This window comes from Coccinella septempunctata, chromosome 1 (assembly GCF_907165205.1).
Source record: "Coccinella septempunctata chromosome 1, icCocSept1.1, whole genome shotgun sequence".
In the NCBI taxonomy this organism is placed as follows: Eukaryota; Metazoa; Arthropoda; class Insecta; order Coleoptera; family Coccinellidae; genus Coccinella; species Coccinella septempunctata.
Window position 1 is genome coordinate 36,862,247 of NC_058189.1, and position 105,785 is coordinate 36,968,031.

The 105,785-nt window shown below is 36.4% G+C and overlaps 3 protein-coding genes across 3 annotated transcripts; 2 read left to right on the forward strand and 1 right to left on the reverse strand.

Annotated features, from left to right (window-relative positions):
• The first annotated feature begins 7,325 nt into the window (after positions 1-7,325).
• Positions 7,326-11,684, forward strand: LOC123322724 (uncharacterized protein K02A2.6-like). The gene is made up of 2 exons (XM_044910711.1): positions 7,326-8,164; positions 8,885-11,684. Exons 1-2 carry the CDS (start codon positions 7,456-7,458, stop codon positions 11,419-11,421), a joined length of 3,246 nt encoding a protein of 1,081 aa, XP_044766646.1. The 5' UTR covers positions 7,326-7,455; the 3' UTR covers positions 11,422-11,684.
• A 3,001-nt stretch (positions 11,685-14,685) lies between these two features.
• Positions 14,686-18,702, reverse strand: LOC123306423 (uncharacterized protein K02A2.6-like). The gene is made up of 2 exons (XM_044888413.1): positions 17,814-18,702; positions 14,686-17,093 (listed from the first exon to the last, which is right to left on the reverse strand). Exons 1-2 carry the CDS (start codon positions 18,520-18,522, stop codon positions 14,686-14,688), a joined length of 3,117 nt encoding a protein of 1,038 aa, XP_044744348.1. The 5' UTR covers positions 18,523-18,702.
• A 23,256-nt stretch (positions 18,703-41,958) lies between these two features.
• LOC123318759 (delta(14)-sterol reductase LBR-like) lies at positions 41,959-87,933 on the forward strand. The gene is made up of 5 exons (XM_044905494.1): positions 41,959-42,080; positions 56,929-57,603; positions 69,258-69,503; positions 73,292-73,454; positions 87,516-87,933. Exons 2-5 carry the CDS (start codon positions 56,938-56,940, stop codon positions 87,791-87,793), a joined length of 1,353 nt encoding a protein of 450 aa, XP_044761429.1. The 5' UTR covers positions 41,959-42,080; positions 56,929-56,937; the 3' UTR covers positions 87,794-87,933.
• The last annotated feature ends 17,852 nt before the right edge of the window (positions 87,934-105,785 follow it).

Here is a 105,785-nt window from a genome sequence, read left to right on the forward strand (position 1 = left end):
CAGAAATAATGATAAAAAAACAATGGAATATTCAAAGTTCCTCTGGAAGACGCATCCTTGATCTTGAAAATTTTTATAAATGCAGAGAAAGAAGTGACAGAGACTCGCGATTGAAAAGAGTTGAACAGCTTTATTTCAACGAGAAAGTGGAACCTAAATTTGGAAAAAATGTTGAAAGCAAAAGTCGAGAAGAGTTAGGAACTGACATGGAGACAAATGATGGAGAAAAGTGCGGATATTGGATGCCAAACTTGATGAAAAAAGTGCAAAATTATTTCTCTTACTTCAAAGGTGTTCTGGTAGAGAAAAAGGAGAGTATTTTCGAAAATCAAAAAGAAACGGACTGCAAAAAACGAATGAGCTCTATATCACGAATATTTTCTGAAAAAGATTCGAATGAAAAACTGAAGAGTGAATTCGTGACATTATTCTGCAAAGAAAATACTACAAAAAGTTCAACGAATTTCGTACCCCATATCCAGAATGTAACCTCAAATCACTCTGAATTCACGTTGCATAATCCCTATTGCAGAAACTACTTCGTATATTACAACGATAACAATTATACCCCTACTGTTTCCTTACCTATTAGTGACTTGAAATTGCCCAATAAATTCTCTGCTTGTACAATATCTTTTTATAAACAGAGAAAGATATTGAATCAACAGTACTCCTGTTTGAGGGATGTTGCTAAAGTCATATTGTTCTTAACGGCAATGCTGCGGAAAATTTATAAGGATGAACAATATTCGGTATACCCTTCGACGAAATGTTTCACCAGCATATTTAGAATTCGCGATATTTTCAGAAGGATAACTGCTGTTGATCGTTCCTCTCATCGTAAGCATGAAGAAAAACCGAAACAACATAGAAATAACCCAGAATTAAGGCATTTCCAGCCTCTGAAACAGCAAGGAATAAAACGAAGTGTTATAAAATTAAATCATTCCTTTCCCATCTGCTGTAAGAAAAATTCACTAAAGAGACACACAGTGAAGGATATCGATGTTGTCATGATCAGTTCAAACTCGGTTTTACTACAATGGAAAGTGCCCAAGATGTTGGAGATGATTACGAAACGCTATAAGATTTTTCTCAATAATGATCTTCAGTGCACTTTGATGTACTTTGAAACTTGTGCGGTACTGGAACATGTTGATTTAAAGAAACCTCTATTGATTACAATAATGACTTATACTACAGATGGTTACTGTTATTCTACTAAAATTAGAGCTTTGCTTTCCGCGCAATGAGGAGTTGTTTGTGTTATGTATTATGACTTTTTGTATCATCAATTATTTCCAGAAATACTTAAAATACATTCCTTTTTTTCGATATTATACAGGATGTAATTGAAGGTGAGGATTTTTTCTCAAAAAGGTAGAACTGGTCAAAATGAAGCGCTTCACCAAAAATCACTTTTATACAAAATTTTCAAAATGACAAAGTTGAAAAAAATTGAAAATGATTACTGGAATAGATTCCAATACAACCCTAGACAATTTGTTATCTGATTTATCGTAAAGCAATGGAAAAAACTGATCTCGTGATGACTGACTCAACTATATGGTTTCGTTAAAGATTTTGGTCCGTTCGATTTTTTTCGTGGAAACTTAGTATTGCCGAATTTTTCTCATTATTTCGTAACTTAAACAATGTTTTGAAATGGCTCATTTCGATACCAACTGACAAAAAAAGGCAAGTGTAAAAAAATATTATAGTTCGAAATCTCACTACTGAAATGCGTCTAAATGATTCACGAATTTTTCACAATGGTCATTACAATCTTCTTCTTGTTCGATCGTAGTTAAAATGGGGTGAAATTGGGTAATAATAATAGTATTCTTCAAAATAAGCACTGAACTGTCTCAATTTTCTACACTGATTTAACCCCAAATCGTACGATACGACAATTTTTTCAAGTGAACTGATGCAATTAATCAGATAGACTCGGATGTGCTGAACCATTTATTGTCGAATCAAATGTTTATACTTATTTTGTTTTCTTTTTCCGATGCCTTCCACAGTCCTGTAATTGAAATTTAATGAAATTTTGTCGTAATTCTAGAGTTTGTAGCTCGAGCATCTTGAATATTCTATATATAACATTTTTGGTGGAATGACTTATTTTGACTTCCATTTTGTGTGAAAAAGCCTCACGTTTGAAAACACCCTGTATATGTGAGGTGTGGAATACTAAAAACTAGACTGTTATCGCTACTAATATACATACAAGCAAACTTATATGGATAAACCAATATTTCACGAAAATATCTGTCGACTAGGATATTCATTGTTCGATTTGTGAAGAACAATACGCATCAGTCAACCAGAAATGTAACAGAAAGTTGCAGGAAGTACCAAAAACTATCGCATTGAAAAGCTTCTTGGAGAATTATCAATGATGTAGGTACTAAGGGTTTCGCATTGTGGACATCCACATATAGTTAAGTTTGCGAATTCCTCAACTTCACTTCCTTAGTGGTTGCATGTAACATTATATCGACATTTTCCGATGAAGTGAACATAGTAACTCTACTATACGACTTATCTCTGTTGATATTTTTCAAATACTGAAGCTGTGATTTTTTTATAACATGAAATAATGTATTTATGAATAAATTACCATGAACTCTACCAAAGTACTTCTCGAAGAAAAAGTTACTGTAACTCTCTGAAATATTCTATTTATCAACACGTGGTCCCTAGGTTCACTTATAACATAACTCCCGCGCTACGAAACGTGCAGCGTCTATCTGTGTTTCGTACTGTGACTGCCTTGTGTTCTGTGTTGAGTGAATTAACAAAAAAATCCTTTTGAATGAATTTCAAGAATTATTTATTCAACAGAGTTGTTCTATTACCAGAGACAACAACGAGACGCCCAACTCCCCACTATATTTCGTCCGATGTTTTGCATCCTTGTCTCACAGCATCGAACCTGTTTGTAGATGGCGCCAAAGGCACTGGTGTAGCGTTTAGCGCGGGAATTATGAATTATTCTTTTGTGTATTACTGTTTTCTTGTTTTGAAGTATGGGAGCGATTTCGCGCAACCATGAAATTGATGCTGAAATTTTTGCCATGTTGATTATTATAATAAATTGGGAAACAATTTCGCTATCAATATGGCTGCGTGAAAATTTTTGGACGGAAATACAACTTTTCGAATGGTGGTTTTACGATTTATTTGAATTTGAATGAAACTAATAACAAACATATAGGAGAACAATTGAAGTATTAAAAAAGAGAAATATAAAACAAAACAAGTAAAATATAAAGCAAGTGACGTATAAACAACAAAATAGGTCAAATGACCTTCACATATTCTTCATTTTCATCAATTTTTTCGATTTGATTATAGCATTTTTTTGGTTTTTAAATTTCTGGTTTTCCCTTTTAACCCACCAGACTATTCCAATATTTACAATACTTTGCACTGTTATAGTTTCTATCTGTTCGCAATGTTGTTCACATGTTAACCGTGAAAAATCAATGTGATTATGAACAAATTTAGAGGCATGATATGGAAGGTCAGAAATATTAGAGTTATCCACCATAAAATTCTCCAAAGAAGTTATACCTTGTGCAATGGATATTGTGAATACAACACTTGGATAATACAAACTCCTCTTATCATCTGACCATTCCTTGTTCTGTTCCAGATGAACATGTTGTGTGCCTCCAACACATCTGATGACAATAGAGAAGAACAACCCGTACACGTTATTTTCTTATAGATGCCTTTCAAAATGAAACCAGCAACATAAGCTACTGAAAAAGTTTCTGCACGGCCCCCATTCACATCTGCTTCAATTATGGATACCGTCTCCTCTGTTGATATTTCTGGCATACATGTGACTTCAACTTCATTAGGTTGATATTCTCCTTCTTTCTCATCTTTCTCCAGAAATGATTTTAAATTGCTGAGAAGATCATTATTGTCCTTCTCACAATTTGAATGAGTGGAACAATGAATTAGATTGTTTAAAATTTGGGCTTTCAAACTACCCACAAATTGAAAAGCAGAGGGATTATCATTACATCCTGATCCATATCTGATGCATCCAAATAGGTTCTCTAAAGGATCTTGATTAAGAGACCTTGGACGCAATACTGTAAATCCTTTAGAATGCACATATGCCCAGATTCCCCTGATAGCATTCAGAGATGTAATCCAACCTATTTGAGATGGTGGTGTACTTTGCTTGACCTGCCCGCTTTTTGAAAGCCTTTTAAATTTCCAACTCTTCACCATTTGCAAAGCTTTTGGCCAATATTCAATATGAGGAGAGTTTTCAGTAATATTACATTTCAACTCCTTTCTTGACTGGTTGGTGTTCCCATTAAAACTATCGAACAGCGTATCCACTTCCATCAGGAATGAGGCTGTAGCAATACACTCCTGTTGCGTTGCTCCTAAAAATTGATATTCGATGAAAAAATATAAAGGTAAATTTTAAATTAATTTTACCATTTCTTATCATCGAGTACAAATATGCTGACACAGTTCTACTCATTACTTGTGCAGCTATGTTAACCTTCATGGCATACTTCATGATTGGGTCAAAAAAATTATCTTTCAGCTTATGAAGGGACCTGAAGACATAAGGAGATGCCTTGTCATGCTCATAAGCCCAACGAACATGCGAGAATTTGGCCTCCATAGTTGTAACGCTTTCTTCTATTTGAACGTTCAGAAATACATTGTATTTCCTGAATAAAGCATAAGTACGCTTTAATAAATGAGGGACATCGTACATAATAAAAATTTTTTTGGCTCCATATATAAAATATGGTTTTTGAGTTGTCACACCCAATTCTTTCAGGCACTTGACATTGTTAACACCCATATCACAAATAGTTGCAACAATGTCTAATTTTGCTACGTTTGTAACAGCTTTGATGACATCAAATAGACAATTTCTAAGAATTTCTGAACTGCAACTCTTGTGGGTGAAGTAATACGCTATAGGTTGCTTCCATTTACGATTTAGTCCCACAAGCATAAAGGCTAGAACTTTTCTGGCAGCCTGTTTTCCACTTCTTTCTCCTCCAAAGTCCTCAAAGCCAATGATTTTCTTCTGGCCCTTATCGTAGTACAAGTTTTCTTTGATGTCCATTCCATCAAAGAGCAACACGCAACAGCGATCAAGGTCCTCTTTTATGTTTTCATTAATATGCTCAAAAATGTTTTTATTCATTCCAGCATTCAATGGCACCTTTTTGAGCAAGTTCAATACAGTGTTACGTGAAGGAAGCGCAACAAAGGAGCTCAGCAATTTGTAGCATCTGGGACTTTTCTTCAATAATAATAGAGACATAATTTTATCGTCCAAAGTCCATCTTCTGCCTCTTTTACCCTTCACTTTCGAACATCTCAATTGAGACATCATGAAGTTCCAGGATGTTTTAGGCATGCTTTCATATAAATTTCGAACCTCTGGGGCATCAGACAACTCTAAAACGCTCCTTAAAGTTTTAGACTTTTGTCTACACTGTTTTTTGAGTTTCCGTAAGTGGTCTTCTTTTTGTTGGATGATTTTCACCAATTTCTTTTTCCTAGGTGAAGAGTGTATTATGGAGAAATTTTCTATATCTCTGAAAATTTTTCCTCTTCGTTTGGGTGTTTGTGGCTGATCCAACTGCATACTATTAGAGGACCCCTCTGCATCTAAAAACAATGTGAACTTCAATTTTTATATACCTACAGTTTTTGAGAATTTTCAATTCCTCTCACATTGAAATATTCTTGATAACAGCATACAAACAAAGGAAAAAGGGCGCCAAAGTTTATTTTGAATCGTGGCGTTGTATACACTAGAGATTCGGTCCTGATTTAAAACATACCTGATTCAATAATATTTGGGATATCAGATTCGATTGGCATATCATTGCTACTTTCAGATACAATAAATCTGCTTTCTTCACATTTTTCTGGCGTTGCAGAAGTCGAAGCGAGTGATTTATTGAAGAACTGCATTGGAACTGCATCTCCCCAGCGAGCACAAACATCCCTGGGATGTTTTGGGATGTTTCGAAAATGTTGGCATGAGGGTGTTTCTTTGGAACGTAATATGCACTTCCCAAAGAGGTCTCCAAAGGCTATTGGAAATCTTTATTTGTTCTGATCTGTGCCATCTGTGGCATTTCTTCGTCTACCTACTGAGAGGTACTGTCGTGTTGAAAATAATGTAAACGTGTGGATATCTTCTCTTGGCGTCGAATAGTTTGCCTTGGGAGGTTTATTCCAAATAAACAATATACAATTCACCTATTTCATTTTGCCGCCATTTCCACTTTCTTCGTAGTTTGGACTGTGGACTGTTCGGAGTTGAAAGTTGATTGGTGATTTGTATAATATTAACTACTTCTGTGTTGGTTTTGATTGTGAATTTAGGATCGATCTCTTCATAGTAACCAAATACAATTAATAAGTAAGTAAGTATAATATTACATGAATTAAATGTGTAGTATAATGTCCAGAAACATACATATAACCTCAAAAGAATCCACGCTGCGTGGTTAATATTATTTGTGTATTTGGGACTAGGTATATAAGAGATCATTGTATTTTGGTTGGAATAATCGAATGGTATATGGAAGGTTATTATAATTATTCAAGAAATAACTTTATAAAGTTTAAAGCCATATCATCGAGAATTTCAACATATTTCGATAATCTATCTCTGCCGTTGATAATTCCCAGAATATTTTGTAAGATTACTCTTCCGACGATGATAATAATCATTCATCACTTGTGAATCACAAAATAATTCAAATTGTCCCAGAAAAGTTCTTGTTTTTGAAAACTTTAAATTGTTGTATTGTATCTTTAAATACCAGTACAAATAATTAAATAAATAAAATCGTTTCGCAAATCAACCTGGTCAGGAGCTATACAACTCAAATCTTTCAGATCCTTTCATGCAGCTATTTTCTCTGTTATTTTAATTGGAAAAAATCATCTTAACCTTCATATATTTTGTGAATTAATTGTTTGAATTGTTTTTATTTTGTAGATGTGATCCATAAAAAATTCCAAATCACTAGGAAAGTATTCGAACTCTATGCCAAAGATTGGTTTAGGCATATTAGGCAGAGGAGGAGAGACAATAAAATGAAGGGAAAATAAATTTTTTATAAATTTTTTTCCATTTTCCCTTTCGGTACATCTAAAATTATAATCAGTTTGTTTTCTATTATTTCTGTTTTTTTATGTTGAATGTGATATTTCTTTTTGGTTATTTATGTTTGTGTAATGTATTGAATTATGTGTAATGATTCTTAGATGTGCGCACTATGATTGCCCCACTACCGTTAAACAGTCTGAAAGGGGGTAACATGTGCAAATCTCATCAGTTGTAATTGTCGAGCGATTAAATAAAGATCTTGTTAATCGAATTATTCTATATTGAGTATATTACAATTTGGCGACGAGGAAAGCGAACCGAATATGCCTTCCACCAATGAGGGACAAGGTACGTCCAAAAATGCATCAAGTGTTGGGAATTTAAGAGAATTTCACTTGAATATCACAGACTGGAATATCTACAAGGCGAGATTGAATAACTATTTCTCAGCAAACGAAATTTCCGATACGAATAAACAACGGGCGATCCTATTGAACATGTTGGACGAGGAAGCCTATAAACTAATATTTAACATATGTAGCCCGGACCTTCCAGAAGATAAGTCTTACAATTCGTTACTGGAATTATTCGACAAACATTTCACGCCGAAGAAGTCAGTCTTGGCTGAACGCTATAAATTCTTCGCGGCGAAAAAGGATTCGTATGAAAATATCAAGGAGTGGGCTGCAAGAATAAGAAGTTTGGCTGTTTCCTGTGAATTCGGACAAGAACTGGATATCTGCCTCAGGGATCGTTTTGTCTGTGGGTTTGAGAAGGGAGCAATTTTGGATAGATTGCTAGAAGAAAAAAAGGAGATCACATTTGAACAAGCGATCAATGTGGCGGAAAACAAAATGGCGGCGTGTCAGAGCTACCAGATTTCAGGTCTTGAAATCAAGTCGGAGCCGTTACATCATATACGCAAACGCAATAACAAGAGTGACGAAGGAAAACGTCATCAAGCAGAAGGCCATCATCCGGTGCAGGACAGGGAGAGTTGCGCAGTTTGTGGTAAACAAGGACATCGCAAAGATAAGTGTTATTTTAGATCATATTCTTGTAATTTTTGCAAAGTTCAGGGTCATTTATCTAATGTTTGTCCCCAAAAACAAAATAGAAATAGATATAGTCATAATTATTTGCGAAGTGATAATAATGTTGAGAACAAAAGTAACCTTTTGAACAATGACTTGGATGATCTTCAATTATATAGTATAAATGAGAAAATGGAAAACACCCCTTTTACTATTGAAGTAAATATAGAATCTCATAAAATTGTTTGCCAAATCGATTCAGGGGCTAGTGTTTCCTGCATGTCTGAAAATGTATTTTCGAAACTTTACGCACATGATCATACGTTGAAGTCTTCTGACCAATGTTTGCATTTCTATAATGGTACCAAAGTAAAACCGTTGGGAATTTTTCGTGCAAACGTAGAATTCAGAAATATCAAAAATAACATAGATTTTTATGTTTTCAAAAATGGAGGTCCGCCAATAGTTGGAAGAGATTTTTTAATAACATACAATATGGGAATTGTAGACAATGTGAATTTCGTGAATGATAGAGCTGAAGGTATAGTCAATGAATTTTTTGAGGTATTCTCTGATGGGTTAGGAAAGTTTTCAAAAGGAGTTGTAACTATTAACCTGAAGGATAGTGATGTTAACCCTAAGTTTTATAGAGCTAGACCTGTACCTTACGTTTTAAAATCCAAAATAGAAGACGAAATCAATAGACTTGTTTCTTTAGGTGTTCTGTATCCAGTTGATTATAGCGAATGGGGAACTCCAGTCGTACCAGTATTGAAGAAAAATGGATCATTGCGTCTTTGTGGAGACTACAAAGTAACTATCAACCCGCATATTGAAGTTGACCAACATCCTCTGCCGAGAATTGATGATCTGTTCAATTGTCTACAGGGTGGAGTAAAATTTTCAAAACTGGACCTGTCTGATGCTTACCAACAGATAGGCTTAGATGAAAGTTCTAAAGAGCTCACCACAATTGTTACTCATAAGGGCTTATACAGGTACAATAGATTAACATACGGAATTGCGTCAGCACCTGCTAAGTTTCAAAAAATAATGGAATCGCTTTTCACTGGTTTAGAAGGTGTCGTAGTATTTTTGGATGATGTGTTGATAACTGGAAAAGATGATAATGAACATTTGGAAAGATTGAGAGTAGTTTTAACAATTCTAAAAAATTCAGGTTTGAAAGTAAGTCGTCCTAAATGCAAATTCTTTCAGGATAGTATTGAGTATCTAGGTTATATAATTGATAAGGAAGGTTTGCATACCAGTGAATCAAAGACAGTAGCTATTAAAAATGCGGAAGCACCAACCAATGTGAGTGAACTCAAATCGTTCTTGGGAATGGTGAACTACTATGGTAGATTCATCCCAAATTTGTCAACTATATTACATCCGTTATATGAGTTATTGAAAAAAGACAAAAAATGGGATTGGTCTGACAATTGTCGAAAAGCTTTCGAGCAGATTAAATCCTTCTTAGCTTCTCCTCGAGTTCTAGTACATTTTGACCCTCTTATGAAAATAAAACTGACAGTTGATGCTAGTCCATACGGAGTAGCAGCGGTGTTGAGCCATATTCTTCCTACAGGGATAGATAGGCCAATTGCCTTCGCTTCTAGAACACTTTCCAACAGTGAAAAAAATTATTCCCACATAGAAAAAGAAGGTTTGGCGATAATATTCGCGGTATTGAAATTTCATCAGTATTTATACGCAAATAAATTCAAATTAGTAACAGACAATAAAGCATTGATCTCAATTTTTGGTCAGCATAAACCCATTCCACAATTTTCGGCCAACAGACTTAGACGTTGGGCCGTGATACTATCTAACTATCAATATGAAATAGAATATGTCGAATCGAAAAAGAATAATGCAGATGCGTTATCCAGGCTATTAAAGAATCATTCAGAAAACGATACTCTAAGTATCGAGGATAAAGAGGTAAACTATTGCAATTTTTTATCAAATAGTGACGAATTACCTATGAACTATAATCAAATTGTACGCGAAACGAAACAGGATGAGTTAATTGCTAAAATAATTAGGTTAGTGAAAACAGGATGGCCTAGATATATCAATGATGTAGATATTAAACCGTTTTTTTCTAGACGCTTTGAGTTCTCGGTGGTTGATAATTGTCTTTATTGGAACCATAGAATTATTATCCCGAGCAAGCTACGATCGGTGTTCTTAAAATCTCTTCATCAAACACATTTTGGAATTGTTAAAATGAAAAATATAGCTAGATCGCACTTCTGGTGGCCGAATTTAGATAAGGAAATCGAAGATACGGTTAAAAAGTGTCATAGTTGTTCCAGAGTTGCGGGTAATCCCCCAAAGGTTCCGTTGGCCAATTGGTCTTGGCCAAAGGAAGTGTGGGAGAGATTGCATATTGACTATTTGGGACCAATCGCAGGAAAATATTATTTAATTATACTTGACGCCCATTCGAAATGGCCCGAAGTTTTTGAGACTTCTTCTACTAACACAGAAATAACAATAAAAATTTTGAAACAAATTTTTGCAAGGTTCGGTTTACCAGTAACCTTAGTTTCGGATAATGCCACATATTTCAAGTCCTCTGACTTCGAATTGTCCTTAACCAACAATAATATTTCACACAAAACGATACCCCCATTTCATCCACAATCTAATGGTGCTGCCGAAAATTCTGTAAAGTTGTTCAAAAATTCTTTGAAAAAGGCTTTTGTTGAAGGACACCCTGTGGACACGAATACAGTTCTTTGCAGATTCTTGTTGGACTATCGTACTACAAAGCACTGTACGACTGGAGAAACTCCAGCAAAAATTATGTTTGGTCGTAATATAAGGACAAGGTTTGATGCCATACTGTATAAACCGTCTAGTGTATTGCGAAATAGAGTTTTGGAAGCTCAAGATAGACAAAAGAAATATTTCAAAGGCAATAACCATGTCCAATTCTTAGTTGGTGATACTGTTTTAGTAAAAGATTATCGCGATCAAAATAAGCCAACCTGGATTAAAGGCATCATTCAGAAGAAAATTGGTAGAGTAACTTTTCTTGTGTATATCCCGGAGTTAGAAAAAAATTGGAAAAGACATGCAAATCAATTAAAAAAATCTCTACCAGATATAAGTTATCCGAATAAGAGTACAGTTGCTGAAACAGTGACTCCAAACAATGATAATACAACTGTTACTAATGAAATTGTACCAACTAGACCCAAGCGTGTGGCTAAGCCACCTGAACGCTATCAAGCTTCTTAATTTCTGTTGATCTCATATTATTTGTAGTTAACCTAGTATTTAGTTGATGATGATTGTAAAATAACAATAATAATATGGATATTCAATTATTGTATTAATTTGAATTAAGGGGTGGAAAAATGTAATGTATTGAATTATGTGTAATGATTCTTAGATGTGCGCACTATGATTGCCCCACTACCGTTAAACAGTCTGAAAGGGGGTAACATGTGCAAATCTCATCAGTTGTAATTGTCGAGCGATTAAATAAAGATCTTGTTAATCGAATTATTCTATATTGAGTATATTACAGTTTGTTTTATTGAATGTGATATATTTTTTTGTTTATTCTCCCTTTCTGTAGTATAATATTTATCAATTGTTTTTTGTTGTCCAATTTTTTATGTGAAATGTGATTTCTTTTCCTTTTGTACCTGTTGAAGTATCATTAAAATATTTTTATTCTTATATAGTATTCTGTATTTCATTTAAAAACTTTGTACTTCATTTAAAATTGAATGTGGTATCCTCAAACATTCAAATGAAAGAAAAAAGGCCTAAAAAAGAATTTCATATGAAGTCTTACAAACAGCGATTTCGTGTGCGCAAAGCGCTTTAGAAATGTTTTATTGTGTACATGAAAAGGCTATCAAAAAAACTTCTGAGTAGTTCTTTTTGTGACATCCCAGGGACATCCATATAATAGCCGCCTGCGGCGGACATTGGCTGTTCTATAAAAGTACTATTCATGTATAAACAGAACATCGCAGTGGATGTTCAATGTCTCGAAATCTCTTACTTTTAACATCTCTGAGATGTTTTTGTGCTCGCTGGGATACCAGTGATGAATGATATTTATACCAGTGATAACTGTGAATACAATATGTTGTTTTTTATATTTTCAGATCCAAAATCTGGCAAGAAAAATTAGGAATGAGATTCATGGGAGAGAATCTGCGAAATTACAGACCGTCTGTTCCGATATTCCTGAACAGTACTGTCAGTATTTCAGAGACGATGCCTATTGGCCCAGTCGTTCGAGTTCTATTGTTATTCGATTGCTGGCCAGTAAAACCAGCAATATCGGAACAGGCCCAGAATATGCTCTAAACATTTCACTCTAGAATCATACACAGATTCTATAAATCATAGACTGCTCAGACCCAGCGAGCACAAAAACATCTCAGAGATGTTAAAAGTAAGAGATTTCGAGACATTGAACATCCACTGCGATGTTCTGTTTATACATGAATAGTACTTTTATAGAACAGCCAATGTCCGCCGCAGGCGGCTATTATATGGATGTCCCTGGGATGTCACAAAAAGAACTACTCAGAAGTTTTTTTGATAGCCTTTTCATGTACACAATAAAACATTTCTAAAGCGCTTTGCGCACACGAAATCGCTGTTTGTAAGACTTCATATGAAATTCTTTTTTAGGCCTTTTTTCTTTCATTTGAATGTTTGAGGATACCACATTCAATTTTAAATGAAGTACAAAGTTTTTAAATGAAATACAGAATACTATATAAGAATAAAAATATTTTAATGATACTTCAACAGGTACAAAAGGAAAAGAAATCACATTTCACATAAAAAATTGGACAACAAAAAACAATTGATAAATATTATACTACAGAAAGGGAGAATAAACAAAAAAATATATCACATTCAATAAAACAAACTGTAATATACTCAATATAGAATAATTCGATTAACAAGATCTTTATTTAATCGCTCGACAATTACAACTGATGAGATTTGCACATGTTACCCCCTTTCAGACTGTTTAACGGTAGTGGGGCAATCATAGTGCGCACATCTAAGAATCATTACACATAATTCAATACATTACATTTTTCCACCCCTTAATTCAAATTAATACAATAATTGAATATCCATATTATTATTGTTATTTTACAATCATCATCAACTAAATACTAGGTTAACTACAAATAATATGAGATCAACAGAAATTAAGAAGCTTGATAGCGTTCAGGTGGCTTAGCCACACGCTTGGGTCTAGTTGGTACAATTTCATTAGTAACAGTTGTATTATCATTGTTTGGAGTCACTGTTTCAGCAACTGTACTCTTATTCGGATAACTTATATCTGGTAGAGATTTTTTTAATTGATTTGCATCTTTTGTTGTGGATAGAGTCATATTTATCGGATAGAAGTCAGTTTGTTGTTGTTGACGGTGTCCCGTCCACGGTCCAAAATGTAACATCGGGCGTGGTTCAGGGATCGCACATTGGTCCGGTTCTTTTCAATGTGTACATTGATGATGTAGTAAGTTGTTTTTTGAATGTAAGCTTTGAAATTTATGCGGACGATCTGAAAATGTATAGATCCATCAGAAGCTTGGATGACGTCGTTGGATTTCAGGAGGACCTTGATAGGTTCTCTGCCTTCTGCTCTGAACGATATTTATCTTTGAGCGTAGATAAGTGCAAGCACATTAGGTTCACTAAAAATTTTCAAATAATAGAATTTCCTCTATTCATCGAGGGGGTAATGATACAGGAGGTTCAGTGTGTTAAGGATCTTGGCGTGTTTCTTGATTCAAAACTATCTTTTGAAATTCAGGTCGAAAACGTAGTTTCCAAGAGTTTTAAGATGCTTGGTTTTATTCTGAGGATATCTAAACTATTCAAAAATAAGGAATCTGTCAAAACCTTATACTTCAGCTTTGTACGTTGTAACTTAGAATATGTAACACCGATCTGGAGTCCTTTTTATTACAAATACATAGATAAGTTAGAAAGAGTCCAAAGAAAGTTCACCAAGGTCTTGCAATATCGTTTTGACCGTGGACAGGTAGGCCGCCCCTATGATTCTAGGCTGAAATTATATAATATAATGAGCCTTGAGAATAGAAGGGTTTTTTACGACCAAATTTTTCTTTATAGAATTGTGAATAATTACTTTAGTTTTCCATTAATAGAATATGTTCATTTCAATACTCGTTTTTTTGGTGGTCGCAGAAGAGATTTATTTTTTGTACCTCAGGCAAGAACATCTCTATATTTTAACTCGACCTGTTTGAGGATAAGTCGTTTTTATAATTGGCATATAGGTAGTATTGACCTTTTCAATTTGTCAATATCCGAATTTAAAAAAAAATTACTGACGTATCTGTCTCAAAATTATAATAAATAGTTTAGTTTTTGGACTTTGAAAACTCATTTTGTTTGTTTTTTTTGGTCACGATGTAATGAGATATTGTTTTTTTTAATTGTAGTGAATCCCCATAATTGGGTTAATCCTGTCGGGGTTCCTGTTTATGTAAATAAATAAATAAATAAATAAATAAATAAATGTCTTTTCCGATTTTTTTCTAACTCCGGGATATACACAAGAAAAGTTACTCTACCAATTTTCTTCTGAATGATGCCTTTAATCCAGGTTGGCTTATTTTGATCGCGATAATCTTTTACTAAAACAGTATCACCAACTAAGAATTGGACATGGTTATTGCCTTTGAAATATTTCTTTTGTCTATCTTGAGCTTCCAAAACTCTATTTCGCAATACACTAGACGGTTTATACAGTATGGCATCAAACCTTGTCCTTATATTACGACCAAACATAATTTTTGCTGGAGTTTCTCCAGTCGTACAGTGCTTTGTAGTACGATAGTCCAACAAGAATCTGCAAAGAACTGTATTCGTGTCCACAGGGTGTCCTTCAACAAAAGCCTTTTTCAAAGAATTTTTGAACAACTTTACAGAATTTTCGGCAGCACCATTAGATTGTGGATGAAATGGGGGTATCGTTTTGTGTGAAATATTATTGTTGGTTAAGAACAATTCGAAGTCAGAGGACTTGAAATATGTGGCATTATCCGAAACTAAGGTTACTGGTAAACCGAACCTTGCAAAAATTTGTTTCAAAATTTTTATTGTTATTTCTGTGTTAGTAGAAGAAGTCTCAAAAACTTCGGGCCATTTCGAATGGGCGTCAAGTATAATTAAATAATATTTTCCTGCGATTGGTCCCAAATAGTCAATATGCAATCTCTCCCACACTTCCTTTGGCCAAGACCAATTGGCCAACGGAACCTTTGGGGGATTACCCGCAACTCTGGAACAACTATGACACTTTTTAACCGTATCTTCGATTTCCTTATCTAAATTCGGCCACCAGAAGTGCGATCTAGCTATATTTTTCATTTTAACAATTCCAAAATGTGTTTGATGAAGAGATTTTAAGAACACCGATCGTAGCTTGCTCGGGATAATAATTCTATGGTTCCAATAAAGACAATTATCAACCACCGAGAACTCAAAGCGTCTAGAAAAAAACGGTTTAATATCTACATCATTGATATATCTAGGCCATCCTGTTTTCACTAACCTAATTATTTTAGCAATTAACTCATCCTGTTTCGTTTCGCGTACAATTTGATTATAGTTCATAGGTAATTCGTCACTATTTGATAAAAAATTGCAATAGTTTACCTCTTTATCCTCGATACTTAGAGTATCGTTTTCTGAATGATTCTTTAATAGCCTGGATAACGCATCTGCATTATTCTTTTTCGATTCGACATATTCTATTTCATATTGATAGTTAGATAGTATCACGGCCCAACGTCTAAGTCTGTTGGCCGAAAATTGTGGAATGGGTTTATGCTGACCAAAAATTGAGATCAATGCTTTATTGTCTGTTACTAATTTGAATTTATTTGCGTATAAATACTGATGAAATTTCAATACCGCGAATATTATCGCCAAACCTTCTTTTTCTATGTGGGAATAATTTTTTTCACTGTTGGAAAGTGTTCTAGAAGCGAAGGCAATTGGCCTATCTATCCCTGTAGGAAGAATATGGCTCAACACCGCTGCTACTCCGTATGGACTAGCATCAACTGTCAGTTTTATTTTCATAAGAGGGTCAAAATGTACTAGAACTCGAGGAGAAGCTAAGAAGGATTTAATCTGCTCGAAAGCTTTTCGACAATTGTCAGACCAATCCCATTTTTTGTCTTTTTTCAATAACTCATATAACGGATGTAATATAGTTGACAAATTTGGGATGAATCTACCATAGTAGTTCACCATTCCCAAGAACGATTTGAGTTCACTCACATTGGTTGGTGCTTCCGCATTTTTAATAGCTACTGTCTTTGATTCACTGGTATGCAAACCTTCCTTATCAATTATATAACCTAGATACTCAATACTATCCTGAAAGAATTTGCATTTAGGACGACTTACTTTCAAACCTGAATTTTTTAGAATTGTTAAAACTACTCTCAATCTTTCCAAATGTTCATTATCATCTTTTCCAGTTATCAACACATCATCCAAAAATACTACGACACCTTCTAAACCAGTGAAAAGCGATTCCATTATTTTTTGAAACTTAGCAGGTGCTGACGCAATTCCGTATGTTAATCTATTGTACCTGTATAAGCCCTTATGAGTAACAATTGTGGTGAGCTCTTTAGAACTTTCATCTAAGCCTATCTGTTGGTAAGCATCAGACAGGTCCAGTTTTGAAAATTTTACTCCACCCTGTAGACAATTGAACAGATCATCAATTCTCGGCAGAGGATGTTGGTCAACTTCAATATGCGGGTTGATAGTTACTTTGTAGTCTCCACAAAGACGCAATGATCCATTTTTCTTCAATACTGGTACGACTGGAGTTCCCCATTCGCTATAATCAACTGGATACAGAACACCTAAAGAAACAAGTCTATTGATTTCGTCTTCTATTTTGGATTTTAAAACGTAAGGTACAGGTCTAGCTCTATAAAACTTAGGGTTAACATCACTATCCTTCAGGTTAATAGTTACAACTCCTTTTGAAAACTTTCCTAACCCATCAGAGAATACCTCAAAAAATTCATTGACTATACCTTCAGCTCTATCATTCACGAAATTCACATTGTCTACAATTCCCATATTGTATGTTATTAAAAAATCTCTTCCAACTATTGGCGGACCTCCATTTTTGAAAACATAAAAATCTATGTTATTTTTGATATTTCTGAATTCTACGTTTGCACGAAAAATTCCCAACGGTTTTACTTTGGTACCATTATAGAAATGCAAACATTGGTCAGAAGACTTCAACGTATGATCATGTGCGTAAAGTTTCGAAAATACATTTTCAGACATGCAGGAAACACTAGCCCCTGAATCGATTTGGCAAACAATTTTATGAGATTCTATATTTACTTCAATAGTAAAAGGGGTGTTTTCCATTTTCTCATTTATACTATATAATTGAAGATCATCCAAGTCATTGTTCAAAAGGTTACTTTTGTTCTCAACATTATTATCACTTCGCAAATAATTATGACTATATCTATTTCTATTTTGTTTTTGGGGACAAACATTAGATAAATGACCCTGAACTTTGCAAAAATTACAAGAATATGATCTAAAATAACACTTATCTTTGCGATGTCCTTGTTTACCACAAACTGCGCAACTCTCCCTGTCCTGCACCGGATGATGGCCTTCTGCTTGATGACGTTTTCCTTCGTCACTCTTGTTATTGCGTTTGCGTATATGATGTAACGGCTCCGACTTGATTTCAAGACCTGAAATCTGGTAGCTCTGACACGCCGCCATTTTGTTTTCCGCCACATTGATCGCTTGTTCAAATGTGATCTCCTTTTTTTCTTCTAGCAATCTATCCAAAATTGCTCCCTTCTCAAACCCACAGACAAAACGATCCCTGAGGCAGATATCCAGTTCTTGTCCGAATTCACAGGAAACAGCCAAACTTCTTATTCTTGCAGCCCACTCCTTGATATTTTCATACGAATCCTTTTTCGCCGCGAAGAATTTATAGCGTTCAGCCAAGACTGACTTCTTCGGCGTGAAATGTTTGTCGAATAATTCCAGTAACGAATTGTAAGACTTATCTTCTGGAAGGTCCGGGCTACATATGTTAAATATTAGTTTATAGGCTTCCTCGTCCAACATGTTCAATAGGATCGCCCGTTGTTTATTCGTATCGGAAATTTCGTTTGCTGAGAAATAGTTATTCAATCTCGCCTTGTAGATATTCCAGTCTGTGATATTCAAGTGAAATTCTCTTAAATTCCCAACACTTGATGCATTTTTGGACGTACCTTGTCCCTCATTGGTGGAAGGCATATTCGGTTCGCTTTCCTCGTCGCCAAATTGTAATATACTCAATATAGAATAATTCGATTAACAAGATCTTTATTTAATCGCTCGACAATTACAACTGATGAGATTTGCACATGTTACCCCCTTTCAGACTGTTTAACGGTAGTGGGGCAATCATAGTGCGCACATCTAAGAATCATTACACATAATTCAATACATTACACAAACATAAATAACCAAAAAGAAATATCACATTCAACATAAAAAAACAGAAATAATAGAAAACAAACTGATTATAATTTTAGATGTACCGAAAGGGAAAATGGAAAAAAATTTATAAAAAATTTATTTTCCCTTCATTTTATTGTCTCTCCTCCTCTGCCTAATATGCCTAAACCAATCTTTGGCATAGAGTTCGAATACTTTCCTAGTGATTTGGAATTTTTTATGGATCACATCTACAAAATAAAAACAATTCAAACAATTAATTCACAAAATATATGAAGGTTAAGATGATTTTTTCCAATTAAAATAACAGAGAAAATAGCTGCATGAAAGGATCTGAAAGATTTGAGTTGTATAGCTCCTGACCAGGTTGATTTGCGAAACGATTTTATTTATTTAATTATTTGTACTGGTATTTAAAGATACAATACAACAATTTAAAGTTTTCAAAAACAAGAACTTTTCTGGGACAATTTGAATTATTTTGTGATTCACAAGTGATGAATGATTATTATCATCGTCGGAAGAGTAATCTTACAAAATATTCTGGGAATTATCAACGGCAGAGATAGATTATCGAAATATGTTGAAATTCTCGATGATATGGCTTTAAACTTTATAAAGTTATTTCTTGAATAATTATAATAACCTTCCATATACCATTCGATTATTCCAACCAAAATACAATGATCTCTTATATACCTAGTCCCAAATACACAAATAATATTAACCACGCAGCGTGGATTCTTTTGAGGTTATATGTATGTTTCTGGACATTATACTACACATTTAATTCATGTAATATTATACTTACTTACTTATTAATTGTATTTGGTTACTATGAAGAGATCGATCCTAAATTCACAATCAAAACCAACACAGAAGTAGTTAATATTATACAAATCACCAATCAACTTTCAACTCCGAACAGTCCACAGTCCAAACTACGAAGAAAGTGGAAATGGCGGCAAAATGAAATAGGTGAATTGTATATTGTTTATTTGGAATAAACCTCCCAAGGCAAACTATTCGACGCCAAGAGAAGATATCCACACGTTTACATTATTTTCAACACGACAGTACCTCTCAGTAGGTAGACGAAGAAATGCCACAGATGGCACAGATCAGAACAAATAAAGATTTCCAATAGCCTTTGGAGACCTCTTTGGGAAGTGCATATTACGTTCCAAAGAAACACCCTCATGCCAACATTTTCGAAACATCCCAAAACATCCCAGGGATGTTTGTGCTCGCTGGGATTCGTGTCCTGACCAGAAATAAAGGTCGAAACGTCGGCATCTCATTAAGGATTTTTATTTCCCCTGTCCTCTTTGCCACTACATAGTTGATTATTATTTATCCCAACAAACACAATATACAGCAACTGTACAAATACTGCACAACAAGTGCCACCAGAATGCAGCACAGAGATTGCTGTACTGAAGCTGCACAGTTTCTGTAATGATAATTCTGCATTTTCAAAACGCAGTTTTTGATGTACAGTGACTGCACAGTTTCTGTATTGATAATTCTGCATTTCAAAACGCAGTTTTTGATGTATAATGACTGCATAGTTTCTGTATTGATAATTCTGCATTTTCAAAACGCAGTTCTTGATGTAAAAGTGACTGCACAGTTTCTGTATTGATAATTCTGCATGTTCAAAACGCAGTATTTGATATACAGTGAATGCACAGTTTCTGTATTTGCAATTCTTCATTTCAAAAATGGAGTATTTGATATAGAGTTAATAATAGAATCTATAATAATTCATAGAAATTCCTAAAACTTAAGCATATACCTTCTTCAAGAAGTTGAAAATTCGATTATGAAGGTTAAAGAGACATTTCATTTCATTAACGGATTTAATTCAATAATTGAATACTCCTTTCATTACCAAAATATGGTAGAAGAATACTTCATCTCACCATGGTGGTACCAGAATTAGCCAAATGATGGCATCACTGCTCTTGACGGTTGCTATCACAGGGTAGCATACACGTCTATTGCGGTGCAGCATACGCCAAACGATGGCGCCACCGGCGACGCACTACTCTATGTCCTCTACGTAACCGGCGTTTATAGCAGGCGGCGTTTATAGCAGGCATGAACTACGCCTCTTTGACGATTGCCGTAAGTAACTCCCACAGAATACAGAATACAGAGTACAGAGTACAGAGTACAGAGTACAGAGTACAGAGTACAGAGTACAGAGTACAGAGTACAGAGTACAGAGTACAGAGTACAGAGTACAGAGTACAGAGTACAGAGTACAGAGTACAGAGTACAGAGTACAGAGTACAGAGTACAGAGTACAGAGTACAGAGTACAGAGTACAGAGTACAGAGTACAGAGTACAGAGTACAGAGTACAGAGTACAGAGTACAGAGTACAGAGTACAGAGTACAGAGTACAGAGTACAGAGTACAGAGTACAGAGTACAGAGTACAGAGTACAGAGTACAGAGTACAGAGTACAGAGTACAGAGTACAGAGTACAGAGTACAGAGTACAGAGTAAACTCCTAGGGTTCATTAACCTCTAGAGCAAGCCATTCCTCAAATAGCGTGAACTCACCCCTGCACCTACTGCCAAATATCAAGTGAAATTGAAAATTTCCGATTTGCAGAACTGCAGAATAGATATTCTGTTTATAACTAGGAAATTTCTCTATTATATTATAGGAAATTGTTACGTAATTGCAAGTTTCGATATAGTTTCTACACAGTGACTGCTACATTTAAAGTGCAGTTGTACAGTTTGAGCTGCTGCATTTGAAGTGCAGCTATCTGTGCAGTTTTTGCAAAGTGAATACTGCATTTAAAGTACAGCTTGCTGTACAGTTTTAGCACGTCACTTGCTGCATTTGAAGTGCAGCTTGCTGTACAGTGATTGCAATACCATCGCTGTTTTTGAAGTGCAGCTGTGGCTGTATGTCGAATGCAGTTTGTACTGTACAATAACTGCACAGTCCACCGGGACATATATGGTCCTTTTTTGTGCAGTTATTGTACGAAGTACAGTTTTTGTACAGTGACTGGATTTCAGTGTTTGCTGGGATGGTATAAATATCTTCAACTTACTTGTTAATATTAGTTGGAAATCGATGCATTTTTGGTACTTCATCTTCTCCAGCTCCACAAATAAAACATTTAACCATTTTAAAAGAATAATTTGTTAGGTTATCTATGTAATTTGTCACAAACAAAGTCTCACAAAATTTAAATTTCAAACCACTGTCACTCAGTTGACGCATGTGTAGCTGTATTCCGTGTTGCCACAAGTATTTGCACGTGGACTGATGAACATAGAATAGCGCTTTCGCCATTGGAAATGGAACATTGATTTTGTTAATTATCTCGCAATGGCAGTTTATATTTATACATTTGGCAACGCCAGCAAAACCGTATGCAGCGCCTCTACATTCAGGGCCGTTGATGTTAGACAAAGATAGATTTATGTTAGGTATTTTCATTGAAATAGACAAAGATGATTGACATAGCCTGAATCGGACAAATTTAGTGAAGGAGTTGACCGTCTCGTTGTTGTCTCTGCTATTACTAAATTTCATTTCACCTTTCAGTTAAGTGTACTACCTTAACGTTAATCAATTTACGTGAAGTGAAAGTTGAAAACCTATATAAATAATGACTATATCATTATCATTTCCTGCTACTCATTCTTGCCCATTTTGGCACGTTGGTAACGTTCAATTTTCAACAAACTCCGCATGAAGTTAGGCTTCAAAATCCAACTTGAAATTGATTTGAATGTTCGGGAGAACTTGAAATTATTATTTTAGATACTTTGCTAGAAAAAAAATCACCATTCACTGAAATGGAGAGAAGACAAATCGTAGGAAGATGTTTCTGACAGATATAACGATATTCAATGAATATCAAAAAAATTCAAGGAGTATTCAAAAATTAGAACTGAAAAAAATTAAAAATTGTTCTTCAGGTGCCATTGAGAGGCTATATCTGAGCAGGGGCTAGGTACTCAAAAAAAAAATTAGTGATTAATTTTTACATTGAATTTCCAGATTTTTCAGGACACCCAAGTTATTATGCTATCAATTATTAAAGCTCTGATTTTTCTTCTTTAGTTGGACCATGCCGTTCTCGAATTGAAATAATAATAATAATTATGATAACTGGTCTTAACAGCAAGAATCTCATAAAAGCGATAATACCTACGCTTGCACGGCGCTGAGCTACTCATAAGTATCATCTCTTGGACCATAACCGATTTAGCAACCTTACAGAGGAAAATAAGGACGATGCTGACTAAACACAATAAACATCACCCCAAAAGCAAAATAGAACGGACAGAGCTGCCACGACATCTTGGGGGTAGAGGAATTGTTGATTTATCCAACCGTATGTCCCAGAAAATTGAAGGATAATAAAAAATATTTCCTGAGCAAGGCTGCTTCGTCAGAACTCCATCGAGTAGTTTGTGTTGCTGATTGTTCTACACCGTCAAAGCTACAACAGGACCACTTGGAAACCGTCGAACACTCTGCAGAAAGTAAAAATGCAGAAACTGATTGGCAAATCTTTGCATGGAAGGCACCAGAACGAGATCAACCATGACTACGTCGACATATCTGCGTCGAACTACTGGTTGACTTTCCGAAGGTTGTTTCCTGAGACCGAGGGATTTATGCTCGCCATCCAGGATTCAGGTTATTCCAACAAGAAACTACATTGAATATATTGCCAAGGATGCCTCAGTGCCAGACGATAGCTGTCGTTATGGCTGTGCCACACCTGAAACTATCCAGCCCATCACCGGGGGATGTCAGAAGTTCGCGGGCACGGAGTACAAAAAGAGACATGATGCTGTGGCCAAGATTCTTCACCAAAAATTGGCACTAAAACACCAACTTCTAAGTTCGAAAAAGGTTTCTTATTACAATTACCATCCGGATGTTGTATTGGAAAATGAACATCACAAGCTCTACTGGGATCGCACGGTTCTCACAGACCGGAAAATAACTCACAATAGATCAGACGTCATATTGCTCAATAAGGATGAGGACAGAGCACTATTCATCGACGTGGCGATTCTAAATAATAACAATGTTCTGGATAGGCATACTGAAAAAATTTCAAAATAGAGGGATCTCGAGGAACAAACCAGAAGACAGTGGAAGCTGAAAGATATCAAGACCATCCCTATTGTCATTTCATCTACAGGCCTGATACCGAAGAAACTACTAGAGAACTTGAGGAAACTTCAGTTGGACGAAAATATCTATAGAGTCATGCAGAAGGCATTAATCTATGGAAGGCAGTACTGCTGGGAACGGCGAGAACTGTACGCAAGTACATGGGGAATGCAGAGGAACACCGTCTGCTCCGACAGGAAGTTCGGGTGGAGCAGGAATCCAATCGACGGCAGGAAGCCGAGGAGCGACCCGGACCCGACCACCACCACGAGCCCGAAAACCTGGAAAGGGCTCCAACAGAGCTTAATCCTTTTGATATCTGAGATATCGGGGATAAGTGAATTTTCCTCTGGAGAGGAGTGTGAAAGCCGTAAGGCTAAAGTAATAATAATAATAATTTAGATATGTATACGAAGAGATAGTGATTTTGTTTTGTTCCTATTTGGATTTGTATGAAACACATTAATCTTGAATAAAAATATATCAGAAATTCGTATAGTAGTTCAATATTCCTTTCGACAATAAGAGCAGAAACGCAATATAAGATTAAATAAATATTGTTCTATTAGTTCTTCAAACAGTATATGTGAAATTGTTTGTTGTACCTACAATATTTATTTCCACTACCTAATTTGGTGAAAGATACTTATACAAACGAGGCGTTTAGAGCAAAAGTGCCCAAGCCGCATTTTTTCTGTAATTGAGTTCAATTCAAATTTTGATTCATTTGTTGGCCGGTTTTACTGTTAACTCAATTTCAGAAAAATTGTACCTTGGGCTACTTTTGCTCTAAATGCCTCAAATATAGAGTGCAAATTGATTGCTACAAAGTTAATTATCAAATTGTACATGGATATAATTTCAATAGAGGATACACGTTGGTATAGTTTATTCTGTCAAATCATCGTTCCAAAAATTTCCAACATGGAAAGTCGCAGTATTGCTGTCTATGGTGCTTTTTTACACCTACTATGTGATGTGATGTACTGAGAAGGTAATGACCCGCGATATGCTATGTTGCGGACATTGAGCACTCGCCAATAAATACTTACTGGGAGCCTTTTTTTAAATCAACATTGTGAAGTCGCATTTCCACAGTGGTAATTCCGAACAACTTCCCTGTCGCTTTGACAACTAGGTCATTAGAGCGGTTTCAGTTCGATGTGTTACAGTATGTTTAGCATTATACATAACATCTAATATATATGTTGTGGTATTGCATCATTTACATAATCATATTTTGATATTAATATTTTTAATGGTATGGTATTGGTATGGTAATGTTATGGTAATGGTATTGGTGCAGGATGGTGAACTGATGTGGGCTTATTTTCCATTGTGTTGCTGACGTGTAGTTTTCTCCTTTCATGGAGGGGATTCTTTCTTTAGTAGATATTGATGTGTTTCTATCATTGAACTCTATGAGAGTTCCCATAGAGTTGGTTTCTTCTGTTTCTCTTGTATGGCCAATTCTGAGTCTCTTGAGGATAACAAGGTTTTGACGTATTCGTGTGATTGGAGGATTTGTATTGATTGTGGAATCTATCAGTGCAAGTTTCGAACTTCTTTTTTGCCAGGTGAATTTCCACTTGTTTTTAATTTTATTTTTGCAGAGGTTATATACTTAGGTCGTAATTTGTCAATACTTCTATATAAAGACCATCAATAACATCTTTTTTTGCTGTATCTACCATCTCGTTACCCTCAATGCCGCAGTGGGAGGGAATCCACATCAATGTTAGGGATTTATTGGTGTTTTGGATGGAACGGATGGAATCTGTGATGTACTAACAATGGTATTATCACTGTAAGTGGCTTGAATTGAGCTTAGAGAGTCAGTACATATAATGGGCTGAGATGTTTCTTGTTCAGCTATAAACTCTAGAGCTTTCTGAATTACAACTAATTCAGGTGTAAATATGCTACAATCTAAAGAGAGTTTAAACTTTCTAACTGAATTGGTTTAAAAAAAAGCACATCCTGTTACTTCGGAAGACCTTGAGGTATCTGTGAAAACAAAATCTTCATTCTGGTAGTGGGATACACGATCCTCGAAATGGTTCTTTAAAATATCAGGATGAGTTTCATTTTTATGAAAAGCTTGATTGTCCATGGTGGGGATCCTGTGTTCCTGTATGGAAGGCTCTTGGGGAAATGGATTACCAGTAGATCATGGTTTACTAGGTGGTAAAGTGGTTGCCTCAGGTTAGGTTGGTTTGTATAAGCTTCACTGTACCTTGAGCTGTAGAGTTGAAGTTGGGTAGGATTATTGGAATAGGCAGATATGTTCTAAATTTAAGGGGTAATTCACAAGCTTCTCAACACAAGCCCCGAAGGGCTTGTATGCACCTGTGGTCAATCTAAAAGCAGTATTTTGTAAGGTGGGGGCAGGTTCGGACTTATTTTTTCAGACGTCAATATCTCAAACATGAAAGAGAATTTTGACCCGAAAATTGCTGCTAAGTGCTCTATATTCTTTATTGGCTCCCCAAGGACGAAACAACTGTTTCAAGTCAATGACTATATATAATAGATAAAGTAACAGCTACATTTTTTTTGAAAATATGCATTTGTCTGAGACTGCCCTATAGTGGGGCACATCCGGTCAAGTGTTGGGGTATATTCGGACAAGTGTTGGGGTACATTCCAACATACTTTTCACAATTCATATTCGAATATATTTAATGATGGAATTGCAAAAAGTTCATAATGTTGTATACCTTCATCAAACTTGACATGGAATTTGAAAAGTGAATCGATTCTGGAAGTTCCAAGATTGGGAATTTTAGAAACAATGTCTTCCCTGTTTACAGTTGATATATCTTGTATGTCTGGATATCGAAAGCCGCTATTGTACTTTCCCAAAAAATTGATGACAGAAGAACCATCTTTATTGCAAGATCCGACCCTGCCAACATAATGCAGAGTCCATTTCTTTGTGGGCAATTTGACGAGCAAAAAATCATTATCTCCGATTTCGTCGTCATCCAGAAATATGGTTATTTCGTCTTCTTCTGGATCTAAATGAAGATCTTCTAAATCCGAATCAGAAAGATCCCCAATTTTTTTTTCTAAAATAATTGGTCAATCCATATCAGTATCTGCAGAATCACTCTCAATTTTTTTTCGATAGACATTCGAATTCCTGGATCTACCCGATGTGTTGCGAATGACCCAAGAAAATCATCATCACTCTAGATCACTATTTCGTTAACCCTCACAGTTAACATTGAAAAAAAATGAAACCCACTTCTACATTAGTTAGAAATTTAAGTCAGGGGAACCTTGATAAGTTTGTTGATCCAATAGCAACTAGTAATTTCGAAAGTATTTATCTTCACACCAATGTTGATGATTGTTTTGAATCTTTCATGTTTACTATATTAGGTACATTTGAAGCATGTTGCCCACTGATGAAACGTTCTGAAAATATACAGAATAGTAAAAAATGGTTCACTCCTGAAATCAGGAGCCGCAGGAGCGCAAAACAAGAACTAATGGATGCTCACTGGTTATGTAACCAACTTCTGACATTAGTATGTACTAATGTCAGAAGTTCATCAACCTTAGCATTATATGAAAAGTTGAAAGCTTCCTATAATCTTTTATTGAAAAATTCAAAATTCAACTATTATTGTAAGCTTATCGAAAGATCAGACAATAAGAATAAAACGGTTTGGAGATTAGTTAATTCTATAACAGGTCGTAAGGATCGACAGGAGAAGGAGGAGGAGATTGACTGTATTTTGCATGAAGACTCAAGAGTTTTGTCAGAGATATTTGCCCTCCATTTCACCTCTATTGCTGAAATCACCCTTCAACGGTATTACAACTCATCAATATCTTCTGAGTGCACACTTCTTCTGGCATTGTCGCTGCAAGTTTTTTCTTCCATCCGGTTGATGAGCTTGAAGTTCTTGATATCTTGAAAAGTCTTAAAAATAAAAAAAGTTCCGGTATCGACATTATTTCTGCGCGGGTATTGAAAATGATAGGAATGAAAATAGTGTCACATTTCACCCATATAGTCAACCTGTCTATCACTTCAGGTGTTTTTCCTTGTTTCATGAAGCAAGCTATCATTGTTCCGATTCATAAAAGTTTTTGGATAAATTCAAAATTCTTGATGATGCTCAGCATGGTTTCAGACCTGCTCGCTCTACCCAAACTGGAGCTTTACAGTTTGTGGAGTTTGTCTACAAGAGCCTCGACATTGGTAATTATGTTGCGGGCGTCTTCTTTGATTTGACTCAAGCATTTGATAGTCTCTGTCACAAATTTATATTGGAAAAGTGTTATGATTTCGGCTTTAGGGGGCTGATTTTGGAGTGGATTCGTGGTTATCTGAGTGACAGAATGGCTTCCGTCAGAATAGGTGAATTTTCATCCTGTTCATATGATGTTAGGATGGGTGTCCCTCAGGGTTCTGTCCTTGGACCGCTCCTGTTATTAACGACCTTCCTACTCATTTAAAATGGAAAATTTACGAATCGTCTAGCCTTAATCAACGACTTTTGATTGAGGCCATCAAAATAATTTTGTTTGCTGATGACGCTTCCATTGCTATTACTTCGTTGGATGAACTACAGCAAATGTGTGAGCTTTTAGTACGGAGTTTCGTTGAATGTTGCCAGTTAAATGCAATTATGATCAACGTTAAAAAAACGGAATGCATTCACTTCACGCTTTCGAATGTGTATCCCAAAACATTCTCGATTTATGTTGATAATGAAATAATTCCATTGAGTGATTCCATCAGATTCTTGGGAGTTTATATTGACAAGAATTTAAGGTGGACCCAACATGTTGATGCGGTGTGCAAAAAGCTTTGCAACTCCTATTATGCGATAGCAAGAATAAAGAGCTCATTTTCAATCAGGTACCTGATAAATATTTACTTCAGTTTAGCTCACTGCCATTTGTCATATAACGTCCTGCTTTGGGGAGACTCTATTGATTGTCATAGGGCCTTCATACTCCAAAAGAGAATACTTCGCATGATATTCAACTTGGCCCCACGGTCTTCATGCAAACCAGTGTTCATTAAAAATAGTATTCTCACATTGGCTTCCATATACATCTCGAAATGCCTGATATATATAAAGGAGAATGAAAACGACAGTTTTCACACCCATAACACTAGGAGCAAGGGATCCCGTGCACAAAACATCTAGGTTTGAAATGTCCCCGATGTATCAGGGTATAAAACTTTTCAACCATTTGCCTGTTAGTTTGAGGTCTTCAGATCTCACTAGTTTTAAAAAATTAATTAAGTCCTTACTATTAAGAAAATGTTATTATACCGTCGATGAATATTTAAGTGATGATTTAGGGACAAATTTATAAATTGTTTTTGTTAATGACTTGTGCTACACATAAAGTTGTTTTGTATGAAAGGATCAATAAATTATATTATTATTATGAATAGGCCAGGGACCAGTACAGGAATAACTGCTTATGATATTTTTGGGTGTTAAAATTTGTAGATAAGGGTTATGAGGAGTGCAAGTGCAAGACGTTTATTTATTCACACAGAAAGCTTGCATCACAACTGAACAGACGGATTTTCTTACTTAGTTGTAGGAGAAAGAAAATCTTCCCTAATCACATAATCAACAACATTCGACAGATACACTCGTCACAGTTAGAAGAACATCCTTTCAAAAATCTTGTTCAGAAAACACTAACAAAGTTTAGAAGCTCAATTCTGAATGTCGAGATTAAAATTTGCATATGGAAGATTGATAGCATCAGAGAACATATCAGACAGTTGAAAATCTCTCTCAGAACAAAAGTTGACAATGCACATCGAAAGCATATCAGTTTTGGATTTTAATAGACGATTCCATACTGTAAAATCAACTAATTTGAGGAAACTACAAAATTTAATCGAGTTACAAAGTCCGTAGGTGACATCTTTAGCAGGAGAAAATTGTTTAGTAAACTACAATACATACACAAACATACCAAGGGATGTTAAATCAATTTTGAGTTTGGGTCCCAACCATGGCCTAATACCAAAGCAGCTACCAATAATCAACATAATTAAGGACATAGAATACTGTATTGCTTCTCAACAGATCAGCGAAGAAGGGAGAAATACACTCAGACAAAGATTCGTTGGAGCAGTTAAAAAATACAAGGATAAAACCAGAAATATAGATAAGAAAAACTTTCCCCAAAAAAGAGACCTAAAGAGTACATATGATTTTGTTCGTGAAAATCATGATTTGATAATCCGCAGATCTGATAAGGGGAATGTCACTGTGATTATGTACAGGGATAAATACATTAGAGAGGTGATTAACATGTTAGAAGATACTTCCATGTATTCAATATTAAAATCAGACCCAACTAATAAAATAGAGAAAAATAATAATAGGATAATTAAGAAATTAAAAGATAGTAACTACATATCAGATAGTGAAGAATGTGAATATAAAAAGATGATCAAACATAATAGTCTTCCCCCTAAATTATTATATTGTTTGAAATAGAAAATACGTATAGGTAAAACAAAGAAATATTTTGATAATGTTCGACATTGCCGCCGCTACTACCTTAACTGCCATTTGGTCAATGTTCCGCTTATTAAATAGCAAGTGTTATACCTTTTTGAACAGCTAAAGAGACGTAGAAGTTATAAAATTATATGCCGAATAAGTTTCCCGAACTTTTTTTCAAGAAAAGCGCTTCAAATTCAAAAACACTTATTGAAAATTCTCTAATTCTTACCTTTGTCGAGCATTTTTCTTTGAGCTGTTATTGGTAGGTTCAGTTTCTGTTGATCATTTTTATTAATTGACATGTCCTCTAACTGGATACATATAAAAACGGCCCCTAGGAGCTCCAATCCAAAAAAAATCTATAGAAAAGCCAAAAATAAAGTATCTTTAGAAAAAATCAGGAAAACTCAATATCTCCATAACGGTTAAGTTTCGGACCCTATATATAACCAAATATATCAGAAATGACCTGAATAATAACGTTCTTTAATATTCAGTACGACTTTCCCTGTACCCTGTATATCACAAATTGAGATAGGTGGAATTTTAACCGCCCCTGCCAATTGAAGAATAACATAGGTACTTATTTGTATAAAATTTAGATAATATATGACAGAAACCTAACTGAGAAATATTCTCACAGACATACAATTTTGTTGACTCAACCTCACTTCTGTTAATTTCCGCAGGTTTTCTGTAGAAAACATATTTTCACTTTTGTTATGAGACTTTATGTTATGAATCCGAGCGCCTAGTGTTGATGAAGTTTCATGAATTTTGACTTCTAATAATTAGAAATCAACGACAAAATACGAGGTACTACGTAATGTGAACCTGATTTAAACCAATATCATCTATTGTTTGGTTAAGGTCGAAAATATTCAATTTATTGTGAAGAAAAATAATTTCTTTCCTGTCAGTTCATAAAACTATGTATCAGAATGAGACAGAGGTAGTCAGGCATTTTTATTCGTAATATTTCTGCACAATATGCTCAAAAGTCGATTCCTGCCACATGCTGGCTTCAGTTTTCCAAGCCTATATTTTCGATATAGAATATCTAGTAAACCCATAGATTCGCCTTTTGGGGCTGATACGCCCGTGGCTCGGATGTATCTCAGGCCTGCGGCCCTCGCGGTTCGTCCGTTTATTACGATAAACGGTCACGCGTCGAAATAATCCGCCATCACTCCGATATTAAAAAATGAATGCACCTTCATGATTCCCATCGATGTAAAACGTAAAGCTCCTTCATAGAGATATGGACTGAGTAATACCTGCTGGAATTGCTCAGTCCATGTCTCTATACTTCATTCAATTTCATTTTAGCAGTCGGTTGGCCATGGAAATTTGACACATTTCACTCTGTATAGTACGAAAATGTGCGGTTATGAAGCTTGTCAAAACATTTTTGGGTTATAAATCAACGCTATGTTGCCCGTTCTACGTAAAAGTTTCTGTTATTACGTATTTTATCACAATGTCGAATCTCTTCGGAAAATATGTGACGAACATAATTGAAGTTTATACAAACTGATTGAAGGCATACCAAATCCAGTTATTTGCATGGAAAATACAAGAGATCAGTATAATATCATAATATGCACTAGCTTGAGGAGAGTTAATGTTCGTTATCTTCTTTGGCTTACATCATTTGTAGATTTCAAAAATATTAACCCGAAGATGAAATGCATATGATGCAGTGGTTGGGAATGGGTATTTCCTGGAAGAATTAACAGATAATTACAAGAATGTTAAATTCTTCAACAAAAATCATCTTGCATCAATATAAGTAAAAGGAATTGAAGGAAGTTTCAAGTTAAGATGAACTTCACCTTTGAACAAAAATTTCACATGAATAAACAAGTAACAGGGCAACTTGCGCGTATTTGTGGCTATTCATTACATCAATACATTGATGTAATAATAATAGTTAGGTATTTATTAGTACCTCAAAATATTTACATTGTATAGGACAAGTCAAATGAAAAATAGAAAAATCCATTTTAGGGAACTTATTCTCCGATGACATTTATCGAAAATCCTGAAGTAAACTTTTCGCATTAATTCACTCAAACATAAAATTCTCAAATGCCACCACTTTTTTGGGTCTCCCAATAGAAGGAAATTCTTTGTCATCCTCTTCATTCACAATCTTTCTGATTGTGGAAATATCCAGCTGAAATTTAAGTCGTTTAGATTCAGATGAAACATTATATAAATTCTCTTACATTGAATATGTTCACTATACCGTCTGACGTATTGTGGATTTTAGAATATCAGAACTATTTGAATGAGCGGACCTGAATTCTAAATAGCACTTCCTTGAACCCTGTCTCTTTTTTCAATCACTTTCGGCATTTTCGTTATCTATGATTTTCGTAATAAAAATTGATATTAGTTGTGGCAACGACGTTATGACATTAATGACATTTCATGAGTGCCAACCTAACTTCGTTCTAGTTACAAAAACTTGAGAAAATTATTTCATGGCCAACCGACTGCTAAAATAAATTTGAATGAAGTATATGTCTATGGTTTTTTCTGATCATCGATCGCCCCATAAGTGACACTTATGCTTCGCACACAGATGACACTTGTGATTCAACTTTAGATGGTTTTTCATCCACAGCGAATGGAAAAAATGAAATTGAGAAATGTCAAATTTACACCTTTTTCTTACGCTATTGTTTTGTATATTTGAGGCTAGCCCTTCCCCGGTCCAATAAGTAGCTTCGTGCCTATTTCAGTTTTGCACCTTCCGTCAAGACGGCAAAAATAGCCGAAATTTAACTTTTTCGGAAATTATTTTAGGGCTTTGCCCTCGTTCCTTCGGAGCCCTGTGGGCTCATCTAGAGCGTTTTACCACCTCCTTTTTTGCTTTTTTATTTTTTAACCAATTCTACTATCCTTATTCTTTTAGTATTATGTAGTTTATGTACAGAAGAATAATAATAGATATATAAGGAAAATGAATTACCATAAAAATTGCTGGTGCATTTCCAGAAACTGATGAGATAAATATGAGCCTACTAGTGGCAATAAACTAATCGTCTCGACTGTACAGACGTTTTGATCAACAAATGGAATTGAAAACCTTCCACAGAAACCTCCGAGCATGAAAAACGCACCAGAGAAATGAAGCTTCGATTTTAAAATCGGTGGTAAAAACTTTCTCAATTATTCAGTGTCAAAATTTTAAGAATGTCATAATCCAAATTATTTTTATTTTATATTCGAAATGAACAAGTCCAAATTACAGTGTCCGATCAAATCATGTAAAGTAAACATTATGCAAACCAGACTCGTTACGAAATATCCGCCAGTATCGATAGCCAATCGATATCTCATCGATTTCAAAGAGAAAAATAGACGTACTGTCCCCAAACCTGGGTTGAAAAAGACTAATCCTAAGAAGCTGCTGGTACCCAAGGAGAACCACAGTAACAGGATGACGCAATTTGTTGCTGTGAACCCGATGGAGGCGCAAACAAATGGGTTATGTAGGGTTAGTCCTGCGAGTAGAAACATGTCATTCTCGTTGGATGATTGCGTGAGGAATGATAACAATGAGAAGAAACACCTAGTTCCATCATCGAAATTCGGTAGTACCCAAAATTTTACTGGGGCTATTAGGAAGATTGTAATCAGTAAAAAACCAAAAAGACATAACAAGGGATTGTTGATAGATAAATCTAAAACTAAGAAAGAATTTTCTGATTTCGCACCTCAGCCAAGTGCATTCGTTCATATCTTATCGGCCTTCATTTCTAGCAGCTTAGAATCTAATTTCAACTGCAGTTGTGGAAGTTTGGGGTCTCTCAGAACTCTTTCTAGGATGTTAGAAGATGTGCCAGAAGAGAATGACTTGATCTATGAGAGTAGTTTCGCAAGGCCAGCAATTCCATCATCACCAAAGTCGATTTCTACTTACATTTCGCCAGTTGAATTTTCTACTGATAAATCTTCCTTAACTATAGCTCACGAGATCATTGTCAGTGAAATAATAACGAAGTCGTCAACAAAATCATTTGAAAAATCCAAGGGGGAAACAGATCTTCAGTCGTCACAATATCCAGTTTCAAAGCAAGAAGTATTGAAGCTTAAGGAAAGCGAACACATAACATGTATGGAGAATACATCAAGACATGAAGATAAGAAAGCAACACCGAGTGATGTTGAAATCATTGTAACAAAGAATTCTGAAAGTAATAATTATAACGAGAAGAATTTTCAATTTCCAAGTAAAACTTTGAACGAGCCGATAAAAGATAACAACCTCATTGGCCATAATGGAGCAGATGAAAAAGAATGCATAGAAAAGGGGCCTAAAAATGATAGTCTGTGTCAAGAACTGGAGAGTATTTTCAGAGCGAAATGCATAGAAGAAGAAAGTAGGGAGAAATGTAGTATAAGTTGTCCATGTTTTAGAGATATTGAGAAATATTGTCATAACTTTAGGAACTTCTACTGCTGTATTCCTCTGAATTGTGATATCGATGATGATGTAGACGAAATCAATTCAAGAAGCGAGACATCCCAAAATGATGGTTTGGTAAGTGCAACCAAAGATGGAATTTGTGAAGCTGTAAACTGTAGCAATACTGATCAAGAACCAGAAAAACTTGCTGAGAAGGTCCTAGAGCAATCTGAAAATATTCAGAAAATGCCTGATCATAATATACCATCAAAATTATCTGCATCTTTACCAGATCTGAAAAAAAGACAGGAACATGTTGACACAAACAAAGAATACAATGGAAAGAAAAATATAATAACCCTTTTCTTGAGTGAAAATGCAAAAAAAATGTCGAAAACTGTAAAAAACAGAATAATGAAAAAACTTGGTGGGCGTAAAAAAAAAGATTCTTCAGAAGAAATGGAAAATTTCAGAAACGGAGTTTTGGAATTTTTCGAAGCCACTGAAAAAGATGACTGCTGCAAAGAAACATTAGAAAAACTCATTCCACCGTCAGACAAATTGGATATTCCAAAATTTTCACAGGTGTTTCCGGATATTGAAAGAAGGACTAAGGAGAAAATCAACCAAATTTTAGCAAACTCGCATCTCCAGCATCGCCCGAACTGTTTCACTGATTATAATGTTAAAGAATTGATTCTGTTGTACATGAAATGACAGGATGCGTTGAATGAAGAAATTCCCACAAAATAACAAAAAAAAATTATGAGCATTATGTACATGTGCAGCTGTAATTTGCTTAAGTTATTCAGGTTCACGCATTTGCATAAGTGTTCAGAAAATTGTGAAACGTACAGAATATCTGTGTGCTATTTTCGAGAGCTAGGCTTAAGTTGTTTTTGGATCTCTAAAGTACTGTCAATTATAATTATTGTCTCATGTGAATTAAACTAGTCTGGTGCCTGATTATACTTTTCTTCTTCACACAGTATATTTGAGGCTTGAACGAGCAACCCCGTAAGAAGGGGCGTTTCAACCCCACAACATTGAATAGGGGAGAGAGGTTGAGTGATACTTCAATTGGAAGGTTTTGGAAACCTCTTCACAACGGTGTATGAAAAACGTAATTTTGATTTTCGACAAATCAATTTTCAGCTCAAATGAGCCACCTTGAATATTTTGGTTATTATCAAAATGTACAAGTCTATTTTTACTAAGCCTTTTTCACAAATCTTTAAAAAATCACTTTCCTAAAAAATTAAATTGTTTTATCATTCTTACAATCAGAAAAATCAACTCTGAGTTTTCAAATAAAATGTTCAAATCGTCCTCCATTAGCTTCCATACAATAATACAATCTTGACTGAAAACCGTCTATAACATTAGCATAATTGGAGTTATGAGAAGACACTCATTTACAATTCGTTGGCGCAGTTCGTCCAAATTTTCGGGCTGAGTTACAAGAATCTTGGACTTAAGATGTCGCCACAAGAAGAAGTCCAGAGGTTTCAGGACAGGAGATGATGCAGGCCACTCACTACACAGGACCTGTTCTTCCAATCCAACGACCAGGATATTGACGAACTGGTGCGGCGTAGTGGGGAGGAGCTCCGTCTTGTTGGAAATGCAATTGTTGTTCAAGTTGTAGCGGATCGTTCTCAAATTGAAAGATCTAAGAACAAGCAGATGGAACAAAAGGGTTCAAGAACCGAATACAATCGATCATTCTGCATGGAGAATGCAAAAAAGCCTACGAGGAGAAAAGACTAAAATTCCACCCCTACACGGAGAAAGGGGAATGGCGTATACTAATACTGATAAGGCAGATGCATTGGCGGACTCGATCGAAAGAGAATCGAGAATAAATTACAGGATAGACGACGATAATGAAGATTTGGAAGAACTGGTTGAAGAAAATGATGAAGAAATGGATGAATTACCAGCGGCTGCTGAAATAGACAAGCCAACATCGACAAATGAAATCAGGGAAATAATTAGAAGTTTGAAGAAGAGGAAAGCTCCCGGAAGCGATAAAATAACGAATGTTATGTTAAAGAAATTACCTAGAAAAGGTATAGCCGCTCTAACAAATATCGCGAATGGAATCATGAGGACAGAACACTACCCAGAAAAATGGAAAACAGCGGAAGTCATAGTATTCTATAAACCATTTAAAGAGAAGAAGTTCCCACAAAACTACAGACCGATAAGTCTACTGTCGGCGTTAGGAAAAGTAGTAGAAAGGATTATCGCCACGAGGCTAAATGAGGAAACCGAAAATCTGAAACTGATACCGCCAGAACAGTTCGGATTCAGAAGAGAGCATTCAACAGAGCAACAATTATTAAGGCTCACAGAGTACATTACAGAGGGATTCCAAAATAAACAAGCCACAGGTCTTGTTTTACTAGACGTCGCCAGAGCTTTCGACAGAGTATGGCATGAAGGATTAATATATAAGATGAGAAGTGCTGGATATTCGATCAAAATATGCAAGTTGATCCGGAATTATCTCAAAAATAGAAGATTTTACGTGAAAGTGGAAGGAGAATGCTCCACAACAAGAGATTTAGAGGCTGGAGTACCCCAAAGGTCAGTGCTTGGGCCACTTCTGTACAACATATACATTCACGATATTCCGAAGAATCCAAGAACTATGCTAACGTTATATGCTGACGACACAGGCATAGCAACTCGACACCGAAACCCAGAAGTAATAGAACGAGTTCTACAAGAAACGATTGACGAAACAAATGACTGGTGCATAAAGTGGAAAATCAAGATCAATGGACAAAAGAGCCAAGCAATATTACTACAGAAGAGAAGACTGCGACCCACAACGAAACTGGAAGTTGACGGCGAAGAAATCGACTAGAAAATGAAGCCAAATATTTAGGAATAACGCTTGACAAAGGGCTTACTTGGAAAAGTCATATCAAACAAGCAATCGACAAAACGGAAGCAGTGATGAATAGACTCTACCCTTTAATAGGAAGAAGAAGCCACATGTCGAAAGAGACAAAATTGAAGATAATCAAAGCCGTTGCTAGGCCTCAACTGACTTATGGATTAGTTGCCTGGGGCTTCGCGGCAAAGAGCCACATCAAAAGAATTCAGGCCACTGAAAACAAGCTGCTACGATGTGCAATAGATGCACCTTGGTTTGTCAGGAATAGACAGATTTATAGGGGCCTTAAATGGGAAACCATAACGGAATTAATGAACAGAAAAGCAGATCAATTATTCGAAACAGCGAAAAACCATCCGAATCAAGAACTCAGCAGACTAGTGGACTACGACCCAGAGGAAGACAAGAGGAGAATGCGAATTTACCGAAGGAGACCAAGAGATCAATTAAAAAGAGATTAAAATAACAACAGAAACTTATTGAAAAATTCAATAAAGTGTTAATACACTAAAGGATAAACACATAAATCGCAGCACGATAATGTGCGAGAAGAAAACCGACTAAGAGACAAACGGTTTATAGGCAAATGCCCGGAACCAAAATTCAAGAAGCAGTTAAGGGTTTTTAGTGGATCTCGAGCTCAGGAGAGTGAGAATCCCCACACTTGTTCCCCCTCAGGAGAGGGTGGTTCATCTGATTTGCAGATTTTCCCCCTGCTACACCAAAAAAAAAAAAAAAAAATCAAATTTTTCTGTGATTAACGGGTCAATCGCATTTCAAGATAAATTTCGCCATTTAAATTACTAGGAATAAACAGAAGTACAATTAGGTGGTCTCCCAAAATTCCTACCCAAACGTTTTAGTTGGGGAGCCGACCATGCTAAATCGGGATTTACTCGAGCGTCGTGGAGACCTAGTGGATTTTGAAGATTAGATGGTAGAAAGAAAAATTTATGCACTTTCAGCGGTGGGGAAAGCGTCTGCAGGGTCTCAGAGGTGTACATACTCGAGCGTGTCAGATTAAGATACTGTATATGCCCTACATGTTTTTGATAATGAATTCATGCTTATCTGACAGTTTGCGCGGTGTGACTGGCCGTACGGAAGAGTTGAAAGTGGTAAAAAAAAATAATAATTTCCGGTTTGTCAGATTTTTGGAGGATATGTTAACTGGAGCCCAAGGGAGCTTCTCTTCAAGGGACTGACAATTTGGACGTGTCGCAAGGTCACAGCGGTCCTTTGAAAATGTGAAAAAAAATTGTTACTTGTACATACTCGAGCGTGTCAGATTTTCATACAGATGCTTAATCTCGGTGTTGTAGACGTGTTAACCCATTAATCTGACACTAATCAGGGGGGTTTTCTTAATCTGATACTTTGAAGATGATAAAAATGCCATTTTTCGAATATTCCCCCGCCTGTACCTCTAATCATTTTTCATTAGGAAAGTTGTAGATAATAAAATTCTACACAACTTTTGTCTGAAGCAATTTTACATACCGTTCTCGAGTCAGAGGGCGATAGGGGCGAGGAGCTTAGCCACACATGCGAAAGGGCAAGGTCAATGTAGAATACCAGTTTAATCTACATTCATCCAATTATCAAAATGACAAGATATTTCTATAATGACAATTTCGAAATTAGTCTCTGACTGAACCTCAGAATGTACTATTTTCCAACGAGTGAATTTTCGCTTCACAATGCTAAATCGCTAAACACCTCGCATTAATCGCCATATATCTCAGAAACGTTTGAACGTAGAAAAAATTGCTTAGGACAAAATTTGTAGGAAATGTTATGCCCTACAACTTTTATGATGAATGCGAAAAAGATTTGAAGTCCAGGGAGGAGATAATTCAAAAAAACTGATATTTGTGAGATTTATAGCAAATTTTTATTGTTTCGCCTTGCTAAAACAGTCAGATTATATTTTTCCGTTATTCTCGAATCATAAGCTTCAAAATAATTAAAAAAAAGCACCCTGCTCGAGAATGTACACGTGACGTTTTTTTTTGCAACTCTGTCGCCCTCCCACACATTTTCGACACGCTTAAATTGTCAGATTGACAGCGGGTTTCATAAAACTGTTAGTGCCCGATCAACGATTTGACAGTCACTGGATTCCGAAAACGAAATCACTAAAACTTTTTCATTCCTACATATATTGAACAAGAAGCAATTTAGAATCATTGAATAGATGTATATAGATCATAATTTGATTCGAGAATTGAATTCCGAATTCTTATGGCTGAATTATTGATTGAAAACAAATTGACGTTCATCTGTCAATCAAGCGTTGATTCCCCGATCGAGCTTTATGAAACCGGGGGTAAGAGAATAAATACTTTTCAACATGTAATTAACCACTTATGTATATCTTAATCTGAGACGCTCGAGTATGTGCAATGATCGTTTTTTTCACTATCCTGACAGGCTGTCCTAGACAATTCCCCCTATATACAGGTCTAATTTTTGGTAGAGGTACTCTACAGGGTCCAAGGTTTGTCCCATTATATTAATCTGACACGCTCGAGTAAATCCCGAATTTCCCTCTTCGGCTCCCCAACTATTTAGCTTTTCCGGATGTTAAGTGTGAGCTTCTTGAAATGCATGAGGATTTGTATCGCTTCAAAATGTACGGTGCATTCGTCAGAAAAGCAAACGTTGTGAAAGAAATTTGGGTTATTATCGAAACACTCGGCCATAACTTCGCAAAACTTTTGCCTTCGACCCAAATCATCATCATTTAATTCATGAATTAATTTCATTTTGTAAGGATGGAACTTGTGTCTATGTGAAATTCTGAAAACGTTAGATTGACTAATACCGGAAGCCGCAGAAAGTTGTCGTACAGATTGCATGTTTGGCATAAGTTGGACATGTTCCAATACCGCCACAGCTGCTCCTTGATCATTCACAATTCCAATGGGTACCCTTTTTTTATCCATTACAGCAGCCGTCTCAACAAATTTTGAAATCAATTCCATTAAGTACTTATGGCGAACCATAAGTTCAGGATGGTTCTGGTTAAATATCCTTACAGAAGCTCGGGAAAATTTTGATTTTGGTAATATAGGCTTTCCTGCTCAACATATTTTTGAAATGTGTACACCATAATAATTTTTAATATTTTAAACAAATTAGCAAAGGGTTAACTCAACAGATTGACTTATAATACATCAAATGATCGAAGAAACATATTATAACCAGAAAAACACCTTCTAAGAACAAAAAATAAAGGCAACATAAGGAAAGATTTTTTTTTATCAGTAGTTTGAGAGAATTTTTCTCATTATTTGAGAAAATTGCAATTCAATTTTTTTATGTTTGTAGAAGAGGGCTTGTACATTCTAAAAATAACCGAAATATTCTCATTTGAGATAAAAAATTGATTTTTGCGAAAAATTACGTTTCTCATATATGTACACCCCTGCAAAGAGGCTTCCAAGCTTTAAAATGAAGTACCACTGCACCCCTTTCCCCTATTCAATTTTGAGGGGGTGTATAGTATATACAGAAAATGCAGTTAACAAAGTTGACTTTGGGCCCTGGGATTGTGAATGCATTATGATGAATTACTAATTATGGTATGTATTTGAGATAATTTTTGCATCACTTTGAACTTTTGAAGAGATAACTGATGCGGATCATTAACAGTGGCGTACAGTTTTGAATTTTTCTATATTTCATTACATATTCAGATGACAAGAAACATTCATCATGAACGTCACTACATCCACAATTATATATGTTTTAGGTCAATTGAAGAACCTATATGGAATGTAGGTATTGTGAAAGAAAGCTGAACAGTGTAGAAAATTTTGAACACGGTATTGAAGGTGGTTCTTAAATTGTTCGTGGTCAGATAACTACCTTATGATGTTTATTCCATTTTCACTTCGGCCGGGACAGTGCGGACCACAAATTCAAAGAGGCAATTTTGAACAATTCTTGTGTATCATTCAGACTTATTTCACACTGGTGTTCACACTGATTTTTTGTCAGGGAAAGTTGGTATCGGAATATACCATTTTATAGAAAGCAGCCCAAGTTGCAAGGAAGTTGCCATTTATTTTATTCATCAGTCAAAACCAAATTGGACAATCTAAACCAAAAACATATTCATGGATCAAAATACCAAATTTTTCATCTCGAGAATATTCTTAATTCACATTTTTCAGTACGCTCATGTGGAAAAAGTTGAAATATCCTCTGGTATTTCAACGATAAGATCTATATTTTTCATTGATTTTGTTTGTCAACTTGTCACTAGACACTTGAATTATCAAGTTTACTGTGTTGTGTGTTAACTGTTCTCGTAGTTTTGTCCACTTGTGATTAACGAGACTAGGTGATGCTCACTTTTATAGATTTATCCACGACTTCGCAAAGCTTTATCGGCGAATAGACGTCAATTTGTTTTCAATCGATAATGCAGTCATGAGCATTCAGAATATAATTTTTGCATCAAATTATGATCTATATAGGCTGAGTTCAAAAACAACCCACATAAGTGCATCACGTTACTTTACACAGAGGGTATTCTGGAAATTTGTCAAATTTTCTTTTGGCCATAACTCCTGAAATTCTCGAGATTCGACTGAAATTTTACATTTAGCTTGAAGTTAATTCCAATGAAATCGAACATAAAAATTCGGGAAAACTCAGTGAGTCTTCATTCAACTACAAACACATGAAAAACACTTCGTATGCAGCTTTTCATCATTATTTCAACATTTTCGTTATCTGCATGTATGATTGTCTAAAAATAAATAAATCATTGGTAGAGTCATTCGGGGCAACTGTGCTCACTTTTGCCTTTCAAGCCATACCCTGTTTCAAATGTTGAATCTAGGAAAATTAAAACATATTCATAAGATAGAGAATTTTCTAATCTATAAAAAAACATCAAAAAGCAAACAAACAAAAACGTTTTCTTTCCGCAAAAAAGAATTTAGTAGAGAAAGTCGGAGTGCGTTCACATGCCCCGTATTGCGGGTAAGTGTGCGCACCCTCACGGGGTAAGTGAACGCAGTGCTTTGAGAACCACACAATCAAAAAAAATTACAAAATAATGTCATCAAAATGTTACAATTTTAGAGAAATGCTGTTTATTGTCAATACAGAAGCGCCTTGTTACAAGCAGTGCATTATTGTTCGTGCCACAATTCTTGGTGAACACAACACTTGATACATTCCCCTGTTAGTGGCTCTTCATATTTTTCTGAACAAATAGGACAATATTCTTTGTGATACTTTTTAGGAATTAAGGATTTCTTCCCTGCTCTTTTTTTCTGATAGATGAATATGTTCGTTCTATGCAATTTCCTGACTTGTCCTATACATTGTTAAATATCTCACAGGATAAATAAAGATTTATTATTATTATTGACTTTAGCCTTGCGGCTTTCACACTCCTCTCCAGAGGAAAATTCACTTATCCCAGATATCTCAGATATCAAAAGGATTAAGCTCTGTTGGAGCCCTTTCCAGGTTTTCGGGCTCGTGGTGGTGGTCGGGTCCGGGTCGCTCCTCGCCTCCCTGCTGTAGGTTGGATTCCTGCTCCACCCGCACTTCCTGTCGGAGCAGACGGTGTTCCTCTGCATTCCCCATGTACTTGCGTACAGTTCTCGCCGTTCCAAGCAGTACCGCCTTCTGCATGACTCTATAGATATTTTCGTCCAACTGAAGTTTCCTCAAGTTCTCTAGTAGTTTCTTCGGTATCAGGCCTGTAGATGAAATGACAATAGGGATGGTCTTGATATCTTTCAGCTTCCACTGTCTTCTGGTTTGTTCCTCGAGATCTCTGTATTTTGAAATTTTTTCAGTGTGTCTATCTAGAAGATTGTTATTATTTGGAATTGCCACGTCGATGAATAGTGCTGTGTCCTCATCCTTATTGAGCAATATTATTATTATCATTATTATTATTATTGATCGAGTCTTAACCAAGAAAATCATCAATGTCATAATTAATTCCTCACTGAACTAATGCCCATATAATGAATCTATGCGCACACTTACCCGCGCACACTTTCCCCAGTAAGCCGAAATTTGAATTGACGTTCTTATAGAGTTAAGCAGCTAAGAGAACCTAAAATTTTTCATTATATATTTAAGTTAATATACCCATGATCGAATAAAATATTGTTTGACACTGAAGGACTAGGAACTTGGACCTGGCAGAATTTGCAGAGATGCTAAAAATTAACAAGAAAACTAGTGAATTTGATTGATTGCAAATAAAAAGTTAAAGAAACGTGGCACGGCGCACTCCTATGAAAAACTAATATGGCGATTTTGCGCTTTTGCTTCACCCAAATAAACCCCTCTTTCATACATTGCATAGTCGAGATATACGAACTGCGCACACTTACCCACTGCGCTCATTTACCCCGAATGACTCTATGCCTTCCCTGTGAACCATATTTTTTAAATGATTGTTTTAGGATCAGATGTCTATAAGGAATGTTAAATTTCAACAATAATACCATATCTGGTCATTGAAGATTGTCATTAATTTCATGATAGCGTAGTTTTTTATTTTTATCTTTGTTCATCATCTGTAATAGAGCTTATCAACAATGCATAAATGACCTTCTGAATATCCAGATATTCTATAAATATCAAAAACAAAAACAAGCCATATTTTGAGAACGAGAAGAGTCAGTCGAACATTTCCCAATCTATTTTTATGCAGAGGCGTTTGACCACAAAACAATTATCCATTAAAGATAATCCACGGATGTGTCATACCAACGATTCATTGAATTTGAGACAATCGTACATGCAAATAACTAAAATATCAAAATTATGATGAAAAACTATATACAGGGTGTTTTTCATGTGCTTGAATTTGAATATAGTCTCAACGAGTCCGGTCATGAGTTTTGTTAAATGTTCTGTTTAATTGAAACTATCAACTTTAACCTGTTAATGAATTTTAATACAAATCGATCGAAATATCAGGAGAGATAGCGGAACGAAAAATAGAGAAATTTGAGAAAACCTCCTGTATTCTGTATATCGGAAACGGAGTACCTAAGACAAACATATGAAGTGTCTTTGAAATCAGCTCAATGCCCTCTATTCACGGTTTTCGTTTGTCCGTTTACTCGTGAAACACTCTGTAATTCTATATTCAATGATTCTTCTCAATTTATTCTGGCAGGAACTCATCTTTCAGCCATTCATATCGTTTTTTTTTAAGTATAAAAATTATTGAGTACTTATTTTATCAGTTTCACTGAAAATATCTGTCGATGAATAGATCCTCATTGCTGGTTCATTATTCCCATTGTTTTTAGACATGTGGAATTGAAATGCATTGAGAAATTTTTTTTTTAATCCTTCCACTGACTTTCACGCTCTTTCTCAAAAGAATTGGGATAACTCGATGAAATATATTTTCATTTGTATGATGTCGGGTGTCCCAAGGTGAGTGGCCTATTAGATTATTATAGAAACTATTGATGGTAAAGATTTCAAATTTTGTGGATAGATATTTGGCCATGTGAGGTACATTTTTTAAATATTTCACATTTCCAGTGTTGCCGGATGTACGACAATTTGGCAACAACTTTGTTATTTTAAATGGGACATCCGGTATTTCTATTTTTTTATGATACCCCATAAAATATCAAATCTATTCACTCATACTTTTTCATACCTATCCATAACGGTTTTTGAGTTATTAATTATTTATCGAAATTTTAGATCAAATTGGCATTAGTCATTACATATTGATCTGATCTATGTCACTGCTTTTGAATTATAGTTGTCAGTTATACAGGATGGACCAAAAAAAATCATCATTTGCCAAGTTACAAAATCGTAAAAAAGTCTGTTTTTTCCAATTAGACACATTGTATATTTTTCAATTTTTGGAATCAGTACAACACACTCTATTGAAAAATATACTAGGTGTCTAATTTAGAAAAACAGACTTTTTCACGAATTTGTAACTTGGAAAATGATGATTTTTTTTTCTCAATCCTGTATAACTGACAACTATAATTCAAAAGCAGTGACATAGATCAGATCAATATCTGATGACTTGCTAAATTTCTGACTTAAATCTCAAATATTGAGCGAACTATAGTCATTTTCGTAACACGCCAATTTGATCTAAAATTTCGAAAAATAATTAACTCAAAAACCGTTAAAGATAGGTAGGAAAAAGTAAAAGTGAATAGATTTAATATTTTATGGAGTATCATAAAAAAATAGAAATACCGGATGTCCCATTTAAAATAACAAAGTTGTGGCCGAATTATCGTACATCCGGCTATACTGGAAATGTGAAATTATTCTAAAAATGTACCTTACATGGCCAAATATCGATCCACAAAATTTGAAATCTTTACCATCAATAGTTTACATTATAATCTAATAGGCCACTCACCTTGGGACACCCGATATGATTCTCGCTTCTGTCTCATCTTTCATCTGTATTCAATAATAAATAATGATAAAATGGAGTATCGTCCAACATATTTTAATTGGAAAATTGAGGGGTGAAATATTGCGAGTTCACGTATCTTGAAGTTGGTTCCTTGAAATTTAAAGTATATACAGGGTGTATTAATATTGAAAAAAATACTTCGAAAATCGGCAGTTTTAGGTATTTTCATAAAACTCTAATTATTTTGTAAACGGTACATTTTCACTGAACTAATGTTGGAGTCATTCGATAATATTTGGTCTACTCTATCGTGATGTGACGTTTGATTCACTACTTTTGGGACAACCTGTGCAACAAAATGATATTGTTTAAATACTTCAAATCGATTGAACATTTTTCGGGAAACGAGCAGCCCTAAGTAGGTTCAGTATGTGAATGGTTGAATGAATATGAATTTGCGAAAATGGTTCTGTTTTTGCCATTTACACATCATATCTGATCAACATGGCTGTATATATGGGTGAATAAACTTTTGATTTTATACATGAAGAAATTGAGGAATTTTTCTTATGGTCCGCATTCAAATACTTTATTCAAAAGATACTTTTCTATTGCTTACGATTCTGTATAGAGCATAGCTGTTTCTTCAAGAAATTAGTGAAGTTGACGAAAAACCTCACCATTCCAAATCTGGTCTGTTTCTTCGACCACTAAGTATTCAAAGATATTCTTAAACCGACTATATATCAATTAATGTTGAAACAATTATATTACTCATATTCTCCAAACAATAGGTACAGTTCCATTTTTATCTTTATATAGGTATGCCATATATCTCAGGAAAATTAACAAAATTTTCCATAATCAGATCCCACGGACAACTCTAATTTTACAGAATAGAAACTTGTTAATTGGATTGCGAAATAGTTATAGTATTGGAAGAAAATTCCTCCTGCTACATTGTTTCATATTGTGTAATTGAATTTTTGAAAAATTAGGAACTCTTCTTCAATTTGAAGGGCAAAAACTGATTATATGTGTTTTTAATTTAGACATATATAATAGACATATCTGGTTCTGGTATCAATGGAAATATTACAACCAACAATTTTAAAGAAGGTACTAAATGAACCAAATTCAATAAACTATCAGTAGCAGAAGTTTTAATGATATGGCACACCGGACAATAAAAACGTTATCAACGTTTAAATAATCAACAACCTTACAAAATATAATAATTTCACGGTCTTTAGTCTTGAGACAGATGATGTCAACTGTTGGAATTAGGGTGTCAAGCATTAGAATGTTCATTTCCCAAGTAAAAATCTTATCATATCCTTTTTATTGAAGGGGCAACAAAAATTTCCTACGGATAACCATTTCCAGTGGCGGATTTACATATTTGCCGCCAGTAGGCTATTCAAATTTTGCCGCCCTTACCATAATTATTTAGTTCAAAATATTAATGACAATTTTTGTGTCAGTGAAAATATAACTTTGAGATTTGTACACTGTGGTCCTAATAACTACTCATAATTATTATGAACAAAGGGGATCGATGTGTCAGTTTTCGAGTTCCCAGATCATTTTTACAACGCAAAGATGCGAAGATGTGATTTCACAAGAAATAGAACGTTTATTTCTGAATGAAATAAAATTTAGTCATAGACTTCTAATGAGGCGAAGTAATGGATATATTAAGTGATATTAGTCACACAGTGATATACATTCAGTAAACGTAATCAAATCATTTTTATAAGGCACACAGTTTAAAATAGAATAGATATATTCTATATCAAACAAAAAGAAAAAATTTATTATCATTGAGTATGGCACACCATATATCTATACATGGTAGCATGGTCCATAGGAACAGTTGCAAAAAATTAAGGGGGTGATTTTTAGTCAGAAATTAGGGTGGACCTATAATGTAAATTTTTTTTTCTGAGCCCCCTGCTTAGTTGAAGCCCTAAAAGCAGTTTTTAATTTGTTTCTTGAGAATCGAAAAACTGACAACAATGAAATCAAGCAGATATTTTATGCGGGGTAGAAATTTTCGATGCTGTTCCTCTATGATTGAAAGTGCTAGAAAAAGCCACCCCCACCATTGTTCTGCAAGAAACTTTTTTCCATATCCATATTTCACAATGAAAGATTGATTTTGGATAGCTTGATCCATTCTTAACAAATAAGTTCTCTAGCAGTTTCTTGGGAAAATTCAGGGTTTTTCAGGAAAAAAAGAGCTTAAACAAAGTGCATATAGAATATTTCTGCGTTTGTGCACACAATCATCTTAATGAGTGTATGTGACAAAAATTTCAAGATGATTTTTTGAGAATGGGTTATCCAAAATTAATTTTTTATTATGAGATATGAATATCGAAAAAGTTTCTTGCAAAGCAAGAATCAGGGATGGATTAAACTACCCCTTTCTATTATAGACGAACAGAACCAAAATTTTTTTAATGCCTTCCCGCCCATATAAAATATCTGCTTGATTGAATACATGAAAGTTCATTGATTTTCATAAAAAAAATCAAAAACTGCTTTTCGGGCGCCATCTTTAGGAGGCTGTAACTAAGCAGGGGCACAAAGAAGAAAGACCTTCCCTACTTTTTAGTCGCCCCTGAATTTTTGCGACTATTTATATTATTATATGTATTATATGGTCACAATCTAACTGACGGTGACAATGAAATACTCTTAATTTATTAATTTATACGTTATTAAAATATCTTTCTGCAATGTCGGCATACGAAATTTTCTTCATCAGTTCTGACTCTATACACAAAAGAGCCAAAGCGTTCAGCTTTTCTTGGCTTGATGTGTTTCTTAGTTAAATAACTTTTTCAAGCAAAAAAAGGTTCTCTCACCCGAACAATTCTTCGCTGGTGTATACAGGGTGGGCAAAATTCGTTGTCTACTGAGGAAAACTCGAGAACTATATCAGCTGGAAAAAAACAGATGACACATTCTCGAGCTCTTTTTCAGAGAAACAAAGAATGGTGAAAACCATTTTTGAGTAATTAGCAACAAATGAAATTTTGACGATTTCGAAAAGTTCTCATAACTTTTTTGTCATTGAAGTTACTGATCTGAACCTTGACCCTTTTTTACGTAGAATCCACTGACGAGCACCAAATATTTTTTCATTTCGAAACATTAGGCGAACTTTCGTTATTTTAAATGCAAACTTTCATTGAATTTTTTATTTTTGAATTGGAAAAAAGATTCTGTCAGTAGAATCTACGTATAAAAGTGACTAAGAAGTTTCAGATCTGTAACTTCAAACACAAAAAAGTTATGAGAACTTCATAATCCCAATTTTTGTTTATAACTCAAAATCTAGAAACGATAGGCCGGTTCTGTTTTCAGATTTGGATTAGTCATGAAAAAAGAGCTAAATAATGTGTCATCCGGTTTCTTCTAGCTGCTATAGTTCTCGAGATCCCCTCAGTAGACAACGAATTTTGCCCACCCTGTACCTATGTACAGGCTGGCAAATATCTATGGCTCTATAGCCATAGATACGGACTCTTCTGGACAAACATTTCTTGAATTGTGTTTTCGTAGGAACCGAAGAAACACATCCCAACGATTCAGAATCTACGAAGGCGTAGAAGGGCCACATAATATTTTAAAAATATTTTTCCTTAAATTCCGACTTTGTGGTCGGAATTTAGTTAAATTCCGAGTTCAAAGTCGGAATTTAACTAAATTCCGAGTTCAAAGTCGGAATTTAACAAAATTCCGAGTTCAAAGTCGGAATTTAGTAAAATTCCGACTTTAACAAAATTCCGAGTTCAAAGTCGGAATTTAGTAAAATTCCGACTTTAACAAAATTCCGAGTTCAAAGTCGGAATTTAGTAAAATTCCGACTTTGAAGTCGGAATTTTATTTACTTCGAAACCGATACAGGCTAGATGCACAGGGTGTTGTTCTACGACGACATAGATTATTTCAACACATATACAGAGGGGGGGCCAGGGAGCTCAATGTTATTTTATGGTTACTATTTCAGTACTGGTCTGGGGGGAGGCTTGGCCCAACCTTACCTCTACCTGTCTACGACCATAATTTCATAATTATTCAAAAACATGTACCTAATGACAATTTTCTCCAATAAAATACATCAAGTTCAATATTTATTAAAGAACAATGTGTTTATTTTGTGAAACCTGAATCCTCCCTTGAATATCTCAGCATATTTGGAAATGAACCAATTCGTCATAGAGAAACCTATATGAGGTTTTCTCACCGTTGTAATGACCTCTTCATATAAGAAACATCAAAGCACACCAGGTGTACCTCGGGGTGTAGGTACTGATTTCTTGTCCATTGAGATAGCCCCATGAATACATAAGAGAAGGACATTTTTCCATAAAATATCCGTAATATACCTTAAAAACAGTTATGTCAAAAAAATATTCATGTCATGTCATGTCATGTCTGTGAAAGGTTGTCTTATCATTATTATGACCTCTCATAGAAGAAAACTCAAATAATAATGTACACCCTGTGTACATAATTATTCATTCATCATAAATGTGGGAACACCTAGTATTATATGAATTTAAATATTTGTAGAAAAGCGAACTGTAATTCAGGAACATATCTACGTCGTCGTAGAACACCCTGTAGAAGTTCGGAACTGAATAAAATTCCGTGTTTGAAGTCGGAATTTAGTTAAATTCCGACTTTGAACTCGGAATTTTGTTAAATTCCGACTTCGAACTCGGAATTTAATTAAATTCCGACTTCAAAGTCGGAATTTAAGGAAAAATATTTTTAAAATATTATGTGGCCCTTCTACGCCTTCGTAAGAATCTGATGGTTTCACCGAAATTTTTCACCCTCAGGAAGTTTCAGTATAGAATCCAATGCGGCCGAAATAAGACTAATAAGAGGGAAACAGGAAAATAGTAGTGATGCACTACTTGTTCAGTTTTTTTTTTATATTTAGGGAACATCAGATTCAGATAGATATTAAAATATAACTGAAATACAAGTATTTCAGTTTTTATAATTAGTACAAACATAATTGTCCCCAAATTTGCCGCCCCCTGAAAACTGCCGCCTTAAGGTAAGCGCACATACATCGGCATCGGACGGACGGCATGGAAGGAACGGCACGGCAGCGGCGGAATTTTTATGAAGGTATCGCACATATAACATCGGAATCGCCGGACTCCGGAGGAATAGATTAGTTGCGAATATGTCTTCAAGCGGTGAGGAACTAGCGTTTGTTCTGGAGGAAGAAGAGTTTCAAAAGCGAAGGAATCGTAGACGAATGTGGATACATGACATATGTAAAAAAGGAAGGATTTTGGAGAATATGTTCATTTATTTCCGCACTTGATGAAGGACGAAAAAAAAAATGGTTGCTATAATTTCTGTCACTTAATTGTACAGGGTGGGCAAATTTCGATGTTTTAGCACTACAGCTTTTAAACCGGTGGAGATAGACAAAATCTGATACCTCATTCTCGGTCTCTTTTTCTGAGAAACTAATAAGTGTTATAGTGCTTTTTGGCCACCTTCTTTTGTTTTCGAGTTATAAGCGAAAATTGAAAAAATGGCGATTTCGAAATAAATTTATATCTCCGCTAATACTGATGATAGAGCTCTGAAATTGAAACATTATACAGGCACTTCTTTAAGTGGAATCCAGTGGCGTGCTTGCTCTTTCAGCAGGATGTTTAATTACGGAGCTATGACCCAAAGTTATGTTTTTTTAAATGGAAACACTAGATTTCTGTGCAATTTTTTGAATGCTCAATTTTTACTGATTTCAAAAATATATAACGTCATATGGTTTGTATCAATAAAAATAATAAAAAATGGCCAAAAACCTTCTTTCTCAATATTTCTATGGTTTCAACTTTCGATGAGAATAGAAAAATGTAGCATCTTATCATTACCACAGTCTCCTTCTATTAGTCCTTTCAATTCGATGCTTCTTACTCAATTTCTCCAAGATTCAAATTTTGTGAAAATTGGTAAAAAGCATAGAAAGAATGACATTGCCGGAAGGAGACTGATCTTGTTTTAGGAAGATCTATTTTTCTGTTCTCGTCAAAAGTTGAAACCATAGAAATATTGGGAAAACAAAGGTTTTTGACCATTTTCTATTTTTTATATTGATACAAATTATATGATGTTATATATTTTTGAAATCAGTAAGAATTAAGCTTTCAGAAAATTGCACAGAAATCTGATGTTCCCATTTAAAAAAACAAAACTTTGGGTAATAGCTTCGTAATTAAAAATCCTGCTAAAAAGGCAAGCACGCCACTGGATTCTACTTGAAAAAGTGCCTGTATAATGTTTCAATTCCAGAGCTTTATCATCAGTATTAGCGGAGATATAAATTAATTTCGAAATCGCCATTTTTCCAATTTTCGCTTATAACTCGAAAACAAAAGAAGGTGGAAAAAAATTACTACTACTCTTGTTAGTTTCTCAGAAAAAGAGACCGAGAATGGGGTATCAGATTTTGTCTATCTCCACTGGTTTAAAAGCTGTAGTGCTAAAACATCGAAATTTGCCCACCCTGTACAATTCATTATAATTTTGTACGCGCAGTATTAAGTTCTCCTGAAAACTCATGCTTCTTCCGTGAATTCGTATTTCTTATGACTACCCGTACAAGCCGCTGCATGTAGTGACTTGTAAAATGACGCAGATGCCGCGGCAATCTCCGATTGGTATCGCACATATGTCGGGATCGGCCGGCACATCACGCATCGGTCGGAATTTAATTCTCGTTCCTCAATTCCGTCGGATGCGATGCGATGCGATGCCTGCCGTCCGCACATATGTGCGTTGCTCCATTCAGTTCCATTGAAAGTAATTTATTCCGATCCATACCGTCCGTCCGATGCCGTTGTATGTGCGCTTACCTTTAGGCTGCAGCCTACTCGCCCTGAGGGCGCGTTCCACTAGGCGCTCACAACGCCACAGATTACAGAGCACAACGCTCACGACGACCTAAGGCCGTTCCACTAGAAGATCACGATCGCCCGCTTCGAATCGATGGCGTCATCGTTTTCGATCGACGACCCATCTCTGCCCGTTGGTCGAAGTGGTCGTTTGTGAACGCGTGGCGCTAAATTTAAAATGGATGAGTTATCGTCGATTTCGTGACGTCGATTTCATTTGATCTTTGTACGAAGATTCCTTGAAATAAAGTTATTATTTATTTATTTTATTTATTTTATCATCAAATTCCGCTACAACTTGTAAATTTTGTAAAATATCGGAGTCCATCTTCAACACTACCAAAGATCTTTGAACACTATTGCTTTCTCACGAACAAGAACACAAGATTTGTAAATGAATTCTGATTCCCACTGTACCAATATTGTGCAAGCTAAACCGCTTAAATCAAAGAAGAACTTGGCGAGAGTTTGGTTCTTCATCTTTCTCAAGAGAATCAAATTATACAAAACTGATTTCTGCATTCATTTCGCGTTTTGAATTTTCAAAAACGAGTTCACCGTCGCTCACGTACCGTTCCACTAGCCTATACACTTTTGAAGCCGGGCACTAGTGGAACGGTAATTCGGGCGGTCGTGGTCGTGATCGTTGTGAACGGCGTGAGCGCCTAGTGGATCGCACCCTCAGCCTCTATGGTAAATCCGCCACTGACCATTTCAATTGTCCAAGTGACTGGTTGTCCGAGGGACTTATCTAAAAACCGTAAAATAAATATTGAAGATTTTTTGGGTTTTATTTGACGGCAAAAAAATAAGTCCCGTGTACATTCTCGAGCAAGGTGACCTTTTTTTCATTATTTTGAAGCCTATGATTCCAGAATATCGGAAAAAATATAATCTGACAGTTTCAGCAAGCCGAAACATTAAAAATTTGCTATAAATCTCACAAAAATCTGTTTTTTTGAATTATCTCCTCTCCTGGGTTTCAAATTGTTTTCGCATTCATTATAAAAGTTGTAGAGCATAACATTTTTTACAAATTTTGCCCGAAGCAATTTTTTATACGTTTGAATGTTTTTGAGGTATATGGCGATGAATGTACATTAGACTGGGTTTCTCGTTGACCTTTGCCTTTTGCATGTGTGGCTAAGTTCTTCGCCCTTATCGCCCTCTAACTCGGAAACGGTATGTAGAATTGCTTCAGACAAAAGTTGTTTAGAATTTTCTTATTTACAGCTCTCATAATGAATACAGAAACGTAGAAACGATTGGAGGTACCTACAGGAAGGGAGATATTTAAAAAAAATTCCTTTTTTGTCTTCAAACTGTAAGATTGAGAAAACCTCTCCTGATTATAGTGTCAGATTAGTAGGTCAACACGTCTGCAACACCGAGATTATCAATCTGTTAAAATGTGTATTGAAATGATACATTTATCTTAATGTATCGTATTCTGTGGTTTAGACATGTGCGGTCAGATATTGGTTGAATAAAGTTTTAGTTCGTTGAAAGCCACCGGTAGTTTCATTACCATCTGTATCAAAATCTGATACGCTCGAGTATGTACAAGTAACGATTGTTTTTTGCATTTTCAAAAGACCGCTGCGACCATGTGTCACATCCGAATTGTCAGTCTCTTGAAAAGTAGCTTCCTTTGGGTCCAATTAACATATCCTCTAAAAATCTAACACGCTCGAAATTTTTTTTTACCATTTTCAACTCTTCCGTACGGCCAGCACCACCTCGCTAATTGTCAGATCAACTTGAATTTATTATCAGAGACACATAGGGCATATACAGTATCTTAATCTGACACGCTCGAGTATGTACACCTGACGATTTTTTTTACATGTTTGAGAACCAGCAGACGCTTTCCCCACCGCTGAAACTGCATACATCATAGAACCTTTTTTTCTTTCTACCATCTGATCTTCAAAATCCACTAGGTCTCCACGACGCTCGAGTAAATCTCGATTTAGCATCGTCGGCTGCCCAACTATGAGCTATATCCTGAATTACGAACTGAGTCAGATGAAAAGAAGAAATTACCACGCGAGAGGAAATATTAGGAATATTCAATAATTTTCAGTTAGGGGAGACTGGGGAGGGTTGATACGTTTTTGGAATATTTACTTTTGTAAAATGAATTATTTGAAGAAACAGGACTTTTATAGCATTATATAATTCTTCGATTAATCGTTCAACGAAATAAATATAGAATTCTCAAAACATAAACATCTTATTCTGTACAAAACGTTGAACACAAAAACATGCAAACTGTCTCAAGCCTTCCCCACATATGGGAGGATTGATACGGTGTACTGGGAGGCATGAGACACATAAACTGAAAATATAAGCCCCATTGTTATCACTTGCAGATTTAACATATAAACATTTTTGTGCCATTTCTAACACGGTCACATTCTTCGTGGCACCATTGCGAGCGCACCTGACGCCTGATCCAGAATTACTAGATCAGTAGGTAGGTCAGCAATGATACTGGTTTGCTTTGGTCCCGTAGGTGCAGAAACATGTTCAGAAGGTAGGTTGGATGGTAAAAACGCCTTTATGTAGGCCTGTCCAACCAGCTCCGGAATATTTTTTAAAGATGATACATGTATCAGGCCTCCCCACCCTAAATGTCTCAAACCTCCCTGAAAGCAAGTTTTAAAGTAATTTATGTTTTCATTTTATACCCATACATTTTGGCAACCTAATAAAACAGTAAATTAAGTAGTTTTATGCATGTTTCCCAGTCAAATGTTTGTTTATGCCGAAAGATTAATGCATGATCATAAAACCCTTAGGTAACGTGAGTAAATACTTACAATTTCTCACCTCGAAACACTCTTTGTTGAATATTTCACGAACAAACTACTGTTAGCCTTACAGATTAAGGTCACGTAGTGCCTTCTGCCAGAGAATAGTGTTCACCAGTATATTTCTTTTCAAAACGGCTACAGACCGCGGATATAAGCCTGTATCAAGCCTCCCCATGTATCAATGCTCCCTAGTCTCCCCTATTCCTGATTTTCAGCATAATTTTTGCATATAACACTATAAATAACATATTTTCAATAAAGAATTGGATTGCCGATGTCAACCCGTCGCTATTTTTATCGAAATATGTTGAAAAAGCGCCAAAATATGATTTTAAAGATAAGCTTTATAAACACTTCAACTTTTTTTTCTCGTAAAAAACCGACTAAATTGGAAAAAAAGAGGTGGGGTAACATCAAGTGGTGCTTTAACTTCAATAAAAAAAATTAAGGCTATACGTAAAATATTGAAATCGCAAATTAAGAACTAGTGAACTTTTTTAGAGTTCAATGCAATAAAACCACCAAAAGTCTCCAACAGTACTCTACCGATTTTCGCCGCGAGTTTTGTATAATCAAAATGGCGACTAGGTCTATCTGATTGTCGAAAATTTCAGTTTGTTTTCAAGTATCTCACTATACCATCGATATTTAGATTTCATGACTAATTTACAGTTGTTCGGTGGACCTACTCGACGTGGAAAATTGAAGGGACACAATTAATACGCAAGAAATTCATAAACCGTTCAATGCAAATATAAGAACTCATCGATTATACTTATCCATTCAAATTATTCAGTCAATACTATATCAATTCCGTAAGTATTTTTGTCGTGATACAAAATTTTATGCTGCACCTTTGCACCTATCTATCTATCTATCTATTATATCTATTATCGATCAGGGACTCTGACCGCCTGTTGTTGATAACATAAAAGTTGATTCTTCCATATACAGGGTGAGGAAGAATTATGGTTTGATTCTTCTTTTCTTATTTTCTGCAGACTTATCATTTCACTATCTTTTTACATTTTTCAGGACAGAATAATGGTCGAACCACGTAAAAGGAACCTCGAAAATGGAAAGAACACACAAGGACAGAAAAAAAACAGCATGTCGAAAAGACAGGAACAAGCACCAAGAATCGTTACAACTTGGGAGCTTTCGAATATGATTTTCGAAATTTTAATTGTGCCAATACTGACAATCGGTTTTCATTTAGTTTGCAACGAGAAGCAATGCTCCTTCACTTCCTTACCAGATTTGAGTCAATATAAGTCTTTGTCGGACCTTTTCCAACTAGAATCCTTCTTATATTTTCTAGCATATGTCGTCGTTCTCGTTATATTCGGTTGCCTGCCTTTAGGTGGTGAAAAAATTCGGGTGAAAGACTATACCTACAATTTGAACGGATTCAATTCAACTCTATGCATTATACTCACGATGTTAGTCTGCGAGAGTTCTGGAGTCCCTGTTTCGAATTATATTTGTGAGCATTTGTTAGACATGGTAGTTAGTGTGTTAATCTTTCAAGTTTCGCTGGCGGTTTTCCTGTATATTTTCAGTTTTAACGCACGAGAGGATGAGTTGAATCCTGCTGAGATTGGGACACCCTTCATCAGCGCTTTTTACAACGGTCGTCAGATAAACCCCCGTTTGTTTAATACAGTGGACATCAAATTCACCTTTGTGAAAATATACACTAGTACCATGGTGAGTGTTCGTACTAATAAACTTTTTTAATATATGGACCAATTGCTTCCTTTGCTATGAAGAAAAAATTTATAAAAGTTGCACGTGAAATGAAAAAAAATTGATCATAATTCAAAAGATATCTTCATACCGGAATATACGTAAATTAATTAAGTTTTTTAAAATAATCCAAAGGAAGGTGATGATTCTCGATGCCATGGAAGAATATAAACTAACTGACAAAGAAACTGCAACACCCAGAAGGAGCTGTTTAAATTTAACATTTTTTTCGGTAAAACATAGATAGTATAGCAAGGAGTAAATGATTAAAATTTGGAGAAGAAAAAACGAAGGGTTTACAATTTTTTTATTAAATTTGTTTATAATGTGTTTGTCCAACGCGGATATACACCCCTCAACACGTCTTGGCATTGATGCAAGAAGATGGTCTATTTCTTCTTGAGGGATACTATCCCAAGCTACTTGTACTTCATGCCTCAGAGCCGCCAAAGTCCATGCGGGCTGGGGTAAATTTCCAAGCCTTCTACCCATGATGTCCCAAACATGCTCTATGGGCGAAAGATAGGGGGATCTGGGCCGCCACAGCAAAAGATTCACATGGGTCGCTTCAAAAAAGTTCAAACTAACTCTGGCAACATGAGGTCGAGCATTATCTTGCTGAAATATTGGATTCTTGATCCGGTTAAGGTGAGGGAGAACATATGGCTCCACTATTTCTTGCAGGTAACGCAGCGCTGTCATGTTACCTCGAATAAAACTAAAGGTGACCTGCATAACACCTACTGTCCGGTGTACATGACGCTCAACATCAAAATGAGGTTCACGTCTTGCTCCTCGACGTTGTTTTACCCTTCTTCGGCCATCATGCCAAGGAGAATTGACATGAGAGACCTGATGCCATTCCATATTCCAATGTTGTCGTTCTCTGCACCACTGTAATCGTTGCCGCCAGTCCATAAAACCTTATACGGCGGTAAACCGTTCGGACAATTACAGACAGGATGGCCTTGTTCTCCTAACCACTTCTCCTCTATCAGCCAAAGATCGAGTTGTCGCAAATCGGTCTCTAATGGCCATAAGTCTTAGACGCCAATCTCGACCTTCATTTGTGCCCCTTCGACGTCTGGTGCATACTCCTCTTCGATTTTGGGCATTATCAAACCATGCTTGACAACATCTCATAACAACCCCGCCTCCCGTAGACCAATAATTCGACTTCTTTCAAATTCACTTTTGTAGCGATAAATTCTGCGTACACGTGCTCTAGGCATTTTAACAACAACTAAATACCGACTTTGGATCTCCTCGAACAGCTGGTTTGTTGTAAAATTTAAAAAATTTGCAAAAAACGACTACAATATTAAAGTTACAAAAAATGTTTTTATGAAAAAACTTTCACGATTTATTTCAAATTTCATTCATTTACTCCTTGATATACTATCTATGTTTTACCAAAAAAAAAAAATCAAAATTTAAACAGCTCCTTCTGGGTGTTGCAGTTTCTTTGTCAGTTAGTATAATATGTTTTATTATACAGGGTGACCCTGATAATATGGGAAACATTTCAATTTGAGATAGAGAACACCTAGAGGATCACGAAAAATCCCCATATTTATTATCTAGGAGTTCTAGATTCTGAGTTTCAGGGTATTTTTCAAATTTGAATGGAAATTAAAACCACTTTATTTCCTGAACGGAATCATAGATTCATCCGAAATTTGGAATAAAGATAGCTTCCTTCTATGAGGTTCCGGAAAACTGAAAACTTTATAGGTCATTCTTGCTAATCAATGGACTTAAAGATCAATAATTGTTAAAGACCCATCCTTGAGTTACGCTTCAAAAAACCAATACATTCGATCAAATGAAAACTCAAATTAACATTCAATAAAATGTATATTCACTTGATAAAATCCATAAAGATTCAAAATTCTCTTCGTTATGAGATGAATAGTGCTACACTTTAAGAATGTCACAGTATTTGAGTGGATGAGGTTCGAAAGTGATTTATTTCTCAAGTTTTGAAGCACCTCTTAGATACGGAGCAGTTTTGTATGGAAATGTCAAGGCTTCAAATGAAATAAAAGGTCCTTTCCTCTGCTTATTGGTGTAGTGTAATCTACACTGTACTTTTAATCAGCTGATTTTCAGTGTAGTTGCGCAAACGAATGGAAAAAATCAGTTGGTTTATTACGCTCATAGACTGATAATTTTGATTTAATCTAAGGTAAGGTAAGGTTTCTCAGAAGATTTGTTACTTTTTCATCCTCTTGTAATTTTAAATGTAATTGTATCCATTTTGAAGTAGATTACTGTGACGTTCGTGACATCGAGATCAAATTTTGCATTTCACACCACGGAACTCTATTATCACACCTCCTTTTGACTAGGTGTACTCGTAGATGAACTACATCTGCTCTACACTGGTGTAAATCCAATCAGCAAACGAATACTAGAATAGAGTGTAAATTACACCGAGTGTAGAAAGTGCCACACTTACTATGCAAACGAAAGGACCTATTCAGAACTCAAAAGAGGGGCATAAGACATATCAACAAACTCAGTTATAGAGCATCTTGCAGTGGTTTGTTAACTTTTGCTGCAGTACCTATGGAAGAGTATTTGATGTGTATTTTCGAGAACCGAGAGTATTTCAGGGAAAACTTACCATCCCATTCTTACAATAAGTTAGGTACAGAGAAAGAGGCCAAGTATGTTTGTATGAAGCTTTTTAATAAATTACCTCTACGTTTCAAGCAAATGGACAAAAAATATGTTTTCAAAAAGGAATAACATAAACTGTTATTAAGCTGGAGCATTATACTGTGCTAGAGTACCCAAATGCCCCTTTGTAATAACTGAGTGCAATTTTGTGTTTTTGTTTTATTGCCTGTATTTCATTCTGATGATACATGTGTAACGTTTCATACTCGTCATCGAGTTACAGCAATATGTATATGTATGTATATGTGTATAATGTGTATGTATACATATATTGGCTTTTTCTGAAATAAAAATTACTATTAAGACTTTAGCCTTGCGGCTTTCACACTCCTCTCCAGAGGAAAATTCACTTTCACAGATATCTCAGATATCAAAAGGATTAAGCTCTGTTGGAGCCCTTTCCAGGTTTTCGGGCTCGTGGTGGTGGTCGGGTTCGGGCCGCTCCTCGACTTCTTGCCGTCTGTTGGATTCCTGATCCATCCGCACTTCCTGTCGATGCAGACGGTGCTCCTCTGCACTCCCCTTGTACTTGCGTACAGTTCTCGCCGTTCCCAGCCGTACCGCTTTCTTTTCTATCAAGAAATAAAAGTCAGTCTTCGGCAGCCTGGATAGTGCCATGCAATATTATTTGGCGAATTGAATGAATGAATCTTTCAGTTTACGCAGATATCGCAGAAATCATTAAATTCATTGTACAGGGTTATTTCGCGAAGTTTTAAGAACTGTCCAAATTTAGGTGATACAAATCGAATGATATATAAGATTGCAGTTTTCTGTTATCTCATTGAAGGTAACTTCATTCCAAATTTCGGATAAATCGATGATTCTGCTCAGGAGATGTAGGGGTTTTAATTTCCATTCAAATTCGAAAAACACCCTCTAAATCAGAATCTAGGACTCCTAGATACCTACTATACATATTTTTTCGTGATCCTCAAGCAGAGCTGTGCCAAAGCATTGTGCTTAGTTCTTGTGAAAGCACTTGAAGCCTTTTTGTGCTTCCGAACATTGTGCTCCCGATCACTTTTTAGAACCAGAGCTTAGTGCTTAGAAATTGGAGCACTTTCAAGAAAGACTTAGTGCTTAGTAATCACTAAAGAACTCGCGATTACTTCTAGGGATTACTAAGCACTAAGCCCTCTGAAAGTCTTGGTCGAAACAAGAATAAGCGATCGACGCGTTGTCACTTTATGAGGCATGTATGTAGTATACCACAGGGTTAGACTATTTGATGAAGAATAATAATAATAATAAAAATAAAATAACTACATGAAATATATCGCCAAGGATCCCTCAGTGAAGTATGATAGCTGTCGTTATGGTCGAGCGACACATGAAACTATCCATAGCACATCACCAGGGGATGTCAGAAGTTCGCGGGCACGGAGTACAAGAGTCGACATGATGCTGTTGCCAAGATTCTTCACCAAGAATTGGCATTTAAACACCAACTTCTAAGTTCGAAAAGGGTTCCTTATTACAATTACCATCCAGATGCTGTACTGGAAAATGAACATCACAAGCTCTACTGGGATCGGACGATTCTCACAGACCGGAAATAACTCACATTAGACCAGACCTCATATTGCTCAATAAGGATGAGGACACAGCACTATTCATCGACGTGGCGATTCCAAATAATAACAATCTTCTAGATAGACACAACGAAAAAATTTTAAAATACAGAGATCTAGAAGAACAAACGAGGAGACAGTGAATGCTGAAAGATATAAAAACCATCCCTATTGTCATTTCATCTACAGATATGTGTTTTAATTTGAAAATGTTGAGTTCTGATTAATTCGCTGGTCTTCTTGATCTTCGACGATTTTTTGAAAGGGCCCTTCCCAGCAGAAATATTCAAAATTGTGACCTTCCGCGTTCTTAACATTTTTATCATAAGAATCCCAATAACACACAAATCTTAGAGTTTTTATTCATGGTATGGCGCACTGTTGGAATTGCCACCAAATCGGCTATTTAACGGTGCAAAGATAAACTGGGTGTGACATTTGAAATGAGGAACCTGAAATCTAATTCCGGCATATACCTAACCGTAAGCTGGAAGTTGCAACGGTCTGAAAATATTCAAAGGAGAAAGCTCATTGTCGAGAACACCAACATGAGAATTTTCAGCATAGAATTTTGATTACTTCTCTGAAAAAATTCAATTAACTATCGGGGTGAAACACCCTGCATAATATAAACCCAAGAATATGAATAATTCGATCTGACTCAACCTGTTTATGAAAATAATATTCATTTATGTATTTGTATTTCACGTGAAATGTAATTGTAATATTATTCAATTCTGCTTTTTATATGATTGCTTACTGGTATATGAAATATGAAATAGCATGAAACAAATCCGCATTTTGTGAAAACCGAGTTCCTCATTTTGTGAAAGAATAAAGAAGGGAATTTCTTTCTTCTTTCAATAATTCAACATCCAAATAAGGAGAATGGATAAGAAAAATAGCGCATTTGAATATCTTCAGATGACCAACTGCGAACTTATAAAAACACTTGTTGGCTTCCTCTCCATTGAATGAAAACTGCCACAAACGTGATACATCTGATTTACGACCTAATTGCACTTGCTTTGAGCACAGCCCTCTATAGAGACGTCCTTAATAATGGGTGTGCTTTGAGGAAGCCGCTTCAAACGATGTCCAAGTGAGCTTGTTTAATCCACAGCCGTTTATAGAAGGCTGTTCCTTTAGAAGGCTGTGTTTAATCTATGCTGGAGTACTCAATGGTTTTCATAGATGGCGAGATTTATGAAATAAAGAAAATCGTGAATAACTCAAAAATTACTAATGATATGAAACTTACTCAAAAGAACGAATTGGGTCCTAATCAATGGCCTAAAAGAAATTGAAAATTAGTCTTCGCTAACTTTCTTCTCTATCAAAAACCAAATCTTCGAAGGCGTAGAAGCGCCACATATAATATTTTAAAGATACATAATCATCAATTTATCCAGTTTTATATGAATATGAATATTCGTTGAAAAAGCAACCTATATTTCATGAAATAGTTCATGCCGTCACAGAACACCTTGTAAAATTTCGGAACGTAATAAAATTCGTACTTTGAAGTCGTAATTAGGTAAAAATAATTTGGTGGCCCTCTTCTACGCCTTCGTAGAATTCATATTTCCATTCGGGAAACAATTATTTTCTTTTACTTATGAAATCGTGAAACTGCTGTAGAGTAAAATAAGAAACTTATCGTTCCGAAGAAATAGAAGCAGATTTCATAACAAATAATCTTATTTTCAACAGTTTTTCAGAAAAGTACTTAGTACTTAGTGCTCGCAAAATCGAATTATGTACTTCTATTAGTATTCGCGAGCCTTTTGTGAAAAATCGGTGCTTACTGCTCTAGACTCGGGAGCACTTTTTGTCAGTGCTCAGAGCTTATAGTGCTCGAAGCACTGTTTTCAGTGCTCGGCACAGCTCTGTCCTCAAGGTGTTCTCTATCTCACATTAAAATGTTTTCCATCTTATCCAAGACACCTTATATTGTTTATGCATAATTATATTTTGGCGCGGACCTTCCGATTTGTACCTGCTCTATATTTGCTTTGAATGTTCTGGGAACTCTTACAGAGTTGAGTTAGTTTCTTATTCATTTATATTTATATCAACCTATGTTCGTACCAAATTATTCGGTTTAAAATAATAAGAATGAATTCAGACACATTTCACCCGCTGACATGGACATCACCAAGTGTCGGACAGGAAGAACTCGAAGAAGAGTAGATAATGCTGAACATGGTTTCGGTCTCATTTGACCTCGTCAGAGCAATACAACTCCGACTCCGATGCATCTGGGTCTGCGTATTTGCAGACTAGAACTCGATTCTCTTGCTGGTGTCTTCTTCTTCGTTTTCCTGTAGTTATTTATTTTTCATTTTAGATTACTCTGGGTCAATTTTTCTCTCTCTGTTCTTCCTACAGGTTTTCTCTAAGCCTGGTCCTTGGTCTCTTGGTTCTTCGATTTCGTCGTAGTTTACACTTTACCTCATACCACTGTCGGTCTAATTATTGCTTTCTTGTGTTTGACTTTAAGTACATGATCCAGTTTGCTCTTCCGATTTATGAAGGGATAGAGATATCCTCTGATTCTTCGCGCTGTTTTTACTGTTCCTTTTTCTGTGTATTCATATGGTTAGGTTTTCATCCATTGTTATTCCTAGATATTTCACTTTGCATTTCGCCATTCTATTTCTTTGTCATTTATTAAATACACCAAGAAAATAGAATTGATTAATGAAAAACGTATATTGCACACAAATGACACACGTTCAACTATTCTGATTCAAAGCTAACTCAATTAACAGAATTATGTGGTTACTATGAAACATGATGACTACAGAATATTATATATTAGGTTGTGTTTAATATTTTTCCAACATCCTCCCTTAAACATAACCCCATCTTCGAAGAACAATAAACCAATTTAGGGTGTGAGGTGACTTTAGTGAGTGCATCAGCAACCATCGCATCCGTCTGTATATAGCGAACATCAATGGCCCCTCCAAGTACTCTGTCACGAACAAAATGGTGCCTCACATCTATGTGTTTGGTCCTGGCGTGGTAGTTGTCACAACCTGAAAGTTTTATAGAACTTTGATTATCACTGTAAATAATCATGGCCTCATCCTTGAGTTGTGGCCAAAAACTTTCTTGAAATTGCTTTAACCACAAAGCTTCTTGTACACAAGACGACAAAGACATGTATTCAGCCTCTGTTGTAGATAGAGCCACAGTAGGCTGACGCCTTGAATTCCAGCTAATTGCTCCTCCCTGAAACAGAAATGTGTAACCTGTACAGGAACGCCGGTCATCTTCTGAGCTGGCCCAGTCTGCATCACAGTATCCATGGGTCATAGTCTCCTCCAAGTTTTGCTTATAACTCAGTCTACAATCCTGAGTGCCTTTCAAGTAACGCATAATTCTCTTAAGTGCAATCCAATGCTTCATTTCAGGCTTGTTATTATATTTGCTCAACATATTAATAACAAAACTTATGTCAGGCCTTGTAATTTGAGAAATGTATAACAAGCATCCGATTATCTCCTGATATGGAATATCATGTAAAATTTTTGTTTCCTCTGATTTTTGTAACTTGGAATTCAAATCCATTGGAGTTTTCACAGATTTACAATCTGACATTCCATATTTTTCTAATACTTGTTGTATATATTTTTTCTGATCTAAATAAATTATGCCTTTCTCTCTATCTCGTTCAACATGTATTCCTATACAGTAACGTATCTCTCCAAGATCCTTCATTTTGAATTTTTTATGCAATTCTCCTTTTATGTAACATTTCGACTCCTCATTATTAGTGAATAAAATCAAATCATCAACATATATGGCTAGAAAAACCATGTTGTCTTTGTCTTTGATTTTATAATAAATGCAAAGATCCTGCTTCGACTGTTCTAGTCCCATTTCTTTCAATGTGAAATCAAGCTTCTTATTCCATTGCCTGCTAGCCTGTTTCAAACCATAAAGTGATTTCTTTAAGCGACATACTTGTTCACCCATGCAGTACATAGGAGGCTGCAACATATAAATCTCCTCTTCTATGTCACCTTGAAGAAAAGCAGACACAGCATCCATTTGCCATATATCCAAATTATATTTAACAGATAAGGCAAATAAATATCTCAATGATGCAAGTCTGACAACAGGTGAAAAAACCTCCTTGTAGTCAATTCCAAATTTTTGTGAACATCCTTTTATCACAAGCCTTGCTTTGTACTTTACTATCTGACCATTTTCATCTGTTTTAGTTTTAAAAACCCATTTGCATGGTATTGGATGTTTATTTGATGGGAGATTAGTCAACTCCCACGTATCATTTTCTAATAAACACTTATACTCTTCATCCATTGCTTCTTTCCATTCTTTAGCATTAGTGCTTGATAAAGCTTCTTTCTCAGTCAATGGATCTGAAAACTGTGTAACACACATAAAATTATTGCCCTCCATATTATTCCTTTGTTGTGATATCAAATTATAATCTCTCTGGAAATCATCAACATCGCTATCATGATCACTTGTAGTTGGATAATATGTAGGATCGTCAGTTCCAATACTGCTGGCAAAAGATTCATCACTAGTGGTTGCCATAGTGCTATTTTGTGAAACATCTTCGCGTTCCAATGTACTATTGTTGGAACTAAGAGTGATTGAAGCAAGGGGTGGTTCTGATATAGGTTCCTGTGATATATTTTTCGCTATCTCCGTTTTCTCGATGAAAATTACATCCCTGCTGATTATAATCTTTTTACCAACTGGGTCAAATAATCTGTATCCCTTTGTATTTTCGCAGTAACCCAAAAAAATTAATCCACGTGATTTACGGTCCCATTTTGAACGATTATGCTTAGGAACATGTACCATAGCCTTACAGCCAAAAATCTTCAAATGTGAAAGGTTCGATTTCTTACCAGTCCATTTTTCATATGGTGTTACCTCATTCAAAACACGTGATGGTGATCGGTTAATGATATAAGCTGCTGTAGCAACCGCCTCAGCCCAATACGTTTTCTTCAGATCAGCTTCAAACAGCATACATTTAGCACGCTCGACCAACGTTCTGTTCATCCGTTCCGCTAGCCCATTTTGCTCAGGCGTGTATGGAGTGCTGGTTTGATGCTTGATTCCAGAGGCTGCTAGAAAATCAGAAAATTCTTTATTACAAAATTCTTTCCCGTTATCGCTCCTTAAAATCTTAATTTTCTTTTCTAGTTCATTTTCTACCTCTTCTTTGAACTTTATAAACACAGATTTAATATCCATCTTATTTTTTAGAAAATAAACATACACTTTTCTAGAAAAATCATCTACAAAGGTTATGAAGTACTTCCCACCTCCAGCGGAAGATGTCTCCATCGGACCACAAAGATCAGTGTGAATTATCTCTAGCAATGCATTTGCTCTTGAATTTGATGGTGGAAATGGAAATCTGGTTTGTTTCGCTTCGCAACATGGTATACATACTGAATCAATTGCCTTGCTACTTATTTTTACACCTTCAGCACATGACTCTAACCTCTTGACATCAGCAATATTTAAGTGACCCATTCTTTTATGCCATGTAATCAAGTCTGTCTTACTTTCAACAGTAGTAACATATGCGTTACCAGTTGCTATATTGAGTTTGTACATGTTATCAGACAGTTTTGCAGTTGCAATAAGTACTCTATTGGCATTATAAATGTTACAACCCTCATCAGTGAATTCCAGATTACATCCATTCTTTGTCAACTGACTGACCGATAACAGGTTTGCACTTAGCTCAGGAATAAACAAAACATTCCTCACCTGGATTTGATGTGCATCCTTACATACATTGGTCTGAATGTTTACTTTACCCATGTTCTGCACGGAGACTGCACTGTTATTCGCCACCATTATCTTCTGAATCGGAGGTGACTCTAAATCGTACATCCAGTCTGAGCGTTTTGTCATATGCATTGTCTATATACCAATCATCTGAATTCAATGAGCTGTAAGCTGAAAAAATAGCTGCAAAATTATTTTGATTATTATTCTTTCGGCATTGACTTTTATAATGTCCATATTTATTGCAACCATAGCAACGTGGGCCTTTTCCTTTCGATTTGCTGTTTTGTGAGTTTGTGTCGTTTTTTCTGTGTTTTGTGAGAAATGCTGTGGATTCTGACACTTTAACCTCTTGTAACAATTTTGTCTTGACAAAATCTGACGAAATTTTAATGCTTGAACTTTCTAAGCCCATTATCATTGGCTTATAATTATCCGGTAAGCCTGCCAACATGAGAGTTCCAAGCCACTCGTCTCCGACTTCAAAACCAATATTACGTAACTTATAAGCTGTGCTCATAATTTTGTTCACGTATTCCTCGACACTGGTACAATTATCTAACGTTGTGTTGATTAGGTCCTTCAGCAAGCCGACTTTTCTTGACAGCCCTGAGTCCTCGAAAGCATTTTGCAAGTTCAACCAAACTTCTCGAGATGTCGATGCATTTTCAATATGAACGAAGTTGATTGGTTCTACCAGCAAAATTATCTTGGTCTTGGCTTTTAAGTCTTTCTTCACATCTTGACCTCCAGGATCAACACAATCCCACAATTCTTCGTGCTCCAAGTATGATCTGACTGCAAACTTCCAGGTCGTATAGTTTTCTCTACCGGCGAGCTTTGAAATTTGTAGATTAGACATACTCATGGTGAAAAATTTTTACGGTTCACTTTTTATTTCGTCTGCAATATTATATCAATCACGGTTCTAAGCTTGGTGTATGGTACGGCCCATAACCTGAGGAAATTAAATACACCAAGAAAATAGAATTGATTAATGAAAAACGTATATTGCACACAAATGACACACGTTCAACTATTCTGATTCAAAGCTAACTCAATTAACAGAATTATGTGGTTACTATGAAACATGATGACTACAGAATATTATATATTAGGTTGTGTTTAATATTTTTCCAACAGATTATGTTTCTTGTTTTTGTATTGAGACATTATGCTTTGACTTTTGCTTTCTTTGATTTGTGTGCCTAGTGCCATTTGGTAAGTTTGTCAATGTGTCATTAGTTTTTCCGTCACGCTGTCTTCGATTTTACTGCGTCAAGGAATGCTGTATCTTCTGTTTTTATAGATCTAGTGTAACCTCTTGATTTTTTGGTATGTCACTTATGAAAACCTTATAGAGTAAGATATATCCATTAATACTGCTGTCTCCAATTACCTGATGCCATTCTTCTGTTAGCGATCGATTGCTTGTATATGATGATGATTTCATCATGAATATCTTGCGATAATTCCATTGTGTTATTTTAACACTTTTCGAAAAAAATCATCATCGGTTTGTTGATGTGAGTACCTAGTATTAATCCATTAAATGTATTTTAGATCATAACGGATATTTCAATGGTGCTGAAAACTTTGAATTTAACCACCAACACCGGACTGAACTTGAATAATATCAACTGGAATTCTTTATCGTCAAATTCAACAATAGTGGTTTTGGCTATAGCTCATTGTTCTTATTTTCTGAGTCATTTGTACTACGAGAGTCGGACTTTGAGCAATTATTTTGCCCATAGTGAAGGAATGGGATACAACCTACTCATGGCAAACTCGTTCAGGTGGAGTGGTGTAAGTATTCGTCAAATTTCATTCAAATCATGTTCTTTTTGCTGTTCTTCCCCGAACTGATCCAGCCCATCTCATCATTCGGTCGAAAATTTTGAAAAACCCTCCTTTGGAGGCAAATTTGAGCACTGACTTTGAAACTTTTTTAAGATAGTCTTCTTATCGCGTCACTCAAATAATAAAGAAATAAATAATTTATTGATCCTTTGAGAAAAATCAATGTATATATGAAAATAAAGAAAAAATACATCAGCTTATGACTATGACATCATTGAGGTAATCGTTTACACTATAATAACATCCATTTAACATTTTAACTTCTTAACAGCTTTTTTGAATTTGCTGGAAACAAGAGATTTCGAATATTGTGGGGCAAATTTATAAAGTTTAATGCATTGATAGGAAGGAGACATCTCAAACCTAGTTGTTCTATCTTAGGCACAAATAATGTTCTCTAACTTCTTGTGCCATAGTTTGAAAAATAGACAACTGTAAAATACTTTCCTCATTTTCTTTCACATGTAAGAGACACTTGGAAATGAAAATGGATGATAAAGTTAGTATATTGTTTCTTATGAATATGGGTGTACAGGACGAACGTGAAGGTATATTGAATTTCATACGTAAAATATGTTTCTGAAGGTATTATGAAGCTCTTCCAACGTTCAAACAGTTTCCCCATAGAAGAATATTGTACGATAAGTGGCTATAAATCAAACTCTAATACTTAGATATTTATGAGTGATTCAAGAAGGGGAAGTGAGTTTCTCACCCTATTCATAGCGTAGTAATTATTGTCAAGGTGAATGCCTAGAAATGTAGTACCATTTTTAAATAGGATAGCACTAATCAGATAGTGAAGCACCAACACACGATCACAAGGCCTAATGGTGAAATAAATGAATACATTCGGTTTTATTTATGTTTATCAATTTGTATGACAGCAGGTCACTAAGCTTTCTAATAACAGCTGACGTAGGGACTGAAGTTCATCGAATGTTGTGGCCGAAACCACTACAGAAACATCATCAGCAAAGAGACGACTCATTATAAATTTCCTTATGGGCGAAGGAAAGCCTCTACACGTGAGCAGATTTTTGAAACATCAGTCTAAAATTAACTGGGAGATCATTGATAAAAAGCAGAAATAGAAAAAACCCAAGGACTGATCCTTGTTCATGTTCGCCAGATAGACAGCTTCCAACTTTCACAAAACTAGATCTAACCTCGAGATAGCTCTGGAGCCAATCCAAACATACACCTCGAAAACCCAAGTTGTAATACTTGTCTATAGTCTATCCAAATCCGAGAGGCCAGCGTAAACAAACTGACGAACGCGTGATCTTATTTGAGGTACTCCTCTTATTGGTCAAAGCTTTAGGAACGCCATGTGTGCAGGCGAAAGTAAGAACCACTCTCCGCAGAACCGCATTACGTTTGATTCATTTTGTATGCGAATTGTTGTGCAGAACTGCAGAGGTCATTCATTGTTTTGTCTTTCGTAAATTGGTTTACAGTTGTAGCAAGTTATTCAAGTTACAAGCATTTAAGATAATGTCAAGTACTGATACTGCTGAGGAATCGCGTGTTGACTTAAGTCCTCCAAAAAAGAGACGTCTGAAACGACACTTCAGTGCCGAGATAAAAGAAATTATTTTGAATACTTATAAAATTGAGATGATTCAAAATGCAGGAATGTGTTTAAAGGACGTAGAACTCCGAGTTGCTGAGAGACTTGGCATTGGAGCTCGAAGTGTAAGGAGAATTATTTCTGAATACATAAATTCCGGTGTTCTATCACAGCCGGCAACAAATCAAAATCGGACCACCAAATGGGAGTCCTTATCAGATTTCGATAAAAATGTAATACGGCGAAAAGTTCACGAGTTTTTCTTCAGAAATGAACACCCGACAATAGAGAAAGTATTAAAAATAGTTAATGAAGACTCGAATTTGCCAAATTTTAAGAAGAGTACCTTCTCTATTATATTGAAAAAACTTAATTTCAAATATGGACGTCGCCAACGCAACAGTTTTTTAATGGATCGTGACGACATTAAATGTTGGAGAAGAAAGTATCTCACGAAAATTAGGGCCTTCCGTGATGAAAACAGGAAGATTTACTACTTGGATGAAACTTGGGTAAATGCCGGTCATACTAAATCCAAAGTGTGGACCGATGAAACGGTTACATCTTCTCGGCAAGCGTTACTTGCTGGACTATCTACTGGATTGAAAAATCCGTCTGGTAAGGTCTTGAATTTTGAGTTTAACCCTCGTTTGAACCTCGGTTTCATAAAGCTTGATCAGAGAATCAACGATGGATTGACGGATGAACGTCAATTAGTTTTCAGTCGATAAGTTGGTCATAAGCATTCGGAATATCATTCTTGCACCAAATAATTATCTATTCACGCCCATTTAATGATTCTCAACTGCTACTCCTCCAATATATTCGGAAATATGAAAGTTTCAATGATTTCCTTCGGGAAATCGAATGCCAAATTGTTGATCGAGCAATCAAAGTTTTGTGAAACTTGATGTAAGTACCTTTTTGGTGAAGAACAATTTCAACATTCTTTTTCAAATGTAGTGAATATATTTTTCCAGGCAAAGGGCAGAGAATTATAGTATGTCATATTGGCAGTGACACTGGTTTTTTAACTGGAGGACTCTGGACTTTCCAATCCAAAAAAACTGGTGACTACCATGAAGAAATGGATGGTCAGTCCTTCGAAAAGTGGTTTGAGGGTATACTTCCTAAATTGGAGGAAAATTCTGTAGTAGTTTTAGATAATGCTCCTTACCATTCAAGGAAAATGGAAAAAATTCCTAACTCACTATTCAGAAAGAGTGATATCCAACAATGGTTGAGGGAAAAAAATATTGATTTCACCCCTGACCTCATAAAAGCGCAATTGTTGAAGATAGTCAGGCAGAACAAAGAAAAGTTTGAAAAATACATCGTGGATGAAACTGCAAAGGCCCAAAATATTACCGTTCTTAGATTACCGCCCTACCACTGCGAACTGAACCCTATTGAATTGATTTGGGCCGATGTCAAGAATTTTGTGGCAGATAAAAACACCACATTTAAAATGACTGACGTCCAAAATCTTTTTCAAGAGGCTCTCTCACGGGTTACTTCCGAAAGATGGAGAAAGTGTGTGGAACATGTCAAACAAAAAGTTGAGGTGAACATGTGGAAATTGGATAATATTATGGATGATATAACACCAGTCATCGTCAACTTAGAAGAAAGTTCTGCATCTTCTGACGACACTACGGACTAGTCACTTTTACAAAAAATATTGTAACACATTTATATACATAGTATGTATTAAAGTGGGAACTTTAGATTAATTGTTCATTACTGAGACTCGTAGATAAGCATAGGTACATATTTTTCACCGGAACTGGAACACATAAAAAGTTTTAAAATATAACGCTCTCGGAATAAAATTTATTAGTACACCTCTGCGTTATCACATTCTTGACGCGTGATCATTGCATGGTGCAATGTTTACCGCTGGCCTCTTGGATTTGGATATACTATAGTATAAATCGAAAAGAAAGACTACCGAATGCTCACGAGAGGTCGAAAAATAAAGCTGCTACATGTAAGCCAATGTCGAGGCATTCACAATAAAACCTTTGATATTTATCCTAATATGACTGAACTGAACATGTTATCTCAACAAAGTGGCCCAAACAATCGTCAGTTTCACATAATATTTTCATTTCCAGAAGTAGAATTTCATTGAGGAATATTATTTGTTAATTTTTTCTAGCTGATAGCGCAAACAAGATACATTATAGAGCACAAGATCCACTATCCAAATTGGCAACTGGCGTGCTTGCTCGCTGTATATTTATTCGGACAATATGTCTACAACGTGACCAATGGTCAGAAGGACCACTTGAGGAGATACCCAGATAGTCCTGAGTCGAAAAGTAAGTCTATGTTTCTCTATATTTTCGACCTATCATTTCAAAACACAAAATGAATATTCCACTTGTCACTGGGATACTTCTTCTTCTTTTTGCTCAGCCATTAATCATCTGGACGTAGGCCCATTCCCATTTCAGATCTGCCAAGAGCGGTATTATGTCTACGATTTTTGTTCTTTGTCGTATTTCTCACCTTATCCCTCAAGCTCAAACCAAGCATCACTCGTTCCATAGCTCTGCATTAGCCTCAGTTTACTCTTAGACTTTTTTGTTAGTGCCGTTGTGTCAAGACAATATGTCGCCGCTGGCAATATACGGGCATAAAAAACTTTTTTTTTAAGTAAATGGGGATGTTGTTGTTCCTAAATACATTGTGTTTCTTAAGGTGAGGCTTTTTTTTTTGGACAAGTCGTAGAACTCATTAAAAGAGATCATTTCGCAGGCAGTTGCTCATAAAAAATATTCAATATAAAAAACATTCAAAAGCTTTGGGCATCAATATCTCAATACGACTCTGGATCGTAGTACCTATTTGTTAGGATATATCACCTGTGGTGAATCACGATGTCATATGGATTCAGTTACAATGTTTTCACCAAATGTATAAAGTGCTCGGCTTCCATTGCGATCTCTTATCGGAATTTATAGCAAATTTGTATATTCTTTTTCAAAATTGATTAGGTGATTTTCTCATAATTATGATGATTATGATATTTCATTCGTAATTTTACGTTTTTCATTTATATAATTGTCACTCTGCTGGTTTCTTGTAATTATTTATTGTATTGTCCGAATATTCAGATTTATATACTGTTCATACCAATGTTGTAATTTCAGCCTGAAGAAACGTCGCTGTGTGAATAGTTGTAAATATATAGTTCCTAAAGACTGATAACGTTTGTTCTATAATTATGAAAGTTTACACTAAGCATAGAAAAAATACCTTAATGGAAAAGCCGTTTCAGAAAAAAAATGGCAGTTCATAAACTCCGAAGAGCGTGCAGGCCGAGGAATGGATCCACCACCTATCCACAGTGGCGGATTAACCTAACTGGGGGCCCTAAGCGCAAGACAAACCTGGGGCCCCTTTGAAGAATAAAATGTAGGACACAGACATATCTTATGTGAATACATACCGAGGGCTTTTTTTCAATTGTCTATGAAGTGAGTTAGGCTACGTTTTACTTATATCTTTATTTCAATACGAACAAAAATAAAGAGTCGGGATAAAATTAAAAAGAAAAATAAATAAACATAGGTTTCTCGTGATCACTTACACTCAATTGCAATAGGACCTCCCTAATATTTTTGTAGCTTTCAGCCAAGGCACAAACTGCATCAGCTCTTGATGACCATCTAGTATCGCAGATTCTCTTGATATGTTTAGCTTTGTCAATCAAGCTGTTTTGCAGAATATATTCCATCGTTTTGTTGAGGCAGAGAAATAAACATATAAATTCTGAACGAAACAGAAATAATATATGGCACCTCGACATGATTCGGCTAGTTTAGTTCCTCACTAAATTGAGAGAGTGGCTGGCACAAGGTATGTAATAGGCTGTTGGACCGAATTCAGATAAGTATTCAATGCAGGACAAAAAATTCCCTTCCGATTAGATTGTTCTCCTTCCCTGTGGCCTCTAAAAGCGATTCCCTAAGAAGACAATGGTTTCATAGTAGCGACAATCCTTTTTAGAATTTCACGCCAATAATTTTTCTCTGCATCTTACTGTTTCATTAATTCTGTGTCAATGCGTCCAACAGTCATGCATCGTCTTCTGAATGAACACATTGCAGATATGTGTTCATTTGAACATATTTCTCAAGTCCCTGAAGCCAGTTGCCAGTTTTGTGGTTTTTGAAACTAGTTTGCAAACATAACAGTAAACAGCATTCGTTGTCTCTGAAAATATCAGCCATTCTCGTCTTTCTTTCGAACCATTGATTTTCCCTGTGGTAAAATTTGCTTCTTGTAACAGCCTTCGATAAATCCTAATTCTCTCAGTATATTCACTTTTTATTTTCAAAATATCCCCAATATTACAGGGTTTATTGATTATATGATATTCAATCATTTTATCACTGTTTTCTACCGGCCAAGCTAAGTCATGAGAAAAGGTTGTATTATTTGGTTCATTTATTGGTAGTATAGGCTGAAGGGCTTCGGTCGATGGCCATTAAAAAACAGTTATTATTATTATTATTATTAATAGGTAGTACACTCACTTTATAGAGAACAATAATCGTGCTGGGGTTGTCGAAATTTTCATTTTCTCCTTCAACTGCGTTTTGGTACTCCCTGGGTACAAATTTTCATTTCCCTGTTTTGAAACAGAGTTAGATTCAGCAGCCACTAAAAATGAAGATAAGAAATTCTTCTGTTTTGCACATTGCTCCTCTCGTTGTCTCCGTTTTCTTCGCTTTTCAGCCCCTGATTCATACTTTCTATTCATATTCACTCTCACTCACTCACTCAAAAATGTAAAAAAATATGAGAAAAAGGGATTTTTCGGAGTGCCGGGGGGGGGGGGGGGTGGGGGGTGGCTATAGTTGGAGGCCCCCATACGGATAAGAAAGTATGGTCAGGTGGAGTGCAATTCTTATGATCTGTAATGAAATTCTGACAACATTGTTTTCGGTCCGACGGAAACGGATATTTTTCGGATAGCCGAGGGGCCCCTCTTTAGTTGGGGGCTCTAAGCGCGCGCTTGGTGCGCTTTTGGGATAATCCGCCACTGCCTATCCACCTATTCGAGAACACATTATTTAAATAATTTCGAAAGTTTCTTCGAAAGTGGGGTGGTCCTCCATCCAGTAACAACCATATTCTCTGCCGAATATTGGCAAGAGATCTTCTAGTAATCCTGGCAAATTGTTCTGGAGAAAATGGAGAAATTGCCCAATAAGCATTCCACACAGGAGCTCGATCCAGACATTCCAAAAAAAACTTTTGCTGAAAATCTGTTCTTCTGATAGCGTGAGGATTTTCTTTAGGCATGCATGGGTATTGTGGAAATTGTTCAATACATTTCTTGAGAAAGTGCCTTCGTCTGTGAGCAGAATGAATGTTGTGAGATATTGGTTATTTGAAAACCACAGGCAGAATTCTTTTCTTCGAGGATGGTTTTCTGGTGGAGTGCTTCAACTTTCTGGAAATAGTAGGGGTACAATTGCTCTTGTCTTAGTGTTCTACTGTGGTTCGCTCCGACGACCCTAGCTGTGGATCTAGTACTTGTTGTCGGTTATTCCTCAACTTTGTCCAGAATATGCTCCTTGATTTCTGCCATTTGCGTTACAGGCCTGCCAACATTTGCTCCCCAAGATTCATGCAAACGTCCAGTACCCCCACATCTCTGCACCAAGTTCATAAACATCCGAGGAGTTGGGTGATTTCTTAACGGAAATCGTCTTCTGTACAACCTGCACGCCGCATTGGCACTCTGTTTGGAGTAACCATTAATTAAAATCATGTCAACAAGTTCATTGTTTGAGTAAACGTGAGGCATTTGTCAACTACTTTGCGACACTCCAAAAATCATACGCTGACTGACGATTTCCAGTATACTGACCTTTCGACGGCACAAGCCTACGCCTAAAGGTATTGTTTCGGTAGTGCGACGGATGCATGCATTAGCTGCAGAATGTGGGTAACCATAAGCAATTACCAAGCTGCAATCACATTCTGTACCACTGTAGCATTGCATTCGAAGCACTACCGGAACCATACCTTGGGTAGGCATGCAGATCCGGAGCGGGAATTTCTCAGATTTTCGAGTAACTTTGGTTTCGAAATACTCAGCCCTGGTGAATATTTCATATGAACGATTTTGGTACCGTGACTTATTTTAAGGAGTTTTATTACCTGTCAAGAAAAAAAGGCTCACCTTTGAGAAAACCCTGAATATGTTTCAATTTTCCAAAAGTCAACCATGTTAGTCTTATTCGCTTGCTCAACTTCGGTGTCTGAATCCCTCTACCCCTCTCCCCGCATGACCAAGATAGATATATTCTGTTAAGTTTTCCAACTTTGTAAAGTGTAGATGTCTTCCCCGATGTTTCTCATTGCGCGTTGATTCCGGAGTTGTCACGAGTAGATGTGTTTTACCAACGCTCCGGTAATATTTCAGTGAAGTACTTCGAGAATCGTTCGAGAAATTCTAATTTTTGACTAGAGATTCGAGTGTGGTGATTGGAACCATTTCTTCATCCCCACTATCGCTGGTATAAGTGGGATATTTGAATTATTAACGATGGCTATCTGTAAAACTTGTCAACAATTCATATCAAGAAGGGTGCCGGGTGTTGTTTGTGCTGGTTTTTGTGGCGGTTCTTATCATGCCAACGGAACATGTTGTGATATCAAGAAAAGCCAGTTATCTGTTATCAATGGATTGCCCGGCGCTGGATGGAGATGCCCATCATGTAGAAATGAGTCATCGTGTTCGCGGGATTCTCGTCCGTGTCAACAGTCTCTCGGGAATCCTTCACGTGAGGATGGCGAGGCAGGCTGCGGCGATGAGGTGGAGATCGGATCCCGCCCGGGTCCGGTACAGTCTCCCGTCACTTCGATATGTGCGAGCGACATGAATGATCGAGCGGATGCTGATCGTTCTGCCCAGGAAAACTTTGCCTTCCTGATTGGCCAACTGACTAAGGAGGTAAAGGGATTAAAAAGATCCGTAAATTTTTGCTCTGACAAAATTAGCGACTTCGAAGAAAAGCTGCTTCATTTCAATGAAGCGATTGCCACAATTTCTAAATTAGAAAAAGAAAATGAAGTTTTGAGGAAGCAGGTTACCACCCTCAGTTCTAGGCTGGACGGTATGGAGCGATTCAACCGTCTGAACAATCTCGAAATACAGAACGTCCCTATTCGACACAATGAGAATCTGGTTGAGACGGTGTCAACCATTGGATCTTCCATAAATGTTCAGGTTGACCCTGATTCTATTGATTTTGTCGCTAGAGTTCCCACTAGCTTGAAGAACAAGCCAAAAAATATTGTAGTGCGGTTTATTTCCAGGTCTAAGCGCGATGATTTTCTCGCTGCATATAAGAGAAAGCGTCTTTCCGAAAATGCAACTGCTGCTGGATTATCGGTTGATGGTATAGCAGACAGACTATATATTAATGAGCATTTAACACTGTCCGATAAAATGATTTTCAAGGAAGCCCGTTCAACTGCCAAAATCAAAGGGTATAAGTACGTTTGGACCCAGAACGTAAATGTGCTTGTTTGCAAGGATGACTCATCCAAAATAATACATATTTCTTCCGAGTCTGCCTTAACGCGATTGTAATTCGACTTCTCTATTCTTGGACTTTAATGTGTTATTTTTTTTTTGAGAGATAGTTAGTTGTACTGATGGTGCTTACTTCATATTATCAAAACGTCCGTGGATTAAGAACTAAACTGAATGAGTTTAAGTTGAATGCAGTTGCTAGTGATCATGACATAATTTTCATTACGGAAACGTGGCTGAATGATAACATTTATGACAGTGAGGTTGTTGATACTGGACAATATTCAATCTTCCGAAGAGATCGGTCTTCAGCACTTAGTGTAAAGAAGGACGGAGGTGGAGTTTTCGTCGCGATAAAGAGTTATCTCAAGCCGTCGTTGGTGTGTGAATTTCAGAGTGAGGCTGAGGATGTGTGGGTGAAACTCTCTCTAAATAATATGAAAATTTTACTTTGTTGCGTTTACATTCCTCCAGGGAATGTGGATGCTGCTCTTTATTTTTCAACTAAACTGTTTCACATCAAACAAAAATTATCCAATCACCTTGTAATTATTATGGGTGATTTCAATCTGTCAGATATATCTTGGGTGAAGAGTCACTCATGTGGTGGACTTGAAGCGGTCAATGTCACTCCCAGAAGTGAGGATCTTATTGATAGTTTTTCATTTCTTGAACTTATTCAGTTCAATGCGGTACCAAATTGTAATGGAAGAGTTCTTGACTTAATTCTATGTAATAATTACCCAATTAGTAATGTTCAAAAATGTGACGTTCCCCTGATTCCTGAAGATAGATTTCATCCATCAATTGAATTTTCATTCGACATTAAGAATTTTACATGCGTAAAGAATGTTGGGGTTTTCTATGTTCATAACTACAGACGCGCAGACTATGACCTCATAAGGCACTCTCTTGGTGATATTCCGTGGGAACATTTGTTGTGTAATGAAGATGTAAATATTGATGTTGATATTCTTTACGAAATTCTTTTTTTTTTTACCAGGCCGCAGTTAGAATTGAATGAAGAAGAGGGAGGGATAAATTTAATAAACGTTGAATTGAAAACAATGGCGTTATTCATAAAAACACAGTTTATTTCCTGGACCTTGACTTCAGAAAAAATTGACTATTGCACACTACTCCAGGAACTTTTTGAAGAGACAAAATTGATATACTCAAGTGGTAGGATTTTCGGAAAAATTAGGGAGGCAATTAAAAGTAACAATAAACATCTAAAAAAGCAGGGAGAAGTCAATACGAAAAAAATTTATCAATTATTCTTGAAAACACATAAAGTCAAAAATAAAATAGAACAAAAATATCCCAATTTAAACTGGAATAAAATTTGGGCCAATCTAAATAAATCAGAAATCAATACGGAATGGAAATCATCCTTATATAAGTGCTTGAACGAAACGTGGCCCGTAAGTGAGAAACTTTTTTCGCACGGTGTGATATCAGAACCGTACTGCACCATCTGTCAAGGCCCCGTGGATACAATTATCCACAGATTGAAATTCTGTAACACCGGGAGGGAGGCCTGGAACTGGCTTAATAAGAAACTCAAACATAGGTTCTTTATTGACATTGAGAATAAAAATCATTTGGAACTAGTATTATGTGCACCATCAAAGAAACGTAGATTGAATACATGGATGTGGTACATAGCAGCGTTAGTACATTATAACGTAGGAAGGAAAAAATTGGCATCATTAGAATTTGTAGAGATGATTAGGGAAGAAAGGAACCGTATTGTAGAGGAGGGAAAAATTAAATTATTTTCAAAGGAAATTTTTTGCTATTGAGCAAAAATCTTAGTTGTTAAAAATGTTATGGAAATTTTTTGCTATTGAGCAAAAATCTTAATTGTTAAAAATGTTATGTAATCTCGTGACTTTGTAAACTTGGTTTTAAATAAAATGTAAAAAAAAAAAAAAATTCTTTATGATGTTATTCAGCTTTGTGTGCCGAAGGTCAGAAAGAATAGAAGATTTCCATCATACTTCTCCTATGAGACTATTGAATTGATAAAACGTAAGAGGAAATTCCATAAAAAGTGGAAAATATATCATAATATATCCGATCAGCTTGAATTTAGGACCCTACGCTCTAGATGCAAATATTCAGTCAAACAAGATTTCGAAAACTATAAAGATTCAATTGAGTCTGATTTGTTGAATAATCCAAAAAAATTCTTTGATTTTGTCTCTTCTAAGAATAAGTTTTCCACCTATCCTAACTCTATGTCGTTGAATGATGAAACCGCAACTGGAGCTCATGAAATAAGTAATCTCTTTGCTAAATTTTTCGAAAGTGTTTATGTACAATCGAACAGCAATATTGATGATGATAGCGACCGGTACAGTCAATTCAGTACATGTAATCTAAGTCATATAACTTTAGCAAGAGATGATGTGGAGGCTGCGCTCAGAGGATTGAATGTTCGGAAAGGTTCAGGGCCGGATTTAATTCCTGGTTGCTTTGTTCAAGCTTGCAGTGTACAATTATCGTATCCTTTGGCAATCATTTTTAACAAATCGCTGAAAAGTGGAGTTTTCCCGAACCGATGGAAGGTAGCCTCCATTACCCCCATATTCAAATCCGGCAGTAGAGATCAGATTGAGAACTACAGACCAATTAGCAAGCTGTGTATCTTCGAGAGGATATTCGAAACATTGATTTATCCACATTTGTTTCATTTGGTAAAAACTCAGATCATTCCTGAACAGCACGGTTTTGTCAAGGGTCGCTCAATAGAAACAAATTTGGTATCTTTCGTTGAGTATTTGCAGGAGAACCTTGATTGTGGAATTCAGGTGGACTGCATATATACTGATTTCAGCAAAGCCTTTGATAGGATAAGTACTCAAAAATTGTTTTCCAGACTGCTGGCGGTTGGGGTTTGCGGCTCGCTTCTTCGATGGTTTGAATCATATTTACTTAATCGGTCACAGTACGTTTCTATAGAAGGTTTTAAATCCAGGTATTTCATGTCAACTTCTGGTGTTCCTCAGGGTTTCCAATTAGGTCCCCTACTCTTCGTTATTTACATTAATAACATAATAAACTGTTTTAAAACCTGTCAAATCTTACTTTTTGCTGACGATCTAAAAATATTCTTCCGAATCAGAGCTGAGCACGACTGCCAGTTTCTGCAGGATGATTTAAATGCTTTCATGCGTTTTTGTGAGACAGGGGGTCTCTACTTGAACCTAGCAAAATGTCAGGTAATTTCCTATACTAGGAATTTAAATATCTTTTCATATCAGTACATGTTGCATGATGTCATCTTGAAGCGGTCATCACACGTGAGGGATCTGGGAGTAACATTTGACTCAAAGTTGAAATTTGATATACATGTTGATTGTGTTGTCACTTCATGCAATAGAATGCTAGGATTTATACTGAGGCAGAGTAGATGCTTCTCTAACTGCAGAGCAATCATCTGTCTTTATTTTGCTTATGTTTTCAATAAATTGAACTTCGCATCTATTGTATGGAATCCATGTTATTTGGTGTATATTAATCGTCTTGAAAAGGTTCAACGTAGATTCTTGAGAGTTTTAGGATTTAAGTGTAATATGAATTTGAGTCGGGGGGATCCTGAAAATTACAATAGAAGATTGCGATATTTCAATATGATCAGACTTGAGGATCGCAGATGTATTGGTGACATCATATTCCTTCGGAAATTGATGAATGGGGACCTGGAAAGTATCTTCATCACCTCCAGACTGAATATTTACGCTCCAATAAGGAGGATTAGGCAATTTGACATCTTTCACATACCGAAGAGACAAACCAATAGCGCTATGAACTCTCTTGTTCATAGAATGCTCAGTCAATGTAACAGCTTTAAAGAAGTAATTGACCCATTTTTTCTCAGCACAATTTCTGTCAAGTCAAGACTAAAGAATTATTTCATCACATCTTACCATTGATCGCGGTATTCTGACTTTCGGCCCACATAGATGATCTATACTGTTGTTGTGGTTTTTTCTTTTTATATTGAATACGTAATTTTAATTCTCCAGCATTTTTTTTGCTTTTTTTTTTAAGGTACTTCTATTTTTTTTTTTTTAATCTAAATTGTGACCATTTTTTGAGTATTTAATTACCTGTATGTGTCCTGATTAACAACAATAAACAATAAACAATAATCTTGGTCTTCGAGATGTTCGGTTTTAAGCCAACCTTTTCCGCAGCGTCCGCCAATACTTTTAGCATTTCGGCCAGTTCTCGGGCATCACTGCTAATCAGGCAATATCATCCGCAAATCGAAGATGGTTAAGAAACGATCCATCGATGTTAAACCTTTCGTTTCCCATATTGTAGCTATTTGTTCTCCAGGAGCGTAATTTTGGAGATATGGTATCGCCGTGACATACACCCCTATTCAATTTGAATTTTTCCGTTTTCGAATTATCTTTTACCTAGACGTGAAAGATGGCATTCTCGTATATAAATTTCAACAGATTAAGTATCGAGAATCTATCCTAGCGTCTTCCAATGCTTTCAGAAATGCCCATGTTCCGATAGTGTCGAAAGCCTTGTGGAAGTCTATGAATAACAAGTGTAGAGGAAAGTTGCAGGATAACTTCTGCATTCTTCCAAGATTCTGGGAAGAATCCCAGAAGGCAGAAGCCTTCTTTCAAGCATTTGTTCGAAAGGATCTGCAGAGTTGTTTCTACTCCCTCCCTCAGGCGTTTTTGTCTTCTCCAATGCATTTCCCATTTTTCATCTGTTTGAGAACAGCTCTTATCTCTTCTCTTGTTATTTTAGGGATGTCTTCTGAACCCGCGTTGCACACAACGCTCTTGGATTGGGCCTGAAGTATGAAGGCGGGTGTAAAAATCTCTTATGTGTGCCGCAATAATGTTGTTGTTTGACATGATATTTTCACTTTGATCTACGATTATTCTAGTGTTGTAGTTGAGAATGTCTTTTCTGACTGCTTTTTGGACCTTCTTCAGTTCAATAATGGGTAATCTCATAATAACCATCAGCCTTCTTACTTCGAACTTTCCCAATGTATGGAAGAGAGTTCGAGTTATCCCCATTTTTAAAAAAGGTGATTCATCTCTAGTAGAAAACTACCGACCTATTTCTATTCTGCCAAATTTTGCCAAAGTGTATGAAGAGGTATTGTATTCCAGTATTTACTATCATGTTAAGCCACATTTGTCTTCAAGGCAGCATGGTTTCATACGAGGGAGGTCAACGATAACTAACTTGGCCACTGTGGTACAGTACATTGCTGAGTCTCTGGATGATAGTGGTCAGGTGGACGTGATATATACTGACTTTTCACGTGCTTTCGATACCATAGATCATGAATTACTACTGAGAAAACTTGCATCATTTGGTTTCACTCCTTCTTTTCTGGGACTTATCAGTTCTTATTTGAGGGGAAGAATGAACTACGTATTCTATAATGGCTTCAAATCTTTCGAGTATGAGCTCAAGTCTGGCGTACCTCAGGGATCTAATTTAGGTCCATTGTTGTTCATTATTTTCATAAACGATCTCCTGTGCTCTCTTGGTTGCAATGCTTTGGCGTATGCAGATGATTTGAAGCTTTACCTAAGGATATGTCGGGCTTCTGATCTCTTACTTCTACAGTCGAGTCTGGAACATGTCAATGACTGGTGTTTGCGGAATGGTCTTATATTGAATTTGAAGAAATGCTTTAAGGTAACATATACAAGAAAAACGCAGTCGCTCACCTTCGATTATCATGTTGGCAACCAACTAATTTCTGCTGCAGACCGCTTCCGTGACCTGGGTGTCTTATTTGACAGTGAGTTGAGCTTTGCTCCACATGTTAAGGAGACTTGTGCCGCTTCTTGTAGGTCACTGGGTTTTCTGTTTAGAAGCTTCAGGGAGTTTGAAGATCTGTCTGCTCTCAGGAGCGTTTACTTCTCGCTTGTTGTGAGTAAATTGGAGTACGCGAATTTGATATGGTTTCCAATATATGCTGTACATCTTGCACCTATTGAACGAGTTCAGAGAAAATTTCTGAAATACATCTTGTTCAGAAAAACAGGCAGATACCCAGAGCGTGGTGCTGATCTATCAGCCATAATGGGCGAGATGAGGATGTCAACTCTACTTTCGCGTTTCAACCTACAGTGCGCAAGGTTTGCGCAGGGGCTCCTCAGTGGTAGAATAGACTGCCCTTTCCTGCTCTCCCGAGTCAACATCCTTGTACCGAGAATGGTGACCAGGCATCCGCTAGCGTTCAGCCTGCCGACTCCACGGACCAACATACTCCAGCGGGCTCCGGTGTATCGGGTTTGTGAGAGTGCTAATAAACTGAAAGTTAATGTATTTCAATAGTGCTGAGAATTGTTTTGGTTCCAAATTGTTTCTTTGCTCAATATTTGCCATTTTTTTAGTTATTGGTTTAGGTATATTTTTATTGTTACCCTGTTATTGGGAATTATCCTGTTGGGTAAATAAAGTATTATCATTATTATATTATTATTATTATTGAGGACTGGTGAAACATCAACAATCAACAGGAAACAGAAAACCCTTGTAGAAATTGCCAACGTTTCAAATCTTTATTGATTCATCATCAGGGCTACAAAAATACACAAAAATATAATAACAATTGATACCTCATTGGAGGAACAGACCAAAACGACAAAATCAGGTTCAGCAAATAATCAGCATATAAAGTTTTTCGAAAAAAAAAACGACACAATATAAGGAATAATAACCTCACTAAGCCAGATGAATACCGCCCAAGAAGTCAAAACAATAACAGACTAACGTATATTTAACTTAACATTAATTAAAAACAGTCTTTGATCTTCGATCTTATAGATAAGTATTAGACTCACCTATTTATTGGGTTTTGTAAATTCCCTCATTGAATTTCATGCTAGACCCACCCAGATCTCGATTAGGTCCATGCAGGCATTCAAAAGGCACTTAACGAGCATTGCATAACCCAGAAAGAAAACTCACATTCGCCAGTTCACTCTTGTAACAAAACTGCTAAGTCGATTTGTTTTCGGATTAATATGAATTAAAATAAATTCTAGATTTTTCACAGGATATAGGAAACGTGGATGGTCCAAAAACTAAAACCACCTAATGCCTAATGGCATTAGTTGGGTCTATCAACCCCACACTGGGTTACTACCAAATATTATAGAGTAGAAAGATAGGAAACGCCCTCATATCTCTAGTAGTGAAAACCGACTACATTTTGGCCAATGAAAACGCATTTGACAATGAGATGGCGCTGAAAACGTAATGTCAATACAGAAAGTTTCCTGTTATAAAATCGAAGGGCGCGAAATTCGAATTCTATTCCTTGTATTCAATTTCATACAAAAGTATGGTTTGTTTTGTGAGCAGGATGTTAGTTTTCATCTGAACATTGTTTGAAATCAAGTTATATCAATGAAATACGCTGTTGGATGTGGTATATTTTTATTCCTTATTTATAAAAAATTTACAAAAATTTCAAATTGTGGACAACGAATGGAGCTTCGACTAAGACGGAAGAGTATATGGTGATCTGCTATACGTCCAAGGTGTTATTTCTGGGCAATACATTGTTTTGAATTAACAAGCTTAGTTGAATTTGTACAATTTATATCAGAAATTAATATGAACCAATATTCCATATACCATCCTAGCATACATATTTCAGTTACTCACATATTATTTACAGAATTTTCTGAACCACAATTTTCTGAACCACAATTAAAAAACCTTACAACCTTACAGGTATACAAGACCTGTATATGTTAGCCCTTCAGTATAGTTTATTTATAGTTTTTTATTATTCTTTATGATATGGTCTTTTAATGACACAATATAAAAATTGATTAATGAACAAACCAGTCACAACAGGTTTCATAAAACTTTGACTTTGCAAACAATTTGACAGTTAATCGATTCCCAAATCGAAATCGATAAAACCTTTGCATTTCTGAATATATCGAAGGAGAAGCAATTGAGAATCTTTGAATGAACGTATAAAAGTCATAAATTGCCCAAAATGGGCTCTTCCTGCAAGGGATGCTTTGACATGCAACAATTCACATGGATGAATAGTTCTCAACTTCCCAATTAACTTGCAGTAAAATGTTCACTGCACATGGTCACTAGTGTTTTTCAGGCCATTGCGCCCTGAAAATTTTTTCCACTTTGGAGCACTGAAAATGAAAATCCATGAATCAACGAGTCACAAGTTACCAGTACTTACCTAATATTTACATTTCCATTTTCCTTAGTGAAGTAGAAAACTTAATTTCGGAAAATCCATTTTATTTGATCCACAGTTCTTCACCATGCAATAATTTTCGAACGATATTTTGAGGTTTTCATCAAGAAATTAGACAAAAGAATTCAATAATCAGCAACTACAACGAGCTAGATGAACAAAAGGCACTATGAGAACCAAAACATTCAAAACCTCTTTGATCGAAATTGGCATCTGATATCACATAAATTTTCATATGTTTGTGCCGATGGACCTGGAATTAATATTTCAACTAGTTTTAGGGTCCTAAAATCACATTTGAAACACAGATGGCGCTCACATCATTTCGGTCGCTTCGTTTTCCATCTTTCTACTCTATAATCTCCATCAAATCTTCTAACAACACTCTCTTTGAGAATTAGTACTCTTTCATTAGCTATGTTGTTACTTCTTCACAACTTTCTGGAAGGTATTGCAACAATCGTTATCTAGCCCAAAAATCTTCGATGCTCACTTGATTTGTGTCTCATTGTGTGTTGCAAGAATAAACGGTATATGCACGTGAAATGAACGCCTAAAATCATTGAATTTTTTCAGGGATGAAGAGAATTCCGACATCTCAAGGCAAAGATATCTTGTGTGACGGGTGGTGGGGAGTTGTGAGACAACCTAACATAACTGCCGATATCCTCGTCCACCTTACCTGGCTTCGATTTGGTATCACAGCCCCTCCTGTATTATCGATCATGAGTTTCTTCTACTATTTCATCGCTAGAGCCGTTGTTTCTCAAAGAGATTGTAAGATGAAGTACGGTCTTGCCTGGCAGAAATATTGCAGGAAGGTGAAGTACGTGCTGGTGCCATTTGTTTATTGACCAAGTTGGAAGATGACTATATCTGTTGGGTAGTCGTCAATTCATTTTGGAATTTCAAGATGAAATTTCCCGAAATTCAGTAGTTGAATCACTGTATGATCGATTCAATTTATTCGCAATAAAGTCGCGAAAAAAACAAAGCATCACACTACGTTCTAAAGCTTTTTATCCCAATTTGTTTGAGCTGTTTGAAGAGATTAGATGGCGAAATGTAGATAGGTACAGTTAAATTACAATGAAATGATTATTTTATCTGAAACCTTGAATCAAGAACCATTCCAAGAAAGATTGAGATATTGGTAAGAAAATATTTATAAGTAGTATTATAGTAGTAACAAACTTTATTGAAACAATGTTTCGATAAATATAATAAAATATAATAAGATAAAGGGATAACGACCTAGGTCTTCCGGCCAATATTTATAAGGCAACGGTTGGAATGGGCAATAAACACCTTCCAACATTATAAATCACCTGGAGTATATGAACTATGTCAGTTCACATGCAGAGAAAAATGGAGGAGATTCTTCCTCCTCTTCTGAAGATCACATGAAGCAGTTTAGCACCGGGGTATATATCTAGATTATTGAGAAGAGCTCAAATAATACTCTTGTTACGAAAAAAAGAGAAAAAATGGGACGGATCACTGATCTTTCAGACCCATCTGCTTACCGATCAAGAAAGTAATGGACAACTACATAAGAGACTATGGAGAGAAGATCACTCAACAAATATCAGCATCCCTACACAGCAAGCCGATTAACAGAGACTGCTCTATATCAGCTCAACATCCAGCTTACTGAATAATCCTAATCTTTATTTCCGATGTTACAAACTTTCCTTGTTCAGTGTTCATGATTAATTTTGTCCTCCATGATTTTATCATATGCTCTAGTTCTAGTAGATTAACTATAGGTTCCAATACGCCATGAGTGTGTTACCGAATCGAAGGCTTTTTGTAGTCAATCCAAGCTATTGGAATGTTCCTTCGTTTCTTTTCGCCTTTTTTGTAAAGCAGTTCTTTACACTCCCCACTCGTCTCTTCTGCAGCCGTTCTGTTCACGTGCCAAGATCTTAAGTATATTTATTGACGTGTTCCCAGATATGACGAGTCACTCATCATCAGTGATTACTTCAGTTAGGTAAACAGTTGGTAAACATGTGATGGGTCTATAATTTTTGGGATCTGATGATACGATCCCCTTTGGTATCATGTGCATGTTTTCATTTTTTTTGTGTAGCAGGGGGAAAATCTGCAAATCAGACGAACCACCCTCTCCTGAGGGGGAACAAGTGAGGGGATTCTCACTCTCCTGAGCTCGAGACCCACTAAAAAACCTTAACTGCTTCTTGAATATGGGTTCCGGGCATTTGCCTATAAACCGTTCATCTCTTAGTCGGTTTTCTTCTCGCACATTATCGTGCTGGGATTTATGTGTTTATCCTCTAATGGATAACACTTTATTGGATTTTTCAATAAGTTTATGTTCTTATTTTAATCTCTTCTTAATTGATCTCTTGGTCTTCTTCGGTAAATTCGCATTCTCCTTTTGTCTTCCTCTTGGTCGTAGTCCACTAGTCTCCTGAGTTCTTGATTCGGATGGTTTTTCGCTGTTTCGAATAATTTCTCTGCTTTTCTGTTCATGAATTCCGTTATGGTTTCCCATTTTAGGTGCCTATAAATCTGTCTATTCCTGACAAACCAAGGTGTATCTATTGCACATCGTAGCTTGTTTTCAGTGGCCTGAATTCTTTTGATATGGCTCTCTGCCCCGTAACCCCAGGCAACTGATCCATAAGTCAGTTGAGGCCTAGCAACGGCTTTGATTATCTTCAATTTTGTCTCTTTCGAAATGTGGCTTCTTCTTCCTATCAGATGGTAGTGTCTAATCTATTTATCGCTGCTTTCGTTTTGTCGATTGCTTGTTTGATATGACTTTTCCAAGTAATAGCGGCTACACACGGCCCAACTCGGTCGGGCAGACAGCCCGGCTTGGTCGGGTTGGATGTGAAATCGGTCCGTGTGTAGCTATGACCGCCGACAGAGGATTTGTCGGGTCTTGTCGTACGGCCTAGCCTTCCAACCGCACGAACGACCGACCAAGTTGGATTGTGTGGAGCGTTGTCGGGTGGAAACACTGGAAACGAGCTCATTCTGTATTCAGATGTCGACTGTAGGTATTCGCTGCTGCAAAAATGGCCGTCACCATTGATCCGAGCGATGTATACTCCAGCGATCGTGAAATTCAACTGACCAAGTTGGACGGCGGTCGTGCCGTCTGTACACAACGCCCAATCAGGTCGTCCCGACAGTTGGCCCGACAGAGTTGGGCAGTGTGTAGCCGCTTTAAGTCCTTTGTCAAGCGTTATTCCCAAATATTTGGCTTCATTTTTCCAGTCGATTTCTTCGCCGTCAAGTTCTAGATTCGTTGTGGGTCGCAGTCTTCTCTTCTGTAGTAATATTGCTTGGCTGTTTTGTCAATTGAGCTTGATTTTCCACTTTATGCACCAGTCATTCGTTTCGTGAATCGTTTCTTGTAGAACTATTCTATTACTTCTGCGCTGCGGTGTCGAGTTGCTATGCCTGATGTGTCGTCAGCATATAACGTTAGCATGGTTCTTGGATTCTTCGGAATATCTTGAATGTATATGTTGTACAGAAGTGGCCCAATACTGACCCTTGGGGTACTCCAGCCTCTATATCTCTTGTTGTGGAGCATTCTCCTTCCACTTTCACGTAAATCTTCTATTTTTGAGATATCTCCGGATCAACTTGCATATTTTGATCGAATATCCAGCGCATCTCATCTTATATATTAATCCTTCATGCCATACTCTGTCGAATGCTCTGGCGACGTCTAGTAAAACAAGACCTATAGCTTGTTTATTTCGGAATCCCTCTGTAATGTATTCTGTGTTCTGTGAGCCTTAATAATTGTTGCTCTGTTAAATGCTCCCTTCTGAATCCGAAATGTTCTGGTGGTATTAGTTTAAGATTTTCGGTTTCCTCATTTAGCCTATAATTCTTTCTACTACTTTTCCTAACGCCGATAGTAGACTAATCGGTCTGTACTGTCTGTAGTTTTGTTTTCCCTTTGAATGATGTATTGAACACTATGATTTCCGCTGTTTTCCATTTTTCTGGGTAGTGTTCTGTCCTCATAATTCCATTCGCGATATTTGTTAGAGAGGCTCTACCTTTTCTAGGTAATTTCTTTAACATAACATTCGTTATTTCATCGCTTCCGGGGGCTTTCCTCTTCTTCAAACTTCTAAGTATTTCCCTGATTTCACTTGGCGATGTTGGTTTGTCTATTTCAGCAGCCACTGGTAATTCATCCATTTCTTCATCATTTTCTTCAACCAGTTCTTCCAAATCTTCATTATCGTCATCATCAGTATTGGTATATGCCATTCCCCTTTCTCCGTGTAGGGGTGGAATTTTGGTCTTTTCTCCTCGTAGGCTTTTTTGCATTCTCCATGCAGAATGATCAATTGTATTCAGTTCTTGAACCCTTTTGTTCCATCTGCTTGTTCTTAGGTCTGTCAAGGCATTTTTCAGAACTTGGCTATGGCGGTTGAGGTTCCTTCTTTTCAGATCATTTTTATTCATCCGATATATTCTTCTGAGTCTTCAATTTTCTCGTAAAAGATCTTTTACTTCTTTAGGCGTATCGCCATGCGGATGACTTGTTGCTGGTCTCTTCACTCTTCTCGTGCTTTTTTCGTAAGCTTTCAATTTAATCTCTTCCAGTTTATCAACCGCACATTCCAGATCCTCTGGAGTGCTTATTGTTGGAATTTCTGTTATTTCCGATTGTATATTCTCGTATTTCCATCAGGTTTTCCTCTCGTTTCTTCTCCAATTGTCAATTCCAAGGGATTGTGGTTTGAGCTTCCATCTTCCAAAGTTTAAATCGAGAATTCTTGAGATTTTTCAATATCGCGATATTTATTACATCTGGTATTCCTATACCAAAAGCAAGATATGTCGGTAACTCTGGTCCAATCACTATGGCATTTTGTTTTTCGGCGAAATCCTTGAGTTTTTGGCCATTTCTATTCTCTGTTCTGCTGTTCCATAATGGGGATTTACAGTTGAAATCTCCGAAGCAGATTTTCGGGTTTGTTCCTTCCAACATGTTGTTTATCTCTTCTTCCAATAAATTGTTTTGTGGTGGCTTGTATGCCGAGGTAATTTCGACTCTTTGACGATTCAATTCGTCAACAATCGTCACTGTTTCTGTTTCTCCTTGTGTTTCGTCGGATCTACTTGTGAATCAGTGTTTCAGATCTGTTCTCACCAATATTGCTTCTCATCTTCCGGTGTTTGTAATTCTGTCGCATCCACATATATGTTTTATAATTCATGAAATTCAGTCGTCTGTTCCGGTTTATTCTTGTTTCCTGTAGGGCTATAATATCAGGTTGTCTCTCTGATATTATTTCTTCTATCTCGGCTTTCCGAGTGTTGATCCCGTTTATATTCCACGACGAGATTATCTTGAGGGATTTCTTCCTAATATCCGTAAGGTCCATTAATTCAGTTTACTGAATAATGGTTGAAGTTTTTTCTCCCTTTCCCTCTCAATTTTCAACATTATCTTGTTGAAATTTTTTTCCGTGAAGATATCTAAATCATCGGCTGATTCAGAAATCTTTTTCTTCTCCTGTTGACTGTTCACAGCCTGTTTCATTGGAGGCTTCTTCTGTTCAATTTTTTTCTGAACCGGTTTTGGAGTCTCCCTTTTCTTTTTCTGTTCTGTAGGTTTGGCCTTCGCTACTTCCTGAATTTTTTGAACAGTAGTTGTTGTTTTTATTACCGGGTTTTTCTGTTCAACTGGTTTTCGGGAATTCTTCTCTCTGGTCACCAGCTTGAACTCGCTACATCCTTTGTAGCAAGCTGGATAGCCCTCTTCTCCACATAAGACGCATGTGGCATTTCTCTCTTCACCTTTTCTGGTGAGTGTGAAGTCATTGCTGCTATGGCTTCCTGAGCACTTCACGGGAAGGAGCATTCGTTCTGTGCATGTCCGTACCTTTGGCACCTAAAGCACTGGCTTGGACTTTCAGGCCTTTTTTGTGTTCAACCACAATACAGAGATTTTAGAGTCGCTTCACTTCGAAGATTTCCTTTTTCTGGGTTTTAACGGTAGAGAGGTATGGGGTTCTTCGTCTTGTTCGATGTCATTCTGGACACCTCAGCGTCTGATATTCCCTGGAATATCAGGTCGTTCTTAATCAACGCATGATCAGCGTCGATTGGTAAATGCCTGATGACGGCATATATCTTCTTCTCCTCCTCTATTTGGTAGGTAAAAAATTCTTTACAATGCTGTTCGAAAATTTCGGTAATTTTTCTGAAGTCTCCTACGGTTGACGCGATGATTCTAATAATCTAATACCGTCTTTAACTACGGTTGCGCGGCTATAATTGAACTTCTTGGTGTAGAGTGCTTCAGAAATCTCTACCCAATCTGAGGCGCCCATCATCGTGATGTGTGGGATTTTGTCTTTTCTTGGCACTTCAGGTGTTTTGGTATTTTCCTCGTCTGACGAAGAGCTGTCTTTACGCGCGCGTTTAGATGGGGGCGCGTTTTGAGGTTTAGCAATCAGCGTTGCTTGATTCCTCTTAATGTCAGAAGTGACAATATTTCTCGCTGCCGAACTCGCAATTTCGGCAAATGTAGGGGGTTTCGGCGCTGAAAGCTTACTTATTTTTTCTTTAGCTAAGCGGAGTTCATTTATCAATTGGCGAACTGTTTCATTCAGTTTCGCGATTTGAGTTTTCACTTGCTCTTTATCATCTCGTAAATAAGTTGTCCTTCAGACCCATTCTCGCTGAAGTCATCGACTTCTTCGGAAGCTTCCATGTAGGAACCCCCATTATCTGAGGTCTCCGACATGGCTAAACGTTTTTAGTTTTTTACAAAGGTGGTAAATATCAATGAGAGAAAAGAAAAAAATCACCAATTATTATATGGAAAAAGTCTCACCTGATGTGATTTGCACAACCAACGATCTTTTGATCTGGACTGTATACAAAATAACACAACAAAACTCAATCACAAAACTCTCCCGAATAATCAGTATTCAATCCAATTCCTTGGTCGTGTGCTCGAAAAATCATTCAACAACACGTCTACTCGCATCGACGTCTCGCACTGAACTCATTATGAGATGTTGTCGAGCGTGGTTTGATAATGCCCAAAATCGAAGAAGAGTAGGCACCGACTGCTGAATGGTTAGGAGAACAAGGCCAGCCTGTAACTGTCCGACCGGTTTACCGCCGTATAAGGTCTTCTGGACTGCAGCATTATCGACCCCAACCTGTGATACCTCTTACGGTTGAGGAAATACGGCAACGATTACTATACAGTACTATACAGTACTACACAGTGGTGCAGAGAACGACAAAATTGGAATATGGAATGGCATCAGATCTCTCATCCCGATTATCTTTGGGTGCACATGATGGCCGAAGAAGGGTAAGACGACGTCGAGGAGAAAGATGTGAACCTCGTTTTGATGTTGAGCGTCATGTACACCGGACAGAAGGTATTATGTTATTGGGTGCTATTGCACATGGAAGTAGGTCACCTGTAGTCTTAATTGGAAGTAACAAGTAACATGACAGCGCTGCGTTACTTGAATAGTGGAGCGATATTATGTTCTCCCATACCTTCAGAATCGAGAATCCAATATTTCAGCAAGATAATGCTCGACCTCATGTTGCCAGAGTTAGTTTGAACTTTTTTGAAGCGACATCATCAAGAAGAAATAGACAATCCTCTTGCATCAATGTAAAGACGTGCCCAGCGTAATACTGTAATTTGCTTTCATTACTTTGAAGAAAATTTTAGTTTTACAAATACATAGTTACTAACGAGTTATGAAGGAATGCAAAACAAAATAATCGTTTTTTTCGAAAAAGTGGGAGCTAACTTGGTATTTCGAAATGTCATTTTTTCCATCATAGGTTAGGTTACAAACAAAAATTTTTTAGTTACAAGTAGTTACTAATGAGTTACGAACGAATATGCGAACGAATCTTCATTTTAAAAAAAGTGGGTGCTGACTTCGCCTTTTGAGGGTGTCATCTTGCCATCATAGGTAAGATTACAAACGAAATTTTTGGCGCTACAAAAAGTTACTAACGAAGTGCTATTGGAAGCAAAAAAATTGAGATTTTTCGAAAATGTGGGTGCTAACTTCGTATTTTGAGGTTGTCATTTTTCCATTATAGGTCAGGTTACAGACAAAAATTTTTGTGTTACAAATGGTTACTAATGATGGACCTTCTAACTGTACTTCAGTTTTCGCGAAAATAAGTTAACAAAATAAACACTGGGTGCCCGTGAAGTTAGCACCCAGCGGAATGCGGTGTTTTTCTACCAGTATCTTAGGAGGTACAAACGAAAATTTTGGTGTAACAAATAGTTTCTAACGTGTTACTAACGAATGCAACAAAAAATTTACTTCATTTTCGAAAAAGTGGGTGCTAACTTCACGGACACCCTATAGAATGCCTGCTGATCTTCCGGGAATGTATGAAATCGAATAATTTACTTGTGAATTCATTACCTATCTCATCTGAATGGTTATGTACTATTATGTTTTGCAATATGTAATTGAAATTATTTTATGATTACAACATTATATATTTTTTCATTTCCTCTTTTGATTAAGGAGCGAGGATATACAGATATATCTGAAAATCCATTCGGATTTCGGAACAAAAATTATCTTCATCATTGAAATTAGAAATTTGGTTCATAAAAGCAATTTCCATAAAGGGTTAAGTATGTTTAACAGTAGAATTACTAACCATTGCACTTGAAAATTTATTTTTTATTTAAAATGAACATATCTTGCATCCACGTTGTCAGCACATTTTCTATGTCCTGGTTATTCGGAGTATTCTTAGGGAAGATCAACTTTTTCATTCTACTGAACCAACTATTTAATACCTAGGCATTGTATAAAATGCCGGATTATATACATTGACGGTATAACATATATACTTCAAATTTTGTTATAGCGGCCTTCGAGCCGTATATGGCAAAAAAATCGTGATCGTTGTGGTGGGACTCCACATTACGTAGACAACTCAGAGTACTTACCCCGATTACTAATAGAAAAATTGACGGGGGGATGGGAGATTCAAAAGCAAACAGCACATGTAAACCCAAACAATAAACGTTCATTTCGAGTGGTAACTTACATATTGAATTCACAGAACAAAATTTAAAAAAAACAAGCTTTCTTTTACTCATAATTCACTCTAGTAACAAACTAACAGGGAAAACAGGTTTAACTTGTTTCAAGGAAGGACGCTTAATGCATTCTTCATTAGGGATTTTTGGCCTTCCAGATCTCAAGTACCTCTTGGTCCTCTTAAAGAGCTTCTCCAAGGGTTTCTTAACGCTTACGCCATCTCATTTTCACTTCAACAAGTCGTATAAAAGACCCTCTCCCACATTTCATTTCCTACTGGTGGCAGAGACAACTCTCTCTTTGTCTGTGCTGGTGGTCTTTGAATAAGTCCACTAGAGGGCAGTTGTTATACCAATGATGAAAATCGATTGATAAAAGTAAAATGGGTCGAATCGGGCAAATCACCCTGTAGAGTCTCAACAGAGGCCCCCAGCCATAAATCAAACATTTTTTCGAAGCTGTCTTGACTATAGTTAGTAAGTAAGTAATATGTTTGCACAAATATCAACACAACATGAAAGTTTAACATCGTCACACATCTGGGTTGACAGAAACTCGCCCACACTATAGAAAGCCATACGTAAAAGGTGAGACTTAATGAAACCTCCAAAAGTCCCCACAGCTGCATTCCTGAGGGAAAGTGGAACTTTGTTGAATAACTGATAGCACAGGAAATTTGTAATATTTTGACATTTTTGTAGTCTCTGGTATACGGGTCTCAAATCTACTTTTTTTCTTGTATTGTAGTCATGGAAATCGCAATTCTTCATAAAGTTTTTTTGATTAGCATGAGCAAACATAAGACACTCTTACACAAAGGTGCTTGATAAAAGACTCCTTACAATCATACAGGTAGTTAAAATTATCCAGTATTCTAATAGCTCTTCTCTGTAACCTGAAGTTCACACTTCCCCTTAAATCTGACGATCTCCTGCGGAATCACCCTGTGTAACATCTGTGGTGTGTACTACACCATAGATTAACTGAAGAACTAATATCTAAGAAAGAGACCATTCATGGAGAGATGGAGTACACGTGCACTCCATCTTCAAATTAGATTGGTTTCTCCTCAGGTATTAGTTTGGGTAAATACCATTGAGTATTCAACCCCAATGGTATCAGTACTTACATAGTAACGTTGTATGAACAGAACCTATTTGGTAGATGGCGCGCAAAGTGTTTGCAATCTGCCTATGAGATTGGTTCTTTTCTTAGGTATCGGTTTTTAGTTACTCTGCATAAACTGATCATTAGGATATACGATATACCTCACCGCCTTCACCAGCAAGATATACAACCTGTCCATAATGGGTGGCTGCAACATCTACAGTCTCGTTGGTAAAATTGTGCGGATAAACTGTATCGTTAAATGAAACATATTTCAAAAAAACCTTTCAATTAGTGTTCATTTCATCGTCTATCGATTCTGTTATGACCGTTTATACAATAAATTTGTACGTGAAGAACGTAGCACTGCCGATAAATTTGTATGAAATCATTAGAGAAACCAAGTAAACTAGAAATTATAAATAACTTTGTTATGGTGGTTGAACACAATTCCAACTTCTTTACGCTTGTTCATTGGGAAAATAATAGCCGATTTTAATTGAAGAATAGAAATTCGAACCGATGTGAACCGAAGAATATTTCGTTGTGCCTATTTTTCTGTGAAGCCACTGATTCAATATTCGTTGGATGAACTTTTTGCCAATTGCATGAACGTGAAAATCATTGTGAAGAATTATTATTCCTTCAATCTCATAAGATGTACTCTGGGGTCAGTCCAGAATCAATCGATAAAGCAACTTCAAATGTCGAGAGAACTAACGAGTGTATATGGAGAAAAAAATAATGATGATACCTACGTTTGCTCCACAATTTTTTGTTGTTGTATCTTTACCCAAGCTTTATTATAATAATTAAATCATGACTGATAGGATACTACCGATGCTTAGGTATTTTTCTCTGAATTCAAATTATCGAGTAGGTACATTATTTGAGAAACAATTCTATAACAATCCAGGGCTGTCTCTGATCCAGGGACTTACCTGAACCCACAAACAAAATTTCATTGAAATGAAGAGACATAGTCTCACACAAAATATCATGACCATCAAAATTGTTATGGGATGATTAAAATTGAATGCATCGAAACAAATATTAAGGGTTCTTTCTAATCTTTCTTCAAATATTTTCCGTTCGTACCTATATATTGAATTTTTCGATAAATATTGAAAATATTCTTCAATTCAATTAATATTGAAACTAATAATACTACGGACAGTAACAGTTATGAAAACAGTTGTGAAAATTGATATGTAGGTTTAGTGTAGTTTTTTTACATTATAGCATTTGAAGGGAATCAGAGGCGGCTCGTCCTATGAGGCAGGTTGAGCAGTATTTCATGAATAAATTTGGAAAATTACTTCTTTTTTTCAAATATTTCATCATTTTAAATTTCATTATCACTCTCCAATCATTATTATCCTTTTTTCATTAGTTCCATTCAGAATTCAGAAGACTAATTTCACTTCATCCTACAACAATAAAATACATCAGCCCTCGCTTCCTATTTGACTATACGACGTTTGCCATATGGCAAACAACTCATGAGGCTGTGCATACTTTCAATAAGAAGTAAGTATATGCGGTTAGTGAACTACGATACTAAACGTATACGTAGTATTATACGTTGTTAACTGATATGATTACATTTACATTACATATCTAGGTGGACGAAGTCGGTTAGAATTTAATAAATAAATTAATGCAGATGTCTTATTTAACATACGTTAGTAATTTGCTTCAGGAAATTAACGCGCACCTAACAAAAACGTTTTTTCATCAATATTTGTTTTTCAAATGAAAGGCGAACTTGAATCAGAGATTCAAATTAGTTTTCTGAACCGAAGGATTCTATTGAAAAGATTTTTTTTTCGTTGCTGATATCATGTTTTCAAAAACGTTTTCTTGGGCGTTATAGTTATATAGTTATATATAAGGAGAGAGGTGGGAGGAGTACAGACGTTTGCGAAATTTGGTTAATCATGCTATAACGAGAGAAAAACGAATGTATTTTCAGAATATGTCGATGAATGCGTCCAGTAAAGAACAGTGGCGGGAGCTGAAGTCCTTGGGGATTTTGAATGAGTCGCGATCAGATGTCGATTCTACGTTTAAAGATCCTGATGAAATCAACGATTATTTTCTAGATATTCCGACTAATAATTCAGACCAATCGATTATTGACTATTACGGGGATAATCCAATAAGTTCTGAACTTTTCAGTTTCCGCCTAGTAGATGAAAATGACATAATCAAAGTTCTCAAAAAAATTAAGAATAGTGCGCCAGGTTCTGATAATATCTCGATATCGTTTGTTAAAATTTGCTGTCCTCATATTCTTCCATTTCTTGTCAACATTTATAACAGCATTATCCTCAGTTCTAAGTTCCCCTCTTCTTGGAATTGGAAATGTGCCCGTGTCACACCTATCCCGAAAAAAGGTATTCCAAAGGAGCTTTCTGATCTAAGACCGATCAGTATACTACCTGGATTATCTAAAATTTTAGAGAAGATAATGGCAGTCCAACTTTCCGAATATCTCGAGCTGAATGGGATTCTGCCTGCGACTCAGTCTGGTTTTCGTCCGGGTTATAGTGCAACCAGTGCACTTCTCGATGTGACTGATGACATTTTTCAGTCCATTGATGAATCCAGATGTTCTGTTTTATTTTTGCTGGACTTCAGTAGAGCCTTCGATACTGTGCGGCATGATATCCTTTTGGCTATCTTGAAATCTTGTGGAGTGTCAGGTGAGGCTCTTAACCTTCTGAGCTCCTATCTTGCTGGACGTTCGCAGTTTGTGAAGTTGGGTGACAGGACCTCATGCGCTAAATCTGTTCAGAGCGGAGTTCCCCAGGGCTCGGTTCTTGGGCCTCTTCTCTTCATAGTGTACACCAGCCAATTCACCAAGAGTATCCTTCATGGAAAAGTTCATATGTATGCTGACGATTTTCAGATTCTTTTTGATTTCCTCATGAATAATTTTGATACCGCAGCTGTTAGAATGAATGAAGATTTAGATCGGTTGGCACTTATAGCGGAAAAACATTCTTTGATATTGAATGCAAGGAAATCATTCTCTATAATTTTTGGGTCTAAAAATAATAAAAACTTTGTTGAGAATAATTTCAGGCCTGTGATCCGCGGTGATACCATTAATTTCCAGGAGAACGTAAGAGACTTGGGCCTGATTGTGGACAGCTCGTTGAGATTTCGTGAGCATGTTATGTGTTTGATCCGGAGAGCTTATGGGGCCCTGAGGATGCTCTACCAGCATAGATCTTATTTGCCTACTACTACAAAGAGGGTCTTGTGTGAGAGTTTGGTCATGTCAAAATTTAATTATAGTTCAACTGTCTACAGCTTTTGTCTTGACCAAGAAACATTAGGTCGAATACAGCGTGTTCAATATAGCTGCATCAGGTTCATATATGGGATTAGGAAATATGAGCATGTCTCGCATATGCTAAAGGCGCTGAACTGATTACCAATGAAAAAATGTTTTGAGTATTATGCCTTGTGTACTTATCATAAAATTATAATTGAGAAATGTCCGCCATATCTTTACAACAAACTGAGGTATAGAACTGATATTCATAATTTGAATGTGAGACATAGGAATCTGCTCTCTTGTCCCCAGCACAGAACGGCCATCTTCCAGAGGAGTTTCGGGTACAATGTGGTAAAATTTTATAACGCGGTGCCAAATGAGTTCAAAACGTTTACTCTCGTAAGATTCAAGAGAGAAATCAGGGCTCATCTCCTTCAGGCTCTGTATGCATAATATATCTGATTGTTTTCGAGAGTCAGTTTTTTTTTTTTTTTCTCTCGTTGCTCCAGATACACCTCTCTTATGTTTATTTATTTCTTTTTGTAAATTCTGCTCATTGAAATTGTATTGTTGTTTAACTTTTTTTTTTCTCTCTCTTTAATGCTTATTCCAAATTGTGTCACATAACAAGGGTTAAGTGGTAGAACACCTACTAGGTGAACTTCCCCTTGAGGTTTGAATTGGGAAAATAAAGACATTATTATTATTATTATTATTATTATTATTATTATATAGTGAGAAGGGGTTACAGTTCACTGCGACCTTAAGGTCTATTGTGCCCCCTAACAGAGCTGTTTTCATCGCGCCCTTTACAGCCCGCCTTCCAGATCCAGAGATCTGATGAAATCCAATATCTGGGACGGCTTCAACGAGGATAATTCCCCACTCCTACAAGTTTCTCGTCCAAAGCACTCTTTCCTTTGGCTTGCAATGGCAAAGCATTCCGTAACCAGGTGAATAGGAGTTTCCTCCTCCTCCCCACAGAATCTACACTCGTCAGTGTCCGACAAACCCATTCTCAACACATGCTTCTTTAGGCGACAATGTCCTGTGAGAAAGCCAGTCAGTAGGTGTAGTTGGTTCTTACTGAGATCCAGATATTTTTTGGATCTAGCAGTTTCAAAGTTCCGAAGGAACTTTTTGGAGTGATCCATTCCTGGGAGATTCCGCCAGAGTTTTTCCCTTTCGGTTTTCTCCTTCTCCATAAACTCCTTCTTGTAGGTGCATTTTCCTATACCACAGAAGGGTTCTGGGCCAGTGAGTGGCGTTTGTGCGCTCTCTCTGGCAAGTGTATTGGCCTTCTCGTTTCCTACGATTCCCGAGTGACCGGGAACCCAGATTAAAGAGACCTTATTCTTCTTGCCTACATCATTGAGTTTATTCCGGCACTCCCAAATCAGCTTTGAATCAATGACATAGGAGCTCAGTGCCTTTACGGCAGCTTGACTATCTGTATGAATAGCTATATCACACTTCTGATAGTTTCTTTCTAGATTTACATCTAGGCATCTTTCGATTGCTAGTATTTCCGTTTGAAGGACGCTTGTACAGGAGCCTAACGATAGTGCACACTTGGGGTACTTGCCCCATAAATCCCAGCGCCAGCTCCTGTAGCGGTTTTAGAACCATCTGTATACCATTTTAATGTATTTTCTTTAAGATTGTAGACGGTGTACTCCCGTTCCCAATCTCTTCTTTTACTTAGCATTGTACTGAAATTTTTCTCAATGCTTACTTTCTTGATCATTAAGTCTCTAGGAAGGTTTGCAGATGAGATGTAGTCGTTCGGAGAGGACCAAACTCTCTGTCTCTTGATTCTCTCATTATCTGTTCCTTCCTTAGATAATCTGAGGATGGCCTCATGAGCTACCCTATCAATCACTAGATGTAGAGGTGTGAGGTCTGTGATGATCTCAAGCGCCCTAGTTGGACACGTCCTCATGGTTCCTGTGATGCACACACAGGCAAGCCTTTGTACTCTGTCGAGCATTCTCCTCGTACTTACCTGACCTGCCTTAGCAAACCAGGCTACTGCCCCATATGTGATTATAGGTCTTACAATCATGACGTAGATCCATCGCAGTATTTTTGGGTTACAACCCCAATTCCTGCCGCATAGACGTCTGCACGCCATCAGAGCCCTTGTAGCTTTGCCAGTAGCATTATCAACATGCTTATTCCACAGAAGTTTGCTATCCAGGGTTATTCCTAGGTATTTGACTTCAGACCCCCACTCCAACCGTTTAATGTTAACGTCTTCATGGCTGGAAGGTTCCTCTTCCGCGTGAACGAAACTACTGTGGTCTTGGTTGGGTTAACGTTCAGCCTCACAGACAAGCACCATTGCTCAATAATTCTAAGGCCCTTCTGCATTAGGTTGCAGAGAATGCCTTCGAATTTTCCTCTAATTATCAGGACTATGTCATCAGCATAGCCTACACATTCGAAGCCGAGCTCCGTTAGCCTGTGTAGAAGTTCATCTACTACTAGACTCCATAAGAGGGGAGATATTACCCCTCCCTGAGGTGTTCCACGAGTAGCTTTGACAAAGACGGTTTCATCGACCATCGATGTCTCAGCTATTCTCGTCGTTAACACCTCATACATCCACTTTAAAATGGTATCATTCACTCCTCGCCTCTTAAGTGCATCTCTGACAGACACGTGTGTTGTGTTGTCAAAGGCCCCAGATACATCCAGGAAGGCACACATGGCGATTTCTTTGTTGTTCAGAGTTCTCTGGATGACTTCAGTCAACTGATACAGGGCGTTTTTCTTGGGCGTTACTAAGACTATTATGTTTATGTCGCCTGCTATATATATTTATATATGTATATAGGAAGTTCTACAAGCTCTATGGCAAACTTTCACAGACGGAAGCTGTGCTCATTCTATTCATTTTCTTCCTATGAACGAATATCCGATTTGTTTTTGTTTAGAAGATACAAGCATTTGAAAAATTATGCTTTTATGTTAAAATCATAATAATAAATGGAAATCTTTAGACTATAAAAATTGTTCGAAATGTCCACCTTCGTCATGAATGCAAGCTTCACATCGACGAACTAAAGATGCCGTTACTCGGCGGATCGGATTTGGGTCGTTTCGTATTTGGTTTGCTTTGCTGCATTTTGAATACTTGTTGATGAGACTGAATTTCAAAATGATAAACAAGCTGCTTCATATCCAGATAAATAAAAATCTAAGAGATTTAGATCAGCCGAACGAGGTGGCCATTGCATTGGTCCCCCTTGACATTTATTCGGGAAATGTTCATTCAGCCAACTGACTACTTGTCTCCCTCTATGTGGTGGTGCACCATCGTGCTGATACCACATATTTCCATCAATGTTGTGCTCTGAGTCATCAATGAAGTCAAAAAGGGTGTGCTCCAAAAATTTTTCATAGAAATCTGCTTTGACACGATCATTTATTGGCATCAAATCATTGTTGAAAGTCCCACCCTGAACGCTTACATTAAAACGTTGCTGAAATCCTCTTTGTCTAATGTCATATGGATTCTGCAGTTCCCATACATGTTCATTATGCTTATTGTCGATACCGTCCTCAGTGAAAGAAGCTTAGTCAGACCACATGAACAGCGAAATAAATATATTATTCTGGATATGTTCTTGAAATAATCATCTACGAAACCAACTACTTTGAAGTAACCATCTACTTTGGAGCAGGATTGTCTGTTTATCGAGGTCTTCGGAATGATGCACAAAATACTGTGTGAGTAGGTTGGTGTCTATTAGGATATTTTCTTCCGTATTCTCGAGCTGCGTTCGAGTTTTCATTAAAATAACCATATTCTAATACAATATCTGCCTATTCTTGAGTCGTAAAAGAATACATTCAGAACGTATGTATATCAAGTATCAAATGAATAATTAAAATAATGTCAATTACTTTATCCACTGATATTTTCCGTCGGCCTATGTAATCAAAATACGAATGCTTGTAACTCCTTATTTTCATTAAAAAAAATGTTCAGAACAAGCACAGCTACCATCTGTCGAAGTTTTTCATAGAGCTTGTAGAAAACCTTGAATGACGGCTAGACACAAACAATATCATCATTATTACAAATGAAGATAGTTTAATGTCTGAAAATTTTTAATATATTGAAAAATTTACGGCATACAGACAAGAATTGAATCCTGAAAAAGTACCTCCCAGAGCAGGACTACGACCCCCTAATTGCCACCGGTCAGGTGCTCTACCAACTAAGCTACCTAGGGAGACGTGAGGATCCATCTGCAATGTCTGAAAACCACTATCTTCAGAATTCATATGTCTCGTCTCTGCCAGACGGCCGTTCTGTGTGAATTGGGCCTAATATAATATTGTAATCACTACACTGATGTTCACGACGCCAATACAGTTTTTTTTTAACTGAGGTTTTTTCCTAAGCTGTATCATACGCCGAATTGTATGGTTATGGTACCCCGTTACACTAAGCTCTTCTGAAACAGAATACATAATATGCTATATGAATATAAGTATGAAGATTGTTTGATAACCAAAAATGTGTTGCTGACGTGCAGAAGAATATACAGGATGCATTTAAAGGTGAGGCTTTTTTTAACAGAAAATCCTTTTTTTAACGGAAGGTAGAACTGGTCAAAATATGTAAAGCGTTTCGCAAAAACTCACCTATACCAAACTTTCGAAATGAAAAGTTGGAAAAAAAATTGAAAATGATTAGTGAAGTAGATCCAAATATGAACTCAGACCATTTTCAATCGGATTTATCGCGAAGCAATGGGAAAAAACTCATCTCGGGGTTGAGTGATACTCAACGGCATGATTTCGTTAAGGATATTAGTCCTTTCGATTTTTATGTGGGAGTGAAAACGGAAACTAAGGTTTATCGAATTTTTCTCATTATTTAGTTAATTGAACAAATGGTTCCTTTCGATACAAACTGACAGAAAAAACTTAGGACCAAGTGTAATAAAAATTGAATGTGAGTTCAAAACCTCACCCATAAAATTAGTCCATATTATTACTTATTATTAATATTACTTTGTCAACATGAGCACTTTCAATTAACTGTCTTAATTTTCTACCCCAAACCGCACGATACAACACCCTTTCTACAGTTTTGTACTTCGAATTTGATGGAATTTTATCGAAATCCTAATGGTTGCAACTCAGCCCTCTTAAATATATATGGAAAATTTTTGGTGAAGCGACTTATTTTTATGACTTCTATCTTCTGTCAAAAAAACAGTCTGACCTTTCAAAACACCCTGTATATATAGGCGAAGGATAAGGGTTTAAATCAAACCTCATTAAAGTTATGTCGAAGTTAAAACTTGTCAAATTTCTTAGGTGTTCCATTTTATTTTCTGCTTTATTTATTTTTGTCTG

Coding starts and splice junctions, on each gene's coding strand:
- LOC123318759 (XM_044905494.1), top strand. CDS start 56,938: ATGGTCGAACCACGTAAAAGGAACCTCGAAAATGGAAAGAACACACAA. Junction 69,504..73,291: donor ACTCGTTCAGGTGGAGTGGT/GTAAGTATTCGT, acceptor AATTTTTTCTAG/CTGATAGCGCAAACAAGATA. Junction 73,455..87,515: donor AGATAGTCCTGAGTCGAAAA/GTAAGTCTATGT, acceptor GAATTTTTTCAG/GGATGAAGAGAATTCCGACA.
- LOC123322724 (XM_044910711.1), top strand. CDS start 7,456: ATGCCTTCCACCAATGAGGGACAAGGTACGTCCAAAAATGCATCAAGT. Junction 8,165..8,884: donor TAAACAAGGACATCGCAAAG/ATAAGTGTTATT, acceptor TTGTTTCTTTAG/GTGTTCTGTATCCAGTTGAT.
- LOC123306423 (XM_044888413.1), bottom strand. CDS start 18,522: ATGCCTTCCACCAATGAGGGACAAGGTACGTCCAAAAATGCATCAAGT. Junction 17,094..17,813: donor TAAACAAGGACATCGCAAAG/ATAAGTGTTATT, acceptor TTGTTTCTTTAG/GTGTTCTGTATCCAGTTGAT.